Source organism: Salvelinus fontinalis, chromosome 5 (assembly GCF_029448725.1).
Source record: "Salvelinus fontinalis isolate EN_2023a chromosome 5, ASM2944872v1, whole genome shotgun sequence".
NCBI classification, from domain to species: Eukaryota; Metazoa; Chordata; class Actinopteri; order Salmoniformes; family Salmonidae; genus Salvelinus; species Salvelinus fontinalis.
In genome coordinates this window covers 16,875,407-17,019,585 of record NC_074669.1, presented here as the reverse complement: position 1 = coordinate 17,019,585, position 144,179 = coordinate 16,875,407, and the positions used below count along the sequence as shown (strand labels likewise).

The 144,179-nt window shown below is 43.4% G+C and overlaps 3 protein-coding genes across 7 annotated transcripts in view; 2 read left to right on the top strand and 1 right to left on the bottom strand.

The window, feature by feature from the left end:
• LOC129855222 (sodium- and chloride-dependent GABA transporter 2-like) overlaps nt 1-12,835 on the bottom strand; it is a 49,092-nt gene extending 36,257 nt beyond the window's left edge. Inside the window, exons 1-6 of one of the 2 annotated variants that reach the window (XM_055922638.1) lie at nt 12,688-12,835; nt 3,990-4,190; nt 1,891-2,025; nt 1,029-1,169; nt 465-549; nt 21-153 (exon numbers count right to left, since the gene is read on the bottom strand). In XM_055922638.1, the coding sequence (XP_055778613.1) occupies nt 21-153; nt 465-549; nt 1,029-1,169; nt 1,891-2,025; nt 3,990-4,190; nt 12,688-12,694 (702 nt within the window). In that variant the 5' untranslated portion in view covers nt 12,695-12,835. Of the gene's footprint in view, nt 1-20; nt 154-464; nt 550-1,028; nt 1,170-1,890; nt 2,026-3,989; nt 4,191-12,261; nt 12,352-12,687 lie in introns of those variants that run through there. The other variant, XM_055922639.1, reaches the window with a different exon arrangement.
• Nucleotides 12,836-31,906: 19,071 nt separating this feature from the next.
• Nucleotides 31,907-91,082, top strand: LOC129855220 (fibulin-1-like). 4 transcript variants are annotated; one of them, XM_055922636.1, is made up of 27 exons: nt 33,115-36,187; nt 36,537-36,655; nt 37,108-37,255; nt 37,500-37,632; nt 37,829-37,945; nt 38,107-38,221; nt 38,633-38,779; nt 38,938-39,052; nt 39,364-39,764; nt 40,802-40,951; nt 41,441-41,540; nt 53,992-54,100; nt 56,539-56,671; nt 57,868-58,006; nt 58,346-58,411; nt 58,546-58,638; nt 58,798-58,935; nt 59,215-59,352; nt 61,119-61,262; nt 61,545-61,670; nt 61,910-62,035; nt 62,283-62,402; nt 62,538-62,669; nt 63,159-63,282; nt 67,621-67,766; nt 69,110-69,247; nt 90,001-91,082. In XM_055922636.1, the coding sequence occupies exons 1-27, from the start codon at nt 35,926-35,928 to the stop codon at nt 90,138-90,140; spliced, it is 3,819 nt and encodes a 1,272-aa protein (XP_055778611.1). In that variant the 5' UTR covers nt 33,115-35,925; the 3' UTR covers nt 90,141-91,082. The 4 variants fall into 4 exon arrangements, with proteins under 4 accessions (XP_055778610.1, XP_055778611.1, XP_055778609.1 ...); XM_055922635.1 differs by lacking the exons at nt 33,115-36,187; nt 53,992-54,100; nt 56,539-56,671; ... (12 more) ...; nt 69,110-69,247; nt 90,001-91,082 and adding exons at nt 31,907-32,715; nt 41,869-41,923; nt 42,035-42,170; ... (1 more) ...; nt 43,118-43,256; nt 43,416-44,737; XM_055922634.1 differs by lacking the exons at nt 53,992-54,100; nt 56,539-56,671; nt 57,868-58,006; ... (11 more) ...; nt 69,110-69,247; nt 90,001-91,082 and adding exons at nt 41,869-41,923; nt 42,035-42,170; nt 42,454-42,806; nt 43,118-43,256; nt 43,416-44,737 and having other exon boundaries at nt 33,364-36,187.
• On the top strand, nt 44,732-46,824 carry LOC129855221 (transcription intermediary factor 1-alpha-like). The gene is made up of 2 exons (XM_055922637.1): nt 44,732-45,438; nt 45,668-46,824. The coding sequence occupies exons 1-2, from the start codon at nt 45,286-45,288 to the stop codon at nt 45,938-45,940; spliced, it is 426 nt and encodes a 141-aa protein (XP_055778612.1). The 5' UTR covers nt 44,732-45,285; the 3' UTR covers nt 45,941-46,824.
• Nucleotides 91,083-144,179: the final 53,097 nt, after the last annotated feature.

The following is a 144,179-nucleotide window of genomic DNA, read 5'->3' as shown; positions in this document are numbered from 1 at the left end:
AGAGACAGAATGTAGAGTACCTTGCCGGTGGATTTGACTCCCTTCCAGATACAGAAGTAAACCAGTATCCAGGCTATGGCCAGACACAGCACCAGGTCCCAGTTGAGAGATCCTATATTGTCTATGCCAGAGGAGATACGCAGAACCCTCCGCCTACAAAATCCCAAACACACAAGGGAACAGATAACGTGAGATAATTATAAGTGGATACACATGTGATTGCTATTTACAGATAACCAAACATGATTAGTAAGCTCTGAAATTACAGAGCAAACATGTACATTATGGAGGTATCTGTAAGGACACCACAGCTCTTAAAATCACCCATAAAGAAGACTATCGTGTTTTTGTATTCAGCAGTGCAACACCAGTTGGCAAGACAACGGCCAGTTGGCTGAGGAATAAACAGTAGGCCACCCAGGCTCCTTAAGGAGATGGAGAAACAATAGACTCTTAGTACTTACTCCCAGAACTCAATGACAGGAGACGTGGCGTTTAGACGTGGCTGATTGAAAGAGTCATTCCTCCTCTGGAACTCCATGCAAGAATCTTGAGAACAGAAATGCACAACAAGTTCGCACAAGTTCAGTGAGGACACCAGCTATATGGTATATGGTTTCTCTAGGGAACCCAACCCTATTCTAATGTTAGGTAAGACTACATGGGACACCACCAACGGCTGATGTAAAAAGGTCTTTATAAATACATTTGATGACTAATTGAGTGTAGTCCTGGATGTTTCTGCTCAACCTCTCTCTGTATATGGTGGCATGCTGGACTTTTCCTCATTCCATCGTGTTTTGTGGGCAGCTCTGTCTCCAGGGCAGAAACAATGTGAATATTTAGGCAATAAATACGATAGGTTCAGTTGAAGTAATCTCAATTGGTTAGGGGTTGGGTAACATTCGAACCAGCAACCTTGCCATTGAGCTTTCCTCCAACCAATCATATTCCTTCTGCCCTTGAGGAAGAGCTTTGACAAGATTGAATAAGGAAAACGTCCACTAAGCCTATGGTGGATCTCTGACCTGTGTTCCATGTGTTGTTGCAGGAGGCCCAGGGCAGGTCCCAGGTGAAGGAGTAGGACAGGTAGAAGATGGCCCAGGCCAGGACGATGATGTAATAGAAGTTCAACAGAGCCACGATGACTTGTGTGGCGTAGCCCACTCCTGCAGCGGGGACCAAGGACAAGTGGAGCATTGTGGTTAGCTATGACAATGCCTTTCAATGTTGAATACAACAACACGCATGAAAACCATGTCTTCATTCACATTGCCGACTCCACCATTTCCCATCCGGTAGCCTCTCTGGCTCCTGTGTGAATGTCTACAGTTATATTGTCCTTATTAGGGGCCAATTGAATGATGAAAGCGTTGGATACTTGGAAGTGTGCCAGTGTCACTGGCATGCCAACCATTACATCAACCCCCTCCTACTACATACTGGCAGACAAGCATGCACAAACACACACATGCACTCACACACACGCACTAACGCAAAAAGTTCTCAAAATGTCTCTCTTATTCAATTCTGTTATGCAGACAAGTAGTAGACATGGCTGTAGATAGAGGTAAAATCCACAAAAAAACAATATTTTTGTATTTTTATAATTAGTCCACTGTTGATATAGTCCCAAAATGATTAGCCCTTTCAAGAAGCAACGTGATGATGCAAAATATCAAGAAGATCGTTTTTGAGTGGATTTTCCCTTTAATCCTGTCCTTGAAACACATTCATATGCAGTGCACATTAAACAAAATATAGTTCTGACAAAATGTTTTGTAACTGTACTATAACCGAAAAGCCAGGAGTTTCACAGGAACATCCAAATGAGCAAATCCGTGAAGAAAGGCGTTGCTTCATAGACAGTAGATATTAGTGGAGGATCACCTTCAAACAGTGGAGTGATCTTCCTCCAACAGGTGACACCTCCCTCGCTGGTGTACTGTCCTAGAGCTGTCTCCAGGAAGAATACTGGGATCCCACACGTGAAGAGGAAGATCAGGTAGGGGATGAAGAACGCACCTGTTGGGAGGAGAGTGGGAGAGGAGAGAACTAGAACTCCATTTTGATATGAGGTCAGATGACATATGCAATCAACAAGGATGATGCTTTTTGAGGCAGCATTTCAAGGTTGGACGTCCCAAAGGTACTCTAAAATCCTACCTTGATTTGTCCAATTTTAAAGTCAGCATCCCACGATTCATTTGCCGGGTAGGATATCCACAGATCTTGCGGCGCAACTTCCGTTACAACTAATGGTGAACGGAAGACCCCGATTTGGAGACCATTCTCCAGAAGAATGAGGTATTCTTTGTGAAATGTTAGTATTAAGTTTATTTATTTTCCAAATGATTTGAAAATGTTGATCAAATTACTGTCATTTGTATAATAATGTAAATCATTTGGACAATGGCGAGCTTTGTCACGTTCCTGACCTTATTTGCCTTTGTTTTACTTTGTTTAGTTGGTCAGGACGTGAGCTGGGTGGGAAGTCTATGTTATGTGTTACTATGTTGGGTTGAATGTGTTGCCTGATATGGTTCTCAATTAGAGGCAGGTTTGACGTTTCCTCTGATTGAGAACCATATTAAGGTAGGCTGTTCTCACTGTTTGTTTGTGGGTGATTGTTCCTGTGTCTGTGTTTGTTTGCACCACACGGGACTGTTTCGTTTGTTCTTTCGTTTGGGTAGCCTGTTCCTGTTTCATGCGTTCTTCGTGTTTATGTAAGTTCTTATGTTCAGGTCAGTCTACGTCGTTTGTTATTTTGTAATCAATTCAAGTGTTCTTCGTGTTTCGTCTTTATTTAAATAAATCAGTATGTCATCATACAACGCTGCGTTTTGGTCCGACCCTTACGCCTTCTCCTCATCCGAGGAGGAGGAATTAGACAGCCGTTACAAGCTTGCTGTTACAATGCTATTACAATGACATTTTACCAAGATATGAGAAATGGGGGCTAGACATAATACATAAATTATTGTTTTCTGATAAAATGATACATTATCTTCACCCTAAAGTTCTACAGATATAAAAACAATGAAGTTTAGGAAACCCAGAACTACCTTATGCACCCCGTCCGTCCGTCCGTTCGTCTACTCAACCTCTTTTAAAACGACCAATTTAAAAGACATCAACCCTGTCATTCTGAAAAACTCGTTTTAATTAGTACCTCCATAATATTGTGGGATATAATACATTCCAAACAGGAGTGTGTTGTTTGTTACTGTTGTACTGCATGATTTATTAATTTAATGTGTCTGGGCTTGGCAGGCGGCACAGAAGCATAAACATATATCAGTCAAAAATTCATTAGGTGGATTTATTGCTCAACAACAATTTTAAAGTTTTACACCACTGCTAATTCCAGATTCCATGCCCTTCATAACTGTTTCTAGCATTAAAACACAATGTACTCAAAGGCTCCAGTGCCATTTAAGTTCATAACAACAGGCTTTGGGTCAGTTAAAGGCAATATAGTAGGTAAACTTACATTTCTTTAATGATATGGATATGACATCAGTCACAGTTGTCCTGATCAATAGTACTGAAGGACGATTGTGAACCGATATGAACAAAATGATGTGACATGCTGTCATTGAGCACTGTGATGGTATCCCTTTCCTGCACTCAAATTACCTAGTGGCCTCATGGGTGGAATGATATTAATATTTTTCAGAATTACATTATTAAAAAATATATTTAAAAAAACGGCCAAAAATCTGGTCTTACTATGTGAAACGGTTTTGTTATATTTCAGTCTTCTGTGATGTATATAAAGTGTAATATTGGGATGCAAACTCAACATCGAATACATTTCAACTCTATGTCTGACTTGGTACAGGTGTCTTCTTTTCTTTTAGCCCATAACCATGTGTGTGAGGTATATACTTTTATACTATTGTTTCAAAATATATGTGTTTGAGACTATCTAGAAACACTCTGAGTGACCCAGATTTAGCCCACTGCAGTAAAAGGTTAACACCTACCTCCTCCGTTCTTGTAGCACAGGTAAGGGAAGCGCCATACATTTCCCAGTCCTATGATCTCCCCGGCGACAGACAGGACAAACTCCACCTTGTTGCCCCACTGACCCCTCTCCTTCATCTTCTCATCGCTCTGTGGCACAATGTCCAGGGGCCGACTGTGGTCGTTGGAGGGGTCCATCTTGGGCAGGCTCTCCATGTCGCCTGAAGAAGCAACACATTAGAGTGAGTGGAGGAGAGGTGAGACACTGGGAGGGAGAGTAACACTACCTTACATAATTATATAGGCTAACCCCACAGCCTAAAGCCTTGTATTTACTGTGTAGTGGTATTGAGCAGGGAAGGGGTTTCTCCTGTAGTATCTGTATACCTTTATCACACCACTCCCAGATCAACAGGCTCATCTTAAAGCAAACACAACTTTACAGTCCTTAAGTCTCCCTAGGGACTATGTCCTGGAAATTAACAATGGGAGGAGTACAAGCCTCAAGGACATGGGGGTTATAGAGGCCCTTCAGTTGTGCATACATCCCCTTTGAGTGTTTGGAACAAAGGTCAAGCAGCAAGAGGTGTGAGAGAAGGAAGAATTTCAAGACATTCTGTAGTTCTCACGCACAATTTACCACAAGCAAGAAAGAGTCAAACATTGACAAAACATTAATAACAGCTGCTCTTTCAATGACATAGACTGACCAGGTGAAAGCTATGATCCCTTATTGATGTCACTTGTTAAATCCACTTCAATCAGTGTAGATGAAGGGGAGGAGACAAGTTAAAGAAGGATTTTTAAGCCTTGAGACATAATATTGAGACATGGATTGTGTATGTGTGCCATTCAGAGGGTGAATGGGCAAGACAAAAGATTTAAGTGTCTTTGAACGGGGTATGATAGTAGGTGCCAGGTGCACTGGTTTGAGTGTGTCAAGAACGGCAACGCTGTGGGTTTTTCACACTCAACAGTTTCCTGTGTGTATCAAGAATGGTCCAACATCCAAAGAACATGCAGCCAACTTGACACAACTGTGGGAAACATTGGAGTCGACATGGGCCAGAATCCCTGTGCAACTCAATATTAGGAAGGTGTTCTTAATGTTTTGTACACTCTGTCCTTTCCTGTCTAGAAGGGGTCCAGTCACTGAAAATTGTGTCTTACGTGACAGCTTGTTTGAGCTTCACAACTCATGGCCGGACGGTGTTTAGGTCCAGTGATGCTGAAAGAGGAAACAGACAGCTCACTGACCATGCTCATTGCTGTCATATCTCATTAACAAGGCCTCTCATCACCCTCCCCTCCCTCTCCCTCTCTGTTTCTTTCTCTTTCACTCGCTCTCTCCCCTCTCTCTTCTTCCCTCTCACTCTCTCCCTCACTCTATCTCTCTCTGACCCCCCTGTCTCCCTCTCTCAACTTGGTTAGTCCAGTAGCCCCTCCCGTCACAGATCAAACAAAACAAATTAATGTTCGGCCTGCGGGAGAGGACTGTTCCAAGAATCGTCCCCCCTTAACCCAAAACACCAGGGCCACTCCGACCTGGCTCTCCTGGGTCTAATAAGACGGCTGTTTTCTCGGCAGAGAGAGTTGAATTTAGGTCTGCAACAATAGGAGAGATGGCAACCCCGCTGTGCCATAAGCTTTGGGAATGTGCTCTTAGCTCAGCCTATCACTGGCAGAGCAGGGCAAGGTGGATGGGATGGAGGGGAGAGAGGAGCCAACATCTTCTGAGCATGGGCCAAATTGTGGCCAGCGGTAAAAATAGAGCCCCTTGTTTTCAGAAGGTATTTGGTGGGAATGAAGGCTTGGCATCATAAAGGACTGGAGCCTCTTATTGGCAAGGGGCTTCTTTGTGCTGCTGGGACGGCATAGAGAGGAGATCTCCAGGCTGCCAGGGAGCCTGATCACACTTTACCTTGGTTTTTCACAGGCTCAGTGTGGGCCACGGGGGCAGCGTGACCCAGAAGCCAAATTCCTCCACACCGAGACCTCTCCAGACTCTAGTCCAGGGGCACAGGCCTCACTTTTTTTTCACTAGGTGAGAATAAATATTTGCCTCATTTTTAGTAACAGGACAGCTGCTTTGCAGATAGGTGTTGATACAGAAGCTAGGGGGCTGTCTGAAATGAAGGCCAAGACTGAGGAGAACTGAGCACGCCAAGCCTCAAGCCAAGCATTCACCTCTCTCATAAAGCCTCACGCAAAGCCACTGGGCCAGCATTCACCTCTCTCATTAAGTCTCAAGCCAAGTCACTGGGCCAGCATTCACCTCTCTCATAAAAGACTGCACTTCAACAGACTCACTGACTGACTACAGTGGGTAACCTACTGGATATCACTCTTTCTGTCAGCCTACTGGATATCAATCTCTGTCAGCTTATCGGATTACACTCTTTCTGTCAGCCTACTGGATATCACTCTTTCTGTCAGCCAACTTGATACCACTATTTCTGTCAGCCTACTGGATATTACTCTTTCTGTCAGCCTACTGGATATCACTCTTTCTGTCAGCCTACTGGATATCACTCTTTCTGTCAGCCTACTGGATATCAATCTCTGTCAGCCTATCGGATATCACTCTTTCTGTCAGCCTACTGGATATCACTCTTTCTGTCAGCCTACTGTATACCACTCTTTCTGTCAGCCTACTGGATATTACTCTTTCTGTCAGCCTACTGGATATTACTCTTTCTGTCAGCCTACTGGATATCACTCTTTTTGTCAGCCTACTGGATATCACTCTTTCTGTCAGCCTACTGGATATCACTCTTTCTGTCAGCCTACTGGATATTACTCTCTCTGTCAGCCTACTGGATATCACTCTTTCTGTCAGCCTACTGGATATTACTCTTTCTGTCAGCCTACTGGATATTACTCTCTCTGTCAGCCTACTGGATATCACTCTTTCTGTCAGCCTACTGGATATCACTCTTTCTGTCAGCCTACTGGATATTACTCTTTCTGTCAGCCTACTGGATATCACTCTTTCTGTCAGCCTACTGGATATCACTCTTTCTGTCAGCCTACTGGATATCACTCTTTCTGTCAGCCTACTGGATATCACTCTTTCTGTCAGCCTACTGGATATCACTCTTTCTGTCAGGTTACGGGACATCACTTTTTCTGTCGGCCTACTGGATATCACTCTTTCTGTCAGACTACTGGATATCACTCTTTCTGTCAGTCTACTGGATATCACTCTTTCTGTCAGTCTACTGGATATCACTCTTTCTGTCAGGCTACGGGATATCACTCTTTCTGTCGGCCTACTGGATATCACTCTTTCTGTCAGCCTACTGGATATCACTCTTTCTGTCAGCCTACTGGATATCACTCTTTCTGCCAGTCTACTGGATATCACTCTTTCTGTCAGCCTACTGGATATCACTCTTTCTACTCTTTCTGTCTTACTACTAGATATCACCCTTTCTGTCAGTCTACTGGATATCACTCTTTCTGTCAGCCTACTGGATATCACTCTTTCTGTCAGCCTACTGGATATCACTCTTTCTACTCTTTCTGTCTAACTACTAGATATCACCCTTTCTGTCAGCCTACTGGATATCACTCTTTCTGTCAGCCTACTGGATATCACTCTTTCTACTCTTTCTGTCTAACTACTAGATATCACCCTTTCTGTCAGCCTACTGGATATCACTCTTTCTGTCAGCCTATTGGATATCACTCTTTCTACTCTTTCTGTCTAACTACTAGATATCACCCTTTCTGTCAGCCTAATGGATTTCACTCTTTCTGTCTGAATACTGGATATCACTATTTCTGACTACCAGTGGTGGAAAAAGTACCCAGTTGTCATACTTGAGTAAAAGTAAAGATACCTTAATAGAAAATGACTCAAGTAAAAGTGAATGTCCCCCATTAAATACTATTTGAGCAAAAGTTTCAAAGTATTTGGTTTTAAACCTATTTAAGTGTCAAAAGTCAATTTAATTGATAAAGTATACTTAAGCATCAAAAGTAAAAGTATAAATACTTTCAAATTCCTTATATTAAGCAAACCAGGCGGCAGAATTTTCTTGTTTTAAAAATGTACGGATAGTCAGGGGATATCACTATTTCTACTCTTTTCCCAGAAAACCCAGGGGTTATTATTTGACTGTGCACGTATATGTTTGTGTTCATGTTGTGTTCCTATGTGTGAGAATATGTGTGTGGGTTTGAGTGTGTGTGTGTTCATGTCTGTTTAATCACGTGCTGTTACTACTGCAGGTGTAGATTGATGGTGGCCCTCAGATCTTTTTCACCTACGCTGCCATCTTGGAAAATGTTCTCCATAAGATTTGCTTCATGACATTGTGAAATAATAAATGGCTGTTGTGAATATAAGTGATTGTGATTCTTGGCATCATACAAAGATAGTCAGAGGATTTAGACTGCAAGTTCCAACCTGAATCACCATTATTTACAACAACCCTATTTTCCTCACAGTTTTTGCCTAGGGGGCATAGGTATGCCACAAAGCTCCGTACGATACGCTCCGTTGACACACAAAACAGAAAAGTATTTGAATTTTGGAACTAGATGTTCATAAACTTGTCTGAGGATGTTACAGCATGTCATCACACCCACCAGTGGTGAGATCCTGCTCTAGCTCTTATTAACATCATTTAACCCTTAATTGGTTTTAGGTGGTTTGAACCACCAACTGATAAACATTGAGTGTACAAAACATTAGGAACACCTTCCTAATATTGAGTTGCACCCTCTTTTGCCCTCAGAACAGCCTCAATTCATCGGGGCATGAATTCTACAAGGTGTCGAAAGCATTCCACAGGGATGCTGGCCCATGTCGACTCCAATGCTTCCCACAATTGTATCAAGTTAGTTGGATGTTCTTTGGGTGGTGGACCATTCTTGACACACATGGGAAACTGTCGAGCGTGAAAAACCCAACAGCTTTGCAGTTCTTGACACACTCAAACCTGTGCGCCTGGCACATACAATCATACCCCGTTCAAAGTCACTTAAATCTTTTGTCTTGCCCATTCACCCTCTGAATAGCACACACACAATCCATGCCTCAATATTCTCAAGGCTTAAAAATACTTCTTTAACCTGCCACGTCCCCTTCATCTACACTGGTTGTTCTTAATGTGTTGTACACACCGTGTTTTTAATGCAGTCATAGCATTGCCTCTGTGCTTCTTCATTAAGAGATGTCCTAACATAATAATACTCAGGCAATCAGTTCTAGACACGCTGACAGATGACAGACTGTAAGGTCTCCAAACATCAGGTTAATGCATACGTCAACTGTCAACATCAGTACAGTGGAAAATGCAAAGCATGATCACAGTTACCTGACATATTCCAACATTGGGTTGCATAATTAAAATCCAATACACTTACCTGGCAGGTGTATTGGATTTTAATTATGCAACCCATTACCAAACACTTTATGAAATTATAAAAATGTTAGATAAATTAACATCTCTGATCAAATTATTCAACACATCTGTCTGAAATTATGTTTACATTAAGACTGAGTGTGATACTGTACGTACATGTTTAAATTCTCCAATATCTGAGTCTCTTTGTTTGTCTGAGATAAGTCAAGTCAACACTTGGATGTGGGTGAAAACCCATCATACTGATTGTGGTCAGAATGTACAAGGCACAAAGTCCTGGATGACTTAAGGACACAAATGAGTGAAAACCCCAAGGGAAAATGTAAACAATGACATTGATTTCCACCACAGGATCAGATCTGCTGGGTTGCTACTGTAGGCACGTTTAACAAAACAAAAAAAGCTGAATGTTTTAAGAACCAGAAATGTACACTGCTCAAAAAAATAAAGGGAACACTTAAACAACACAATGTAACTCCAAGTCAATCACACTTCTGTGAAATCAAACTGTCCACTTAGGAAGCAACACTGATTGACAATAAATTTCACATGCTGTTGTGCAAATGGAATAGACAAAAGGTGGAAATTATAGGCAATTAGCAAGGCACCCCCAATAAAGGAGTGATTTTGCAGGTGGTGACCACAGACCACTTCTCAGTTCCTATGCTTCCTGGCTGATGTTTTGGTCACTTTTGAATGCTGGCGGTGCTCTTACTCTAGTGGTAGCATGAGACGGAGTCTACAACCCACACAAGTGGCTCAGGTAGTGCAGCTCATCCAGGATGGCACATCAATGCGAGCTGTGGCAAGAAGGTTTGCTGTGTCTGTCAGCGTAGTGTCCAGAGCATGGAGGCGCTACCAGGAGACAGGCCAGTACATAAGGAGACGTGGAGGAGGCCGTAGGAGGGCAACAACCCAGCAGCAGGACCGCTTCCTCCGCCTTTGAGCAGGAGGAGCACTGCCAGAGCCCTGCAAAATGACCTCCAGCAGGCCACAAATGTGCATGTGTCTGCTCAAACGGTCAGAAACAGACTCCATGAGGGTGGTATGAGGGCCCGACATCCACAGGTGGGGGTTGTGCTTACAGCCCAACACCGTGCAGGACGTTTGGCATTTGCCAGAGAACACCAAGATTGGCAAATTCGCCACTGGCGCCCTGTGCTCTTCACAGATGAAAGCAGGTTCACACGCACATGTGACAGACGTGACAGAGTCTGGCGATGCCGTGGAGAACGTTCTGCTGCCTGCAACATCCTCCAGCATGACCGGTTTGGCAGTGGGTAAGTCATGGTGTGGGGTGGCATTTCTTTGTGGGGCCGCACAGCCCTCCATGTGCTCGCCAGAGGTAGCCTGACTGCCATTAGGTACCGAGATGAGATCCTCAGAGCCCTTGTGAGACCATATGCTGACACATGCACATTTGTGTCCTGCTGGAGGTCATTTTGCAGGGCTCTGGCAGTGCTCCTCCTGCTCAAAGGCGGAGGTGGCGGTCCTGCTGCTGGGTTGTTGCCCTCCTACGGCCTCCTCCACGTCTCCTGATGTACTGGCCTGTCTCCTGGTAGCGCCTCCATGCTCTGGACACTACGCTGACAGACACAGCAAACCTTCTTTCTACAGCTCGCATTGATGTGCCATCCTGGACTAGCTGCACTACCTGAGCCACTTGTGTGGGTTGTAGACTCCGTCTCATGCTACCACTAGAGTGAGAGCACCGCCAGCATTCAAAAGTGACCAAAACATCAGCCAGGAAGCATAGGAACTGAGAAGTGGTCTGTGGTCACCACCTGCAGAATCACTCCTTTATTGGGGGTGTCTGGCTAATTGCCTATAATTTCCACCTTTAGTCTATTCCATTTGCACAACAGCATGTGAAATTTATTGTCAATCAGTGTTGCTTCCTAAGTGGACAGTTTGATTTCACAGAAGTGTGATTGACTTGGAGTTACATTGTGTTGTTTAAGTGTTCCCTTCATTTTTTTGAGCAGTGTATATTAAAAACTATTACTGTACTCAATCTATTTGTATGCCCCTCACTTTGCCCATCTGACAGAAAAAAACAATAATATTCTAGACCGGTCCCATTATCCAGACACCTGCATCAGCTAAGTATAGCCAACATAAAGTAGGAATGACTTCTCCTGTGGCTCTGGCTGCATCTATCATGGTACCACATTACATATGGATGATCTCACTGTATTCATGTTTAGAATTTATTCAGTAACTCTAGCAACAATATTGCATTAACATGGACTTACATACTACAGTAGTTTAGTAATTATTTTGTAATTGCGTAATGGAGTTGAGGGGATGGTCCCACTTCAAACTAACAATAAATGCTATATAAATATAAATGCTTTATATAGCACACAAGTCTTCACAAGCATGGCATGGATCCATAACAAATCATCTAAAAGCTGGTGTCATACTATATAAAGGGTGTATAAAGGGTAACATAACAGCTCCTTATGTAGGGTGCTATAGCAGCTCCTTATGTACAGTGACATAACAGCTCCTTATAGAGGCTATCATAACAGATCCTTATGTAGGGTGACATAACATCTCCTTATGTAGGGTGACATAACAGCTCCTTATGTAGGGTGACATAACAGCTCCTTATGTAGGGTGCATAAACAAATGGAACATAACCCAACCCACTATACTTTTAACTCTAAAGACAAAAGGGTCAGGCAAGGCAAGTCATGCATGATTCTTATGTTATTCATTAGCCAAGGTTAACCAGGGCAGCTGGTATTGTTTCTAATGATACAGTAACACATTGCATTTCAATTGGTTTAGATGTTTAAATGCATTTGTATCGATCCAACTGAATCTGCACACGTTTGTTAAGCAACCTGTCAACAGAGTGATTATGGACCTCATCACCAAAAGTTGTCAACAACAGACCTGTCAACCTTACCTTCTTAAAGTATATCCATGACTTGCATGTCATAAAGACTGGATAAGATCCATGGACATTAGCTCCTCTCAATAGATCAACATCTAGACTATTCCTAACCTCAGTGACAGTTTTCATTATTACACAATCAAAAAAGTGCCAAATAATGGTCCCCAAATGTCTCAATAAGGACGCATCATCAGACCAGATGGGATATCTTCATAAAGACAAACCAAGTATGGCGCAGAGCCAACATCTAGGATTCAACAATACTCACTGAATATTCATCAAACTTAACCATTCAACAAAAAGTTATTTTTAGAAGAGTGCAAACTCATGCCAACCTAAAATGAAGCAGGAAATATGCCACTGTAATTGTGTATGATGATTTCACCAGTACAGATGCATGGAAAAGTAAGCATATTTTTTCACCCAGTGCGTACTCACCTTTCATAGTGATGTAAAGACAGCCTTATGGTTTGAATGGTTAGCCAGATATTGGCCTGTTGGTGTCCAGGTTGCACTATATAACGTGCATGGAGGGGCGGGGATCTCTGTAACTCCAAACTTTAGTTCAGCCTTCAATGAGCTTCTCGTCAACTTTTCTCTGCACCCTCTTCTAGCCCCCCTTCCTCTAGTTCCATTCAGAAACCCCCACACACTCCTCCCCCTCCCCCTCCCCCCCACCCTCCACCCCACACACACACACACACACACTCAACGCAGCACACTAGAGGTCTGTGCCTTCTCTGTGTGGTGGGTCGATTGCATAACCTTGGAAACATACATTCTCCCAGGGTCTCTCTCTCGGTCTATAGTGAGAGGGGGAGGTGGGACTGGGTTCAATATTGTGTTTAGCCTTATAGATCTCCCTAAATACATTACAGACTGACACACACAGGCATGCATGCAGGCACACACACACACACCGTCGCACCCCAAAGAGCCCCATCCAACCCCATCATATATTCCTCCAGTCAAGTGAGATTTCTAAGCTGTCTGCACTGACTGATTGTAATTAAAACATCACTCCTGCTTAGTGAAGCCCCTGCTCCCAAACACATCCCCGATTCATCCCCCGGAAAATAGACCGGATCCCTTCCTCACAGGCCCAGCACCCCATTCACAACATTTTCCCACCGCATGGGGCTAGAGTGGCCCAGTTCAAGGCATTTGTTTGAAGGTTGTGGGTCTTAACAATCCAGAGGCCTTTTCTGGGGTTGACGTGTTCTGGCATTTTCTGCCTTGCAGGTTCTTTTGGGGTGAGGGCATTTTGTTTCTCCCTCCCTCCATTTTCTTTTTCAAACTGTATTAGTATTCTAGTCAAGGACAGAAGTTTGCTTTCCCTCAACCTGCAGTTGTTTGACTTAGTTGTACTTGTATTCAGGGTCTTGGAGCGACCGTAAATTAGAGATACAGCTTGGCTTTGCCAGATAACTATCTAGCTTTCCAGGAATTAACCCCATGTGAGATCAACAAATGATCTATCTCCATAATAGATTTGACTACATCTATAATCTACATATTTAATTATGCTAACGATTAGTCCCAGTGCTTTACATTGTATGGGGGGGGGGGGGGGGGGGGGGGGGTAGCTCAACCTTTCCACCACCAAACTGAAGCTAGTTCATACTGTAGGCATAGAGGCCCTGTGCATTGTAGATTATTTGCAACAGATCCTCAGTGGAGAGAATGACCAGTAGACAGCCCTATAGAGCTTTACAGAAGACAGCATTGACAGTAACTAACATAACCAATACTGTTCTCAATTAAATTGTGTTACCCAAACACCACATTTTTCTGCCAAACGGATGGGATGGCGTTTCATCAGTAATTGTAACCTTTGGCAGAGTTATCCTAAAGCATGTTCCTTGTAGTAGCTTGACATTGGATCGTTCCTCTTATCATTAAACTGTGTGCTGTGTCACCATGACTCCCTATACAAGGACCTAATAATCTGAACAGGATACATCTACAGGTACAATTGAGAGCATTGTTGATTGGAGATGGTGGTTTCATGTCCTACGCTTACCCGCCTTCAAACCATGGGTATGCCCAGATCTATCAAATATAGAATGACCATGACATTAATATACTCCATCCACTTCCTCAAGTGCACATGATCAGATAGTATAATATGTTTTGAAGGTCGACTTACACATGATAAAGGGAGTCAAGACAGTGTCAGGCCTAGATGTGCAAAATCAAAGCATTAACAACTGCTTCAGGTCATCATAGTTCAGTCGTTCAGTCCTGTTTACGAGGAAAGCTTTATTAATTGCCCACACATTCCATTCTTTAAAAAATGGCCCAAGACCTTGTCCAAAATAATTGTCACACTTGATGATTTCCACCGGTCTAAAATAACATAAAGAGTAAAAAACGGTCCAACAACAATGAATTGTATTTCCCTTCATCCTCCCCCATTTTAGTTAGTTTCCTGCTGTTCTTCACTGTACTGCCACAGGTCGCTGATCGGAGTCTCAAATTACACCGTATTCCCTATGTAGTGCACTACTTTTGACGAGGGCCCACAGGGCTCCGGTCAAAAGTAGTGCACTATATAGAGAATAGGGTGCTATTTGGCACTATATAGGGAATGGGGTGCTATTTGGGACTCACACTGTGTCTGTCCGCCAGGCTGAAGACGCTGCCCTGTCTTTCCTTGTTACAATCAGCCTGTCCTGTTCATAACAACCATGCTGTTCATTAGGAGGTTTAAGCATGCGGCTCCAGGTCTCCTGTCGTGAAGGAAGGCAGTTTGGGCCTGATCTGTAGTCTGACTGTAAGACACAGTTGGAAGGTTTGCTCATAAAGATTCCCATAACCCCTGCTTTATCTTAATTTAACTAGTTTGTTGCGCCAAGAGGTCATGATTATGCATATATACTGAATCTTTGATATTCTTTTCCCTCCAGTCTGATTTAGTGCCTGGTCTTGTCCAATAGGTTCCAACAGTTTGTTGGCATAGTAGAGGGAAATAGTACGTATACACGTGTTCCTGCGAGTCTTATCTTACAGTGATGGGGTCATAATATTTTTTCGCTTTAACCATTGAAAAAATAGAGCCACATTTGTAGGAAGAAAACAGAAACCGCGCTCTGTTTAAAACAACCATGTCTAGCGGCTACCGGAGGTTACTGACCTAACCCCAGTTCTATGAACCAAGCTCACATTTTCTCTCGCGACCCCATTTTCATACCAGGCGACCCCACATCTCTAGTTTGGGAAACCCTGCCCGACAAGGTCCGGAGCCTGCTGGTTCTCTGTTCTATGTGATCATTAATTGCACCCAGTCTAAATCAGTCCCTAATTAGAGGGGAACAATGAAAGAATGCTGAGGAACTGGCTTTGAGGTCAAGAGTTGAGTTTGAGGGATCTATAGCTTAGTCAGAGTGTCTGTTACACATTGATTGGTAACAGTTAAGCTAGTGGTTATGTAGCCTGCCCTGAGTGCCAGTATCTTTCTGCTTTCTTGCCAACTCCTTGTCACTCATTGTTACATGTTTAGCATGACAATTCCATAAGAAGTTGGCAAGACAGCAGAAACAGACCAGCACTCAGACTAGTGGTTAAACAGATATTTTTCTGTTGTGAAACCAAGTGGTTTTGGGTTGTATAAGCTCGGGAGATCAGGCGGCTTGCGAGGCTAGGAAGTAGTCCCCTCACAGGTGCTTCCAGTGTTTAGAATAAAGTGTGCGTGGTGTGGGTGGCAGCTGTTTTATACACAAAGACACTGCGTAAACATTGCTATGGTAGATTTGATTGAATCCGGCCCAAATCCCCTTTGACCAATCAAATTTGAGAAAGACCTGACATTCACCTCATCTCACCTACAACAGAAATCAGATTTAACAGACTAACATAACAATAGACATAACAGACTATCATAACAACAGACATGACAGACTATCAGAACAATAGACATAACAGACTATCATAACAACAGACATGACAGACTATCAGAACAACAAACATAACAGACTATCATAACAATAGACATAACAGACTATCATAACAATAAACATAACAGACTATCATAACAATAGACATAACAGACTATCAGAACAACAAACATAACAGACTATCATAACAATAGACATAACAGACTATCATAACAATAAACATAACAGACTATCATAACAACAGACATAACAGACTATCATAACAATAAACATAACAGACTATCATAACAATAGACATAACAGACTATCATAACAATAGACATAACAGACTATCATAACAATAGACATAACAGACTATCATAACAATAGACATAACAGACTATCATAACAATAGACATAACAGACTATCATAACAATAAACATAACAGAAGAACTATCAATACTAGACATACACAACTGTTCAAAAGTTTGGGGTCACTTAGAAATTGCCTTGTTTTTGAAAGAAAAGCACATTTTTTTGGCCATTAAAATAACATAAAAAAACAGGAGATTTTTAAAGGAATATGTGCGTACATAGGCGTACAGAGGCCCAGTATCAGCAACCATCACTCCTGTGTTCCAATGGCACGTTGTGTTAGCTAATCCAAGTTTATCATTTTAAAAGGCTAATTGATCATTAGAAGGCTCAAAATGGCCAGAAACGAAGACCTTTCTTCTGAAACTCGTCAGTCTATTCTTGTTCTGAGAAATGAAGGTTATTCCATGTGAGAAATTGCCAAGAAACTGAAGATCTCATACAACGCTGTGTACTACTCCTTTCACAGAACAGCGCAAACTGGCTCTAACCAAAATAGGAGTGGGAGGCCCCGGTGCACAACTGAGCAAGAGGACAAGTACATTAGAGTGTTCAGTTTGAGAAGCAGACGCCTCTCAAGTCCCCAACTGGCAGCTTCATAAAATAGTACCCGCAAAACACCAGTCTCAACATCAACAGTGAAGAGGCGACTCCGGGATGCAAGTCTTCTAGGCAGAGTTGCAAAGAAAAAGCCATATCTCAGAGTGGCCAATAAAAAGAAAAGATGAAGATGGGTAAAAGAACACAGACACTGGACAGAGGAACTCTGTGTTATAACTAAGAACAGTGTTATATCTAAGACTAGTGTTATACTAAGAATAGTGTTATAACTAAGACTAGTGTTATAACTAAGACTAGTGTTATACTAAGACTCGTGTTATAACTAAGACTAGTGTTATAACTAAGACTAGTGTTATAACTAAGACTAGTGTTATACTAAGAATAGTGTTATAACTAAGACTAGTGTTATAACTAAGACTAGTGTTATACTAAGACTAGTGTTATACTAAGAACAGTGTTATAACTAAGACTAGTGTTATAACTAAGACTCGTGTTATACTAAGACTAGTGTTATAACTAAGACTCGTGTTATACTAAGACTAGTGTTATAACGAAGACGCGTGTTATACTAAGAATAGTGTTATATTTAAGACTAGTGTTATAACTAAGACTAGTGTTATACTAAGACTAGTGTTATATTTAAGACTAGTGTTATAACTAAGACTCCTGTTATAACTAAGACTAGTGTTATAACTAAGACTAGTGTTATACTAAGAACAGTGTTATACTAAGAATAGTGTTATACTAAGACTCGTGTTATAACTAAGACTCGTGTTATACTAAGAATAGTGTTATACTAAGAATAGTGTTATACTAAGACTAGTGTTATAACTAAGACTCGTGTTATACTAAGAATAGTGTTATAACTAAGACTAGTGTTATAACTAAGAACAGTGTTATACTAAGAATAGTGTTATACTAAGACTAGTGTTATAACTAATAAGTGTTATAACTAAGACTAGTGTTATACTAAGACTCGTGTTATACTAAGAACAGTGTTATAACTAAGACTCGTGTTATAACTAAGACTCGTGTTATAACTAAGACGCGTGTTATACTAAGAATAGTGTTATATTTAAGACTAGTGTTATAACTAAGACTAGTGTTATAACTAAGAGTCGTGTTATACTAAGAACAGTGTTATATTTAAGACTAGTGTTATAACTAAGACTAGTGTTATAACTAAGACTAGTGTTATACTAAGACTAGTGTTATACTAAGACTAGTGTTATAACTAAGACTAGTGTTATACTAAGAACAGTGTTATACTAAGAATAGTGTTATACTAAGACTCGTGTTATACTAAGAACAGTGTTATAACTAAGACTCATGTTATAACTAAGACTAGTGTTATAAACTAAGACTCGTGTTATACTAAGACTAGTGTTATAACTAAGACTAGTGTTATAACTAAGACTAGTGTTATAACTAAGACTAGTGGTATAACTAAGACTAGTGTTATACTAAGACTAGTGTTATACTAAGACTAGTGTTATAACTAAGACTAGTGTTATAACTAAGAACAGTGTTATAACTAAGAACAGTGTTATACTAAGACTAGTGTTATACTAAGACTAGTGTTATAACTAAGACTAGTGTTATAACTAAGACTAGTGTTATACTAAGAACAGTGTTATACTAAGAATAGTGTTATAACTAAGACTAGTGTTATAACTAAGACTAGTGTTATAACTAAGACTAGTGTTATAACTAAGACTAGTGTTATAACTAAGACTAGTGTTATAACTAAGAATAGTGTTATAACTAAGACTAGTGTTATACTAAGACTAGTGTTATACTAAGACTAGTGTTATAACTAAGACTAGTGTTATAACTAAGAACAGTGTTATACTAAGAATAGTGTTATAACTAAGACTAGTGTTATAACTAAGAACAGTGTTATACTAAGACTAGTGTTATACTAAGACTAGTGTTATAACTAAGACTAGTGTTATACTAAGACTAGTGTTATACTAAGACTAGTGTTATAACTAAGACTAGTGTTATAACTAAGAACAGTGTTATACTAAGACTAGTGTTATACTAAGACTAGTGTTATAACTAAGACTCGTGTTATAACTAAGACTAGTGTTATACTAAGACTAGTGTTATAACTAAGAATAGTGTTTTAACTAAGAACAGTGTTATATTTAAGACTAGTGTTATAACTAAGACTAGTGTTATAACTAAGACTAGTGTTATACTAAGAACAGTGTTATACTAAGAATAGTGTTATAACTAAGAGTCGTGTTATAACTAAGACTAGTGTTATACTAAGACTAGTGTTATAACTAAGACTCCTGTTATAACTAAGACTAGTGTTATAACTAAGACTAGTGTTATAACTAAGACTCCTGTTATAACTAAGACTAGTGTTATAACTAAGACTAGTGTTATACTAAGAACAGTGTTATTTTTAAGACTAGTGTTATAGCTAAGACTAGTGTTATACTAAGACTCCTGTTATAACTAAGACTAGTGTTATAACTAAGACTAGTGTTATAACTAAGACTCCTGTTATAACTAAGACTCCTGTTATAACTAAGACTAGTGTTATAACTAAGACTAGTGTTATACTAAGAACAGTGTTATACTAAGAATAGTGTTATACTAAGACTAGTGTTATAACTAAGACTAGTGTTATACTAAGAACAGTGTTATACTAAGAATAGTGTTATAACTAAGACTCGTGTTATACTAAGAATAGTGTTATAACTAAGACTAGTGTTATAACTAAGAACAGTGTTATACTAAGAATAGTGTTATACTAAGACTAGTGTTATAACTAATAAGTGTTATAACTAAGACTAGTGTTATACTAAGACTCGTGTTATACTAAGAACAGTGTTATAACTAAGACTCGTGTTATAACTAAGACTCGTGTTATAACTAAGACTCGTGTTATACTAAGACGCGTGTTATACTAAGAACAGTGTTATATTTAAGACTAGTGTTATAACTAAGACTAGTGTTATAACTAAGACTAGTGTTATACTAAGACTAGTGTTATACTAAGACTAGTGTTATAACTAAGACTAGTGTTATACTAAGAACAGTGTTATACTAAGAATAGTGTTATACTAAGACTCGTGTTATACTAAGAACAGTGTTATAACTAAGACTCATGTTATAACTAAGACTAGTGTTATAAACTAAGACTCGTGTTATACTAAGACTAGTGTTATAACTAAGACTAGTGTTATAACTAAGACTAGTGTTATAACTAAGACTAGTGGTATAACTAAGACTAGTGTTATACTAAGACTAGTGTTATACTAAGACTAGTGTTATAACTAAGACTAGTGTTATAACTAAGAACAGTGTTATAACTAAGAACAGTGTTATACTAAGACTAGTGTTATACTAAGACTAGTGTTATAACTAAGACTAGTGTTATAACTAAGACTAGTGTTATACTAAGAACAGTGTTATACTAAGAATAGTGTTATAACTAAGACTAGTGTTATAACTAAGACTAGTGTTATAACTAAGACTAGTGTTATAACTAAGACTAGTGTTATAACTAAGACTAGTGTTATAACTAAGAATAGTGTTATAACTAAGACTAGTGTTATAACTAAGACTAGTGTTATACTAAGAACAGTGTTATACTAAGAATAGTGTTATACTAAGACTAGTGTTATAACTAAGACTAGTGTTATACTAAGACTCGTGTTATAACTAAGACTAGTGTTATAACTAAGACTAGTGTTATACTAAGAACAGTGTTATACTAAGAATAGTGTTATACTAAGAACAGTGTTATACTAAGACTAGTGTTATACTAAGACTAGTGTTATAACTAAGACTAGTGTTATAACTAAGAACAGTGTTATACTAAGAATAGTGTTATAACTAAGACTAGTGTTATAACTAAGAACAGTGTTATACTAAGACTAGTGTTATACTAAGACTAGTGTTATAACTAAGACTAGTGTTATACTAAGACTAGTGTTATACTAAGACTAGTGTTATAACTAAGACTAGTGTTATAACTAAGAACAGTGTTATACTAAGACTAGTGTTATACTAAGACTAGTGTTATAACTAAGACTAGTGTTATAACTAAGACTAGTGTTATACTAAGAACAGTGTTATACTAAGAATAGTGTTATAACTAAGACTCGTGTTATAACTAAGACTAGTGTTATAACTAAGACTAGTGTTATAACTAAGACTAGTGTTATACTAAGACTAGTGTTATAACTAAGAATAGTGTTTTAACTAAGAACAGTGTTATATTTAAGACTAGTGTTATAACTAAGACTAGTGTTATAACTAAGACTAGTGTTATACTAAGAACAGTGTTATACTAAGAACAGTGTTATACTAAGAACAGTGTTATAACTAAGACTCATGTTATAACTAAGACTAGTGTTATAACTAAGACTTGTGTTATAACTAAGACTAGTGTTATAACTAAGACTAGTGTTATAACTAAGACTAGTGTTATAACTAAGACTTGTGTTATAACTAAGACTAGTGTTATAACTAAGACTAGTGTTATAACTAAGACTAGTGTTATAACTAAGACTCATGTTATAACTAAGACTAGTGTTATAAACTAAGACTTGTGTTATAACTAAGACTTGTGTTATAACTAAGACTAGTGTTATAACTAAGACTAGTGTTATAACTAAGACTAGTGTTATAACTAAGACTCATGTTATAACTAAGACTAGTGTTCTAACTAAGACTCATGTTATAACTAAGACTAGTGTTATAACTAAGACTAGTGTTATACTAAGAACAGTGTTATTTTTAAGACTAGTGTTATAACTAAGACTAGTGTTATAACTAAGACTCGTGTTATACTAAGAACAGTGTTATACTAAGAATAGTGTTATACTAAGACTCGTGTTATAACTAAGACTAGTGTTATAACTAAGACTCGTGTAATACTAAGACTAGTGTTATAACTAAGACTAGTGTTATAACTAAGAACAGTGTTATATCTAAGACTAGTGTTATAACTAAGAATAGTGTTATAACTAAGACTCGTGTAATACTAAGACTAGTGTTATAACTAAGACTAGTGTTATAACTAAGAACAGTGTTATATCTAAGACTAGTGTTATATCTAAGAATAGTGTTATAACTAAGACTTGTGTTATACTAAGAATAGTGTTATAACTAAGACTCGTGTTATATCTAAGACTAGTGTTATATCTAAGAATAGTGTTATAACTAAGAGTCGTGTTATATCTAAGACTAGTGTTATATCTAAGAATAGTGTTATAACTAAGAGTCGTGTTATAACTAAGACTAGTGTTATATCTAAGACTAGTGTTATATCTAAGAATAGTGTTATATCTAAGAATAGTGTTATAACTAAGACTCGTGTTATAACTAAGACTAGTGTTATAACTAAGAATAGTGTTATATCTAAGAATAGTGTTATAACTAAGACTCGTGTTATAACTAAGACTAGTGTTATAACTAAGACTAGTGTTATAACTAAGAATAGTGTTATATCTAAGAATAGTGTTATAACTAAGACTTGTGTTATACTAAGAATAGTGTTATAACTAAGACTCGTGTTATAACTAAGAACAGTGTTATAACTAAGACTCGTGTTATAACTAAGAACAGTGTTATATCTAAGACTAGTGTTATACTAAGAACAGTGTTATAACTAAGAATAGTGTTATAACTAAGACTAGTGTTATAACTAAGACTATTCTTATAACTAAAACTTGGGATACTTCTGCAGTCTGATTATTGTAATTATTTGCTAAATGTGTTAAATACAACTTAGGCACAGTTTTTAGTGGCAAAGTACAGAGTGATGGGATAATCAGCATTTCTAGTCATAGGTTTTCATTCATTGTCAAGTAGAGCCCCCTGGTGGCCTTTTGTTACTGTTAAAATGACAGAATTAAAGCCCAAATACTCAGTTCAAACAATAACAAAGCAGACACCCCTCCACTGTTTTTGGTAAACAGCTGAGGGAAGGGGCCAGAGAAATATAACCCCTCTCAAATTCATATGCAGTGCTATGGATGCAAGAACTGACCATCCATGATGATGAAAAAATCGTACAAAATGTTAAACAACAAATTCTAAAATCAAGAAGAATAACAGAAGCATCACCACTTAATGCGCACAAAATAATATCTAGCACTAATGCAGAAGTAGCAATGCTTTTTGACAACATCATGAATTAATCAAAACAGGCCTTAGGCAAACGCCCATAGAAATAAGAATGAAGGCCTGAGGCAGTCTGAGGGCTGTCTGTCACTCACGTACCAGGCACGGAATAATGCGACAAGCAACAATAACCGCCTAAACAACTGGGACACCCTGTTTTCACGCCACTTCGATACACAGTGAATTTTGTAGCAGGTTAGGAGAGCATTGTGGTTAACCATAACCCTTTTCCTAACTGTCTCCTAACCTGCTACCTTAATTCCAATTGGAAATGCTTAATGGTTGTGTTTTTGTAATGATTGGTGCCAACTGGCTTATGAATGGGTTGCTTTTAACAATATGCCGATTACAGTCGCTGTCCTTTCAACTATTACTTCCAATTGCAAACATATTTTATCACGTTCAGCACACAAAGGAACTGGTGATCTAAAGTTTAAATGCAACAATGTTTCACACATATTTTCTTCAAAAAGACAGCAAGAGAGCTGCAAAAATATTCTAAAAACAGTCTCACCCATTACAAGTCAAAATGTGATTGGTTGATTTCCCTGTCACTCCAAAATTCTGCACTAATACAGTTGAATGTCAGATACATTTTTCCCCACAGAGACCACCATAGAAAAATCCTGATTGGATCTTTTTTTTCTCTTCAGAGTTAACCCATAGAAATAAGAATGAATAGAACGGGCTTGGAACCTCTAACCCTGGCAATTTGACTGGTAAACTCATGGGTACACTCGCAATGGCTTTCTAGTATTGTTATGCATAATTTCCATGGTAATGTAGAATGTTAATTCAAATGATGCCAACTGATATGGCTTACGCAATGGAATGTATTTTTTTGCAATGTCATTTGAGTTGTTTCAACAAATCACAGCACAGATTGATTGGTACACATCCTACTTTTACTTCCTGCTTTTACTTCCTACTTTTACTTCCTGCTTTTACTTCCTGCTTTGCTCCTATGGGTACACTCGCAATGGCCGCCAGTCCACCCGTTATGATAGCGTTCATTCTTATTTCTATGGTTAACTTTTCTCTTTCCAACACAAACTAAAGAGATGTAATCAGAATCTAATTTCAATTATAGAAAATATTAAATAGAAGTTTTAACAAAATAAAAATAAAAAATATATATTTTTGCACAGATTGTCCCTTTAACTCAAAGAAATATAGACTACTAAAGTATGGTTACACAAAAACAATGAAACATGTTCAGTGTTCAGGGACTGCAGATATATTCAAATGTCATCTAAATCTGGTGCAACGCATCACTTCTCATACTTCTCATACTGTTTTATTGTACATTGTCCCTGCCAAATAAATGTCATAAATACAAAATCGTATAAAAAAATATAACAGGGGTAAAGGAATACATGGAATTCTATTGGCAGGCTAAATATTAATTGTGAAATGGGTATTCAGGATGGTCACTCCACCTGTGGGGAAAAACAACAACAACACACCTACTGTCTTGGCTTAAGAGTTTTTTTCCCTCATCAATCTACACCCAATACCCCATAATGACAAAGCAAAAACAGGAGTTTAGAAATGTTAGCAAATGTATATATATATATTTTTTTTAAATGAAATATTACATTTGCATAGGTATTCAGCCTCGAGGTTTGGGTATGACACTACAAGCTTGGCACACCTGTATTTAGGGAGTTTCTCACATTCTTCTCTGCAGATCCTCTCAAGCACTGTCAGGTTGGATGGGGAGCGTCGCTGCACAGCTAATTTCAGGTCTCTCCAGAGATGTTAGAACAGGGTCAAGTACGGGCTTTGGCTGGGCCACTCAAGGACATTCAGAGACTTGTCCCGAAGTCACTCCTGGGTTGTCTTGGCTGTGTGCTTAGGATAGTGGTCCTGTTGGAAGGTGAACCTTCGCCCCAGTCAGAGGTCCTGAGCATTCTGGAGCAGGTTTTCATCAAGGATTTCACTTTATTTTGCTCCGTTCGTCTTTCCCTAGTTTCTGACTAGTCTTGCAGTTCCTGCCACTGAAAAATATCCCAACAGCATGACGCTGCCACCACCATTCTTCACCGTAGGGATGGTGCCAGGATTCCTCCAGACATGACACAGTTTGGCATGGCGGCCAGCTCTAATAAGAGTCTTGGTGGTTCCAAACTTCTTCCATTTAAGAAGGATGGCAGGCACTGTGTTCTTGGGGACCTTCAATGCTGCAAAAATCCCCAGATCTGTGCCTCGACACAATTCTGTCTCTGAGCTCTACGGACAATTCCTTCGACCTCAGCTTGGTTTTTGCTCTGACATGCACTGTCAACTGTGGGACCTTATATAGACAGGTGTGTGCCTTTCCAAATCATTTCAAATCAATTGAATGTAGTAGTTGTAGAAACATCTCAAGGATGATCAATGGAAACTCAATTTCGAGTCTCATAGCAAAGGGTCTGAATAGTTTTGTAAATAAGGTATTTAAGTTTTTCAAATTCTAAAAACCTGTTTTCACTTTGTTGTTATGGGGTAATGTGTGTAGATTGATGAGGATTTTTATTTATTAAATCTATTTTAGAATAGGGCTGTAACATAACAAAATGTGGAAAAAGGGAAGAGGTCTGAATACTTTCCGAATGCACTGTAGATAGTCGTTCAACATGACCAACCAGACCTAGGTTCAAATACTATTTTAAAATATTTCAAATACTTTAGCTGTGCTTGATTGAGCTTACCTGCTGCAATGGAACCAATAAAAAGGTCTCCAAAATACAAACAAATACAAAGGAATGGCATCTGATATATTTGAAATACATTTAGGACAAGTTTACCGGACAAAGATTACGCTTATTCCTGGACTAAAAAGGACTTAAATTGTGAATCGCCATTGAACATGCTTCTAGTTCTTAGTCAAGGACTAGGTATCTGTGCCAGGGAAACTGAGTCTGTCTGTCTGGACCAATGATGTATATAAACCCTGGATTGCTGATGCTATGTTTTGGCCAATGAAAGGCTTTGAAGCCACCGATCAGCCATATTGGCACACAGCAGACCTCCATAGGAATGAATGGAATTCTACAGTATTTCAATCAAATATTTCAAGGCTTAAATTAAAGTCGTGGACAAAAGTTTTGAGAATTACATAAATATCAATTTTCACAAAGTCTGCTGCCTCAGTTTGTATGATGGCAATTTGCATATACTCCAGAATGTTATGAAGAGTGATCAGATGAATTGCAATTAATTGCAAAGTCCCTCTTTGCCATGCAAATTAACTGAATTCCCCAAAAAACATTTCCACTGCATTTCAGCCCTGCCACAAAAGGACCAGCTGACATAATGTCAGTGATTCTCTCGTTAACACAGGTGTGAGTGTTGACGAGGACAAGGCTGGAGATCACTCTGTCATGCTGATTGAGTTTGAATAACAGACTGGAAGCTTCAAACGGAGGGTGGTGCTTGGAATCACTGTTCTTCCTTTGTCAAACGTGGTTACCTGCAAGGAAACACGTGCCGTCATTATTGCTTTGCACAAAAGGGCTTTACAGGCAAGGATATTGCTGCCAGTAAGATTGCACCTAAATCAACCATTTATCGGATCATCAAGAACTTCAAGGAGAGCGGTTCAATTGTTGTGAAGAAGGCTTCAGGGCGCCCAAGAAAGTTCAGCAAGCGCCAGTACCGTCTCCTAAAGTTGATTCAGCTGCGGGATCGGGGCACCACCAGGACAGAGCTTGCTCAGGAATGGCAGCAGGCAGGTGTGAGTGCATCTGCACGCACAGTGAGGTGAAGACTTTTGGAGGATGGCTTGGTGTCAAGAAAGGCAGCAAAGAAGCCACTTATCTCCAGGAAAAACATCAGGGACAGACTGATATTCTGCAAAAGGTACAGGGATTGGACTGCTGAGGACTGGGGTAAAGTCATTTTCTCTGATGAATCCCCTTTCCGATTGTTTGGGGTATCCGGAAAAAAGCTTGTCCGGAGAAGACAAGGTGAGCGCTGCCATCAGTCCTGTGTCATGCCAACAGTAAAGCATCCTGAGACCATTCATGTGTGGGGTTGCTTCTCAGCCAAGAGAGTGGGCTCACTCACAATTTTGCCTAAGAACACAGCCATGAATAAAGAATGGTACCAACATATCCTCCGAGAGCAACTTCTCCCAACCATCCAGGAACAGTTTGGTGACGAACAATGCCTTTTCCAGCATGATGGAGCACCTTGCCATGAGGCAAAATTGATAACTAAGTGGCTTGGGGAACAAAACATTGATATTTTGGGTCCATGGCCAGGAAACTCCCCAGACCTTAATCGCATTGAGAACTTGTGGTCAATCCTCAAGAGGCGGGTGGACAAACAAAAACCCACAAATTCTGACAAACTCCAAGCATTGATTATGCAAGAATGGGCTGCCATCAGTCAGGATGTGGCCCAGAAGTTAATTGACAGCATGCCAGGGCGGATTGCAGAGGTCTTGAAAAAGAAGGGTCAACACTGCAAAAATTGACTCTTTGCATCAACTTCATGTAATTGTCAATAAAAGCATTTGACACTTATGAAATGCTTGTAATTATACTTCAGTGTTCCATAGTAACATCTGACAAAAATATCTAAAGATACTGAAGCAGCAAACTTTGTGGAAATTAATATTTGCGTCATTCTCAAAACTTTTGGCCACGACTGTACATGCATTTCAGTATTTTTGTTGTTGTAGTGGGGACAGTAGCATTAGTAATAAAAAAAAAATATTTTATATATTTTTATGTTTAGCTCACATAATATAATTTAAAAGTATGCATTAAAGTGTCTGTAATAGAATAAATGTGTCACTCTCACTCAGATATTGTATTAAAAACTGCAAATATTTCCCTCCACCCTATGGCAAAATGTGTAGAATTGCAGGAAATTAACTCTAAAACTTAGGGGCTGCTAAAATGTGTGTGTGTGTGGGGTTGGTGCCCCACCAAAAAGCTAGGGCTGGCTCTGACTGCATGTGTAGGTATGGATGTGGGTACACAGACCTGCGAGCTACTGCGGTCACTCGTGATGAGTTGTATTTCTTGGGCGGGACTCTCAGTTCTCCTTTTATCTATAAAAGGGCACAGGAGCAAGCTGGTTTGCAACACATGATGATACTCCCAAGAACAGGAGATTATAATAGGACAGTTTCACAAGGTTAGTCACTTACTTACTCTATTATGTGGACACATACAATTAAAATGTCCCATTACACCCCCACTCCTATCAAAGTTGCCCATCCCTGGTCTCTGGACTATGTGTGAGGTGAGGCTGGGGCTTACCTATCTAGGAAACGTAAATGGCTGATGTATTATCTACTGAGTTACCATTAATCCAGAATGCAAAATGACCCGCCTAGTTCTCTGCTCTCTCTGTCACTCAGAGCAAAACGACCCGCCTAGTGCTCTGCTCTCTGTGTCACTCAGAGCAAAATCACCCGCCTAGTGCTATACTCTCTGTGTCACTCAGTGCAAAATGACCCACCTAGTTCTCTGCTCTCACTCAGTGCTCTGCTCTCTGTGTCACTCAGAGCAAAATGGACTAGAAAACCCACAAAGTAGGGTGAATGATGACATAGTACACTTTTGGTTATTCAACTAAAGGCCTGCACAGACTGTACGATTTTAGCCGTCTTATGCCACGATTTTGCAGTTTCAGGAAAAATGGCCACATTGTCGTAAACGATTGTCGGATGTCTTGGTTCGTTCAGTGTGACAGGATGTAGGTCTGACGGTTAACTACCACTACATGCGGTCGTAGGCTCTGACAAAGGCTCTGACAAAGTTCTGGTAGTGTCAGACATTTGGAGCCTTTATCGTGTAATGTGGCTGGTGTTATGAGCCGATCCCGTTGACTGACCAATTTGAGCAACATGATTATTGTGAATAGTCAGATTAATATAATAGTAGGCGTGTCAAACATATGGTCCAATCCGGCCTGCGGGTGGTTTGAGTAAAAAAAAAAAAATTGATGGTGAGGAAATATAACAAATTTTCAGCGCGGCCCTATGGACCTTGTTGAAGACCAAATGGACCCGCCGGGGCAAAATGACTTCAACACCCCATGCTCATGCTTTGCAAGAAGAACGATTTGCCTAATACTCTTGTCTACATGACACATCTGAAAAGAGGTTACCTGATGGGAATTTGATAAATGCACAAAATCGCCAATAAAAATAAACATTCCACCACAGCGATTATGTTATTTTTGGGAAGCCTATTTGATTCTAAATTCGGACATATAAAGATTGTACGTGAAAACTATTTCTAAGATGCATACTTTCAGCTTTTCCAAACTCACTTCATTCATACATAAGCATAGAAGGAGGCTTGTGCTGCTGGTGCTAGCACAGATCAAATACACATCTGCTCCTCTGCAGTTTGACTATGTTGGCTGATGTACGGTGCCTTCAGAAAGTATTCACACCCCTTTACTTTTTCCACATTTTGTTGTGTTACAGCCTGAATTTAAAATCGATTACATTTAGGTTTTGTGTCACTGATCAACACACAATACCCCACAATGTCATAGTGGAATTTTGTTTGTAAAAAAAAATATATATATATTCATAAAAAATGTCAAGCTGAAATGTCTTGAGTTGATAAGTATTCAACCCCTTTGTTATGTTATAAGTTCAAGAGTAAAGTGTGCTTGACAAATCGCATAATAAGTTGCATTTGTCACGCCCTGATCTGTTTCACCTGTCCTTGTGATTGTCTCCACCTCCTCCAGGTGTTGTTTATTTTCCCCAGTGTATTTATGCCTGTGTTTCCTGTCTCTCTGTGCCAATTTGTCTTATATGTTTCCATGTCAACCAGCAGTTTTCCCGTTCTCCTGCTTTTTGCATTCTCCTTTTCTAGTCCTCCTGGTTTGACCCTTTCCTGTTTCTGGACTTTGTACCTGCCTGCCTGACCATTCTGCCTGCCTTGACCACAAGCCTTTCTGCCACTCTGTACCTCCTGGACTCTGATCTGGTTTTGACCTTTTTGCCTGTCCACGACCATTCTCTTGTCTACCCCTTTAGATTAATAAACATTGTAAGACTCCAACCATCTGCCTCCCGTTTCTGCATTTGGGTCTTGCCTTGTGCCGTGATAGCATTGACTTATTCCGTATTCAATTATAGTGGTTAACATGATTTTTATTTATTTTATTTATGACTACCTCATCTGTTTTATCATGGTTTGAACTATGCTTAATTCCAGTCCGTATAATAAAATAGAGTAGAGTAATACAGTTCACATTCAAAAAGATTAGCCTACTGGAGCTAGTTTCATTTATTTACCCAAGAGAGCAAAGGCTATAGCTAGCTACATCTACGGGCTTTTCAATCCAGACACATTTATATGCTTTATAATGCGTTTGAATACTGGTTCACCCAGGAGAAAAGTGATTTATTCTTGGGATGAAACATTTGTAAAATCCCGGGAAAATACTAAACCCTAATACAGGCGTCATTCCTAAGTCAGTTGCTGGAGAGGAAGGAAACCACCATGAGGTGATTTCACCATGAGGCCAATGGTGATTTTAAAATAGTTACAGCGTAATGGTGGTGATATGAGAACTGAGGCTGGATCAACAACATTGTAGTTACTCCACAATACTAACCTAAATGACAGAGTGACAAGAAGGAAGCATGTACAGAATAAAAATATCCCAAAGCATGCATCCTGTTTGCAACAAGGCACTTAAGTAATACTGAAAAGAATTTGGCAAAGAAATGAGTAGCGAGATTTTTAGGATAAAAATAAATAGAATACAGCTATAAGCACAGGCAACAGACACTGGAAGACAAATTCATCTTTCAGCAGGACAATAACCTAAAACCCATGCTTACCAAGGTGACATTGAATGTTCCTAAGTGGCCTAGTTAAAGTTTTGACTTAAATCGGCTTGAAAGTCTATGGCAATACATGAAAATGGCTGTCTATCAATGATCAACAATCAACTTGACAGAGCTTGAAGAATTGTTTAAAGAATAATGGCCAAATATTGCAGGTGTGCAATCCAGGTGTGCAAAGCTTTTAGAGACTTACCCAAAAAGACTCACAGCTGTAATCGCCACCAAATGTGCTTCTACAAAGTATTGACTAAGGAGTGTGAATACTTATGCAAATTAGATATATTTTTTAAACATGTTCTCACTTTGTCATTATGGGGTATTGTTTGTAGATAGGTGAGACAAAAAAATACATTTTGAATTCAGGCTGTAACACAACAAAATGTGGAATAAGTCAAGGGGTATGAATACTTTCTGAAGACACTCTAGCTAACCTCACAAGCCAATTGCAGACTTCAATTACAAAACTGAAGCAAATCATACAATCTGGCCAGGTTGATATCAATATTTGAATTTGTTAACAGCGCACAGTGCGTCATGCAATAATTGTAAAAGATTGAATCAGATGTACAGTGTCGGAAGGCCTTAAAGCGTAGGCGGAAATCCCAGGGGGGACGGGGGACACACGACCCCCCCATCCTGGGGAAAATATGATTTGTCCCCCCAATATATCACTGTAAACATAACTATGTAATTTCAATAATATTAATAATACGCAATGAAAGCACTTGTACTGATTATAGACACTTAATAGCGCGTTTTTAAATTTCACAAGATTGCGACCCCCCCTCCCTTTGCCTCACAATGGTTTGATCCACTGCCAGTTCTTTAGCTGGCAAGGTAATAGAGGGCTCGTATCTACTGTCCGAAAGGCACTCAATGTACGTAACTGATGTGAGGTAATCCAGTCAATCGCGCCTTAGCAATGTATATATTTTTTTCATGTTGCAGGGTTCACACACTAGCTGAATTTGCAGAGCTAGCGCGCAAACTAAAGCAAACATTAACTATCAAGCTAGCTAGAACCTATTCCATTTATGTGGCGTCGTCAAAGATGGAATATTTGCTATCGTCAGTTTATTCCAAGATTAGCATGCAGCTGTAGTGCTTCTAAGTCCCTGTGATAAGGTTAGCGATAAACTGAAGTCCAAACTGAACAAAACTACACTCTCTTATACCATTGTCTTAAATATATTTAATGGTCTCGTTGCAAAAGCTAAATTGTCGCTAGTGAATTTTTTATTTTTTTCACCTTTAACCAGGTAGCAAAGATTATAGCAAACACCACAGAAACGGAATTGGTGCTTGCTAGCTTTGCAAATTCAGCTATTGTTGGAAGCCTGCCAATATGAAACAAACTATGTTAAAATTTCAAAACGTTGCAGCATGTGTTGTGTAAATGTGTGTGTGCAGCTAGACCGGTCAGCCAGCCAGCCAGGTAGAAAAATGTCAGGAAAAAGTAAAAAGACGGACATCAGAGTATTTTTCAGTACACCAAAACGCAAAGTAAGAACTCTAGTAGCCTAATATCTCAAAGACCAGTTGATAAAATGTTCATAAGAAAGAAGTGAAATGCTAATGAAAATGTTTCACAATGATGTCATTAGGCAGAGCAGGCAACAGATGGCACACAGACAGCAGAGCTGGGGACAGATATGCAGGGACAGACTGGCAGAGACAGGGAGTCTCAGGTAAGTTTGTTGAGTCTTTGTTTGGCAACATTATGAAAGGTTCTCAATTTTTTTGATTTGTAAAATAGGGACATAATTGGAAAATGCCATGAATACCCCCACTCTCAATTTAAACTGGTGACTGAACCAAGATTTGTTTAAGGCAATGGTATTGCTGTTGTGATTAATTGTGTAGTTTTGGGTACCGGTAGTTAGGAGTACAGCAAACACCTTATTTCTTTTCTAGGAGACAGACTGTGAGTCAGTGAGGGTGGTGAAAGGGAAAGAGCCAAGGAGAGAGACTTGAGGACAGTGTCACAGCCACGGCAGGACCAGGTGTCACCCTTGTTGCCAGCAGCACCAGTACAGGGGACAGTGGCACAGCATTGTCCAGTTACCACAGTGATGGCACAAAACCATATCAGCCACACCCACAATTTATAGAACCGCAAACTCTTGCCAACAGAGTGTTGACGTTTCAAGAGAGATGGTTTCGCGATTTCCCCTGGCTACATTATAATCCATCAATAAAAGGAGTGTTGTGTTTTCACTGTAGCCAAGGGTTTTCAAGCCAGCCATCTTTTGGCCAAAGAGCTGATGCTGCCTTCATTAGTGCAGGATTTAGGAACTGGAGAAAAGGCATTGAAAAATTCACAGCACATCAAAATTGCCAAACCCACCGCCACTTTGTAATTGTAACAGCACACCAGCTAAATCCAATCAGTGTCCAGTTATGTCCAGCGCGTGGGGTAAACAGCAGGATGACGCAAGGCATTGCTTGATGAAAATTGTTAGTTCGGTGTGGCATGTAGTAAGACAGGGACAAGCCTTTAGAGGCCACACGGATGAAAGTGGGAATTTATACCAGATTTTGAAACTTAGGGCAGAAGAGGATGATCCCATTTTACTGAAGTGGTTAACAGAGCGTACCACAATGTACACAGGCCCAAAAGCACAGAATGAAATTCTGAACATCATGGCCAATAGTCATTCGAGGCATTGCAGCTGAGATTAGGTCTCTTCCGATTGTACAATTTTCATTAATTGTTGATGGTACTCAAGATGTCTCTGGTGCTGAACAGGAGAATGTCTGTCTGCATTATGTTGACCATGACCTTGTCCCTCACAAGGAGTTTATTGGGCTATACAGGGTGTCGGAGACAACAGGCGAGGGCATTGCGAAAGTGCCAACTGATGTGTTGTTGAGGAAACCCGCAAACATATGCTCGGTTCTTTTGTTCAGTAGTGTGTATAGCAGTGGTTCTCAACCTTTTTGGGGTACTGGAACCCCTGCATATTTTGAGGCAAGGCAGGCAAGGTTTTGAGTGGTCCTCAGGGACCTCCACCCCCTCTATATTATATGTAAACTTACTGGAAACCTTGTGGTACTGACTACATTCATTACACTTTTTTATTTCACGGACCCCTTGCAATTAGTCCATGGACCCCTGTTTGAGAACCCATGGTGTAATTGATAGTTGTTCTTTTGTTTAGTAGTTTTCAGTACACTTACAAATGATTTATTTCATGTTATTTTATTTAAAATGGCATACTTTGTGCGACATACTTGTCCATAGCTGCTGTTTGAAGAGTTGAGACACTGAAGGATATTTTGTTTGATTTATTTGGGTTTTTCATTGAAGTAGTTATTTTGCTTTTAGAACTGTACTTATTTTAAGCTTTTTGTTCTTGCAAAGATATTGTAGACTCAGGCCAGGTGCACATATTTAATGACTATATAAATGTATCAGAAAAAGTCAAATTAAAAGGTCAATTCAATACGGAGACCAACTTTGTGATGGTTCTCAATGGAGATTCTTTTAGATGTGATCACACCATGTTCATTGTATTTATGAAAACTACACCCATACAGTGTACAGTACCATTGTCACCTACTGACCTTTCTTGATATTGCTGTTTGTAAGTTCAAATACCTGCATACATACTGGACTGGTAAGGAGCACTGCTATAACTATTATTAGTAGTAGAATTATAATGATTTAAAAATTTGAACAAGTTGGGAAAACCCTTTAGTTAACTACTGTACCTATCAATTATCCAGTTGTAGGAATTGTGGTTCCTCAATATACATTTAACAACGTATGCTATGTGTTACAGCACTACTTTTGGTGTCCCCCTCAGGAATTGCTCTTGAGAAAATTTAATGTAATTGTCCCCTCCAAGGTTGATCTCAGATTTTCGCCCCTGCCTTAAAGGTAGACTCAGCTAAATGACGGTGCTGCCACAAGCAGAAACGCGGATATTGAGTTGAGCGAGATCCAAGACTTAGCTCTCACACAGTATCTGCGCATGTGCACAGGTTCCCTTCACGCACCAAAACAGCGGAGAAGTTGAGCCTCACTCTCTTAGTTATTGCGGAAATTGACCCACTATGCTGTTTACTTTCTGCATCTATGTCTTATTGCTGAATCTACCTTTAAAATAAAATTACAGTATGGAATAAACTTTTGCAGTTGAGGGTGATTCGCTCAATATTATTATATTTTCATTTAGTGTGCAATGTCCCAGAGACATCATACATGTACATAGCCTTCTCCTATGACCAATATAAAAACAAAAGACCCTCCCACATATGAACGGTCTCCATTGTCTTCCCTCAGATGGCGTCATTCTAACGCGACACGTCATCAGTGCAGACGGCCGTTGCGCTATCAGACGGGAGACAATGGTTTAGAAATTCTGTGATGGAGCTGTCCCTAAATTTAATTCAATTTATTGGAACAAGCGCGCGCTTGAAAGGAGCACACATTTCCCTCCTATCACAGTGCTTTACTGCACCTGACCCCACCCATCTCATATACCGCAGCTTGCGCGCCGAGGAGCAGTCTGGGAGAAATATACAAGCAGCATCTGGATTTGATTTAATTCATACGCGCTGTTGTGCAGTACTGTAGCCTGCAAACATTCATAGAAATTGCTTATATATTTGTTGTGTGTTTGCAAACGAGGGATTTAATTCAGTTATAGTGCTGCTGATGCTGAATATCTGAAAGCATTTGACAAAAACGATCTCATCTGCACGCGGATGTTGACCAAAGAGTGTTCCGGAGGCAACACAACACCGACGAGAACGAAGGATGTCTAGACTAGTTTAATTCTTTTGAATGGACAATTTTGGGAATACCTGCATGTTTGGATAGCTCGCTGTCAGGTGACATAGATAGACAGGGGTTCTTCTTTATTAGTTGTTTTAATAAAAGTGAAGCAGCGATGGATGAAGGTGCAGAGTCCGATGATGCTGTCATTATTGTGGAGAACGAAGCAGAGAGCATGCCAGTTCAGGAGAACACGAACGCCTGCAACGAGCGGACAGGCACCTTGAATTTTCTGGACACTTGTCCCGTGTGTCATTTAAACTTTCACAGTCGAGAACCAAAACTTCTGCCATGTCTCCACTCTTTTTGTAAGAAGTGTTTGCCGCCAGCTTCCAGGAATTTGGCCATGCCAGACACCAACAGCTCGACGAAACCACGTGAGCTGCTCATGTTTACAAACTATAGATACGCGAGACAGTGATTCCCAATGACTGTATAAGGGGAGGTGCATCCGGGTGTGTAAAATTGCAGTCTGTGCAAGATAGGACGCTATTGTGGGATTTGCACTTATCTGTGATGTATTATAAACAATTTATAAACAAAAAATCATTGCATCTACCAAGAGGAATTTAATGCACAGATTACAATTTCAGACATGTGATGAGTGGGGTTTGAGGGAGGGAGTGAGTCTTATCTCATGTTCTTGTGCATTATTTTTAGATATTTAACCATTTCAGTTGTGTGTGCAACTTCATTCAATATGTCTGCCCATCTTCACATTTACAGTGAATGTGATTCGCTGTCCGGTGTGCAGACAGGAGTGTATGGAGGTGGACGTGATGGAGAACTTCTTTGTGAGGGACTCAGTGGAGGCTTCCAGCAGCACCGTGGAGAGGACTGTCCAGGTGGGTGGAAATACTGGTCAATGTAGGTTACTGCTGGATTGTACATTCCATTTAGTATTATAGGACATAGTCTTGCTTGCCTGACTCATGGCTGCCCTGTAAGAAGAGACTATGGATATCCCAAGCTAACCTTGTTCAGCAGCCTGGATCTCTGTTATTTACCAAGCCATTTCACCAAGATGCCGGGTGTTTCTCAGCTTAGTAGCCCATGAGCATTATACAGATGTAGAGCTGAAGCTTGGCATTATCTCCAACGTTTACTTTCTAACCGATATTCTCTCTCCTGAGGCATAATAAGTTCAAGTTCACATTCAACTTAACTTTCGTGGAAAGTAATACGACTGACTGGTCCCTCTACCTGTCTGTCAGTAGCTATGTATGTGTCTGACTGGTCTGTATACCTGTCTCTCTGTTGATGTTTTGTCTGACTGGACTCTCTTCCCTGTCCGTAGCTGTGTATGAGTTGTGAGGACAACACAGAGACTACAGGTTTCTGTGTGGACTGTGTGGAGTTCATGTGTGCCACCTGCGTGGAGGCCCACCAGAGGGTCAAGTTCACCAAAGACCACACCATCAGACAGAAGGGGGATGTATCTCAAGGTGCAGTACAGCTTCCAGTCTGACTGAGGCAGCCATGATTGTCAAGGAAAAACTTACAGTACAACAAGCAGAAGCTCTATTTACATTATATTCTTGTTGATTCAGTGAAAATAATGTTCACATCCTCCTACACAGTGCAGAAAGCCTGAGAGAAAATGCATACCTGTACTGTAGCTGACAGATTGGAATTGGTTACAGTAAGATTAACTTCTGGCTTTTAAATGCTTTCCTATTGGTTTTACAGAGTCTGTGGGTGTTTCCACTCATAGGCCAGTGTTCTGTGAAGTCCACAAGCAGGAGCCCCTGAAGCTGTTCTGTGAAACCTGTGATCTACCAACCTGTCGAGACTGTCAGCTACTCAAGCACAAGGACCACAAGTACTGAATACTAATGTGCCACTACTATTTCAAAAATATATATCTAAAAGCACATTTTATTTGAGTGAAATCTGCTATTTAAATACATTTATATATTAAATAATTAATTGACGATAGTGACTAAAGCTGTACTATATTTGAGTGGATTTTAATTATATTGTAAAAATTAAATAACTAACTATGATATGTTACTTAGTTACCAGTTTCTGGAGGATGCCTATAAGAATCACAAACATTACATGGAGGATATGAATCGTCAACTGCAGGAAAAAAAGAAGATAATTGAAGATGTGTCAAACTCCATAAACAATGGGTAAACAATGCATCTTCTTTAGCACCTGAGAATCTCTATGCTTGCTGTATATATACACAATGTATAATGAAATGTGAACACTGTCCTTCCATCGTGCATCCAAATACATTTTCTGTAGTAAGATGAATTTGTTCATGTCTATTGTCTTTCATGTTTCTCAGACTCCTTCAAGTTGATGAGAACCGCATATCAGTTCACAATGAAATCAAGAAGTCGATCTGTAGTCTGATACTAGAGATCAACAGAAAGGGAAAGATTCTTGTCAATCAGCTTGAGGTACAGTATGATCACAATCACATCTCTAACATTAGGATGATTCTGTATATTCTCACGTTTCCATAGCTATTCCGACTAGTATTTGTCAGGTTTCTTTGTATTCATTATGAGTGCAGAGAGCAGGAGGAAATGGCAAGGCCTACAAATGTTTTGATTGTCATGTGCCCTAAAGTCATGACAGGAGCTTACCCTGAAGGCAGTGTTAAAATGCCACAGATTCTGGGAAAAGGCTATATGGATACTCCTGACCTGCAAAACAATATTTAATTCCAGAATTGGTTCAAATTAGGTTAGGGTTTGGTTAAAGTAGGGGCCAGTTTTAGATTTTGGTTAGTCGTTTTAGAGGTCAGGAGTGTCCTTATAGCCTCTCTCCAGATTCTGACTTCTCCATCTATTTCCTATCCCCTGAAGGGCCTGACAAAGGATCATGAGAGCGGTCTGAAGAAGCAGAAGGAGGATATTGGCTATCTGTCCAGACACCTGGATCACGTGATCAACTTCACAAAATGGGCGACAGCTAGGAACGGCGGCACAGCTCTCCTGTACTGCAAACGTTTGGTAAGACCTCCCTCAGCCTCAGTCCATTGACTCCCAGGCATCCCCTATCCCTAAAGCCATACAGGAGCCCATGGTGTAAAGCATAGATGAAATGCAGAACATATGCCTTGTGTTTTCCCAGTTTCTCCAAATTATTAATAACATCCCTTCTGCTGTAGATTCTGTTTCAGATCGGAAACCTCCTGCGGGCTAAATGCAATACCTCGTTTGTACCGCAGAGCACTGTGCGTTTCCAGTGTCGGTCAGGCTTCTGGGCTTCAAATGTCGATCTGGGTAAGAGAGAAAGCACAATGAGAGTGGCTACACTGAAATCTTACAATTCTATTTAATTTAAACATTTAAATGGTAGTGTTTTATGTTGGGGGAGAAAATGATCTGTTGGACAAGGAGTAGTAGTAGTTATTCTTGTAGGGGTTTTAAATTAGCAGTTGCAGTGTGTAATAATTGAGGTAGTAGTATTGTAATAATCTTAGTTATACTGGATGTGTTTGGTATGGTGCAGTTTGTTCTTGAAATAAGATATGTACCAGGTCAGTGTATTACCTCTTCCGTTATGCTGAAGCCGTCTCTTCCTGTTCCCTCAGGCTCATTAGTGGTGGAGAATGTCCCAGGCCCCCAGCTGGGCGGCTTCCAGGGCATCCCTCATCAACTCCACCATCCTGGGCAGGGCCCCTCAGGCTCCCCCAACAGCCTGCCCCCAGGCCTCTCACAGCCCCGCCTGGCCCCCCACAACCACAACACCCTGGCTCAGCTCCAGATGCAGGTGGAGAAACTAGCCCAACAGCCTCACTGGCAGCCCCAGACCCCACCCTGGGCCTGGTACCAGAGCATGCGGCTCCAGAGACCCCCTCCAGGGCCCCTCCAGGGTGGCTCTCCCTCCCAGAGTCACCCCCCCATGCCACAGCAGGGCCGGAGGTTCATTGCCCCCCCTGCAATCCATCTCAGTCCCACCAGCACCCTGCCAAGTCCTGGATATCCTCCCCAGGTGGGAAAGAGTGTGCACGCTCGTGCGTGCGGGTGTGTGTGTGTCAGTTTGATTGACAGGGATTCTTAACAGGCGCAGACAGTGGATGACGTCTTCCCAAATGGAGCAGACAGCCTTCACATCCTGGGCAATTTATGTCTTGACTTGTCAAGATCAGTTTGAGTCATAAGGTACCATATAAATAAAAAACATGTATATAAAAAAAAATGGCTAAATCTCAGTGCAGCTGCTCACGTGTGACACAGAACAGGCCCAAAGCCTCCAGAGATGATGATAGATATGTCTGGTCTACAGTGTTTAGTCTGAGGTTGAGGCTGTTTTATATGAGCTCTAAAATACAGGCAGATCAAGAGGACAATCTACTGGCCTGTAGATTTCAGACCAGAGTTGCGTCATGGCTGATGTGAACAAGCTGTTGAGGTGGAGCCTGGAAGCACTGTTCTTTTTAACAGCCACGTTATAGATCATTAATACGCTAGGCCTTGTGTTTAGTTTGACTTTATAATGTGTCATCGCTGTTTTCAATTATAGACAGTGTCAGGAGGGAATGGTTGGTCAGGGCAATGTCTAGTTTCATTATTTCATGAGTACATTTCTGACAAAACAGTGTATAACATCTTTAGTTATATAACCCCTTATCATATTGTCTGTAGAACTCAAAATTCCAGTTTCTAGGGATTTTTCCCCCAAAGTAAAAACTGTTCACCATTGACTGTTGCACCTGCATGCTTGGATCTAGACCAAACAAAGAAGGCTGTTTCAAAACAAAGTGCTTAAGTAAAGCATTCTGGAACATTTACAAGTGGCTTGTTTGTGTTCTGTCTTCTGTTTTGCTCTGTGTTGTGAAAGCCAGGGGCTTCTATCCTAGACATAACCAATCACAGGCTACCTTCCCAGACATAACCAATTACAGACTGAAGATACACCATTTAATCTGTCTGTCACCACCATTGACTCATAAGAATAGATATGACATTGATTGTTGATGGCATAGCTCTGTCTGACTCTGTCTCCAACTGTCTGTCTCTCACTCACAGGCTGTCCAATCACTGAGAGGCCTGGTGAGCAGCCCCAGCAGCTATGCACTCAAACACATGGACGTATTCAACCCAATGCCTCACTTCTCCCACAATGCACCACTGCCTAGCAACGGCAGCCTCAGTTCTCCTCACTTGCGACAGCACCAGGTACATACAGCTGCGCTCAAATATACTGGCACCCGGGCACTTCACAATGGAGTGTAATGGAGCAGAATGTTCTGTTTTCTCTATTCAAAACGGAGTTGAATGGCTGTTTTTACCCTGTAGGCACCTGCCACTTACCACAGGTGATATACATTCCACAGTAAATGTATACCAACCTATTCATTTGAATTCTGAATAATTTAGTCCAGGCAATTTAAAAAAAACTTTGAATTGAAAAATCTAAATGTCAGTTTAGATACTTTTTGGGGGGGGGGACCTGTGCAGGGGAAAATCAAAAATATGCATGTGAAGAACACTAAACATTTTCTACATTTCAACTTATTTGAGAAGAAATAGTGAATCGTGCAAGGACCCTTTTGGCCAACTTTATCACACCTGTAGCTCTATTTCACATCCACATATCACTCTGTAGCATTATGTTGTTAAGAATCAGATTGTTAGCAGCTTAATTGATGTTGTGAAACCTTTTAGATGGAGTCTGCATATCACAACAAGCACCCTGGAGGCCCTGTCCAGATAATAAGACCCAACTTCCCTCAGACCCTACCAGCTTCCCTCCCATACAGAACTGGTATGTATTGGTGTTGTGTACTACCCTACTAATACTACACAACAAAATATAAGAACAAATACAATGCTTCTTGGAAATATGACCAGGGATGGAACTTCAGGATTTTGGACACTGTCCAGCCAGGCTAGTAGACGTCAATGTTTACTAGCCCGGGTTCAAAATCTGTTCTATGGCATATTTGAAAATACAAAACTTTCACTAGTCAGCAGGCTAGTTTGGCACATTTTCTACTAGCCCGGTCTGAAAAGTACTAGCCACGGTCAAGCAGGCTAGATTAATTTCCATCCCCGTATAATATGTATAAGGAATAAAATGTATCTTCCTTTAGCACAAGGACACCATCATGCAGGACTAACTGCTATATCCTGTGAAGAGAAACCAGGGTAAGATAATGATTTCACATTCTTCGTGAATTCTATACAGGCATGATGCTTTGATAGAGCAATATAACGTTTTGTTTTTTTCTCACCTTCCTTCTGATTGGCTGATTGAAGGACTGTTTCTTGGAAACCTCTGGAGACGCAGCAGAAGGCGTATGGAGCTGGGGGATCAGCTGCCAAGAGGAGACGAAGGTCATCGCCTGGACCCATCATCATCATCAAAGACGAGCCAGAGGACGACATCAGCTGTGTAAGAGGACGGATAGACTGGAAATAGAAAAATGTTAATAACTGATCATTACAATGTTATGATAATGATTACATGTACATCGTATTGCATGTCACTTGAAATGGTATGGGTGATTTATTTGTCTTTGAGCCACAGTATTTATAGATGGTAACAGCACAGAAATGATATACTGTGATGTCGTAATAGTGTTCAATACCAGGACTGCTGTTGGGTGGTCCCTGAGAGGTCACTGTTCTGTTTTTGAGTGTTCTGTTAAGTGTGTTTGTGTGTGTTTAAGGTACAGGGTAACCTGAGGGCCAACCTCCCAGACAGTAGCACGGGGGTCCAGGCCCAAACCTGTCGGCAAGATGGAGGGGAACAACAAGCCCAGATTTCTCGTCAGAGCACAGAGGAAAAGGCCCAGACCCCACCACAGCCTCCAGGGCCTTCAGGGGACCTGAGTCAAGCCCCACAGCAGAGCCACTCTCTGGGGGCAGAGCAGCAGCTAGGCAGTCAGGGCCCAGCTCCAGAAGAGGATCCTAATGAGGATTGGTGTGCTGTGTGTCAGAATGGAGGAGAGCTGCTGCTGTGTTGTGACAAGTGTCCCAAAGTCTTCCACCTCTCCTGCCACATCCCCACCCTCTTCAGATTACCCAGGTACTATAGGCCCTAGGAGAGAGGTGGACAGTCTTACCCTTGGTGGGCCTGAGTGGGTGCAGGCTTTTCCTCCATCCATGCAGTAACACACATGATTGTAAATACTATGATATTTAGAATCAGGTGTGTTTCTGCTTGGTTGGAGCAAAAGCCTGCACTCACATCAGCCCTCACTGGGTGATATTGCCTACTGTATCTAATGCACTGCCCTAAAATGGGATTCAATTAAATGGATCGGTTATTTGAAATTGGTGCTATAATGTTGTTATTAAACTAAAGTTTCTATTGGCCCGCTGTTGTTTTTCTTTCAGTGGGGAGTGGTTCTGCTCATTCTGCCGTGACCTGTCAGTGCCTGAGGTGGTGTATGACTGTGACATCAGCAGATTAGAGCCCAGAACAGTGAAGGAGGAACCAGACTCTGAGGGAGGATTCTGCCCTGTGGACAAACGGGTCAGTATTGTACTGTACTGTACTTGAAAGAGACAATAATTTCTCAGGCCTACCTGTGGTGTTTATTTCTGTAGAAGGTGTTACTTTTATCTTATTGAAATACATCAGCTCTGGGGTTGATATAATGTAAAGGTGTCTTGTATTTCTCTCTCTCTGCAGAAATGTGAGAGACTGTTGCTGAAGATGTACTGCAGTGAGCTCAGTGCTGACTTCCAGGAGGCTAGATCCCCCTTGGTGAGTGGAGAGACGAATGCCCAATCCCAGGCTAGATCCTCCTTGGTGAGTGGAGAGACGAATGCCAAATCCCAGGCTAGATCCTCCTTGGTGAGTGGAGAGACGAATGCCCAATTCCAGGCTAGATCCTCCTTGGTGAGTGGAGAGACGAATGCCCAATCCCAGGCTAGATCCTCCTTGGTGAGTGGAGAGACGAATGCCCAATCCCAGGCTAGGTCCTCCTTGGTGAGTGGAGAGACGAATGCCCAATCCCAGGCTAGATCCTCCTTGGTGAGTGGAGAGACAAATGCCCAATCCCAGGCTAGATCCTCCTTGGTGAGTGGAGAGACGAATGCCCAATCCCAGGCTAGATCCTCCTTGGTGAGTGGAGAGACGAATGCCCAATCCCAGGCTAGATCCTCCTTGGTGAGTGGAGAGACAAATGCCCAATCCCAGGCTCGATCCTACTTGGTGAGTGGAGAGACAAATGCCCAATCCCAGGCTCGATCCTCCTTGGTGAGTGGAGAGACAAATGCCCAATCCCAGGCTAGATCCTCCTTGGTGAGTAGAGAGACAAATGCCCAATCCCAGGCTGGATCCTCCTTGGTGAGTGAAGAGATTAATGCTCAATCGCAAAAATTAACTCCTTACCTTTACGTCCATGTGGTGATAAAAATAATTTAATAGGTACAGGTGAGAATCTTAATTTGATCACACTTTTGTTGCTAATAATTTCCCTGCACCGCATGAAATGCAGATGAGCTTTGATTTACATAAATTCACTGAAATCCCACACTTACATATGGTTATATTTACAGTATTGCACTTTTCATGTACTCTACTTTTGGCCAGCTAATTACTTAACCACCGATCAAGCAACATTATGGACTAAACTTTTTAAATCGTGTTGCTGCAGGATTATTTTGCTGCGACAATATAGGTCAAATTAAGATCCAACATAAAAACAATATGGTATTGGTATTGTAATATCTCCACCTTGCTCTTTGGCCGCTTATACCGATAAAAGTCTCTCAGTGCATAGGCCAGGAGGTAGGTCCTCGGGTTGATTTGTGATTGGACAAGAGGGACAGCCACAGCAGCACACTGACAACACAGGCTTTGGCCCCACCTTGACTAATCACACACAGGGAATCACACAAAAAACATCCTAGTTTTAAGTCACATACTGAACAGTGTTTCACCTAGGATTTTTTTCAGCAGCCGTGGCAAAGGTAGCTGGGTGGGACATGCCCCCCCCCCCCCCCCCCCCCCCCCCCGGGAATGTTTGTACGAAAACTGTGAGAAGCTCGTTTCTGGTGACTTTTTAAAAAGGCATTCTACACCAAAATGATTCATGTTGACACCATCTGAAATAGAATTTCCCCTTTTTGAAAGCATTATAACCTGTAGCCCAACTAATGCAGCATAGTGGCTTTAAGTAAATCGGCTGAGTCACAGTGTTTCCCATCTGCATTTACCTCATTGAAAACCCCAAAGACATTGAATGCCTCAAATGCTACAAATATATGTTGTCACTGTGATCTTAAAAGCGTATCTGGGTAGAAATATAACATTTTTTTGTAATCATATTTTTGTCGAGCTGCTAAATTAATATAGGAGAAACTTGACATAGGCTTACCGTTACTGTACCAAATGATGTCTATGGATCAATATAGAGAGGTTATGAGGGGTCTGTTTTTGGGTTGAAATGTCTCCTTGGTTTATCATCCACTGGATAGCCATGATGAGGGACATTGAGAGAAACACTTTTTGTTGTTTTGTATATTGTGATAGCCTCTGTCTTTTGCTGTAGATAATGCCAGAGAACCAGGAGACCCCAAAGACGCCGATGGTTCTGTCCATTGTGAAGAGAAAGCTGGAATCCAGGCAGAGCCCCTGCTACCAGACACCTTCTGAGGTTGTATCAGACATCCGACTCATCTTCAGGAACTGTGCAGCATTCAATGAGGTAGACTAGACAGCGCTAACGTTTTCCAGAAGAGTCCTTTTATTTTAGTTTACACAGATGTGTTAATTAAGCTCTTAATGTGTGTGGATGTACTGTTTTTACAATGTTTCTGTCATTTATATGTTACTTTTAGTGGATGCTCTTATGCAGAATTAGTTACAGTCAGTGCATTCAACTAAGGTAGGTAAAACAGCCATATACATCTGTTGTCTCTTTCCTCCCATGCCAGGCTGACACTGAGGTTGCCACTGCAGGCAGAAACCTGGAGAGGTTCTTTGAGGAGCAGCTGAAGTTCCTCTACCCTGAACGGATTTTTCCAAAGGTCAAGTCTGAGGTCATCAGTTCTGTGACCCCTCCCGTCTCTCCTCCCCCTCCCACAACGCCTGATGAGGAGAGCTCCCAGCATGCAAAGCATCAGCGCAGGTGCTCTGAGACCCAGGAGTTGTGTACTCCTACTCCTGCTCAGCTAAGCTCACCAAAGGGAGAGGAAGAGGCCGTATAAGCGTGCACATCGTCATCTCATCAACTTTTATCAGTCAATAACACTGCCAGTACTAGCCTATACTAGTAATTAATCTTATTCTCTGAGAAAGTCTGACTTTCTTAATGTGCCAAAATACTCCATGTTCTGTGATCGAATCATTTTGCACAAAAGAACAGTGAAGCAGGGTACAAAAACCCTTTCCTCCTCCTACTATACCTGCTTAAGACTGGTTAAGACTTAAGACCCTGAGTATCAAAATATGAAAACAGAAGGTGTTTGATTATCCAGCAGCCTGTGTGGATACGGTTCTTGTAAAAGGGTTTGGGATCCTTCTGGGGAATACGAACTGTTAAAAGGTTAATCCAGGTTAGTAAAGTGAAAACACGTCAAACGTATCAAATCAGCCTGATAAAACAAGATTATTTCAGTTGTTATTGCAAGACTGTATGAAGTGTAGGTTTCATTAACATGTCAGCTGTGCGAGGTCTAGTTGCTCAGGCCTACGGTAGCCTTGACTCTAGTTTACAGTGTGATGGCTGGTAGCATGACACGAGGCCTACTTTATTAATCGCAACAGTAGAACTTCATCTTTGTTCCCTCATTGTTTTGTCATTGAGCCATTCAATGTGTCATGTATTTATATTTTACATTGTTGTAGTGATTTTTATGCAGTGTATGTAAATATTTACGATGATCATTAACTTAAACCAGGCAAGTAAATATTCAACAAAATGTGTGTTGTTTCTCATGCAGTCCCAAATAACCTGTCGTATGCCATGTTTTCTCATGACTTCATACCATCGCTACTTATGAAAACCAAAATATTTTATTCATAAAAAAATACTTCTTGCATGCAAGTTTACTTGCAGCTGTTTACAGGGTAAAATAAACAATGTCCAATATCTTGCTTTATGATTGTTATTGCTGTTTGGGGTCTGTGTGGTATTCATTCAGCATTTACAGTAAGACATGTTTTATGGGGTGAGGAAATGTAATCTATTGGTGATATGTCTATCACAGTCGGAATAGTTTAATAATGGCATAATAGCTAATCCTCTTTAAGTTTACTGTAGTAATTAATCATGAGATGGGGCCCCAAAAGGCAGGTCCAGATGACCTACAGTACATGTTAGTGGCCTGACGCTGGGTGACATGGAGAGTGTAAGATAAGTCTGGTTGTGGTTCAAAAGGACTTCAGTGCCCTCTAGAAGATTAGCACCATTTAAAAGTGACCTCGGCCACTCTAATTTCCTCTACCTAAGAGAGTTTGTCCTGAGCTGCTGTTTCTCATTAAAGGGTGAAAAGGAGAGGGGAGGGGAAAGTGGTGTGTGTGTGTGTGTGACCTCTGGTCCCTTGGCCCTCCCACCCCTACCGGAGGGCAGCTCCCGCTCAGCCCAGTCAAAGCTCCCAATGGTGGAACAAGCTTCCCCATAATGTCAGGACAGCGGAGTCCCTGCTCATCTTATGAAAACGTATGAAACCCTACCTGTTTGAATAGTATCTCAAATAAATCCCACTGATCTGGGTTTGAGTCTGGTCCTCATCACAAGGCATCCTCTTGGGCCTTTCATGGCCATATCTTTCCAGTGGTCCTGTGATCCTACCCCCACCACCCCACACATATTAACCCAGAAAGGAGATATACCAGCAGTATAAGTGTTACCTTCTGGTTGATATCTAAAGAGGAATTGAGTTTGTGCTCTACTTTCCTGAGTGATGTGAATGCAGTCTGCGGAAACGTGATACTCTTATTGTGTAAGAGTGCATCATAAACTTGCCTCTATATTTTGCCACTGCTGTCTAAGATACTTGTTTAGAACTAATTGTTTTACAAGATGACAGTACTGGTGTACCCCCCCCCCCCCCCCCCCCGCCCCCCAGAAAAGTTACCAGGATGCACTTAGTTGACACATCCAACTCTCCTCATTTCAGCAAGGGTACAGAGCATTTCGATAGTAACTAGCCTTAGCAGCACAGGGAGGCACATCCAGTAGAGTGCTAGTATTAGCCATGCATGGCCACTCTGAGATGTTCCTAGAGGGGCTGTGTGGTGTGGTGTGATGTGTGTGAGGGGGAGGGACACACACATGGCTCTGATTAGATGATTGTTTACTCTTGGCTCTCTCACCATGCATACCCAACGCCAGATGACTGATTGAATTTGCAGAAAGACTTAGTTTGGTATAAAAGGTTTATAATGCCATCTATCAATTATTTACCTCCTTGCAAATTTTGGCACATGGCAGAGGGTGTGTGTGTGTGTATGTTCGCGCGCACGCACGCGCGTGTGAGTAGCTTTCAAAGTGATTGTGCCCTCTAACAGTTTGAAAAACCTAATGAGTGGTTAATGAAGTGCCCATGGGCATGATGTGGAAAATGAAATAATTAGTCATTCAGAAAATGTGTGAACACACTTCTAAAAAGCCTCTGCCGCAATTACATGTTATGATTTTTAGCATGTAAACTAATCAACTAATCATTTAACGCATTTTCCCCCTTATAAGCTAATTGTCAATCCATGCATTGAGGTAACCACTTTTACGCAACACCTGGCTGTTATAGAACAGTAGGCTAACACTGGCAGTTCAGATCGAGAGCAAATGGTCCATATACGGTATCTCTTCCACTTGGTGAAAAAGAAACCCCACGTCTGTGACAGTCTGAGAGGATGAAATAACATATGCTTCAATGAAATCAATCATTTTCCTGAGGAGCAATTTTGTCAACCTCTTGCAAAATATGGAATATGCATTAGATCAAAAAACATACAAAAAAATAAAACTACAAATTAAACTAAATATTTTATGTATTGCAGTCTAGAAATGGTCACAAGATATTTTTAGATAACCACAGAATCACTACGAAGTGGAGTCCAGGTCTTCTGAAGTAATCAGTATGATCATTCTGCCACAGACAGATGTCTGAATGAAAGTAAACGAGGTTGGAGGACAGTGTCAATCAATGTCGCCATTACGTGTCGTATTATTCAGTCAGAAGAAGAAAATTATATTTAGGGCTACTTTAAATCTGTCAGTAGGCCTAGCCAGTAGGAAGTCATTAAAACGACTTGAATTAAATGTAATTGTGTCATATAAGAACCTGGTAGTTAATAAGAGGAAGTGTAATAATGTAATGTCTAAATCAATACACTCAATTTAGGGTTTCTGAACTTCTGATATAAAAAAGTTTTACTCGTCACTTGCGATGGCCCCCGCCCGCCCCTCTGAGCGAGATAATTAGACGCTCGTTCCGAGACAGTCACGCTGCGATTCATTCAGCCACATCACCCACACGCATACTCCTGCCCAGCGTGAGCTCACAGTCTGTCTACCTTTCGCTTGAAAATCTGCGTGTCCATGAGAAACTGTGCTGTTGTTTCACACCTAAGGCAGAATATTACAGATCTGACTGTTGTACACTTTCTTTAGTTTACCAAGAATCTCTCCTCCTTTCAATGGGTCCCGGTATAGTTATACTTTTCTCTCTGTTCGGAGTTCTCAACGGACAAGGTAAGTTACCTTTCTGCTTCAGGATAGTAGCCTACTGTGTCAAGATGTAATTCTAACCATGAGAATCAATCCATGCCCATGCGTGATGTACCGCATACTGTATAAACTCAAAGGAGGCTGATGAGGGGAAAACGGCTCATAATAATGGCTGGAATGGAGTATATTGGATGGAATGGAATGTTTTTGATACCATTCCATCCACTCCATTCCAGCCATTATTATAAACTGTCCTCCCCTCAGCAGCCTCCACTGGTATAGACATACAGTAGACAAAATACTCCTGTAAATACACATAGGCATGGTAGATATTTCAAGCTTACCACTTTACTGCAGTATCACTGTGTGGGCAGAGATGAGGTCGGGTACCACTAGAGATAACCAACGGTTCCATTAAGTTTTACATGTCATTTTATGAACACTTTGTCAGTTATATTACAGTACAAAAATGTAGCCTACTGTGTCACATGCTGTCCGGTGTGTGTCATTTGATTTTGATTTGATTTGTGAGTGTGTGTGCCATGTGTGTTTGTGTGTATCTTGCCAGTAAAACATCTGCCCATGATTACTAGCTTAAAGGATGGTTTCAACATTCTCAACTGTCCTAAGGTGATTTGGCAGTGATGAAATGCATTGTGAGTAGTTTTTAATATGGACTAATTACGTTGGTAGAGATTGGTCAGACTACTGCCAGGACTGATATTTGTAACCAGTGAGCGGTCATTATGCTATTTACATTTTACATCCCTCTTATCCAGAGGGACTTAGAGGAGCAATTAGGGTTAAGTGCCTTGCTCAAGGGCACATTGACCGATTTTGCTGGCTCAGGGACTCAAACCAGCAACTTTCCGGTTACTGGCACAACGCTCTTAACCGCTAGACTACCTGCCAATTACAATATTACAGAAGGAAATTATTGCCCAAGATCTAACAGTAACAAGGCTTTAAAGTCTAGAATACGCAGTACAGAGATGTGCTCAAGAGGATTGATGCTCAGCCAGCCAGACGCAGGCCAGGTTTCTCCTTACACTATGACGGTGTGTCAAATGAGTCTGGAGGCACTTAAGCAGTACCCCAGTGAGCATTTGCTGGTCTGGGGGGAGGAGCTCTGATTTAGACCTTTAAGGGCCCCTACATGGGTCACAGAAGCTTGGGACAACCCATATACCCTAGATTAGGGTCCACTGGACACACATGGGGCCAATTCCACTCATGGGGCCACTTTCACAGCCTGCCGGGCTCCTGACAGTGGTGTGCCTGGGAAAGAAGTTGACATCACCCCATCTCCATTGAATCCAATGTCATTGGGCATGTTGTACAGGGGGTATACCCTCCCCCAACACCTATCAGCACCCCTAGCTCCTCTTCTCAGCTTCCATGCTCCACGGGAGAGAGTCATGGTATGGGGTCAGAGTGGACTGACTGAAGATCTGAAGATGGCCCCATACGACCAGGTTATGGAACATCCATGTACATGAATCACTCATTCAGACATGTTTGTATCAGCTCAACCATCATAGACTCAACCATCAGCCAAATACATATTAGGTTGAGTGAAATGTGTGTGACAGGTTCTCAGCACTTATAAGGTCATTTGTGTAACTACGATGCCATTAGGTAAACTGACTAAAGTGTGTTAGTTAAAGGATGTGGCCCATGGAAGTGGACTGTTCTGCTGCAATGTCTGGCTCTGTCTGATGGGCCATTGTTGTGGGCTGAGGGACTGGGGCTCCACTGAGCTCATTAAGCAGCATTTACATGAGGAGTCTAGACGTGCGCTCTCTCTCTCTGCCCAGACCCAGACAGGAGGCATGACAGCCCTCACCACCAGCACCACATTCCAAGATGGAAATCAGCCTTTTATGCAGACAGACAATGCATCATACGAACAGGCAAGCGGGTAGACTGCTAGATCTCCTCTGCAACCGCTGGGTTTACCTCGTTTCATACAATAATAGAGGGTAGATTTAAGACGCTCTGCTCATTCAATTAGTTGGGAAAGGGGGCAGGCTGCGGACTGTGGTGGCTATGGAATGGTCCTGTCATGCACTGTGGGTTAGGATTAGTTATCAGTATAGAGTGGAGGGAGAATACACCAGAACTGCAGGACGCGAGAGTCATGTGACAATCAGATGAAACTGAGATTCTATGACATTCTCATGCTATGCCTCTTCTGAGCTGGGAAGGAAACCTCATGGAGCTTTGTGTGAGCTGGTGAGATGCATTATGGGGGTTTGTCTGCTCTTTCTAAAGACATAGTGAGGGTTCCAGCTTCCAGGGTATTTTGGCAAGGAGACGTCAGTTAATGCCAGTGGTAATGGTCAAGAAAAAGAAAAAAGGCCAGACAGGCCAAAACTGGCCTGTGGGGCAGCCGAGCAGGGAGAATTGTTCACCACAGGAGGTTTTGACCATTCCTACTATTCCCCGCTCTTCCAGCTAATGTATTTTCTTCACTTTTATATGCGTAACTAAGTTCTCTCTCCATGCAACACTTTTGTCACTCTCCAAGAGCATCCTGGTGTTGGTTTCAGCCCTCAGATGAAAGCTGAGATCGACTTTATCACTGTTGAAAAGAGTGGCACTCCTCTAGTCAGAGGCCCATGTGAAGTATTTTACTAAAAGCTTTCCTACCGGACAAGAACTGTTTGAATCAACGTTGATTTCACGAAATTTCAACCCCAAAATTCTGTGATGACATTGAATCAACGTGGGAAAACTGATTCGATTTGAAAAAAGTCATCAACATAAGGGAATTTTGACTTTTTTTCACCCAACTTTGAACCTAAATCCAATGACATGGTGACATTTTGATTTGATTTCATGTTGAATTCACCGTAGTGAATGTAAATCAAAACGTTGGACTGACGTCTGTGACCAGTGGGTTATGGCTCAGTTAGGACATGGTGGGACGAGGAGCTCGACTGCTGCAGTTGTTAGTCTAGCTGGTCACAACAGGCTCGTTCAATGAGTCATCAAAATTGTGTTTGTTGGCATGGTAATCCATCTTGACTACCTAGTCTGTATTTGTTTGATGACACACTTTACTCTTGATTTTCAGCATAAGTTATCTGCATGGTTGCTACATAATTTAACTACTTTTTATGAATCTGCCCAAATTAACTTTCGTATCTGTATCTCTCAAGGTCACTGTTGACAGTTATGTGATTTCCTTTGCATAAATGACCATATTCTTTTTACATTAAGTTAATTTATTCACACCTTTGGCCCCTATCTGTACTTCCAATATTCAAAGATATAAAACAAGTTCCCTAGCTCCTCTGGCAGAAATAATTGGAACTCTAATTTGTTATTTTATTACTTTTTTATGGATCTATAAATTAAAGGTGACACATCCTCCCTTAGTTGAAACTTCTGATCCTATTTTGTTGACTCGTCTGCCAAGATAGAATTTGAAGTTAGACATGCCTATGATCCTCTACGATGTCTGTTATTATTTTCAGTTGTTGTATTCACTATTATTCCTCTAGTCTCTGACTAGGCCACGAATCAACAGCAGGTTTATTGGATGAACTAAGATGACTTTACTTTGAGTGTTCTTCTGGAGGATTTATATCGATAGTACCAATTTGGCAGGCAGAGCTTTGTTTATGCCTGAGGCAAGAAAGGACCAGCCAACCTGCCAGAGTTCTTTCACGTTTGGCAAATCACAGTAACCACAAGGAAATGAATGTATTTGATCTGATTGCGATGGCTGAATTGTTTACAGAGTTGAGGCATTCCGAGCTCTTTAATCCACATGAAAAAATCAGACGGAGCACCACAGAGTTGGTGCAGCTCCAGTCGTAAAGCCTCTCTTATTTCTACACAACATATCCATCATTCAGTATCGCTGGCAAAATGCTTATGGGCATTTAAAAACATTCCTATAACAGCTCTGAATTTCATTTTCAATCACTTGGAAGACACATTGTTAATAGTTGGAGTGTGAGTGGCATTGGGTAAAACAATATATTTTTGTTTGGCTAAGAGTTTTGCACATTTGGTAAACATGCTTTGCATAATCATTCTAAATAATGTTGTATTGTTCATGCAAGAGAATAGACTCCATTGTATGCTAAACAGGACTTGAAACCTCCATGTATTCTGCTCTATCAGTGTAGTTCTAAGTAATGTTAGAGAGTTTCTTATCCCTTAGATTGACTGTTACCTTATGTAACATGGAAGGTGGTTCTGTGCGTTATGAGTTACCTTGCCTGGGCCCTGAAGTCTAACGTTAGCTCTCAGCAGGCTAAAAGCCTATAAATAGAACAGCTACAGTCACACCCCATTTGGGGTCTCTAGATTTCCCACAATCTGTTACATTACATTTTAACAGACACTCTTGTCCAGAAGAACTTACATGAGCAATTAGGGTTAAGTGCCTTGCTCAAGAGCACATTGACAGATTTTTCACCAAGTCTGCTCGGGGATTCAAACCAGCAACCTTTCAGTTACTGGCCCAATGCTCGGCTACCTGCCTACTTCACTCTTCACTAGGGCCAGTCACAGCATACAACATAAGCCTATAACCCACTGTTTGTTTGTGGTTTTGTCCAACCACAGGTGGAAAACAGATGTCAATAGAGGAGTGCTGTAAGGATGGTCGGGACCGGGGCGTTGATAACCAGGACTGCACAGCCCTCCCTCTCATCTCCGAGTCCACCACATGCAGGTGATTGGGGCCCCACTACTGTACCTTCTGGGCTCTCTTATCCATAGAAATGTAATGATTACAATAGATAGAACATGGATTGTATTTCTATGGTCTTACCTCTGTGCCCATAGTGGGAAGTGCTTACCTCAGTATTAGTCCCATGGGTTAATTTAATGCTGTAAAGATAGACTATAGGGCAATATGTATTGTGGTAGGCCATAATGTGAGATGACTTTACCTTACCCCCGGTCATAAATCCCCAGCCACATTATTGACTTGATGTGAGATCAGGGTACATTACACTAGTAATAATGACAGTAATAACAGCTCTGGTAGTAATATTAGAAGGTGTGTTGCCACAGGTTCAAGGCCAATAAGGAGGAGATCTGTTGCTCAATCTGCTCTCTGGTGGCACATGTATTTACATTGGCTACCCAAGTGATAGAGAATTTGTTCAAATTATTGAGTGAGGGGGGAAGGGTGAGGGTTTTTGGTTGAGTGGGGGGTTGGGTTTAGGGTTTAGAGAGAGGGGTATTGCCAAATCCAGGAAATACCACTGAGGTGAAACTATACTCAAAGAGAGGACTGGAGAGGGGGAAGAACAGGAAATCAGAGGGATTATTTCAGACACTGAAAAAAGAGAAGAAGAGAAAAGAAAAACAGGAGCCCGGTTGTGCCCTTAAAAGGTCCTGTGGAGGCGGCGTGAGTGTGGTTGTAGTTTATAAGGAAAAAGAGATCATTTCTGGTAAGAGGGTTGATAAAGACAGAGGCTTTTTGGAGCCAGTTACAGGAGTGGAGTGGAGAGGGGATCTAAGTGCTGTACAGTACTGTATATACACTCAAACTCGTAAAACAGACAATGGATTTAACTCCCTCCTTAACAGAAAGACAGACCAGACAGATAAGACAGACAGACAGACAGACAGACAGACAGACAGACAGACCAAAGACAAACAGAAAGACAGACAGACCAGAGACAGACAGACAGACAGACAGACAGACAGACGGATCAGACAGACAGACAGACAGACAGACAGACAGACCAGACCAGACCAGACCAGACCAGACCAGACCAGACCGACAGACCAGACCAGACAGACCAGACAGACAAACAGAAAGACAGACAGACCAGAGACAGACAGACAGACAGACAGACAGACAGACAGACAGACAGACCAGAGACCAGACAGACAGACAGACAGACAGACCAGACCAGACAGACCAGACAGACCAGACAGACAGACAGACAGACAGACAGACCAGAGACAGACAGACAGACAGACAGACCAGAGACCAGACAGAAAGACAGACAGACAGACCAGAGACAGACCAGACAGACAGACCAGACAGATAGACCAGAGAAACCAGACAGAACAGAGACAGACTGGATAAACAGACAGACGGATCAGACAGACAGAAAGACAGACCAGAGACAGACCAGACAGACCAGAGACAACCAGACAGAAAGACAGACAGACAGAACAGACAGAGAGAGAGATCAGAGTCAGACCAGACAGAGAGACAGACCAGACAGACCAGAGACAGACCAGACAGACCATAAACAGACCAGACAGAGAGACAGACAAACACAAACAGCCCTTAACTTATTAAAGTACCTCAGAGGAGCAGACCATTGGAGGCAAAGCACAGCAACCCCAGACTGTTGATGGTCTGATAAAGCTTGTCTACAGTAAAGAGGTGTGCTGCCTGCACTCAATCTCATTTCAGATCTGATTATTTACAGCAGCTTTTTGTCTACAGTACGACAACCATTTCTGGTTTTACTGTAAAACGGCTAATCAAGCCTCTCCAACTGGACAGACTGGTCAGAGAGGTGGATATCACTGGTCCTCCAACTGTCTGGAAGTGCTCAGGCATCCTAGATAGGCTGGTTCCACTCCAGACTCAGCCTGGCCTTCCCCCAGAGGAATGTAATTCCAGTAATGTTGTCCAGCAAATAGGGATTCAAAATCCAACCAGGATTTCTGGAAAACCTGGGAATTTTGGGAAAGTAAAAATGTTCAAACCTTATCCAGGAAGTGTGCAGCTCTGCACCCCTCTGCGTCAATCAGGGGAGGAACATCCAATGGGGAGGTGGGTGGGTTAAAATAGTCAAGGTAAATAATCGATTCTTAAGTTGGCTTCACTGTACCCATAACAGTGGGTGTGTGGTAAGCCAAATGAAGGCAGTGGTGCATTTACCCAACTGTTAAATTGAAGATTTTATACATAGACAACTTTTTATCCACCTTGAGCTCACACAGGGTCTTCCTTTATCACTCAACCACGTACAGCAGCTGCAGCAGGCAGGACTATGAATAGATCCCTATTAGGCATGCCCAGGGCTCTTCTTAACAGGAAGCACTTTGAGACAGCGCTCCATTCCACTAAGGAGCCCAGTGATGGAGTTAAGAATAAACTGTGTTCCCTGTTTCTTTCCTGTTCTTGTCTGACAGGATAGTACAGGAGCAGTGCTGCGCGACGGTACTGGAGGACACCATCTGCACCAACGGCATCAACATGGCCAAAGACCAGGGGGGCTGTGACACTCAGTTTCCTGGAAGCACCTGCGAGACCAAGACCGCAAAGGTGTGTGTGTCTGTGAGAGAGTATGTGTGAGAGAGAGTGTGTGTGTGTGTATAAAATGTGTATATGTCAGAGAAGAATTCATTGTCTGCTTCAAAAACCTTATGTTGAGCACCAACGTCCAATTTCTGCAGGAGTGAATGTGATTGTGTGTGTGTGTGTGTGTGTGTGTGTGTGTGTGTGTGTGTGTGTGTGTGTGTGTGTGTGTGTGTGTGTGTGTGTGTGTGTGTGTGTGTGTGTGTGTGTGTGTGTGTGTGTGTGTGTGTGTGTGTGTGTGTGTGTGTGTGTGTGTGTGCGATCCTGTTGAGCAGGATGAAACATGTCACTCTGGGGAGAAATGAGGAATGGAGCTTGTTGCTGTCAGGTAGATTATACATTCACATAAGATACTGCCTACTACAGGCTCTCTGCCAAGATAGGCGCTCTACACCCGGCTGTCTTCTTCCTCAGGATCCTACACCACCATATCACTACAACATACTACAGCACATCAAGGCGTCAGTCAAGACCCTTGCAGAGCTTTGCCAAGGGATCCACAGTACATTTGCCCAGAAGAATGAGATGGTTGTTAGTGCAGCCAGCAACATGTCTTAACTTGAACCTCCACCTCCCTGAAATGCAGGTGTTGGCTGATTGCATTAAGGTGTGCTGCATTTTATGAATGGGAGAAAAGAGGTACAGGATGAGTTTAGAATGGGGGATAAACCATAGCAGGCTCATTTTCTAGCTCTATCTAAAATCTCTCAGTACACTACCAGACTACAACCCCACCACCCAAATACCCACATTATGACATCCTCAAGACATGCACACACAGAAGATACAGACACACTCAGACTAGACTCCTCGGTCGTCACTAGTTACCACAGCCACAAAGTCATAAACCCTGCCTATTTGTGATTTTAAACCTAACCCTAACCACAACCACACTGCTAACCTTATGCCTAACCTAAACTTAAATTAAGACCAAAAAGCTATGTTTTGACTTCATGAATTTTTACGATATAGCCAATTTTGACTTTGTGGCTGTGGTAACTGGTGGAAACCCTCCCCCGAGTCAAGCCCAGACAGTTCCCTTTCAGACGATGGTGATTGGTGAAGTTGTGAAGTGGTGGTGTAATTTCCCTCTGTATGTCCGTCTGGCCAAATGATGCATATTAACACATTGAGTAATCATGTCTATGGTCTGACCCCTCCAGATGTGCTGTGACTGTTGTCTGCTGGGCCGGGCTGCTCAGGAGAAGGGTCTGCCCTGTGACCACAGCCTGTCTCTGGGCTACCAGTGTGGCCTGGTGTCCCGGGCCTGCTGTGATGACGGTGTGAAGACCAACACTCTGGGTAAGAGAGGAGGGTAGAAGGAGAGGAGGGTGGAGGGAGAGGAAAGGGTGGAGAGAGGGGAGAGGGTGGAGGTAGAGGAGAGGGTGGAGAGAGGGAGGAATGGGAGGTGTTGTAATAGAGAGGGCAGGGAGGAGGGAGGAGGGGAAAGATGGAGTAGAGAGGATATATGAACTATTTTTCATCTAGTGCTACCCTGCCCTCTGGTGGCCATTAGGAGCCTTGGCTCTTACTGTAGTTTTAGTAAAGACCTCATTGTCATGATGAATAGTTTCAACACTCTTTGTTTGCAAACAGTTTTTTGCCTGTACTGGTCAATATTTTATTTCTTATCCCCCACAGTTCCTGACAAAGACAACGAGGCCCTCACTGGCAAGGATAATCCCTTACTGAATGAGTGCAGCAATGGTACTAGCTTCCCCTCCACACATTACTGTGACATGTTATTAGCCGACTGTCCTCACAGAGAAAGTCAGAAACATAGGTACTCTAACAGAAATCATTTTTTTTACTTTAATGTGCACATTTTCTGTTCTCAACAGGATTAGCGAAGTGTGCACAGGAATGTGTGGGCAACGGCACCTGTACCTGCTTCAAAGGCTACAAACTCAAACCAGATGGGAAGAACTGTGAAGGTGAGTGGACAGGAGGCAGCAGCCATATCTTGTTGAATAGTAAATGAGGTGGAATAAATCCCTATCCATCTAGTATCTCCACAAGACTTGGATATCTTACTTCTTAGATACGCCTTCCATATTATCCTCTTCCTCTTCCTCTCTGCCTCTCTCTCTCAGATATAAACGAGTGCCTGCTGGGTGCCAGTAACTGCCGAGGAGGCGAGCGCTGCATCAACACGCTGGGGTCATTTCGTTGCCAAAGAGAGGTCAGCTGTGGTACCGGTTACGAGCTTACCGACAGCAACAACTGCAAAGGTCAGAGGTCGCAACACAACGCCTCCTACAGGGGAGAGGGAATATGTAAAGATCAATATGTATGATTCATACATCCATGATAAACTGTATACAGAATTTATCTATCTGTCGTCCATCCGTCCATTAATCATCTACTTATCTATCTATCGGATTGACAGTACGTCTGACTTTGACAATGAAGCTATTGTTGAGTATTTATAAGAATACATTTGAATCACATACATTTTAATATCATGTAAGTCTGCTGATGCTTTCGTACAACATGTCTTCTTCCCCCAGACATTGACGAGTGTGAGTCGGGCACCCACAACTGCGCCCCAGACTTTATGTGTCAGAACACTCAGGGGTCATTCCGCTGTCGGCCCAAGAACCAGTGTGGCGATGGATACATCCAGGATGCCCTGGGCAGCTGCATCGGTGAGCATCAGAACCCGGTTACCATGGCAACACATCGCCAGGACAGCACATCACCCCATCCATCCCACATATACCCCCAAACACAGTAACTTCAAAGTACAGTCCACATGGCCCTCCGACATACATACATACAGTTGAAGTCGGAAGTTTACATACACTTAGGTTGGGGTCATTAAAACTCGTTTTCAACCACTCCACAAATTTCTTGTTAACAAACTATAGTTTTGGCAAGTCGATTAGGAAATCTACTTTGTGCATGACACAAGTAATTTTTCAACAATTGTTTACAGACAGATTATTTCACTTATAATTCACTGAATCACAATTCCAGTGAGTCAGAAGTTTACATACACTAATTTGACTGTGCCTTTGAACAGCTTGGAAAATTCCAGAAAATGATGTCATGGCTTTAGAAGCTTCTGATAGGCTAATTGACATAATTTCAGTCAATTGGAGGTGTACCTGTGGATGTATTTCAAGGCCTACCTTCAAACTCAGTGCCTCTTTGCTTGAGATCATGGGAAAATATAAAGATATCAGCCTCAGAAAAAATTGTAGACCACCACAAGTCTGGTTCGTCCTTGGGAGCAATTTCCAAACGCGTGAAGGTACCACGTTCATCTGTACAAACAATAGTATGCAAGTATAAACACCATGGGACCACGCAGCCGTCATACCGCTCAGGAGGGAGACGTGTTGTGCCTCCTAGAGATGAACGTACTTTGGTGCGAAAAGTGCAACTCAATCCCAGAACAACAGCAAAGGACCTTGTAAAGATACTGGAGGAAACAGGTAGAAAAGTATCTATATCAACAGTAAAACGAGTCCTATATCGACATAACCTGAGAGGACGCTCAGCAAGGAAGAAGCCACTGTTCCAAAACAGCCATAAAAAGCCAGACTACGGTTTGCAACTGCACATTGGGACAAAGATCGTACTTTTTGGAGAAATGTCCTCCGGTCTGATGAAACAAAAATAGAACTGTTTGGCCATAATGACCATCGTTATGTTTGGAGGAAAAAGGGGGAGACTTGCAAGCCAAAGAACACCATCCCACCCGTGAAGCACGGGGGTGGCAGCATCATGTTGTGGAGGTGCTTTGCTGCAAGAGGGACTGGTGCACTTCACAAAATAGTTGGCATCATGAGGATGGAAAATTATGTGGATATATTGAAGCAACATCTCAAGACATCAGTCAGGAAGTTAAAGCTTGGTCGCAATTGGGTCTTCCAAATGGACAATGACCCCATTCATACTTCCAAAGTTGTGGCAAAATGGCTTAAGGACAACAAAGTCAAGGTATTGGAGTGGCCATCACAAAGCCCTGATCTCAATCCTATAGAAAATTTGTGGGCAGAACTGAAAAAGCGTGTGTGAGCAAGGAGGCCTATAAACCTGACTCAGTTACACCAGCTCTGTCAGGAGGAAGCTTGTGGAAGGCTATCCAATACGTTTGACCCAAGTTAATCAATTTAAAGGCAATGCTACCAAATACTAATTGAGTGTATGTAAACTTGTGAGTGTATGTAAAATGTGATGAAATAAATAAAAGCTGAAATCAATCAATTCTCTCTACTATTATTCTGACATTTCACATTCTTAAAGTAAAGTGGTGATCCTAACTGACCTAAGACAGGGATTTTTTACTAGGATTAAATGTCAGGAATTGTGAAAAACTGAGTTTAAAGGTATTTGGCTAAGGTGTATGTAAACTTCCGACTTCAACTGTACATGACATATGTATAACCTCTGACCTCTACCCCAGACATCAATGAGTGTCTGGCCCAGACTGGGCCTTGCCACCCTGGTCAGTCGTGTATGAACACGGTGGGCTCCTTCACCTGCCAGAGGAACTCTGTCAACTGTGGCCGGGGATACCACCTAAACGACAACGGCAACCGCTGCGTGGGTACGTACGGCTGCTTCACTTACGTACTGAGGCCTCATCGCGCCAGTCTTTGGCATAAGGCCCCCACAAGGTCACTGTCCTGGGCTTTAGTAGACAGCCTCAACATCCCCTGGAACCACCGCAGCACAGATAGACGTGCTTCTCTACCACATTCACCTCCTTTGATTAGCATTAGGAACCTGACACTGTAGCCTACATTTCCATGTATTTCTCGTGGCCTCGCTATCCCTCTGCACACCGATCCTGTAATATCTTGTGATCTCTCTCTCTGCCCTGGTGTAGATATTGATGAGTGTAAAGGTCCTGATGGAGCGTGTGCAGGCCACGGCTGTATCAACCTGGTAGGATCGTTCCGTTGTGAGTGTAAGGTTGGCTTCATCTTCAACAGCATCAGCCGCGTCTGCGAAGGTACACACTGACTTCCTACTCCTTGTAGTTACCTTGTAGTTACAGGACAGTGTCGTGTTAGTTGACATAAGCAGGACACCAACAGTCGTGACTGTTTATGACATCTGGTATGTCATCGTAATCACAGCGTTATGTAGGTCTTATGACAAAGGGTTAAAAAAATATTTAAAAAATTAACTGCCAGTTGGGGAACCCTACTGTAGATATTCAACTTAGTGTCATTTTCTTCTGTGTCTTAGATATCAATGAGTGCAGGCACTACCCTGGGCGCCTCTGTGCCCACAAGTGTGAGAATGCCGTAGGGTCCTATAAGTGCAGCTGCACCCAAGGCTTCAAGCTGGCCAGCGACGGCAGGAACTGTGATGGTAAGGCAGCCTTCCAATGTTAAGAGTTGTTTAAATCTGAGCTTCTCTCATTGGCCATCTCTTGTTTTGCCTTACTGAAGTTTGTGGTCATGTGTTTTATAGATGTATTCTATCTCTCTCTCTCTGTCTCTCTCTCTTTGTCTCTCTCTCTCACTCTCTCTCTCTCGCTCTCTCTCTCTCTTTCTCTGTCTCTCTCCTGTCTATAGATGACTAGTTTTATCTAACTGAGTTACATTGTTGTGTGTAGATCTAAACGAATGTGAGAGCAGCCCTTGCAGTCAAGAGTGTGCCAACGTGTACGGCTCCTACCAGTGCTACTGTCGCCGTGGCTACCAGCTCAGTGACAGGGATGGCATCAACTGTGAAGGTAGGAGAGGCTAAAACACATCTAATGAGCCATAGCCTAATCAGGAACCCCATTACACAGGTATTATTTGATTCGACTTCCTGTACCCTTTACATCCTCTATTGTTTGACCTCTGATCTTTGACCTTGTCTCCAGACATTGATGAGTGTGCCTTGCCCACCGGGGGTCACATCTGCTCCTACCGCTGCCACAACACCCCCGGGAGCTTCCACTGCAACTGCCCCGCCACCGGCTATACTCTGGCCCCCAATGGACGCAGCTGCCAGGGTAAGTCCTCGCTCCTTATGGGGATGTAGGGGTCCTCAGCATGGGGGTTATGATCATTCTTCAGATCAGAAGACAAATACCAGTAAAGATGGCAGGTAGATTAGCGGTTAAGAGCATTGGGACAGTAACTGAAAGGTTGCTGGTTTGAATCCCTGAGGTGAAAAATATGTCGATGTACCCTATGTACCCTTGAGCAAGCAACATAACCCTAATTGCTCCTGTAAGTTGCTCTGGATAAGAGCGTCTGCGGGAGTGAATAAAATGTAACAGTGATGATTCTGTGAACCAAACTTCCGTAATGAGTAACCTTGCCTGATACCTGAAGACTTGCATTATCTCCCCGAGCTAATGCCTATAGACTTTAGCTCAGCGGTCTCGTGACACACTGTGGACCGAGGTTTGAACCTAGGTTTCATGTTTAATATATAGGATTAAATATATATTACAATGTTTGTGGTTCTGAATTGATTCATTTCTCTTCTTGTCCAGATGTTGATGAGTGTGTGACAGGGACACACACCTGCTCTGAGACAGAGAGCTGCTTCAATGTACAGGGTGGATTCAGATGCTTGTCCTTTGAGTGTCCGCCAAACTATCGCAGAGCAGGAGAGAAGTGAGTACCTACCTACCTACCTACCTACCTACCTACCTACCTACCTACCTACCTACCTACCTGAGGACTCTCTCTCAAGTACTGAGGCTATACAGTATACCTGTTTTTAGTTCACAGTATCCCAAGGTCACCAGGTATGGAGTTCTCAGGTAAGTTGTCATTGACCAAGGCGGATGACTTTATGTAACTCCTTGTTAATCAGGAGAACAACTCTTTTCACACTACTGAGCCAAACAGAGTGCAGTCAAGCCGAGCATTACTGGGCTGGCCTGGCTCCGCAATGTGAAAGGAAAAATATCCCAGCCAGCACAGTATGGTCAGGTCGGTCTTAAAGTGTGGATCAGGCACAAATTATTTTATGGCCCCTGCTCTACAGTGTATACACAACCCCAACTCCAACCCCTACCTCTCTATTGAAGCTGTGCATGTCCAATGTTGACTCTTAATGACTTCAGTTTTAGGGTTCAGTCAAAGCATGTTCTGTGAAGGCAGTCGATTGACGAAATGTAATCCTTTCCTTGAGATGTTCTTGCATGACCCTACACATGCTGGTCCAAAGAAACACATGAGGCTGACTTTGTCCCTACCCACCTAGCCCCACCCAGCTAGCAGCATGCCATGCACGGCAAATCAAACTTATACCTCTCTTTTGTTCTCTGTTTGTTCTATCTGTCCGTCTTTGTCTTGTCCTGTCCTGTCTCTGGCCCCTGTCTCTCCTTACAGTCGTTGTGAACGCTTGCTTTGCAATCAGACTAGCGAGTGCCTGGCCTCGCCTCTGAGAATAACCTACTACCACCTCACCTTCCCCACCAACATCCCCGTGCCCACCAACGTCTTCCGCATGGGCCCGTCCAACACCGTGCCCGGAGACCATGTCCAGATTGCCATCGTCGGCGGCAACAAGGGCGACTTCTTCAGCATGCAGAGAGTGCCCTCTGGTGGCGAGATGGCTGTGACGCGGCCCATCACGGAGCCGCAGGACTTTGAGCTATCTCTGGAGATGAGACTGCTGCGTTACGGCACCACCAGCACCTACCTAGCCAAAGTCCTGGTGTTTGTTGTCCAGGAGCAGCCCATCCTACCATATAACGCTATCCCTGAGTAGAGGGTAGTAGCATATAGCAACAAGAATACGGCAACAACAATAACAGCCAAAAAAGAGCAAACACTGCCATGATAAGCAACCACAAACACTGTTGACATAGACCAGAAGCAGCATTTTCTGTCATTTGTCTCCTTGTTTTTGGTCTTATTGTAGTTTTTGTGATTACTGTAGCTAAGTATAGCCCCACAAAATAGGCCAAATGTAATGTACTCACTTGGAGGTACGGCGTTTGAATAGCAGCTAGGTGGCACTCTAGGGCAGGGTATTGAGGTAGTGGCCTGGGGATGTGATGGTGTAGTCTGGAGTCCTACAGTATCTTATGGTTGATTTGTTTAATGAAACGTTTTCTATTAAAATTGGAATAGACACAATAGACGTTCAATCCGGATATCATTTTTTAACATATGTTTTGTGGACAGCACCAGAGAGCTCATTTTTTATTTGAATATTACATAGCTGGGGGAACTATGACCTGTAAAGCATGTATGCACTTCATGTGTGGGGTAAGTTTATGTGGTTTGTGAAAACATATTTTCAGTGGCATAGGTACATCTCTTGAATAGAACTATGATATTCCAGTAGGTGAGTATCAGTGTTTTAAATAGCATATTAAATAGCATTTTAAACAGCATATTAGCACTGTCAAGTCATAGTTGATTTGGTGGAAGCAGTTAATTGGTGGATCCACATCCTTCTAATGTGGTCTCACATCCTGACCTAGCCTACTTGATATTTTAGGAGTAATGTGAAATGCACATATTCCACTGCATACTGCGGGTGTAAAATCAAGCAGACAGTGACTCAAAGGCAAGCCAGAGTAAGTGACAGGCAGTATAGTATGCAGTTGTGGAAGAGTAGGAAATATGCAAGGCACAGAGATAGAGTATAAATAGCGGAAACCTGATGTTAGGCCACCAGTCAGAGCCTGCCTGGGCTGCGGCTTACAATAACTGTAAATTCAACCATGGGTCCCAGGTTCCTCCCGACCTGTCAGGGCAGTAAGGATGCACCTGTCTAGTCGGGACATCCATAAAATAAAACATGGTGGTCTGTGCACAGCTACAGATATAGTATCTTCATTTGATCACCCTGTTGCAGGAGAATTTTTCTCGTAACTCAGGAAATGTTAAACCTGTAGTGTATTTTAGGTTTAAAAAGGCTTCTGAGGTTTGTAATTTCCACTTTGAGATTTCAGACTTTATTTTTCCTTGTGAAAAATGTATTAACCCCTTCAAAAATGACCATTAATTATTATCCACAAAATAATTCACATTTCCTGTTGCTGCAAGATTAGTTTCCTTTTGTAGCAAACTGGCTCAAATGAAGATCATACATCTGTAAAGCACAATTCGGTTTTTTCTCTACTCTGACAGTGAGTTATGGGGATCTGGGTTCTGGCCGGTGGTCTGAACAATTTGTGGCGGAGCAACATCACCGCTCGGAGAATGAATGATGCCCTGCAGTGTTTGTGTTGGGGCGTTATCAATCTACTGACTATAAATAATAATTACCCCAAAAATAAAAGGACTTTGCAGCGCTTGACCAGAGGACTTCCATTCCATCCAACAGTCTGTTTTTCTTTCTGGTCTTGAAGTATTGTTTTTTTCTGTAGGGCTGGGTCTCTCTGGGCCACGTGAGGTGAAGAGAGAGATGAGAGGACAGGGGAATTGGGCCACCTGTCCCCCCCCCCCCCCCCCCCCCCACACACACACAAAGGGCATAATTAGCCCTTCTCTCTACTTGCTGTCTAGTCTTTGATGTACCCTGCTCTGTGTGAGGACCAGTTCACCCTGGGTCTTTATAATCTTGTAAATTCACTTTGTGGCCTAGCGGAGCAGAGCGTTCACCCCATCCTCCAGGGCCTGCTCTCTCCTCTTGCTGCTGCTGCTGCAGGCTGAGGTATTATAAACTAGAAGAACATTTGCGGCTTTGGCCTGAACCAAAGCAAAACTTGTACCCTGGCGTTAATTGCTAATTACAAGCCCCTGACTTTTTGTCAGGGGCTTTTCCCCTCTCTCCATGAAAGGAGCTGTGCAACCCGAGCCGGGTTCTGGCCTGGGGTTCTGGCCTGGGGTTGAGCTGCAGCCTATAGGCCCCACGAGGAGAGACAGAGAGGCATGATGTAGCTATATTATACATTACACTGGAGCAGTGGTGGACGTTCACTGGACCCTATACATGGTACTCTTGGGAACCAGAGCCAAATCATGTATGCACTGGCCAGCTACTTGTCTGTTGGCATTACCTTGTATAACCTTCCATTTGAAGCCCATCCACACCAGACATTATCAACTGTATAAGCTGCAGGTATGGTATCTTGTCTGTTTAGAATAGGCTCATGAAGAAGCAGAGGAGATTATAGCTGACGTTGAGTTGTAGAATTTGTCTTGATATGTTTCGTAACCAGGACCTCCGCAGGGCATTGATGATTTAAATAGAGGTCTCTGTCCCTGGGGCTTGTGGGTGAAAGCTTGCTGAGAAGCAGTTCCTCTCAGATTCCAGGACAGGTTCCTGGCAGCGTAGCAGCCCTGTTGCTGTAGGCATGTGGGTGGGTGGCATTTGTTTCAGCGAGGTCTCCCCTCACCCTAAGCTGCCACTGATTAGATTGTGAAATAAACAGAGTCTTAAATAATGGGATGAGAGCAGCTCGGAGCGCTTGGGGAGTTGTCTAGTCATGTTCTTCACAATTTAGGAGAATTCTAGAACCCCCCTCGTCCCATAAATTCTCCTCAAGAGATTATCTGATATGAAGCCGGGGACACGCTCAACAAATCCAAACATTTTGCTGCGAGCAACTCATGCATCATTCTCCCATCTCCTCATAGTATTTCATATTTCACTTCTCTTCTCCCCACACAACACAACCAGTGCATCAGAAACCAAACCATCAATGGCTACCAGAGCCTCCACTAGCCAGCTACGCTCTGGCTACTGTGTGATCTTTGGCTGTCGTTGTTTTATCATTCTTGCTAGCCACATACAGTACCGATGTTTTTGATGTAGAATACTTCTTCCAGCATCCCCGCTGTAGTTGGACAGATCGTGTTTGTGTAGCGGTTGTTTCACAGGGTCTGCTGAGTTCTTGATTGTGCAGTGCACTTCTCCCTTGGAATAGGATGCCCTGTCATTTGAGCTTCAGGGGAGGAACTGAAGGCGGTTTGTGCCTTAGGCTTTTTATAATCTCTCCCTAAAGGTCAGAGGTTGTGTGTGTGTGTGTGTGCGTCCTCTCTCAGCAGGGCGAGGGTCGAGCGCTCAGACACTGTCCGCTGTGTGAAGTCGTGCCAGCCCAATGACATCAGCTGTGTCCTGGACCCTGTACACTCCGTCTCCCACACTGTCATCTCCATGCCTACCTTCAGGGAGTTCACCAGGCCTGAAGGTAGGGGGTGATCTCTCATGCACTTATTTAGATTACAGCACACTTTTTTTCACATCCAATGTTTTTTTTCACCGACAGCATGTTATGTGAAAACATACTTGTAAGTATATTCCTTTTTATATTACCTTGTTGTCCAAAACCTCTTGACCAAAAAAGCCTGTGATAGACTAGCCTCCTGTCCAGGGGGTGTGCTTATACATCAAGCTGCCTCGCGCTACATAATGAGGAGATAGGCTCCTGCTCCTATGAGCCCAAATCCAAGGCTCTTGCAAGGCTACTTACTTACTTGCCCAAAATCAGCTAATGCTTAAAGAGCAACTGCCTTTAAAAATCACCTGATTCCTTTGAAAACAACCTATGTGGCATCATTAAGAGTCAGTTATTGTACCAAATACCTTAGTTAGATGTAAAATTGAGAAATACTGCACCAAACACCTTAGTTAGATGTAAAATTGAGAAATACTGCACCATACACCTTAGTTAGATGTAAAATGGATAAATACTGCACCAAACACCTTAGTTAGATGTAAAATGGAGAAATACTACACCAAACACCTTAGTTAGATGTAAAATTGCACAACTAGAACATCCTCAGCAAAACCGTAAACATTTATTACAGATTTCTTAACATTTCTTAGATTAATTCTGGGGATTTTGAGAAAGTGAAATGGGCTTCCTCGTCTACAGGGTCTCATGGGGGACAAACATCATTAACCAAATGCGGAATCGGTCAGAAAATACACCTCCAAGACTGAAATCTCGTTTCTCTAATGGGCAACATTAGTGGCTCTTTAAGAGTGTTGTTGACAGTGTAGTGGTAATCCGTGCATCAGACACTTCCTCCTTAACTTTCCATATATATATGAGCTGTGTGCATTCAAACCCTGGGGGACAAGGTTGGTGTACTGGTAACACCGTTAAGTATTGCCTAGCCGCTAGCCCAAAACCAATGTCTAAGTGTCACTTAGGATGGATCTGACTGACTGACCACTGTAATCACACCCATACAAACCGAGACAAACTTAGTCCTACATGTGATGCATGTTTCAGACACACTCATCCTCAACATGATGGGAAGTTAAGTCCTAGTTGTTTGTCATAAGCTCCTCGTCGGGGTGTTTAGGACTTGCAGGCCTCCAACTGAACAACAGCACAGAACACCCATCATCCCTGTCAAGACCCTCTCTGCACACAATAAACCCAGAGCTTAGCTGCCTCCCATTTTATTGTCTTCCTCCGAGGAGAAATTGGCACGAGCCTGGCCGTTTCAATCCCAGCCTGATTATAAGTGTTTAAAGCCCTGTAAAGCTCTTTTGTCTCTAATTGTTATCTTCTTCCAACAGAGATAGTTTTCCTGAGAACCATGTCGCTGGCGCACTCCTCCCCCCACATCAGCTCCGACATCGTGTTCGACATCCTGGAGGGCAATGTCCAGAATTCCTTCGACATCGTCAAACGCCAGGAGCACGGCATAATCGTGGGTGAGTGGAAAGAAAGAAGGAGCGAAGGGATGCAGCTAGCTAAGCCATACGTCATTTGACTTGAGTTGCGGTCTGAGTAACTCAAGTCACAAGGGCCAAATAACAATAGCAGGCAATCACTAGTCCCAAGGCCTCCCTGGATAGATGTTCAAACAAGCGTTTTTCTGACCTAATTTTGCATTGCGTTTTTTATATATACAAACCAAACGCACGTGTGTGTCTCCATGTGAGAGCTGAGTGGGGAGAAGAAGAAGAAGAAGAAAGAGAATCTTTGGTTTGAGAAGCATGAAATTCTCCATCATAAGGATGCTCCCGTGACACAAGTACATCTGACAAACACTTCCAATGCCATTTGCACCCTGGTGGCAGCTGTGGCCCTTCATGTCTCCGTCCTCTAGGGAGCTGTCCTTTGGGTTGTCCTCGGAGACCAATGAAGGACGACTTTCTCTTCTTTCTCCACCAAATATTTGGCATCAGTTTGTCCCACTTTTCTGCACCATTTCATTCACTTACTGACCGCCATGTTATTTCCATTCCTTAAGCAACAAAGCCCTTCTTCTCCTCAACAGATTATTGTGGCTACGATGTACAGAGATGGCTTATATTTTTGCATATGAAGCAGTCTGGATGGGCATAATATATTTTCATGTGCGTATGTAAATTTATATGACAAATATCAGTCCTTTTTAGGGTTCCAAAAGGAGGATTTATTACTGGTGTCTGTATTAATCTCTGGCACTCTGTGTTGCCTTATCACCTGCAAAATATATGAATGTCAGAGTCTAAGTGATGTGACCGCCGAAGTTGGGGCCTCTCATTCGGGCGGCGTTCGGCGGTCACATCACTTAGACTCTGACATTCATATATTTTGCAGGTGATAAGGCAACACAGAGTGCCAGAGATTATTACAGACACCAGTAATAAATCCTCCTTTTGGAACCCTAAAAAAAAAAAAATCGTGACACTGAAATTATTAAATAATATTATTTTAAAATAAAAATATATATAATGACAGAGCTGTAAAACGTTATCCTACATTTACAAACCATCAATTTATTGTAAACCATTGACGTTTGAGGGTTTCAGCATGAAATATCCTTTTTACACACTTATTTATTTCACCATGTCAATATGTATTTGTTGTCAATGTTTTGCCGTCAAACTGGTGGCAGTTGTGAACACAGTCAATAGTTGGAAGAGTTGCAGAGTTAATTGAAAATAATGCCATTATTGATTAGATGCTTTTTTCATTAATTAGGCTATTTATTCTTGAACCATATGGTCTATATATTAGAAACTCATGGACAATATGGACACAGATAGAGCAAATGAATACTATATATGAATAACTTTTTTAAAAGTTATTCAAGTATAAATGACCAAAGTTATGATAGATTGACATAGATTTTCTGTTAATGACCAAAATTCCTGAATATTCCAGAAACGTTGGTAAATTACCGGTAGCTGTGCAACGCTAGTCCTTATACAGACTTTGAGATAGTAATGATACCCCACTTAACCCGGCAATCAAGGATCAGATCCAAGTCTGTTGCTGTAGAACAGAGAAGAGAGGAGCCTTGGTGGGTGTGACTGCATGTGGAGCCTCTGTAGTGTAGGAGCACATCCCTTTAGCCTCCACTGGTCTGGTGAGGATCCAGCGCTGCTCACTGTGTCTGGGGGAGATGAACCGAAGCTTGGCTCCAGGAGGATGGGGGTGTACTCGGCCCGGGGATGACGCATAGTTGGGCCTGCCTGGATGTTATTGTTTTGGCTCTGCAATGGGAGGATGGAGGGATGCGGGCAGTGGAAAGAGAGAGTGAGAGATACACACTGTGCTGATGGATGAAAGGATGGCCTGTCACTACGTACCACACAAGGCTGCTGAGGGGAGGACGGCTCATGATAATGGCAGGAATGGAGTCAATGGAATGGCATCCAAACACATGGAAACCATGTTTTTTATGTACTTGATACCATTTCACTAATTGGCGTACAAGCCATTACCGCAAACCGGTCCTCCCCAATTAAGGTGCCACCAACCTCTTGTGCTACGTACATCTGTCTCTTCCCTGAATGGAGAGGGAGAAAGAGAGAGTTAACAAAGTGGTGAGTGTACACAAAGATTATTAGTCTAATAACCATACAATACCCACCGGGCACAGATGTCAATTCTCAATGTCTATTACACGTTGGTTCAATGTAATTACATTGAAATGACGTGGAAACAACGTTGATTCAACCTGTGTGTGCCCACTGGGTAGATTACAGATACCATCTTTTGAGTTTTGTGGTTATCATTTTGTTACTGGGGTAACGGGGAAGGGAGAAGGGGGAAGGGGTATATTTGGGGTGGGGGGTGGAGGGAGTATAATTGAGCTATCCTTTGGTACTTTGGTACTTGGGACTTACGTCACCCATCCTCAGAAGTTTAACGTGTGTGCATGTTTGTGAGAGAATGTGTGTTACCAATGCTTGTGTATATGTGTCTCTCTCTCTCGCTCTCTCTCTCTCTGTTTGTGTGTGTGTATGTGTGTGTGTGTGTGCGTGTGTTTGTGCATGTGCAAGAGAGTGTGTGTACGAATATGTGCAGAAGTAATCCTGGGCCCTAGTGATTCATGTGGTTAAATGTATTGTTCCATTTCCCCACACCAGCCCTCATTGTCTCGTCGAGCATTAGAACGCTTTAAATGGCTACCACATGAAAGGCTTCGCTGCCTTGTTTGTCAGGAGGCTCTTCTCTCCCAAACCCTTGGGGTGCTTATTGGATGCAGCTCTTGCATGTTAGCCATAGTCGTCCATGTTGAGTGGCTCTGCTGACGAGGCTTTGGTCAGTGACTGTCTGCTGTGAAGTCTGGTGTCCATGTCGTGATCAGCTATAGGGTTTGGTTTCTTCAACTCAGTGGTGGTGCTCCGCGCTGGTTCCTTTGGCTGGTGGCTGTGGCTTAGCTCTGTAGCTAGCTGACGTGTGAACTATCTGTAAGAGTTGCATATGAATCTACTTTATGAACAAGAGGAAAATCCTCCTTTGTATTCACCAATAGCTCTTTTAATAGACTGACCGCTTTGACCAGGGTAAGCCGTTTAAGTTTGGTACACTGCTACTTTGGGAGAATGATTGAGTTTGTTCTCTGTTTCACACGCTGACGCACAGTCTCACCACTGACGCACAGTCTCACCCATACACACACACACACTGATGCACAGTCTCACCCATACACACACACACACTGATGCACAGTCTCACCCATACACACACACACACACACACACACACACTGACGCACAGTCTCACCCATACACACACACACACTGATGCACAGTCTCACCCATACACACACACACACACACACTGACGCACAGTCTCACCCATACACACACACACACACACTGACGCACAGTCTCACCCATACACACACACACACTGATGCACAGTCTCACCCATACACACACACACACACACACACACACACACACACACACACACACACACACACACACACACACACACACACACACACACACACACACACACACACACACACACACACACACACACACACACACTGACGCACAGTCTCACCCATACACACACACACACTGATGCACAGTCTCACCCATACACACACACACACACACACACACACACACACACACACACACACACACACACACACACACACACACACACACACACACACACACACACACACACACACACACACACACACACACTGATGCACAGTCTCACCCATACACACACACACACACACACACACACACACTGACGCACAGTCTCACCCATACACACACACACACACTGACGCACAGTCTCACCCATACACACACACACACACTGACGCACAGTCTCACCCATACACACACACACACACACACTGACGCACAGTCTCACCCATACACACACACACACACACACACACACACACACACACACACACACACACACACACACACACACACACACTGACGCACAGTCTCACCCATACACACACACACACACTGATGCACAGTCTCACCCACACACACACACACACACACACACACACACACACACACACACACACACACACACACACACACACACACACACACACACACACACACACACACACACACACACACACACACACACACTGATGCACAGTCTCACCCATACACACACACACACACACACACACACACACACACTGACGCACAGTCTCACCCATACACACACACACACACTGACGCACAGTCTCACCCATACACACACACACACACTGACGCACAGTCTCACCCATACACACACATACACACACACTGACGCACAGTCTCACCCATACACACACACACACACACACACACACACACACACACACACACACACACACACACACTGACGCACAGTCTCACCCATACACACACACACACACACACACACACACACACACACACACACACACACTGATGCACAGTCTCACCCATACACACACACACACACTGATGCACAGTCTCATCCATACACACACACACACTGGCTATACAACGAGCCACACACTGCGAGAGAGCCGCACCACTCTTCCCTAGTCATCTATCAGTGTCACGCGAGAGGTTTTCCCAGCTCTGTCACGTCTGGGTGACAGCCTTGACAGCCAGCCGCATCTGTGCAAACACAACAGCCCCTCAACGCTTGGGGAAAACATGATCACAACCAATCATACACTCACAGAATCCAATGTCCTGGAGCCCAGTGACTAGCCTAGCACCACGTACAGCCAGGACCACACAGCAGATGTCTTACAGCCCTCCAGGTAGAGCTGAAGTAGATCCAGCTTGGTGGTATGTCATCACTAAGACAACATCTCTGGCACATCAGATGATGCATATTCGGAAAGACAAACAGTGAGGGAAAAGGTATGCATTACTCAGACTCTCTTGCACTGTCATCCATGCACTTCTGATTAGGGCAGACTGTTTGATGATGACGTCTGTTTGAAGGGCATGATGATAATAGGATGATTAATTCTGGCAGCCAGACAGAACTGCAGAGCTACTCCCTTTAAAAACAACAGTTCTGTGGTCTACGAGGAGCAGGTGGTCCGGAATCAGGGGCTTTCCTGTGATGCAGCATGCGGTGGTGGTGGTGATGGTGTGTGTGTGTGTGGCGTGCTACAGATTGGTGGTGGTCTCTCCATTTGTCTTCCATGGTGTTGGTGGTTCCCCCTGTTTGACTTCGTCTGCCCAGCCACGCTTTCACAGTGGGATTAATATTGTCTTAACAACACTCCCAGTGAACGCATGGTGAGGATGGACTGAGCTCACGTCATGCTCCTGTTAGCAGGCAGAGGTAGCTATGGTTTGAATGGGGCTGTGGGTGGGACTTGGGCTGAGGCTGTGACTGTGGGTGGGAATGGGGCTGAGGCTAATGTAGCATCGTGCGAAATATGTGGGAGAAGAATAAGGATAAGGATGGATGCTAGAAGAAGTAGCATCTTCTTCACAGAAGGGCAACACTTTTTCCTCTGGCCACCGTGAGAGTGGGGAAGTGAGCAAACCATCACAGGCAAGTTCCTAAACCTCATCCTTTGGTGAATCTGGTATGTTCCGTTAGTAAATCAAACCTTCCGTCAATGGGCCACTTACTGGACTGAAGACTGAGACGCCACAGCAAGATTCCAACCATTCTAGAATGCAGGTAGAAATATGCCTCTGCGGTTTTGAGTTATACACAGACAATATGAAAGGCCTATTTACGATGTCATTGGCACAGAGGTGACAGGCTCACTGTGTCCGTTAGTTCCATGAATGAAGGAGTGAGCTCACTGTCTGTGTCTGGTCAGGTACTTTATGTGCTGGTGGCGGTCAATGGAGCCGTTCACAGCAGCTGGTGGAATTTGGGCCTGGTGTGTCAGAGCAGGTGTTAAGGACACAGTGGGGCTTGAGGCTCTAGTCTAGGTGTGCTTCCTAAATGGCACCCTATTAGTTACCTGGTCGAAAGACAAGTAATGCTTTATATAGGGAATAGGGTGACATTTCAGACGAACTCTAGCTTGTGTTTGAGTGTATTAGAATGAAGGGAGCTAAGGACAGAAATCTGCAGGTTATATAGTGTGATAAGCAGAGAAAGCCTCCTCGTGGCAGAGAGAGAGAGAGAGGGAGACAGAGAGAGAGAGAAAGAGAGAGTAAGAGAGGTTGTTTGTCTGTCAGGGGATGATCATGAATTATGACATGGAATCAGCAGGCCCACCAGAGCGGGCCAAGCCCATGAGGAATCCCTGCCTGCCTGTCAGTGAGGGGATTAGTACAGCTAATCAAAACAGTGTCTTCTCCACCCGACAACGCCACAGCATAGCAAAACACACAAGGCCTTCTCTTCCCGGGGTGGTCTACACTGATGTTTGATAGTGTTACACATCACATGCACACACAGAATGTACAGTGCATTCGGAAAGTATTCAGACCCCTTGACTTTTTCCACATTATGTTACGTTACAGCCTTATTCTAAAATGGATTAAATTGTTTTTTCCCCCTCACTAATCTAACTACAATACCCCATAACGTATTTTTAGACATTTTTGCACATTTATAAAAAATATCACATTTACATAAGTATTCAGACCCTTTACTCAGTACTTTGTTGAAGCACCTTTGGCAGCGATTACAGCCTCGAGTCTTCTTGGGTATGATGCTGCAAGCTTAGCTCACCTGTATTTGGGGAGTTCCTCCCATTCTTCTCTGCAGATCCTCTCAAGCTCTGTCAGATTGGATGGGGAGCATGGGTGCACAGCTATTTTCAAGTCTCTCCAGAGATCGGGCTCAAGTCTGGGCTCTGTCTGGGCCACTCAAGGACATTCAGAGACTTGTCCCGAAGCCACTGAAATACATCCCCACAGCATGATGCTGCCACCACCATGCTTCACCATAGTGATGATGCCAGGTTTCCTCCAGATGTGATGCTTGGCATTCAGGCCAAAGAGTTCAATCTTGGTTTCATCAGACCAGAGAATCTTCTTTCTCAAGGTCTGAGAGTCCTTTAGGTGACTTGTGGCAAACTCCAAGTGGGCTGTCATGTGCCTTTTACTGAGGAGAGGCTTCCGTCTGGCCACAACCATAAAGGCCTGATTGGTGGAGTGCTGCAGAGATGATTGTCCTTCTGGAAGGTTCTCCCATCTTTACAGAGGAACTCTGGAGCTCTGTCAGAGTGACCATCAAGTTCTTGGTCAACTCCCTGAGCAAGGTCCTTCTCCCCTGATTGCTCAGGTTTGGCCGGGCGGCCAGCTCTAGGACGAGTCTTGGTGGTTCCAAACTTCTTCCATTTAAGAATGATGGAGGCCACTGTGTTCTTGGGGACCTTCAATGCTGCAGACATTTTTTGGTACCCTTCCCCAGATCTGTGCCTCGACACAATCCTGTCTCGGAGCTCTACGGACAATTCGTTCGACCTCATAGCTTGGTTTTTGCTCTGACATGCACTGTCAACTGTGGGACCTTATATAGATAGGTGTGTGCCTTTACAAATCATGTCCAATCAATTGAATTTACCACAGGTGGACTTCAATCAAGTTGTAGAAACATCTCAAGGATGATCAATGCAAACAGGATGTTTCATAGAAAAGGGTCTGAATACTTATGTAAATAAGGTATTTCTGTTTTTTATTTTTAATAAGTTTGTAAACATTTCTAAAAACTTGTTTTCGTGTGTAGATTGATGAGGAAGAAAACATATTTAATACATTTTAGAATAAGGCTGTAACGTAACAAAATGTGGCAAAATGTGGATTTTTTTTTTACTGCATGTATATCTGCACTCCTCTGAAAACACCTGCACATGCACTGTGTGCCTACCCCCCCCCCCCCCCCCCCCACACACACATACTGTACACACACATTGACACACCATGGATTCTTGCTGTAAGTGCATTCAAATAATTTGCCAGACATAGCTAGCTATGTACTTTTCTTCCTCCCCTTTACTTTCCACTTGATTTGTATTGACTTGTTCATCATCCCTCCATAGTATCTCCACAGCCACGCTGCTACATATTTCAGTTTTATTTTGAATATTTATATTTGACTAATTTATTATCACTTTATCTACACTGTACGTCTTTCTGACCAATACAGATAAAAGGTATCAGGAGATACTGGCATAACTTATCTGTTTATCAAAAATGGATCCAAAAAACGGTGGTTAGGTTACTGTACGATGTGAAGGTCACGATGAAGATAATGCTACATGGGCAATTTGTCACGCCCTGGCCTTAGTTATCTTTGTTTTCTTTATTATTTTGGTTAGGTCAGGGTGTGACATGGGGGATTTATGTGTTTGTCTTGTCTAGGGGTTTTGTATGTTTATGGGGTGTTTTCTAGTCTAGGTGTTTGTATGTCTATGCTTGCCTAGATTGGTTCTCAATTAGAGGCAGCTGTTTATCATTGTCTCTGATTGGGAACCATATTTAGGCAGCCATATTCTTTAGGGATTTTGTGGGTTATTGTCTATGTGTAAGTTGCCTGTGTCTGCACTTATTGATTATATAGCGTTACGTTCGTTTGTTATTTTGATAGTGTGTTTAGTGTTCTTCGTTAAGGTAAATAAATAAGAAGAATGTATTTATATCACGCTGCGCCTTGGTCCTTCTCTCTTCCACATTACGACGAACGTGACACAATTCCACGGAAACGGAGTGAATAATAATAACAATAATAATGTACAAAAACACATTTACTTGAAGAACAGTGCAGATTGGTTTGGTAAAGTTTGGTAACAGAATGACAGTTTGTGCGGTTTGTTCTGTCATTCTGTTACTGAACTTTGCATCTGTCTCAGCATCATTCTGTTACCTTGAAATTTTCCCATATGCTACTATATCATCAATGTTACTCATTCATCAAACAACCACTGAAAATAGAAAGTCCAAGAAATTTTCCTTCCAGCTAGCAACTTTTTCAATGATGTCACAACAGTGGAGAAGGACTACATGTGTCCAGCACGGTCCCACGGTTCATTTGGGAGAGATCTGTAACTATGACTCAGTCATCGCTAATTGACCTTGAAATACCAAACCACACAAGCTGGCTTTTCAGACCGGGGGTGTGCAGCGCTCACGTCCCCTTTGGAGTGGTCAAGGGACTGTTTAGACAGCCTGGCTGGACTGCCCAACCATCGGCCAGTTGTTTGTGATCAGGAGCTATACCAAACACACAAGAAAGGCCAGTCAGGCCCGTGCCCTATGGTCCGGTCCCCAAGGAGCCTGTATGCTAATCCTAGGCTTCCCTCAGAGCGGACTGGGCCTGGCCCTGGGAAAAGCCGTGCTCTGCCTGGCCCATTTCCAATGGTTTTACAGCACTGATCATGCATCGCACCACAGCCAGCGTGTCATTATACAATACTGTGGTGAGGTCGACGCATACTTTTCACTTGTTTTCTGGTGTTAAACCCGTTCATTTAGGATTTTGTCATACACTTCCTCGCCGAGTTGTAGAAACCAGAAAACCCCGAAATTGTACTGTTTACATGTAACCCTTCAATATTGTAGCTCTCATAGGCATAGTGGATGACAAATGCCTCCTGGCATTTGCTTCACTTTGTTTTGTGGCAGTGTCGTCTCGCGCTTCTACCATGCATTTAAGGTTATTTTCTAATCACGGGCTATTTTATGGTGTGGTGGAATGTTCTGGGGAACAGGGGGTTTGTGCGGCTGTGTGTTTGATGGAGGTTGGAACATGGTGGGGTCACCTCTGCACCCTGCGGCAGATACACTACCTGAGCAACGGAACGCCGCGATCCCGACTCCCAGGGATAGCGGAGCAGAGTGCTTTCAGACGTACTGTAAGCCTACCATCAGATCCTGGAATGAACTACGTACACAAAGTAGAGGAGAGATGATATCAGTGAGCGATCTGGTTTTTTTTCATATTTATTTTTACTTGTACAGGCTTGCACCTCAAGTAATGACGAAATGATTGCATCAAAGTGAAACCTGTTAGCTTTGTGGTCAGGCTTTCACCTCACCACAGCTTGTGACTGAGTGAAATGTTTGCAATGATTATGTGGCTGTGGTGGTTTGGTTTCACATCAGGTTCATAGCTAGTATGTTGAGCTCCAGTTGTCACTATAGATGCCTTGCCTTCATGGAGGATACATTACTCTGTGTGCTGTGGTTGTGAAACATGCTGACGGACAGAGCCCTTATGAGGCTCCTCTTCAGGTGTCATCTGAACTCCTCTGATTGCGCAATTAAAACATGGGATGATTGAGAGGAACAACGAAAATCATCAGCTCAGAGAGCTGCTGCACCTCACTGATCAATGACTACAAGTAAGCTGCTGACAGTAGAACTGAGCACAGTACCTGAGAAAGGACTGAGCAGCTCAGCATCAGCTTCGAAACACCATCTTGTCACGTTTTTGCAAAAATAAAAAAATCACAATATACAGTATGATGTTTTTGTCAATATATTGCATTCAATGGGAAGAGATGAGTCCCACATGGTTGATGTTTTTGTCAATGCATTGCAATCAATGGGAAAAGACGAGACAGGCAGGCAGGTAAACAGTTTCATCAAGTCAATCTAAAATATTGTGAACGATATCCTCTTTATAAGGCTCTTAGTTTCTACATTTTCAAGATCATTGTGTCCAATGGAGGTCAAAAATGCTTTTGGGCCAATTGAATTCACATTTCATATGTCGGGTCATGACCATCCTCTAGTAACAAATATGTAATACTTAGCAATATGCAACCTTTTTAACCCTTCAGAAATGCCCCTTTCACCTCCATTTAAGTCCCTTCCTTTATTCATAGGAAGCGGAAATACAATGCAAGGCCCACAATGTACATTCTTTAACAATGCCCTGAATTTACTGTTCCACAGAGGGTTGAATCAAGTGTTTTTGTGTAACTGCAGGGAGAAAATGAAGGACCATGTTGAGAATGAATTAAGCTACTTCCCCTAGCCACAGGAAGCTGAACCTAAACAGAGGGCATCCCTATAAGGTCACAATGGGTTGTTCGGAAGGACAGTTGGCTAGCACAATCACAGTCTTTGGAGGGTTCATGGTTATGTAAGGGTTGTAGGTAAAACTTTCTATGGAAGAAGGCCTTGTTCTCTGTGAAGTTTTCACTGTGAAGGGTTAATTTCACATGGTCACGTGTAGGCTTGCGTTCATCGTGTGCGTCTGCTGAACGATCCCATACATGAGTTGTGTTTCTAGCCTCAACTGTTCTTCCGATGTCATATGATGGCGCCGACGGGGAGGGCTGCCGTCTTATCCGCTCTTAACCAAACATGCTATTTTGTCTGTTTTTTCGTGTTGTTCGTAACTTGATTTGTACATAATGTTGCTGCTACCGTCTCTTATGACCGAAAAGAGCTTCTGGACATCAGAACTGCGATGAGTCGGGTTGGATGGATATAATACAGACACCCGACCAGGCCCAGATCCCAGTGATTCGCTGGAAAAGGTTTAGTGGAAAGAGATCAGGATGTCTTGTGAGGATCAGGCAACGAGAAGCTAATCTGCCCTTGCCTTCCGTCCTGCTAGCTAATATTCAATCGCTGGAAAAATAAATGGGAGGAACTGAAAGCACGTATATCCTACCAACGGGACATCAACAACTGTAATATGTTTTACAGAGTCGTGGATGAACGACGACATTAAGAACATACAGCTCGTGGGTTATACACTCTATCAGCAGGACAGAACAGCAGCCTCTGGTAAGACACGGGGCGGGGGCCTGTGCATATTTGTAAACAATAGGTGGTGCACGATATCTAAGGAAGCCTCAAGGTTTTGCTGCCTGAAGTAGAGTATCTCATGATAAGCTGTAGACCACACTATCTACCTAGAGAGTTTTCATCTGTATTTTTTGTAGCTGTCTACATACCACCACAGACTGAGGCTGGCACTACAACTGTACCCAATGAGCCACTAGAGGTGGCGCTCCTAGTGGTCGGGGACTTTAAAGCAGGGAAACTTAAATCAGTTTTATCTCATTTCTATCAGCACGTTAAATGTGCAACCAGAGGGACGCGTACAAAGCTCTCCCTTGCCCTCCATTTGATTCCTGCTTACAAGCAAAAATTTAAGCAGGAAGCACCAGTGACTCGGTCTGTAAAAAAGTGGTCAGATGAAGCAGATGCTAAACTACATGACTGTTTTGCTAGCACAGACTGGAATATGTTCCGGGATTCTTCCGATGGCATTGAGGAGTACACCAGTCACTGACTTTATGAAAAAGTGCATCGAGGACGTCGTCCCCACAGTGACTGTACGTACATACCCGAACCAGAAGCCATGGATTACAGGCCACATTCCCACTGAGGTACGGGTTAATCTTACGCTTTCAAGGAGCTGGACTCTAACCCGGAAGCTTATAAGCAATCCCCCTATGCCCTCCGACAAACCATCAAACAGGCAAAGCGTCATTACCGGACTAATATCGAATTGTACTACACTGGCTCCGATGCTCGTCGGATGTGGCAGGGCTTGCAAACTATTACAGACTACAAAGGGAAGCACAGCCACGAGCTGCCCAGTGACACGAGCTTGCCAGACAAGCTAAATAACTGCTATGCTCGCTTCGAGGCAAGTAACACTGAAACATGCATGAGAGCATCAGCTGTTCCAGACGTCTGTGTGATCACGCTCTCCGCAGCCGATGTGAGTAAGCCCTTTAAACAGGTCAACATTCACAAGGCCGCTGGACCAGACGGATTACCAGGACGTGTGCTCCGAGCATGCGCTGACCAACTGGCAAGCGTCTTCACTGACATTTTCAATCTCTCCCTGTCTGAGTCTGCAATACCAACATGTTTCAAGCAGACCACCATAGTCCCTGTGCCCAAGAACACTAAGGTAACCTGCCTAAATGTCTACCGACCCATAGCACTCACGTCTGTAGCCATGAAATGCTTTGAAAGGCTGGTCATGGCTCACAACACCATTATCCCAGAAACCCTAGACTCATTCCAATTTGCATACCACACCAACAGATCCACAGATGATACAATCTCTATTGCACTCCACACTGCCTTTCCCACCTGGACAAAAGGAACGCTTATATTGGAATGCTATTCATTGACTACAGCTCAGCGTTCAACACCATAGTGCCCTCAAAGCTCATCACTAAGCTAAGAACCCTGGGACTAAACACCTCCCTCTGCAACTGGATCCTGGACTTCCTGACGGGCCGCCCCCAGGTGGTAAGGGTAGGTAACACCCCATCTGCCACGCTGATCCTCAACACGGAGACCCCTCAGGGAAGCGTGCTAAGTCCCCTCCTGTACTCCCTGTTCACTCATGACTGCATAGCCGGGGACGACTCCAACACCATCATTAAGTTTGCCGATGACACAACAGTGGTAGGCCTGATCACCGACAACGATGAGGGATGAGGTCAGAGACCTGACTGTGTGGTGCAAGGACAACAACCTCTCCCTCAACGTGATCAAGACAAAGGGGATGATTGTAGACTACAGGAAATGAAGGACCGAGCACACACCCATTCTCATCGATTGGGCTGTAGTGGAACAGGTTGAGAGCTTCAAGTTCCTTGGCGTCCACATCACCAACAAACTAACATGGTCCAAGCACACCAAGACAGTCGTGAAGAGGGCACGACAAAACCTATTCCCACGAAGGAGACTGAAAAGATTTGGCATGGGTCCTGAAATCCTCAAAAGGTTTTAAAGCTGCACCATCGAGAGCATCCTGACGGGTTGCATCACTGCCTGGTATGGCAACTGCTCGGCCTCTGACCGCAAGGCACTACAGAGGGTAATGCGTACTGCCTAGTACATCACCGGGGCCAAGCTTCCTGCCATTCAGAACCTCTATACCAGGCAGTGTCAGAGGAAGGCCCTAGAAATGGTCAAAGACTCCAGCCACCCTAATCATAGACTGTTCTCCTTGCTTCCGCAGGGAAAGCGGTACCCGAGCGTCAAGTCTAGGTCCAAGAAGTTTCTAAACAGCTTCTACCTCCAAGCCATAAGACTACTTAACAGCTACTCAAATGGCTACCGAGACTATTTGCATTAACAGTACCCCCGTGACAGTACCTCCACGACGCGCTGCACAAGCAACCAAACGGCACCGGCCTTGAGGACGATCACAGGAACGCAGTGCGGGTCGATCAGGACCCGATGCAGCTGCCGAAGTTGCGTCGTCATTGGACGGGCTATTTGCTGCTGCCAAAGTTGTGGCGGCATCGTACAGACCAGTAGCAGTTGCGTCGGACGGCACAGTTGTGGCATCGTGCAATATATATTTTGGCCACTAGATGGCAGCAGCGTTTGTGCAGAATTTTAGACTGATCCAATTGCATTTCTGTTCAAAATTTTGTATCAAGACTGCCCAAATATGCCTAATGTGTTTATTAATAACCTTTTATGTTACAAATTGTGCACTCTCCTCAAAAAATAGCATGGTATTGTTTCACTGTAATAGCTACTGTAAATTGGACAGTGTAGTTAGATTAACAAGAATTTAAGCTTTCTGCCAATATCAGATATGTCCTGGGAAATGTTCTTGTTAATTATAACCTCATGCTAATCACATTAGCCTACATTAGCTCAACCGTCCCGTGGAAGGGACACCGATCCCGAATAAGTTTTTAAGAACAAATTCTTATTTACAATGACGGCCTAGGAACAGTGGGCTAACTGCCTTGTTCAGGGTAAGAACCTGCCGATTTTTACCTTGTCAGCTCGGGGATTCGATCTAGCAACCTTTCGGTTACTGGCCCAATGCTCTAACCACTAGTCTACCTGCCACCCCGATGAAGAAAATATCAAATTTGATGACCATTTTATGCAGAAATCCAGGTAATTCCAAAGGGTTCACATTATTTTTCTTGCCACTGTACAGTTGAAGTCGGAGGTTTACATACACTTAGGTTGGTGTCATTAAAACTAGTTTTTCAATCACTCCACAAATTTCTTGTTAAAAAACTATAGTTTTGGCAAGTCGATTAGGACATCTACTTTGTGCATGACAAGTCATTTTTACAACAATTGTTTACAGACAGATTATTTCACTTTCATCATTCACTGTATCACAATTCCAGTGGGTCAGAAGTTTACAAAGGCTAAGTTGATTGTGCCTTTAAACAGCTTGGAAAATTCCAGAAAATTATGTCATGGCTTTACAAGCTTCTGTTAGGCTAATTGACATAATTTGAGTCAATTGAAGGTGTACCTGTGGATGTATTTCAAGGCCTACCTTCAAACTCTTTGCTTGACATCATGCCTCTTTCCTTGACATCATGGGAAAATCAAAAGAAATCAGCCAAAATCTCAGAAAAAAATGGTAGACCTCCACAAGTCTGGTTCATCCTTGGGAGCAATTTCCAAATGCCTGAAGGTACCACATTCATCTGTACAAACAATAGTACGCAAGTATATACACCATGGGACCACGCAGCCGTCATACCGCTCAGGAAGGAGACACGTTCTGTCTCCTAGAGATTAATGTACTTTGGTGCGAAAAGTGCAAATGAATCCCAGAACAACAGCAAAGGACCTTGTGAAGATGCTGGAGGAAACAGGTACAAAAGTATCTATATCCACAGTTAATCGAGTCCTACATCGACATAACCTGAAAGGCCGCTCAGCAAGGAAGAAGCCACTGCTCCAAAACAGCCATAAAAAGCCAGACTACGGTTTGCAACTGCAAATTGGGACAAAGATCGTACTTTTTGGAGAAATGTCCTCTGGTCTGATGAAACAAAAATAGAACTGTTTGGCCATAATGACCATCGTTATGTTTGAAGGAAAAAGTGGGAGGCTTGCAGGCCGAAGAACACCATCCCGACCGTGAAGCACGGGGGTGGCAGCATCATGTTGTCGGGGTGCTTTGCTGCAAGAGGGACTGCTGCTCTTCACAAAATAGATGGTATCATGAGGACGGAAAATTATGTGGATATATTGAAGCAACATCTCAAGACATCAGTCAGGAAATTAAAGCTTGGTCGCAAATGGGTTTTCCAAATGGACAATGACCCCAAGCATATTTCCAAAGTTGTGGCAAAATGGCTTAAGGACAACAAAGTCAAGGTATTGGAGTGGCCATCACAAAGCCCTGACCTCAATCCTATAGAAAATTTGTGGGCAGAACTGAAAAAGCGTGTGCGAGCAAGGAGACCTACAAACCTGACTCAGTTACACCAGCTCTTTCAGGAGGAATGGGCCAAAATTCACCCAACTTATTGTGGGAAGCTTGTGGGAAGCTTGTGCAGGGCTACGTTTGACCCAAGTTAAAGAATTTAAAGGCAATGCTACCAAATAGTAATTCAGTGTATGTAAACTTCTGACCCTCTGGGAATGTGATGAAGGAAACAAAAGCTGAAATAGATCATTCTCTCTGCTATTATTCTGACATTTCACTTTCTTGAAATAAAGTAGTAATCCTAACTGACCTAAAACAGCGATTTTAACGAGGATTAAATGTCAGGAATTGTGGAAAACTGAGTTTAAATGTATTTGGCTAAGGTGTATGTAAACTTCCGACTTCAACTGTATATCTTTATATAATGGGAATTAAAAAACGATGTAACATTTTTGCTTGTTTGTCCCTCTGATTTGAATTGAAACGTTGTCCTCGTGAGACTTTGTTTGCGGCAGTGGCGAACTTGGCCCCAGCTGACCCCTGTAATGGAAAACATCTAGAGCCTCGATTGGATTCGGGTCACATTTATGATCTGAAACCATCGCTCCATTCCCAATAAAACAGGGCTATTGGGAAATCCAGGCCGTATTGTGGTGCTCCATACTGTATTTCTAATGATATGTTTCATTTTGTTCGCCTCGCTCATCTTCATTGGGTCTTCTGTGAACTGATTGACTTCGAAGTTACATGAACGAATTTGAACTTTATGAACTCTGTTCCTTCACAGGCATCTCACGCAGTGCATGTATTGCATTGGTAGTATATCTTGTATGTCAACTACTCACATGCAGTGGACCACAACTCCCAAACTCAGTCAACTTTATGTCTGAATGATCTCTCTGTATTGAGTGAATATATGGCGCCATATTACCGATCAGCATGGCACCTTCATTCGCTAGTGATGATAATATTATTTTCATACGCAAAGCCCCAATCTGTTTTTCCATGTCCTTTATTTTTCTGAACATTACTGTCATTGAGTTCATGTAGAGGTTTCTCCTCTCTGATGGTGCTGACGGTTAGGAAACAATAAAAACCTCGTCCCCCTTCCCTCAGCCCCTCAGCCCTGTGTCACTATGCAACAGAGTCCCAAAACACCAAAACAAGGGGGCAACCCTCGTAAAAAGGGTCCTATTCCACACTCTTCAGGCGTTTATCTCTTGGAATCTTCTGGAATCTTCTGTGTGGCCGCAGGGATCCAGACTGACTGGGAGACGGGTGAGGGAAGAAGGGATGAGAGGGGAGGCTCAGTGAGACTGACTCTGGTTGAGCTCCTCTAACTGAATCCTAAAGATGGATCCCTGAAAGAATGCCTGCCTGCCTCCATGGCTGTATTGCGTGACTGAGACTGCTCCGCTCCCCATCATCCAACACATGGGACTAATTTACCCTCGCGGGCCACAAAGATGGTGCCACAAACATCAGGCAGGCCCCCTCAAGAAGAGAAGGGAAGAGGAGACAGGGAGAAGGGAAGAGAGGAGAAGAAAAAGAATGGGAGAGAGGATCTTGACTCTAGCATCACACCATGTCAGTGTCCATCCCAGAGGACATTTTGCAGAAACCAGCTCACACTTGATCATCATAGTTTTCCCTGTGGTGAACATGACAAAATGTCTCTCACTGGTTTATGACAACTGTGGTACAAAGGTATTCCATGGATCACATTGAATGATGCCGTGACATCTTGTTGATTTAATTTAAGATGATTCATTGTGCTGTAGTTTGGATGGACTTTATAGCATTCAATATATTTGAGTACTTTGAGACCAATACCTACTTAATTTAATAGCTGTCTCCCTGTGTGTGAGAAACAGAAAAAAGAGAACAGGAGAGAGAAAGACAACAGTGAAAACAGTGAAAGGACAGTGTAGTGATTGTGCTGCCTGGCTGCACGCTGGACGATGGCTGTTCAAACAAGACTGAGCTGAAATGTCACCAGCCCTCCACAGAGAAAGGGCCCGCTGACAGCCTGGATAAACAGTGGCCTTCTTTCACCCTGTAATCGCATGTTCACTTAAAAAGAGCCTCCAACAAATTCCATGTGCATTCGGTCATTCTTGGGTCTCAGTCAGCAGCGGTCGTGGTGTTTTCCCCACGTTGTTACAGTGACAGGAGAGTCTCTCGCTCTCTCTCTTGTCCTCCAGGGAAGGGTGGAAGGAGGAAGGTGGGGACGGGTGGATGGATGGAGGGAGAGACGGATGAAGGAGAGAATTAAAAGCCAGATTCACATGAAGAGGTTTGACATTCCTCTCATCATATGAGGTTTATTGGTTTATTTGGATCCCGATTAGCTTTTGCAGAAGAAGCAGCTATTCTTTCTTGAGTCCACAATAAACACATGTCAAGTAACAAAAAACACTGATATACAAACAACATAACAAATAATGTGTGTGTTAGTGTCTCTGTGCATCCCCTCACAGTCCTTGCCAGTCCATGAAATGTTGTTAGTTCTTTTTTTAAAGGTAATTTTGCTGTTTTACTTGAGTAATTAGAGATGTAAGGGAGTTCCATGCCATCATGACTCTGTATAATAGTGTGCTTTGCCATGAATTCGTTTTGGACTTGAGGACTGTCTTGTGGGGTATGGATGGGTGACTGAGCTGAATGTTATTTAATTATGCAGACAATCTGGAATTCTCATCACAGTAATATTTCTCATAAAAACTAGAAGAGAGGTAGTTCATCTCTCTTCAACACTAAACCAGGGAAGACTGGCATGCATGTTGTTGATGTTGTTCTGTATGTGCAGTTAAGGGCAAGGCCTGCTGCTCTGTGTTGAGCCAGCTGCAGATTTGCTAGGTCTTTCTTTGCTGCACTTGACCATATTACCGGACAATAATCAAGATGGAAGACCAGAGCCTGAACAACTAGTACAGTTAATTTTGTGTCAAAAACACAGAGCATATTTTTATAACAGACATACCTCTCCCCATCTTCACAACAACTTTGTCAATATGATTTGACCATGATAATTGACCATGCAATGTTATGCCTAGGAGTATAGCTTCCTCAAGTTGCTCAATGGTCACACCCTTTATGTACAACTCCAGTTGAGGTGTAGGTCTTAGAGAATGTTTTGAACCAAATACAATGCTTTTAGTTTTAGATGTATTTATGACCAGTTTATTTTTAATCTCCCATTCTGATACTGACTGTAACTCCTTATTTCACTGAGCTCACTGGCTTTGGGTGTTGAAATGTAAAGTGTGGAATCATCCTCATACATAGTCATTCTAGCTTTTATGTTAGACCAGTGGCAAATCATGTGTGAAAACAGAGAAGAGTAATGGCCTAAGGCACCTGCCCTGAAGGACACCGCACTGTACATATCTGATGTTAGTGAAGCTTCCATTGAAGAACGTTTTCTGGGTTCTATTGGAAAAATAACTCTCCAACCATGTGATGGCAGGTGATGTAAAGCAATAGCAAGTGAGTTTCTTCAGTAACAATTTATGATTAATAACATCAAAGGCTGCACATGAAGGGATGGAAATCAAACAAAATATTTGTCAAACTACCCCAACAGATTTTTTCAAACATCCCATGTAACAGATGTTGGACCTGAATGTCACCTGTGCTTGTAGAAATCATGGTATAGGAGAAATGTTTCCTACCCCCTGTAAAAGGTTTCGTACTCCATGTAAAAGGTTTCCTACCCCCTTGTAAAAGGTTTCCTACCCCCTGTAAAAGGTTTCCTACCCCCTGTAAAAGGTTTCCTACCCCTGTAAAAGGTTTCCTACCCCCTGTAAAAGGTTTCCTACCCCTGTAAAAGGTTTCGTACTCCATGTAAAAGGTTTCCTACCCCCTTGTAAAAGGTTTCCTACCCCCTGTAAAATGTTTCCTACCCCCTGTAAAAGGTTTCCTACCCCCTTGTAAAAGGTTTCCTACCCCTGTAAAAGGTTTCCTACCCCCTGTAAAATGTTTCCTACCCCCTTGTAAAAGGTTTCCTACCCCCTGTAAAATGTTTCCTACCCCCTGTAAAAGGTTTCCTACCACCTTGTAAAAGGTTTCCTACCCCCTTGTAAAAGGTTTCCTACTCCATGTAAAAGGTTTCCTACCCCCTGTAAAATGTTTCCTACCCCCTGTAAAAGGTTTCCTACTCCATGTAAAATGTTTCCTACCCCCTGTAAAATGTTTCCTACCCCCTGTAAAAGGTTTCCTACCCCTTGTAAAAGGTTTCCTACTCCATGTAAAATGTTTTCTACCCCCTGTAAAAGGTTTCCTACCCCCTGTAAAAGGTTTCCTACCCCCTGTAAAAGGTTTCCTACTCCATGTAAAAGGTTTCCTACCCCCTTGTAAAAGGTTTCCTACCCCCTTGTAAAATGTTTCCTACCCCCTTGTAAAAGGTTTCCTACCCCCTGTAAAAGGTTTCCTTCCCCCCGTAAAATGTTTCCTACTCCCTGTAAAATGTTTCCTACCCCTGTAAAAGGTTTCCTACCCCCTTGTAAAAGGTTTCCTACCCCCTGTAAAGACGACTGCTAGCTAAATAAAATAGTTTGATTATTCTAATTTGATGGTGAGCCATTTATATCCTCCTTCAATACCTTTGGTACCCTTCTCTCTCTGACTATCCCTCTGTCTCCCTTAGGTGTGGTCCGACAAGTGAAGCCTCTGATTGGCCCGCTGAACATGGTATTGAAGCTGGCTATGAACTACGTCACCTCTGGGGTGGTGTCTCATCGGAACATCGTCAGCTTCCACATCTTCGTCTCCGAGTTCTGGTTCTGAGTACAGGACACACACCAACACCACCTCACATAGCCATACTGTTCTACCACAGTACTACCAACACCACCACACATAGCCATACAGTTCTACTACAGTACTACCAACACCACCACACATAGCCACACAGTTCTACCACAGTATTACCAACACCACCACACATAGCCATACAGTTCTACTACAGTACTACCAACACCACCACACATAGCCACCCGGTTCTACCACAGTATTACCAACACCACCACACATAGCCATACAGTTCTACTACAGTACTACCAACACCACCACACATAGCCACCCGGTTCTACCACAGTACTACCACCACCACACATAGCCATAAAGTATTACCACTTACACACTACTACCACACAGTACTACCACAGTCCTCTAAATTTACCCTCCTAGCATGAAGAGAAAGGAGATTGCGGAGTGCATGGAGGAGAAAAGGAAGATTATTTAGGTGTATAACTAAAAGGATATGAATACAATTGGAGGGTCCAATAAAGGGATATCCTGATACAACCAACACACATTTTAATAACTTTAGTTAACTTTCGTTCCTTTTCGATGAAGATAAACAGACCACTAGCTGCTTAGTTGCTTTTGTTATTGTATGAAACTAAAGCACTTCCCAGTAAGTTTACCTGTAATATAAGTTGATGTAACAAGCCAAGCCATGAGTGGATGCATGCATCTGGCCTACGGAACTTGACATGAAGACTCATAAACTGTATCATATAATGTAAGCATGTTGTCATGCCCAAGACTATAGAATGTGATTATGAATTGAAAGTGCATGCGTAGACATGGAGATGTGAAACACCATTGGAGCATTCAACAGTTGAATGTAACACTAACATGAGTAATGATGTCTATTACATTTCATTTTCTTACTGTATACATCGCGAAAGGTGTTTCGGTACTAAATAAATCATCTTGTTTTTATTTGTGAAGCATTTTATTTGTGTGTTGGTAAGTGAAAGCTTCAGATTGGTTAATGAATTTAACTTGTGTACGTTTGGAGGGAAAGTGGGACAGAATTCATTATGGGTACATTGGTTGAGAGTGTTGAAAAGGGGGAGTCGGTGGAGAGAGGAGGGGTACATAGGAACCAGGGACCACATCCCCAATTACGTTTGTCACTGAACCAGAAGGGGTCTCTACTCTATTCCCTCTAAGTCAGGCTAATGGACATGAGACAGAGCAGCGGAACAGAGCAGATGTCAGTAATTGTCTAACAATGAGGCTGTAATCATCAGTGTGGCTGAGGCCCAGGCAGAGCCTCCAAATGCTTCAAAGACAATGGAGGAAGATGGGACATCCATCAGGATCCCAGCCCGTCTACATGATCCCAGCCCGTCTACAGGATCCCAGCCTGTCTACATGATCCCAGCCCATCTACAGGATCCCAGGTCATCTACAGGATCCCAGCCCGTCTACAGGATCCCAGCCCGTCTACAGGATCCCAGTCTACAGGATCTCAGTCCGTCTACAGGATCCCAGCCCGTCTACAGGATCTCAGTCCGTCTACAGGATCCCAGCCTGTTTACATGATCTCAGCCTGTCTTCAGGATCCCAGCCCGTCTACTGGATCCCAGCCCGTCTACTGGATCCCAGCACATCTACAGGATAAAAGCCTGTCTACAGGATCACAACCCATCTATAGGATAAAAGCCTGTCTACAGGATCACAGCCCATCTACAGGATAAAAGCCTGTCTACCGGATCAGAGCCCATCTACAGGATAAAAGCCTGTCTACACTGACAGCTCTAAAGGTACTGTGGAGGAGGGGGAGATACAGTATATATACAAAAATATGTGGGCACAACTTCAAGTTAGTGGACTTAACTATTTCAGCCAAACCCGTTGCTGACAGGTGTATAAAATCGAGCACACAGCCATGCAATCTACAAGGACAAACACTGGCAGTAGAATGGCCTTACTGAAGTGCTCAGTGACTTTCAATGTGGCACCGTCATAGGATGCCACCTTTCCAACAAGTCAGTTAGAGCTGCCCCGGTCAACTGGAAGTGCTGTTATTGTGGGAACGTGGGAACTGTTTCACCATGACAATGCCAACGTGCACAAACCAAGGTCCATACAGAAAGGTATGAACCATGTAGCACTACATGACCAAAGTATGTGGACACCTGCTACATTTCATTACAAAATCATGGGCATTAATATGGAGTTGGTCCCCCTTTGCTGCTATAACAGCCTCCACTCTTCTGGGAAGGCTTTCCACTAGATGTTGGAATATTGCTGTAGGGACTTGTTTCCACTCAGCACAAGAGGGTTAGTGAGGTCCGGCACTGATGAGTTCTGGCTCGCAGTCGGCGTTCCAATTCATCCCAAAGGTGTTCAATTGGGTTGAGGTCAGGGCTCTGTGCAAGCCAGTCAAGTTCTTCCACACCGATCTCAACAAAGCATTTCTGTATGGACCTCCCTTTGTGCACAGGGGCATTGTCATGCTGAAACAGGAAAGGTCTTTCCCTAAACTGTTTGGGCACTTACAGTATGCAAAACGTGATTTACAGAAAATATAAGGAAACTTTCCTAGTTGTTTAAACACGTTAAAGAAATGTACACGCAGACTTCCTATTAAACACTTTAACGTGTTATTAACAATTATATATAAAAAGTAATTGTGTGTGTGTGTGTTTTGCAGGACAGTAAACAGAAAATAATGAACAGAACAGCCCTGCGTCACTGGACGTGCTACCTTGTCCCGGACCTGCTGTTTTCGACTCTCTCTCTACCGCACCAGCTGTTTCGACCTCTGAATGCTCGGTTATGAAAAGCCAACTGACATTGACTCCTAAGATACTGACCTGTTGCACCCTCTACAAGCACTGTGATTATTATTTGACCCTACTGGTCATCTATGAACGTTTGAACATCTTGAAGAACAATCTGGCCTTGATGGCCATGTACTCGTATAATCTCCACCCGGCACAGACAGAAGAGGACTGACCACCCCTCAGAGCCTGGTTCCTCTCTAGGTTTCTTCCTGGGTTCCTCCCTTTCTAGGGAATTTTTCCTAGCCACTGTGCTTTACATCTGCATTGCTTGCTGTTTGGAGTTTTAGGCTGGATTTCTGTACAGCACTTTGTGATATGTGATTTGATTGATTGATTGATACTTGCATTAATCACACTGAACAAAAATATAAATGCAACATTAAACATTTTAAAAGATTTGACTGAGTTACAGTTCATATACAGAAATCAGTCAATGTAAATAAATCTATGGATTTCACAAGACTAGGAATACAGATGATGGATCAGAAAACCAGTTAGTGTCTGGTGTGAACATCATTTGCCTCATGCAGCGCGACACATCTCCTTCACATAGAGTTGATCAAGCTATTGATTGCCATGGAAGAACTGTGACATTTTCAGCTTCCAGAAATTGTGTACAGATCCTTGCAACACGGGGCCGTGCATTACCATGCCGTAACATGTGGTGATGGTGGAGGATGAAAAGCATGACAATGGGTGTCACGATCGTGAGGCGGATTGACGGACCAAAATGCAGCAGTTGGAAAATAAGCCATCTTCTTTTATTTTAAAAGATGACAAACAATAAACACGAAACACTTTAACAAAATAACAAAACGACCGTGAAGCTACAAACGTTGTGCACATACATACAGGCTACAAACGTTCTACATAGACAATTACCCACCACCAATGAGAGCCTATGGCTACCCTAAATAAGGCTCCCAATCAGAGACAACCGAAATCAGCTGTCTCTAATTGGGAACTCATTCAGGTAACCATAGACTCTCCTAGACAACTAAACATACATAGACAACGCTAGACATCTACACTCAACACAAACCCATATACTACACCCATAACCCCTTTACCACATAAACACCCAAAACTAACAAAACATAAACATTCCCCATGTCACACCCTGACCTAACTAAAATAATCAAGAAAACAAAGAATACTAAGGCCAGGGCATGACAATGGGCCTCAGGATCTCGTCAAGATATCTCTGTGCATTCAAATTGCCATTGATAAAATGCAATTGTGTTCGTTGCTTATGCCTGCCCATACCATAACCCCACTGCCACCATGGGACACTCTGTTTGCAACGTTGACGTCAGCAATCCGCTCGCCCACACAACGCCATCCACGCTGTCTGCCATCTGCCAGGTACAGTTGAAACAAGGCTTCATCTGTGAAGAGCACACTTCTCCAGCATGCCAGTGGCCATAGAAAGTGAGCATTTGCACACTGAAGTCAGTTGTGACGCTGAACTGCAGTCAGGTCAAGATTCTGGTGAGGACGACAAGCACACAGATGAGCTTCCCTGAAACTGTTTCTGACAGTTTGTGCAGAAATTCTTCGTTTGTGCAAAGTTTCATCAGCTGTCCGGGTGGCTGGTCTCAGATGATCCTGCAGGTGAAGAAGCGGGATGCGGAGGTCCTGGGCTGGGTGGTTACACGTGGTCTGCAGTTGTGAGGCTGGTTGGTACTGCCAAATTCTCTAAAACAACGTTGCACGCGGCTTATGGTAAAGAAATTAACATTACATTCTCTGGTAACAACTCCGGTGGACATTCCTGCAGTCAGCATAGCAGTTGTACGCTCCCTCAAAATTTGAGACATCTGTGGCATTGTGTTGTGTGACAAAACTGCACATTTTAGAGTGGCCTTATATTGTCCCCAGCACAAGTTGTTTAATCAGCTTCTTGATATGCCATACCTGTCAGGTGGATGGATTATCTTGGCAAAGGAAAAATGCTCATTAACAGGGATGTAACAGATTTGTGCACAAAATTTGAGAGAAATAAGCTTTTTATACGTACCTATGGAACATTTCTGGGATCTTTTATTTCAGCTCATGAAACATGGGACCAACACTTTACATTACATTTTGCATTACATTTTATATGCCATTTTGTCGAGGACACCTATGAGCCTCTCTGTTTGGGCTTCCTGGCATGTGAACCTGGCTTCATGCTTTTCACTCTCCCTAACCATAATGGTGTACATTATGTGGGCTCCGGTTGAGGTGCTGGGGCTGGCTGCATCATCTGATGCTTTGTCGTGCTGCACTGGGGTAGATGGGGAGGGTTTGCTGGGATCTCCCTGGGGCCTGGGGTGGAGGGCCAGGGGGGGCTGCTTTACCTCTGTTGCTGCTGAGGTGGAGGGACCTACAATGCACGGGGAAATCAGGACAGGTGGTGAAATTGAGGCCCTTGCTCCAATTGTCTCGTGCAGTAGTTTAAACCACCTCCAGTTCTCAGCAGTGGCCTCTCTTAAAATGTAACTTACAGTGAGAATCTTAGTTGGGTTCAATATTTTAAGAATTGAACCAATAATATTGGAGAACAAAAGCAATGAGTTTAGCAGATTATAAAACAACAATGACATTACAATTACACTAAGGTTTCCATGACCCATCCAATGTTTATTACCTTGAACTTATTCTTTCAATTCTCCCACTTCTTTGAGGCCTGCCCACCTGTGAGTTTTCCTTCCAGCACCATCCTCTGAACAATTGTCCTGTAAATAATGACAAAGCATTTGCACATATTAATTAATCATACATATTAACAAACAGAGAGCACAAATATTATATTTTAGGGAACTTAGAGACAGGGAAGCGAACCCAGGTCGATTGGCATAAAAGGCAAACACCCTACGCATCGCACCAATTGCTGAAAATTGTAACATGGTGTAACGTGCTTCCTCCTTCTCCTCATCCGAAGAGGAGTAGCAAGGATTTGACCAAAATGCAGCGGGTTGTGAATACATAATGAACTTTATTTAACAAGACGAAACTAAACACACGAAGAACACTTGAATAATTTTACAAAACAACAAAACGAACTAGACAGACCTAAACTATGAACTTACATGAAACGAGGAACACATAAACAGGAACGACCGAACGAACGAGACGAGACAGTGTGGTGCAACAAACACAGACACAGCGACAATCACCCACAAACAAACAGTGAGAACAACCTACCTTAATATGACTCTCAATTAGAGGAAAACACAAAACACCTGCCTCTAATTAAGAGCCATACCAGGCAACCCAAAACCAACATAGAAACAGAAAACATAGACTGCCCACCCAAAACTCACGCCCTGACCAACACACACATACAAAACAGAAAACAGGTCAGGAACGTGACAGAACCCCCCCCCCTCAAGGTGCGAACGCCGGGCGCACCAGCACAAAGTCCAGGGGAGGGTCTGGGTGGGCATCTGACCACGGTGGTGGCTCAGGCTCCGGACGCTGTCCCCACACCACCATAGTCACTCCCCGCTTCTGTATTCCCCTCCCAATGACCACCCTCCAACTAAAACCACCTAAATGAAGGGGCAGCACCGGGATAAGGGCCAGCACCGGGATAAGGGGCAGCACCGGGATAAGGGGCGGCAGGTCCTGGCTGAGGGACTCTGGCAGGTCCGGGCTGAGGGACTCTGGCAGGTCCGGACTGGGTGGCAGCTCCGGACTGAGTGGCAGCTCCGGACTGAGTGGCAGCTCCGGACTGAGTGGCAGCTCCGGACTGAAGGGCAGCTCCGGACTGAAGGGCAGCTCTTGACTGAAGGGCAGCTCTTGACTGAAGGGCAGCTCTTGACTGAAGGGCAGCTCATGACTGGAGGGTAGCTCATGACTGGAGGGCAGCTCATGACTGGAGGGCAGCTCATGACTGGAGGGCAGCTCATGACTGGAGGGCAGCTCATGACTGGAGGGCAGCTCACGACTGTAGGGCAGCTCATGACTGTAGGGCAGCTCATGACTGTAGGGCAGCTCATGACTGAAGGGCAGCTCATGACTGGAGGGCAGCTCATGACTGGAGGGGAGCTCATGACTGGAGGGCAGCTCATGACTGGAGGGTAGCTCATGACTGGAGGGCAGCTCATGACTGGAGGGCAGCTCATGACTGGAGGGCAGCTCATGACTGGAGGGCAGCTCATGACTGTCTGGCGGCTCTGGCAGCTCCTGACTGTCTGGCGGCTCTGGCAGCTCCTGACTGGCTGGCGGCTCTGGCAGCTCCTGACTGGCTGGCGGCTCTGGCAGCTCCTGACTGGCTGGCGGCTCTGGCAGCTCCTGACTGGCTGGCGGCTCTGGCAGCTCCTGACTGGCTGGCGGCTCTGGCAGCTCCTGACTGGCTGGCGGCTCTGGCAGCTCCTGACTGACGGACGGCTCTAGCAGCTCCTGACTGACGGACGGCTCTAATGGCTCCTGACAGACGGGCGGCTCTAATGGCTCGTGGCAGACGGATGGCTCAGAAGGCGCTGGGCAGACGGATGGCTCAGAAGGCGCTGGGCAGACGGATGGCTCAGAAGGCGCTGGGCAGACGGATAGCTCAGAAGGCGCTGGGCAGACGGATGGCTCAGAAGGCGCTGGGCAGACGGATGGCTCAGACGGCGCTGGGCAGACAGATGGCTCAGACGGCGCTGGGCAGACAGATGGCTCAGACGGCGCTGGGCAGACAGATGGCTCAGACGGCGCTGGGCAGACAGATGGCTCAGACGGCGCTGGGCAGACAGATGGCTCAGACGGCGCTGGGCAGACAGATGGCTCAGACGGCGCTGGGCAGACAGATGGCTCAGACGGCGCTCGGCAGACAGATGGCTCAGACGGCGCTGGGCAGACAGATGGCTCAGACGGAGCTGGGCAGACAGGCAGTGCAGAAGGCGTTGGGCAGACGGCCGACTCTGCCCTGCTGAGGCGCACAGCAGGCCTGGTGCGTGGTGCCGGAACTGGAGGTACCGGGATGACGGCACGCACTTCAGGGCGAGTGCGGGGAGAAGGAACAGTGCGTACAGGGCTCTGGAGACGCACAGATGGCTTAGTGCGTGGTGCCGGAACTGGAGGCACTGGGCTGGAGACACGCACCATAGGGAGAGTGCGTGGAGGAGGAACAGGGCTCTCAAAACGCACTGGAAGCCTGGTGCGTGGTGTAGGCACTGGTGGTACTGGGCTGGGGCGAGGAGGTAGCGCCGGAAATACCGGACCGTGTAGGCGTACTGGCTCCCTTGAGCACTGAGCCTGCCCAACCTTACCTGGTTGCATGCTCCCCGTAGCCCGTCCAGTGCGGGGAGGTGGAATAACCCGCACTGGGCTGTGTTGGCGAACCGGGGACACCATGCGTAAGGCTGGTGCCATGTAAGCCTCATGTGGGCCTCATGACATTTGGCTCAATGCCAAATCTAGCCCTACCAGTGCGGGGAGGTGGAATAACCCGCACTGGGCTATGCACCCGTACAGGCGACACCGTGCGCTCTACTGCGTAACATGGTGTCTGCCCGTACTCCCGCTCTCCACGGTTAGCCTGGGAAGTGGGCGCAGGTCTCCTACCTGCCCTCGGCCCACTACCTCTTAGCCCCCCCCCCCCCCCCCAATAAATTTTTGGGTAGTACTTGCGGGCTTCCAGCCTTGCTTCCGCGCTGCCTCCTCATAACGTCGCCTCTCTGCTTTCGCTGCCTCCAGCTCCGCTTTGGGGCGGCGACACTCCACTGGCTCTGCCCAGGGTCCTTTACCGTCCAGGATCTCTTCCCATGTCCAATCCTCCTTTTCCCACTGCTGCTGTCATTGCTGTCCGTTAACCCGCTGCTTGATCTGGGTTTGGTGGGTGATTCTGTAACGTGCTTCCTCCTTCTCCTCATCCGAAGAGGAGTAGCAAGGATTTGACCAAAATGCAGCGGGTTGTGAATACATAATGAACTTTATTTAACAAGACGAAACTAAACACACGAAGAACACTTGAATAATTTTACAAAACAACAAAACGAACTAGACAGACCTAAACTATGAACTTACATGAAACGAGGAACACATAAACAGGAACGACCGAACGAACGAGACGAGACAGTACCGTGTGGTGCAACAAACACAGACACAGCGACAATCACCCACAAACAAACAGTGAGAACAACCTACCTTAATATGACTCTCAATTAGAGGAAAACGCAAAACACCTGCCTCTAATTAAGAGCCATACCAGGCAACCCAAAACCAACATAGAAACAGAAAACATAGACTGCCCACCCAAAACTCACGCCCTGACCAACACACACATACAAAACAACAGAAAACAGGTCAGGAACGTGACGCATGGCTCACGGCTACCATCCCACTTCAGACACCAATGTAGCAAACGACAGGGCAGGGCAGGGAAGCGAAACCGGGCCGCCGGTGTGAAAGGCATACACCCTTTTCCTTACACGCCATATTGTTACCAATATAATACATTTACTATAACGGACTGCTAATCCATTACTTATTTGTTATTGTGTTAAAAGTTGAATTTGAAGTTATTAGTATTGACTCCCATCCCACTCTTCCACTAACTCCCAGCCCAGCTTTTCAGCATTCCTTTTCCCTGTGAACAACTCATCATTTGCTGCTCGAAGGATAATGCAGATTTTGGTCTCCTCTCCTGACCATGTTGTACACAGAGCACAATACAATTAACCTTGGGTGATAATTTGACAGTACCAATCTATCTAATTATAGTATGATTATATGTCTACTTAAATTAGCTATATAGTATTGATTCATATAGACATCTGCTCTACGATAGCTAGTAAATGAAATAGCTGGCTAGCTGACGTTAGCCTGCCTAGCTGGATCATCTGAAGGAAAATGTGTTATTTCTACATTTTCCAAAAGTTAACCAAACAACAACATCATATTACTTTTACGAGACGTGTTTGTGCACTCGTGCATTAGTACCACAATTTCCAACTTATTTACATTTGTTTTTACTCACACTTGTATGTTGATTTCTTGATGTTGGTATTAAGTTTTGGCTGACTTTTCTTAGCGGATGTACAATCATTGCAAATTGAATTACTGGGCGTTTCAGCCCCCGGAGTGAACAGAATAGTACACTCGCCCTCTCGATCAAAAACAAGGGCTGAGGGATTTACGTTGCCAATCTCCCTTGTTTGGTTAATGGTTTGGACAAGCAGCAAAGATGGCCACGGGGATTCCCCCAAGGGGATAAGGCAAGGGTAAGTGGAGGAGGGTGTGTCTTTTACATGTTTGGACCGCAGCCAAAGTGTGTGTGTGTAACTTTCCCTCTCTCCTGGACCATCGGGTTCACAGTGAAACAAAATGGTTGACACGAGAAGCTATAAAGACGTGCCCACAGAGGTAGAGGCATTTAGCCAATCTGGAAGAACATTACAAACCGTCTGACGTGGGGACTATTTGAAGGACTATGCATAGGACAGACACATTGTGTAGATGGACTGCGAGAGAGTATATCCGAACATGTACATTATGATAGGCTGTACAGCGTCTACTGGACAGAGTATAACGTGGAGGAGGAGAACAGGATAGATTCCAACAAGCTGAATAGTCTGGACAGTAAGAAAGGCTGGTGCAGCAGTCCCTACTCCCTGTACTGCTGCACTACAAAACCACATACATGTGTGGGGACAAATGAGCAAACATCTCTTGCCAGATTCCCTCTGCGAAGCCAAGACGAAGCTCCTATGACTAACCAGCTAGCATGGGCCGTGGGCCTGATGAGTTGACATAATGGCAGGGGAGCAGAGCAGCAGGGAAGACCTGTGTGGACTGGACTGGTTTGGCCTGTTTGTTTGTGTACTCTGCTGTGGCACTGTGGTGGTCAGGGCTTTCTGTGTGTGGTCATGGTGGTGTCTGGCTCATAGAGGAGAGAGGAAGAGGTGCGGGGGCTGAGGTGACCTGATGCCCGGTCTGGAGGGCTCAGTGGAGGAAGAAAGGCGGAGGCAGGAGCCAGGACAGACACAAGGGCCCAGGGAGACACGTGCTGGGGCTGACTCCTGCACTCGCCTGATCCCGCTTTTTCCTGGCAACCGACCCTGGCCACCACAGCAACACATGTTATAGGATATAAGTGAGTTCTTTTAATAAATGTTGGGGTATTTCTTTATTTTTTCTCAAGATTGCAAACCACTGTTTCTCATTACAGAAAACACAAAAATGTTGCTGTTAGATGGATACTACCAGAATGTCCTGCCCTCATCTATATTTCAGTTACTAGACCTTACAGTAGTTTTTCATCCATTCTGAAGATGACAGGTTCATTGTTATGATTTAAAAAAGAAGACATTTGGTTGACAGCTCATTCAGATATATTCCTCGCAACTTTGGACACTTTTGCGTAGTGACTGACACCCAGTGATATGATGCCCTAATTCCCTGTGGTTGTATCTACTACGAAATGTAGCTTTGTAAACCTGGATTAACCTGGATTAAGTATAACACCTGAGTTGACCGATTGGAGTAAAAATCCCCCAACAGATCAATTTCAATCTAACTAAACAGAACAGCACATACAATTCACCCATCTTCTCATGGGTTTTCTACAGTTGTCCAATAGATGGCAGACATATACAACACAACACACTGTCTACATTTAAGTCCTTTAGCAGACACTCTTATCCAGAGCAACTTACAGCAGTGAGTGTATACGTTTGTCATACTTGTCAATCAAACCCACTACCCTGGCGTTGCAAGCGCCATGCTCTACCAACTGAGCCACACTGGACCCCAGTCTTCTGCTTTCACCAGGAATGAACTGTTTTACCATGGTGGTAAACCAAATCAATACAAATTGAGCTAATTCCTTTCTTTAGGCCTCTATGGAGCCCGGCCGTGGCACTCCCAATATCGCTTCTCATATGATCAATGAAATGCTTTGTGGTTTTGAATTATAGACAGTTGATCAATTAGCCACTGGGATCCACCTTGACCCCAAAGAACAACATAACATACCCGAGTTGTGACCCTCCATACCTTACTGCTCCTGACTTAACCATCCTACAACCAGCCTTGAACTCACCCTGATGCCAGAGTACACGCTGGATCAATCACAGCGGGGAGTGGGGAGTTGTGCCGGACTCATGAAAATTCAGAGCACAGTCTCTCTGTTGTTGTAGCTCCTGAAAAGAACAGAATATCGCTGCTCCTTATTTTGTGAGGAGAGACGCACAGTGACGTTTGCGGGGCTCAACTAGACGCACATCATATGGAGGGAGGGATGGATGGGAGATGGCCTGTGTGGTTCATAGTGTTGTGAGCAACCCTAACATAGATAGTGACATCAGGTTGTAAAGTGGCTCTTTTCATATGGGATGATGGAGTGAAAGGATAGATGGCTTTAGCATGACTTTATTTATTACGGATGCATATTTATTCTGCTTTTATTGCTCGCGGTGACATTTAAAACAAATGTGTTCTTCATAAGAATAAAAGCACATTGTTTATTGAAGAAAATAACCATGTGCCAAATGACATACTGGCTGCGAGGTTTGTAAATAGCCAATAATGGGAAATGCCACTTCAAAAGGGCTGTCTGTTGAAAATTATAAAAATTCCTCCAAAGCCTTTTTTTTCTCTGTAGCCTGGGTTCTTAAAATGTGAAAGGCCTATTCGTATGTGTGTGTGTGCGTGTGTGTGTGCGTGTGTGTGTGTGTGTGTGGGGGGGGGGGGGTGGGGGGGTTGTATCAACAGCATTCAGGAAAGGAGCATAGAGGCCCATTCCAAGGTTGACAGTCAAATAAAGGTCACATCGTAAACTTTTAAAATTATGAATTTAAATGAAATCCACTATACATTATGAAAAAATTCATCTTTGGTTCAATTGATCTGTGATATAGAAAACATTTACAGTTTCACAACTGCAGAGTTATCGCCAAGGATACTGTGAGTTGCTGGATAACAAGGCGTCACCTTACAAGACTGCTGAGTCAAAGGTCAAGGTTCAATATATTGAATAGGTTTTGATCAACTGTAATCTTTGGACAGGAAAATAAAGCATTAGCCCCACTACAGCAGAGAGTAATGTAAGTATTTGCACTTTGTCCATTGAGGAATCCTATGAGAATAGTGCTTGTAAACCCTGACGCTATGGCGACACCCTGCCATGCCTCTACTAAGACTCCCCTGACATCACTGACCTCTTGATCCTAAAAGTTTAAGTTTTCCGTGTAGTGAAAACAACTGGAGAGTTTGCTATGTCTGTCAGTGTGTTGTTTTGTCTGAGGCTGCATACACACACCCTACTGTCCTCCCACTGCGGACCCACTGTGCTCTCTCACATGTCCTCATGCTTCAGAGGGTCCGCCACGCAGGGATAGGGCTGGCGTCGTCAACCTTTGACCCTGGAACACTTGGGTTGTGTCTGAAATGATACCCTATCCCGTATACTGTATAGTTCACTAATTCTGGTCAGGACCTGTGGGGCTCGGATAAAAAAATGGTGCCATTTCCATCACACTCTGGGAGTCACTATGCAGGTCCTATTTTGGCATCGGGTTACAAGGAAACCATTACACACTGTATGTTTTGATAACTGGTCTCAGGCGTGTCATTGTCTTGAACTACAATTTACAGCACCTGCCCACAGCGCCTGACACTGGCAATCAGCACTTTATACTGACGGACTGGAATCACACCCAGTAATTCTTTACCGAATCACTCACCAGACCTATGACTGCGGTAATAATAACCTGCACTTGAACTGACGAGGTAGTATGATAAGAGGGAAGACTTAATTTCAGCCACGCTTCAGACGTATCCACACACACTCTGTGTATACCCATGGAAGTTAACAGGGGTGTCATTTCAGCTAAAGCTAGGGGATGGCAGAATGAATTACCTGTTTTGTATACAGAGAGAGGACGATGACGGGTGATGGTCGCCGGTGGACACACTACTTCACACCAAGGGACTGGTTGTCAGAAAAGACAGTGTCATGATTTGATGATTTTTATTACATATACATTTCTCACGTCTATCAAGATTTTGTAATGTTGTGATTTACTGTTGTGAGTTCTCTCTAATAGAGGGGTTACAAAAAGTAAGGTTATCTTTATTATTGTCAATATAGGCCTAATGATGCAGGATCCCACTGCATAGGAGAGGCAATCTATCCACGTAGGGCTGTTACACACACACATCATAAGCAGCAATGTCTAACAATCTAATATCTTATATCCAGCAAAGTAATATGAACAAATCCATTGTATCTACTCTCTTAGAAAATCTAGAACATAAAAGGGTTCTTCTGTTGTCCCCATAGTAGAACCCTTTGAAGAACCATTTTTGGTTCCAGATAGAACCCTTTTGGGTTCAACGTAGAACCCTTTCCGCAGAAGGTTCTACCTGGATCCAAAAAAGGGTTAACCTATGGGGACAGCTGAAGAACCCTTTTGGAACACTTTTTTTCTAAGAGTGTAAGGATGTATCCTAAGGCGAAGTTTCTGATCATAACAACACATCTGTATGCTATTGTTCCAAACCACTGTCTCAGTATACACCCTAATAGACCCTCATTTTCTGAATCAAGACTCAAAGGGTTACTCAATAGTTCACAGGCATCAACAGTAATATCCCTAGGGGACGGGTTTTAGGGCGTTGGAAACAAAATATTTAGCATTAATGACAGTCAGAGTTCCCATCGCTCCATCTTTTCTTTTGCAATTGTTAGATCTTTGACTGCTTAACATTTAGTTTCACTCCGTGCATCAGAATGTCTTTATTAAGCTCTCCGGCAACCACACAGAGACAGGGGATGAGGTCGTCTCTGATATTAATGAATGCAGGGCCTTTGAAGTTGGCAAATAGGCATGAGGAATTTCTGCACAAAAGCTGAAAACAAAAACATGGCCCACTATTGCTGCATAATTATTAATGCGCCACATTTGCTTTTGAAAAGCATGCCTGTCTGTTCTTTGTTCATAATGGGAGCAAGGGAAATCCATCAATATGTTTTTGTTTTGGTATCAGTTTGCACAAAGTGAGCGTGGTTAATGGTTAACCTTTACAGTCAAAAGGTGGCCGCCGGCCAGCGAACGGTGCAGTCCATGCCACTCCATCACCCAAACGTTGGCTGCCATCCGTCGGTCCATCTGGGGATTCTAACCCCCCTGTTGATTCAGGGACTCTAAGAGCTCAGCCTCACCCCGATCCCCCTACACACCACCTTTCAACAAAGGAACAAAGTTTCCTACCTCAAGTGTGCAGTGGCCTCCATTGCTGGTTCATGATGAAATATATGTCACAGTGTTCTGAGCTGAGCTGTTTGTTCGTTGTGAGAACAAAGGGAAGGAAATGGCTCTTATAATCTTTAGTAGCATTGAAGTGGGGAGCATGAATGCTGCTGCCAGTGTGATTGAATGTACTGATCCTTTTTTGCTCTATCCTTTTCAGGCCACATAAACAAAACACTTTATCTCTTTCAACAATGTGAGAGTATGTTTTAGAGAGACCACAATGAATTGTGTGGAATACCTGTCGACGTCAATCTGACCATCAAAATAGCTAACATTATGGCCTAAGCTTGTAAACTTGGTGAAACCTGGGAAGTCCTCAGACATTATAACCACCAGACTACTAGTATGTCAGAGCACTACCCAGAAGCCAGGGCTTGGTTTGTAGCGGGCCGAGGGATGTCTAGTCTAAACTAGGATAGTTGATAGGGGTGAAGGGTTGTGGGTAGCAAGGGTTTATTGGACTCTATGGGACCCAATGAACCATCATCTCCTGAGATCCCCATCCATACTGGGTGAACTCTGGGCCCAGATCCACAGTCACACTGGGGGAACTCTGGGCCCAGATCCACAGTCACACTGGGGGAACTCTGGGCCCAGATCCACAGTCACACTGGGGGAAACTCTGGGCCCCATCCACAGTTACACTGGGGGAAACTCTGGGCCCCCATCCACAGTCACACTGGGGGAAACTCTGGGCCCCAATCCACAGTCACACTGGAGGAACTCTGGGCCCCATCCACAGTCACACTGGGGGAAACTCTGGGCCCCCATCCACAGTCAAACTAGGGGGAACTCTGGGCCCCTATCCACAGTCAAACTAGGGGGAACTCTGGGCCCCTATCCACAGTCACACTGGGGGGAACCCTGAGCCCCTATCCACAGTCACACTGGGGGCAACGCTGGGCCGTGCCCCCCACCCAACTTGTCTTTCCTTTGTTGTGGTCACTGGGACAAACGTTTACCAGCAGTGCTGGAGAATGGAAACCGCTCGCTCAGTTCCCCCGCTGCAGTAAACGATTAAACAGGAGATCCTATTACCACGACGTTACCACGGCGAGCCCGGAACTTCAAGGCAGACTTGGATCCTTTCTTGCACCCCTCTGGCTGAATTAAGCACAACAGTCCGAAACCAACTGACTTTATTTTCTTACTTATAGCCTATATCCATTACGCCCAGGAAAATTCCTCAAGCCACTGTGGTTCTTTAAGCTACTAGGCCTAGATCACAATGAAGTTACTTCCTGAAGTTGTTTTCCTTGTTTATTCCTTTTCATAATGAATGCACTTTCCCATCTACTCCTGGTTCATTTGAAGACATTTGGGATTACAGGTTGGGTTCTACAGGGGCCTTACTTTCAAAGTCACCAGAAACCACTCCTTGGGTGTCTACAACTCAGACAGCGGCAGACAAACACAACAACCATGATGAACTGGGTAAACAACATCCCCCCCAAAACCCAAGTGATTTCTGTTTGAGTCTCGTGGGTTCCAACCCCAGACCCAGTCTGTGAGACGCAGCGACAGAGATGAATGGTCGTGGTCGCTCCAGACACAGATTTGTTTTCCACAGCAGACCCACTCCCTGGCCTCCTGGCTGAGCCTGGCTGGGATGCCCCACCTAACGACCCACCGGGGACATTTGCCATCTCAATTTAAAAGGCATGTTTGTGCTCCACATTTGTTTGTGCTCACAGATGTTTGTTTTTTTATAAAACTCAGACTTTTTGGTATTTCTCAAATGCCTGTGTGATGACATTGTGCATAACTTTTTTCATCTCGTGTCTGGTTTCTCGTGGAAAATGCAGTCTGCACAAAATACTGTACCCGTTTTGTGTCTGTCTGTGGGGACAAAATGAAGAATAGAATGAGTCTCATTGATGTTTTCTACACCACAATTAAGAGCAGACTCGCTGTGCGTGGCAGGGTTGGAGAACGCACAAGATGAAAGAACCCGTACCTTGCCCTCTCCTCCTCTCCTCTGAGACAATGACTAGAGGCAGATCCCCTGCCAAACTCTCCTGGGTTTCAGACTAGAAAACAGCAAAACCATCCATAACATTGAGTGCTTTATTATTTCACATTTTTCATTGTAGCAATACAGTAATAAAAGTTTATAAGACATATTTAACATCGGTGAAAGACCGTAATTGAGTATCTATTTAAGTGTTATCTAACAAACTTGTCATATCCTAGCAATTGGTATGTCGTAAATAATGTGCATTGGTGTTGTTACATACGACTGCACTGTAGAGCACAGCAACATTACTGTTCTAACAAGGACATGGAAACAGGTACAAACTTGAAATTAAAGTGTTAATGTATTGTGTCTATATATTCCTCAAAATATGATTTCTGAACTTGAGAAGGTGTTATTACATATCTGTGTACGTTGTGTATTTGGCCACTGGTTTCCATTGGACAACTGCACTGTCCTGGGAGCACCAAAGGACCACACACAGCACCAGGCACGTTCTGACCAGTGCACCAAGTGTGGGAAGACACTGGTCAAATGACCATTGGTTTGCTCATACAGCTTTATATAGCCACTGGTTTGGTTATACAGCTTTATATGGCCACTGGTTTGGTTACACAGCTTTATATAGCAACTGGTTTGGTTATACAGCTTTATTTACATTTTTCTATTTAACCGTTATTTAACTAGGCCAGTCAGTTATGAACAAATTCTTATTTTACAATGACAGCCTAGGAACAGTTAACTAACGGCAGATTTTTACCTTGTCAGCTCGGGGATTCGATCTAGCAACCTTTCGGTTACAGACCCAAGGCTCTAACCACTAGGCTACCTGCTGCCCATATGTAGTCTGGTTATACAGTTTTATATAGCCAGTGGTCTGGTTATACAGTTTTATATAGCCAGTGGTCTGGTTATACAGTTTTATATAGCCAGTGGTCTGGTTATACCGTTTTATATAGCCAGTGGTCTGGTTATACCGTTTTATATAGCCAGTGGCCTGGTTATACAGTTTTATATAGCCAGTGGTCTGGTTATACAGTTTTATATAGCCAGTGGTCTGGTTATACAGCTTTATATAGCCAGTGGTCTGGTTATACAGCTTTATATAGCCAGTGGCCTGGTTATACAGCTTTATATAGCCAGTGGCCTGGTTATACAGCTTTATATAGCCAGTGGTCTGGTTATACAGTTTTATATAGCCAGTGGTCTGGTTATACAGCTTTATATAGCCAGTGGTCTGGTTATACAGCTTTATATAGCCAGTGGTCTGGTTATACAGTTTTATATAGCCAGTGGTCTGGTTATACAGCTTTATATAGCCAGTGGTCTGGTTACACAGTTTTATATAGCCAGTGGTCTGGTTATACAGCTTTATATAGCCAGTGGTCTGGTTATACAGTTTTATATAGCCAGTGGCCTGGATATACAGTTTTATATACCCAGTGGTCTGGTTATACAGTTTTATATAGCCAGTGGTCTGGTTATACAGTTTTATATAGCCAGTGGTCTGGTTATACAGCTTTATATAGCCAGTGGTCTGGTTTTACAGTTTTATATAGCCAGTGGTCTGGTTATACAGCTTTATATAGCCAGTGGTCTGGTTATACAGCTTTATATACCCAGTGGTCTGGTTATACAGTTTTATATAGCCAGTGGTCTGGTTATACAGTTTTATATAGCCAGTGGTCTGGTTATACAGCTTTATATAGCCAGTGGTCTGGTTATACAGCTTTATATAGCCAGTGGTCTGGTTACACAGCTTTATATAGCCAGTGGTCACTCTGGTTGTGTCTTCCTGACAATACAGACAGTTCAGCCAGCGGCACCGTGGCTACATGTTCCAGATCCTGTAGCTCATAATAACCTATGGAGGTCTTCCAGTAAGGTGCTCTTACAGCCATGTTTACAAAGACAGAAATCACAGCATCTGCAACCTTTCCACTGGTCAACCATAGATCTCAGCTTGGGGAACATTGGTAATTTTATAGCAGAAGTAGGTAGTAGATTTAACCAAACCCATCATTTGAAAAAGTGCATATTGGCAATCATGACTGGTTTACCAATAGATCTACTAGTGGATGATTTCAGCACTCTATGGATGTATGTCAATTTAACTGTGTGTTGTACTAGTAATTGCAGGAGAGGGAGAGGAGAACTGGTCTAAGACACCTTGTGGATTTTGAGAAAGCAATGCTTTGGTTGGCCAGCTTTTAAGTGGCCATTGCGGTTTCTACAGCTTAGTCTCAAGGATGTGCCATTCTTCTGGAGGCCGGCAGATGAGGCAATAGCAGCACAACACTAAGGGCTATGTCACCCAGCCTTCACCCAGCCTTCACCCAGCCTTCACCCAGCCCACCCACCATCAGCACTCACTCAGAACTACAATGCTAGATTTCTCCTACAAGACCAGCTAGGAGCAGTGAGGGGTCTTCATTGTGTAATTGTAATGGCTTAAACATGATTCCAGCAACGTTGTGGCTTTACGCTGGTTCCCCTCAACCCAGACGTGGATGTAAGATGTAAGAACTCTCGTCTTGCCCTTTGATAATTAGCTGTCTACTTTCCCGGATTTTGAATGAGTTGTGGCACCATGATGCTCGGGGGACAAGTACCATGACATTTTGTGGAATTTACTGAGCAATTCCCGCCCCTATGACGACAGAAAGAGGTTTAAGTGTATTGTCTTTGAGACATTTTAAGTCGGAGCCTCACTCAACGTTATGTGTCAATGAAATGCAGTTATCTTACATTGTCGTCAGAAGTACCAGACTGTGGTTCTTCTGTGGTGCTTACAATTGTGACCAAAACAAGACAATCTCGACAATGGATACATACATACAATCCACATACAGTAAGCACATCTCATAATCACATACTGCACAACTACAGGGCCTGATACTGTACTGGAGGCTAACCGTCGTTTGAGAAGTTAATGGCCAAACTGTTACAGTACAGCCTCAAGTTCTCACTGGATCAAACAAGCCTTAACCAGAAGGCATGCACCACTGGTGAGGTCTGTCCTCTGAAAACGGTCTGATCTGGGCATCGGCTTTCAATTTAGCATGCTGTAAGTTTTTCCTTTAGAGGATTTAAACTTCCAACATTTGTCTATAAACATGATTGTCTTATATGGGGTTATAATTGTGTTTTTTCATACTGGATCATACAATCACCATATGCCGGGGCCGGGTGCTGTGCCTGCCACAACTGGTGAGGAGACTCTGTGAGAGGTTAACATGCAGAGGGCTGCTGCTCTGGCAGGAATTTCACTCTCTGCGTCCCAAAACGTTAGACCAGTGACCAAAGGGCTCTGATCAAAAGGAGCACACTATGTAAGGAATAGGGTGCCATTTGGAACGTAGACACTCTGCTTCAGCAATGATACATGGTGTACTTGTACGGTGGTCACCCACCAGGTCTAAATAGAGTAGGACAGCAACGCGTCAGGAGGAAATGCTCAGAGACAAAGGAAGAGACTACTGAGCCTTCATCACTGATTGTTTTACTTTGGAGTCGTCCATATTTTTTTGTCCCATCCATGTCTTCTCCTTTTATTTCTCTAGGTGACTCTGCTTCCCTTTCTCTCTGTGTCTCTATGTATTTAGTCAAATAAAAGGGACGTCATCTCATGCACATTGAAGCACACAGTATGTACCCTTGTGGTGGCAGTGTTGACACGTAACAGTTCCCTGACTGTTGTCAAGCAAAGTAGCAAGTTTGTCAGTATGCCATTGACATTTATAACAACCTGAATATTAGCAGATGATCTGCATTCTACTTTTTCATGAAGACGTGACTTGTGGTTTGATTGACTTGTTGTCTTGTGTGCCTCAGACAAAATACATTTACCCATCAGTGCACAGGCCTTCAAGCCAGAAGTGACAAAGGTAGTGTGAGCTCCAACCTAGTGGGTTAGAACACAATAGCTTTATGCCTTGAAGAAGGCATGTTATTGATGAGGTGACAAGTACAGTGCTTACCCCTGAGGCCGTCGGACCTATGCTGGTCCCCCTAAAATCTCTCAACAACCCAGGGAAAACAAGTGGTGTCTTCAAGAATATGTGGCTTTCGCTCCGTCGTCCGCCAGCCCAAGTTTAGATCTCCCCCTCCTGCTAATGACACATTCAAATTAGCTGCGGTCAGGATTTCTTCAAATACACAGTTAGATTCATGCAAATTCTTCTCCCCACCTCACCTCTCTCTGGTCTGGCCTGAGGAAACCACACGCCGGGGTCATTGCGCTCTCCAAGAGCCAAGCCATACCCATAATTTAGCTTTTGTTTCAGATGTAGCCTCAATGCCTTAAATATAAAGACACAGCTAGGCCGGCCTGGGAAGGTCAGAGAAGAGCGAGAAAGGGAGAAAGAGAGAGAGGGAGAGAAAGAGACAGAGAGGGAGAGAGAGAAACCTCACATAGCAGTGAGGTGAATGGTGAGCTCCTTTCAGCACAGTAAGGAAGCCTTCACTATACAGAGTGTGTGTGGACAGGAAGAGCTGGGTAACGACGAGTAGACTCAGCCAAACCACCAGCTATTACTGACCATTACAGCCAATGTCCAGTCAGTATTCTGGACCAGGCCTCTGTCCTATTAGCTCACAACCAGCACATTTAGGGAATTCTGTTAATGGAGACGACCAAGTCAAAGCATTTTCTGACAGTTTCTGAATTATGTTCTACTGTCATTGCATTTTATGTTGCTTTTATGAGCTCTCTGTTGCAAGCAACTGACTTAGAAAAACAAACCAGAATTTTCTCCTTTTATAGCCTCATGAATTGAGTCTTCTCTCTAACAATCCCTGCTTGTAACTAAAGGGTTCATCCGACTTACTTTCCATGATATCGTTTATGAAGGATGAAAATTGTTATTTTTATTATTTTTCAGTGGTTGACGATTACTGCACTGCGTTTGCTTGCCATAACTTGTTAAGAGAAGAACACTGACCCTTTTCTCAGAATCATAGTGTTCAATTTACACGGTAAATGCTCTATTTCATTCATGAACGGTATGTCCTAGAGGAAAACATTTAAAACAGTGACTTAAAGTCAGACTCAAACACTATTTTACCATACTGTAACGATGTGAGCTGAGAGTCGGGAAGCACGTTCAGGGAGTGAGTGTTTTAATAAATAAACGCAACATAAAACAAAACAAGAAACAATAACAATGCACAGACTTAACACTGGAACAGAAACAACACCTGGGGAAGGAACCAAAGGGAGGGATATATATAGGGAAGGTAATCAGGGAAGTGATGGAGTCCAGGTGAGTCTGATGATGCGCAGGTGCGCGTAACGATGGTGACAGCTGTGCGCCATAACAAACAGACTTGGGGACCTAAATGTCAGGGAGAGAGAGCACACGTGACAGTACCCCCTCCACGACGCGCGGCTCTAGCTGCAGGATGCCGACCAAAATGACGATCACGGGGATCAGGAGTGGACCGGTCACCTCTGCTGAGGTGCAGAAACCTGACGAACCGGCTGAGGCGTGAGAGGCAGATGAGCCGGCTGAGACCTCCCCGGTTGCCTTGGTCGAGGCACGGGAACCTGTTCACCAGCTGAGGCATGGGAGCCTATCGAGCCAGCTGAGGCATGGCAGCCTGTCGAGCCAGCTGAGGTATGGAAACCAGCAGAGCCAGCTGAGGCAGGGGAACCCAACAAACCGGCTGAGGCCTCCCAGGTAGCTCCGGTTCGGACACCCGGACCCGAGATCACCTCCAACACAAATAAACTAAAATAACCCCCCCGATGCTTCCCTTTGGTGAGGCGGTATTCTGTAACGATGTGCACTGAGAGTCAGGAAGCAAGTTCAGGGAGTGAGTGTTTTAATAAATAAACGCAACATAAAATAAAACAAAACAAGAAACACAAACAATGCACAGACATAACAGAGGCCGGAGAGGGAGCACATGTGACACATACGTTGGTCTCCCAAGTGGCACAGCGGACTAAGGAACTGCATCTCAGTGCTAGAGGTGTCACTACAGACCCTGTTTCGATTCCAGGCTGTATCTCAACTGGCCGTGATTGGGAGTCCCATAGGGTGGCGCACAACTGGCCCAGCGTCGTCCAGGTTTGGCTGGGATAGACCGTCATTGTAAATAAGAATTTGTTCTTAGCTGACTTGCCTAGTGAAATAAAGGATAAATAAATACAAATAAGTTTGTCTAGATACTGTCAATGGGGAGATTCGCCCCCTAGTTCCATTATTTGGTCTAAAACATTGACCCTCTTTGGCAATGACACCACGTCTTAGAACACTAAAGCCATTTATGTGAGTCAGAAGAACTTCCATCCAACGGCTATACTTTTAATTTTGTTTTTTATTTAACCTTTATTTAACTAGGCTAGCTACCCAGCTGACATCTGCGTGGGCCAAATCTAATATCCAGCTCAGGGTGAAACAGGGTTTTCTGCTGTTCACCACGTGTTGTTGAATGCAAAATGACATCAAGCACTGCGTACACACACCACAGCCGGACTTCCATTGTAATAAAAATGAGAGGAGTGGGTGGTGGGTTAGTGAGCTAAACAGAACCCAAAGCCACAGTTTCCTCAGGGAAAACAAACGTAGATCCTTCTTTCTGGAGGACAAGGCCAGTCAGTGGGTCATAGTGCCTGACCCCAGGACGTTTCCCTTATCAGCCCCTAGGAGGCCAGGTTCTGGACACACTGTTCCTCCTCTACCTGGGACCCAGCTGGAGAGATGTGTGACATGTCCATGGGCCAGACTGACTGCAGAGTGTCTCCAGTCACAGGGCCTGACTGCAGTTTATCCACAGCCACCATCCACAGCCCAGAAACCACTGGCTCCTGCAGTGTCATTCGACTCATTCCACTGTGAGCAAACAATCTAATCAATGGTTTCCTATAACATGATGACTGCTTATTGGCACGCTTTGGTCTTTTGTGTGTCTCACATGCATGGGCTTGGTTTAGCTGTTGATGACTACGATACAGGTCTAGCATAGGCTGCGTTTACACAGGTAGCCCAATTCTGATCTTTTTTCACTAATTGGACCAATCAGATCAGCTCTGAAAAAGATCTGATGTGATTAGTCAGAATACAAATTAGTGGAAAAAAGATCAGAATTGGGCTGCCTGTGTAAACGTAGCCATAGTTACGTTTTGTACAATAGGCGGATGTTTTGGTTGTTGTTGTTATAACTGAAGTACTGAAAGGGTGACTCAATAAGTCACCCATCCCCCATTATGTTTTTTTTGTTTTCGATGCTTCTTCCAACCCTGCACTGTGGGATCCTATTCGCTGGAAACCTTGCTGTTGGAAACTTTCTTCGCTACAGATGACACCTGGAATCCTAGTTTCCACATCTCCCTGTTGTAAGTGTTTATGTTTAAGACCCCTTTCAAGTCTATTCTTGTCATGTTTTATTAAAACCTTTACTGAAGTATTCACTGAGAGGAGTCCAGCTGCACAGGACTACACTAGGAGGTTCTTCAACAGAGGTCTCCTATGAGAAGGAGACAGAAATACACCCCATACTTCTTAATGGACATACTTATTTTTATTGCATATTTATTTACTATTTAGGTTTTTCCCATGTCTTATACACACTGTGCTCCAGTTGTGTGGGTTTTCGTTAGTTATGTACCAGTTGGTTGAAGAGAGATGTAAGCATGGGTGTGCTGTCTCTCCTATAGAGCGATAGGAGATTCTATATGATACTTCAAGGTCTTCCAAGGTCTTAAATCCTCAGAATCTATAGGAAATATTATTGTAACCTACACATACCAAATTCAGCATATCTCAGATAGAAATATTCAAAGTTATCCGAAGGGCACCAATTTGACACTAAGTGCACTGTTACCAGTATTGTATTGTGCTTATTTCAAAGAATAAGGTTTACTGTACATAACTGCATCTGAAAGAATGTGGCAAGAAACCACACCGTATGTGTGACTCACCACCTGGATTCAGTCTTACGAAGCAAAATTTGAAATGGTGTTTTTTACATTGGATAAAAGTAGAGACTAAGAGCTACAAAATGGTATATCATACAGTGCATTTGAGGAACAATGGGACAGTAATTATTTTTTGAAAGTTGATCAACTTGTTAACTCACTTTTGAGAAAATGGCCTTTGAATGTTTTGGTATCTAGTGAAGAGCTCTTCTTTGTCTACAGCCATTCAGTATCGTTCACACCCTCTTACGCTTTAGCCCCAACCATCTCGTTTCGCTCTCGCAGCGCACACTTGACGCTCTGGCCGATGATTTGTTTACCTTTGGATAACATGAAAACAGCCTAACCAGCTCCGCTGGCAACAATTTCATTACGCTTTTTTGCAGACGTTTACTGACACCGGCCATATTCAACGGGTGTTGTACACACAAATAATAACATCAGCCAGGGAGCTAACAGTACACTTTAGCTTAAACCTCTATGGACCCCCCATCCCGGATTCGGGATCCTCCTCATCAAAAAAGCTGACTAGCATAGCCTAGCCTAGCGCCACAGGGATATCATATAATATAATTTCATGAAATCACAAGTCCAATACAGCAACTGAAAGATAAACATCTTGTGAATCCAGCCATCATTTCCGATTTTTTAAATGTTTTACAGCGAAAACACAATATATATTTATATTATCTCACCACAATAGCCAAACACACAACGCCATTTTTTTCATCGCTAACATAGCTTTCACAAAACCCACAAATAGAGATAAAATTAATCACTAACCTTTGAACAACTTCATCAGATGACAGTCTTATAACATCTTGTTATACAATACATTTATGTTTTGTTCGAAAATGTGCATATTTATAGGTATAAATCGTAGTTTTACATTGCAGCCACCGTCACAAATAGCACCAAAACAGCCAGAATAATTACAGAGAGCAACGTGAAATACATAAATACTCATCATAAAACATTTATGAAAAATACATGTTGTACAGCAAATGAAAGATAAACATCTTGTGAATCCAGCCAATATTTCCGATATTTTAAGTGTTTTACAGCGAAAACACAATATATATTTATATTAGCTCACCACAATAGCCAAACACACAACGCCATTTTTTCACAGCTAACATAGCTTTCACAAAACCCACAAATAGAGATAAAATGAATCACTAACCTTTGAAGAACTTCATCAGATGACAGTCTTATAACATCATGTTATACAATACATTTATGTTTTGTTCGAAAATGTGCATATTTATAGCTACAAATCCTGGTTTTACATTGTGAATACGTCGCCATAATGCACCAAATTGTTCTGAGAAATTTTGGACAGTCACGTAATCTAACCAAAAAACTCGTCATAAACTTTACTAAAAAATACATGTTGTACAGCAAATGAAAGATAGACTGGTTCTTAATGCAACCGCTGTGTTAGATTTAAAAAAATAACTTTAGTACAAAGTACAGCATGCAATATTGTGAGACAGCGCCCACCAATTCTCTGCCTTGTTGGAGCCAACATATACCACAAAAATACGAAAAAACATCATAAATATTCTCTTACCTTTGATGATCTTCCATCAGAATGTAGTGCAAGGAGTCCTAGTTCCACAATAAATCGTTGTTTTGTTTTAGAATGTCCATTTCTTCTATCGAATTAGCAACTTTGGCTAGCATTGTGGAGTGCACATGTCCAAGAACTCTTGGCGCATGGAACGAAAAATTCCAAAATTCACAATAAACGTCAAATAAACTGGTCAAACTCAGTTGAAAATCCATCTTTATGATGTTTTTCTCATATGTATCCAATAAAGTCCGAGCCGGAGCATTTCGTCGTGTATACCTAACGCATTTCAGAAGACAATGTTGGGTTCCCTGGTGCGCAGTTGAATACTGCCAATAGGGCGGACCTGTCACTCCAAAAACTCTCATTCGGTCTCACATCAAGCTAGACACCCCATTCAACATTCTACTGCCTGTTGACATCTAGTGGAAGGCGTATAAAGTGCATACAGATCCATAAATATAAGGCAATTGAATAGGCAGGCCCTGACACAGAGCCCCATTTTCAGAATTTTCACTTCCTCTTTGGAAGTTTGCTGCCAAATGAGTTCTGTTTTACTCACAGATATAATTCAAACACTTTTAGAAACTTCAGAGCTTTTTCTATCCAATGGTAATAATAATATGCATATTGTATGATCTAGAACAGAGTACGAGGCCGTTTAATTTGGGCACGATTGTTTCCCAAAGTGAAAACAGCGCCCCCTATTTCCTTAATACATGTAGCTAGCTAGCTAGGTAAACAATCAACCTAACTAGGTAAACAAAGTGTAAGATCACAAATGTCACGTAACGTTAGCTAACAAGACAGCCAGCTAATATTAGCTAGCTAGCTAACAGTACACGTTAGCATGAAATTAAACCACTTTCTGTCAAAATTAGAAACGTGTAATATCTGAAAATGTAGCTAGCTAACGCTAGACTATCTTACCTTTATACATCATCATGCATGATGGCCGCGTCTTCCTGTCAGGAATGCCATACCACCATTTCCCTTAGTTTGAAGATTTAATCCAGAGAACTCACAACTTGATCCTCCAGAAAGTAGAGAGCAACACTTACGCAGCTCCACTACACAATACATAAAAAAGCCACGTTGACAGGATTACCAACACAGACTGACAAGCTCAAATAGACCGAAACCTTCTATATGGCAGACCAATCCGAACTCATCTCTCAGCTTGTCCAGCCCACTCATTATCTCAGCCAATCATGGCTAGTGGGAAGGTTGCTGACTTTTTTCACTTTTCTGTGGCTTAACCAACAAGGCTCATAATTTAACAGTTTTATTCGTATTTACAGATGGCATGCACGTTTGTTATTAAGGCACATGAAAGTTTACATGTTCGAGAAGGCATTTCTGCCCAAAAACACATTTTGATTAAAAAATAATTTTGTTCAAATGGCTCCCCTGTGAAGTCATGACTTGCAACATACGCCTAGTTTCCTGAATCGGGTCACATATGGCAAGAAACCACACCGGGTCATTATATGGCAAGAAACCACACCGGGTCATTATATGGCAAGAAACCACACCGGGTCATTATATGGCAAGAAACCATACCGGGTCATTATATGTCAAGAAGCCACACCAGGTCATTATGTGGCAAGAAACCACACCGGGTCATTATATGCCCATAGATTGGAGGAAAAATTTACATTTGTCCGATTTAGGATTTTCTTTGTATGCCTATGGTAAACAAAGCAAGACAGCCGATTCCTTCCTCTATGAAACCAAGCATATCAGAGTGGATTCCGTACCTCTCATATTTCGTTTCATATTTCATACGGGCCATTGTAACAATTGTGTTATTATGGCAGTGTAAACAGACCTTTGCACTGGGCAGGGCTTCAGGAATGCATGCGGAAGATGTGCAAGCTGATTCAGTGCTGGCTGCATGCAAGGAGCTAGATCAGGGGCATTCTTACCCTACGAGGTCCGGAGCCTGCCGGTTCTCTCTTCTACTTGATCATTTACTGCACCCACCTGGTGTCGCAGGTCTAAATCAGTCCCTGATTAGAGGGGAACAATGAAAAAACGAGTTGTAAAACGCTTCGAGGTCCAGAGTTAAGTTTGAGGGTTTTAGTAGTTATTACAGTACAGTTTGGTAGCTATTGGGCCCTCCAATCATATTGAAAGGGAAATAGTCAAATGTTTCAACGCAGTATTTCACAACTTGCATTTCAGGCCTCTTTGCACGTCTTTATTTTTAGTTTATAGCAATTTCAATTTTAATCGCAATAGCAATCCCCCCCCCCCCACAGAGGCCTCCTGTAACTGGATGCACAGTGTATCTCTAAACCGTTTAAGTGACCACTTACCATCCATTAATACAGATGGATTTTCTTTGCTTTGAAAATGAATCAAAGACATGGAGAGGTCCAGTGCGCCATTCTAACTTCAGAGATGACTCTCTTGCTATACACTCCCTTAGTTTACAACAGCACGTTTCTGCTGGCTCAACTGATTTCATTCATAATGACGAAGAGGGAGAGTATAATTTACCTGGATCCCATGCCAGCTCTGGGGTTACCTTGGCCTTGGGCTGGCCTTGTGAAGCACCCCTCCTGACCCTAACCTCCACCCTCCACTTCAGCCCCCATGGACCCCGGCCAAGAAAATGTGCAGAAATGGACCTTGTGCTAATCTACGTTCCTTCTCCGTTGCGGTTGTTAGCCTATGTCTCTCTGTGCCTCTGTGAAGGGAATGGAGATGCTCTCCTAACCTCCGGGTAAGGCAGACTCAGACATTCCTTAGGCCATACCACAGTGAACTGTATATTTGTGCAGTATGATATTATATGATGTGAAAAAAAATATTTTCATCAAACAACTTGCCTTGAAATCAGTAATATTTGACTAAGGTAAGGATGGTGGAGAGTGGTGAGGAGAGCACAATGCAATGGGGAGACGGGGGTAAATACAGTACATCACAAGTGCCCTCATGTTTCACCTACCAGGACCACAGAGAGATTAAACCTACACTCCTAAGGTAGGAGATTCAGAATGTGGCTATGAAGGTCAATCTGAAGTGTGTGTGTGTGTGTGTGTGTGTGTGTGTGTGTGTGTGTGTGTGTGTGTGTGTGTGTGTGTGTGTGTGTGTGTGTGTGTGTGTGTGTGTGTGTGTGTGTGTGTGTGCGTGTGTGTGTGTGTGTGTGTGTGTTTGTGCATTCATGGGTGTGTGAGAGACAGAGTGAGAGAAAGTGTGAGTGTGTGGTCCTGTTAGTAGAGTGGAAAATGATTTATATTTTAGGGTTTTAGTTCAATATTTGCTTTTCCTTTGGGTTGCCAATGACATTTTTAGTAAGAAAGGTTTAAACCTGTCATGACACTGGTGGGAATTGTGTGAAATTAAAACCAAAAGTGGATGAACATGTGTAATATTATGCCACGAGACAAACCTATCCCACTTCAGGACCAGGTGAGGGAGTAGAGTTCCAGCATTAGCATTATACAACTGGTTGTTTGGATTCTGGATGCTGATTGGATGAGCAGCGTCCCAAGCCATGCTGTATTGGCCATCACAGACATACCTACTGTATGCCTGCAAACAGTTCCATCTGAAAATGAGCACTGCATCTCCATAAGAATATCATGTTCTGTTGCTGTCCCACTCATCTCTTTTATTTATCTCAACTCGCACATTATTTCTCCTTGCTTCCAGCCTAGCATTTAGTTTGTTACAGCAGGGGTTAATATATGCCTAGCATTTAGTTTGTTACAGCAGGGGTTAATATAAGCCTAGCATTTAGCTTGTTACAGCAGGGGTTAATATAAGCCTAGCATTTAGTTTGTTACAGCAGGGGTTGATATAATCCTAGCATTTAGTTTGTTACAGCAGGGGTTAATATAATCCTAGCATTTAGTTTGTTACAGCAGGGGTTAATATAATCCTAGCATTTAGTTTGTTACAGCAGGGGTTAATATAATCCTAGCATTTAGTTTGTTACAGCAGGGGTTAATATAATCCTAGCATTTAGTTTGTTACAGCAGGGGTTAATATAATCCTAGCATTTAGTTTGTTACAGCAGGGGTTAATATAATCCTAGCATTTAGTTTGTTACAGCAGGGGTTAATATAATCCTAGCATTTAGTTTGTTACAGCAGGGGTTAATATAATCCTAGCATTTAGTTTGTTACAGCAGGGGTTAATATAATCCTAGCATTTAGTTTGTTACAGCAGGGGTTAATATAATCCTAGCATTTAGTTTGTTACAGCAGGGGTTAATATAATCCTAGCATTTAGTTTGTTACAGCAGGGGTTAATATAATCCTAGCATTTAGTTTGTTACAGCAGGGGTTAATATAATCCTAGCATTTAGTTTGTTACAGCAGGGGTTAATATAATCCTAGCATTTAGTTTGTTACAGCAGGGGTTAATATAATCCTAGCATTTAGTTTGTTACAGCAGGGGTTAATATAAACCTAGCATTTAGCTTGTTACAGCAGGGGTTAATATAAGCCTAGCATTTAGTTTGTTACAGCAGGGGTTAATATAAGCCTAGCATTTAGCTTGTTACAGCAGGGGTTAATATAAGCCTAGCATTTAGTTTGTTACAGCAGGGGTTAATATAATCCTAGCATTTAGTTTGTTACAGCAGGGGTTAATATAAGCCTAGCATTTAGTTTGTTACAGCAGGGGTTAATATAAGCCTAGCATTTAGTTTGTTACAGCAGGGGTTAATATAAGCCTAGCATTTAGTTTGTTACAGCAGGGGTTAATATAAGCCTAGCATTTAGTTTGTTACAGCAGGGGTTAATATAGCTGTCTGCCTGTCTGACCTCGGAAACAATGTTTCACTTTTGAATTTCGATCTCTGCAGTACCACACATAGAGTGAATGGTGCCCAGAAAATACGAGACCACTTTTTCTAAGTCAGTTGAAGTCACGCATCAATGGCATTATCATGGACATATCCAAGCAAATGGCAATAGAAAAACGGTTATATTGGTCTGCTAAAACAGAACAAGTAAAGGCCAAGTGCACCCTCAGCACCCCTACTTCCTGCGGCTATGCAGTCACAGGTAAATGGGTTGACTGGCCATCCACTATCACGTCGGGCCGAACAACGCCATTTACCTGTGACTATATTCATGAAATAGCACTGCCTCTTGTGCCTTATTGCTTAAGTAAGAGTAGTCATTACATAATCTTATTTTAAAGAATTTGAATTTTAAAAATCAAATATTTTTTTCACAAACAATACACAATCTCGCTATGGCATAGCGGGAGCCTAAAACATTTGATTTCATTGTATTGTTTGTTTTATATTGGACCTGTTAGTTTTCTTGCAGAAGCACTTAATTGAGCTCAAAACCTAAAAGTCTATTTTTGGTAAATAAGAATTTAAATCCCCCCTCTCCAGAACTAAGTGAAATCACCCCTGACAAACACACAGACATACAAAAAAAAATGAATCACAGGGTGTCAGAGCCAAACCCAAACAAATCTCAGATGCATTTAATAAACCTGCATGCCAATTAATTGTTTGCTGCTATTTGTTCTGTGTTCTGTGTTGCTGGGTTTCATACTCACACAAGGTTCTGCTGTATCTGGTCTTCCACACTCATTAAGGAAGTGATGCACCACACAGCATTCAGGGTTGACCAATCAACAGAGGTCAATCCCACAATGATATATGCTTTTTTTCTGCTTCCCTGTTGTCCTGACATGAAGCTTCCTGCCTCGTTTACATACAGGAGGAAACTAAACAAATTGTGGTTTCTCCATGTGGCAACAGAAGTTCAAATGTATGCTTCCCTGACTGTAATGGCTTGAGACTAGTTGGTAAACAGAACACAGCGAGTTGCCCGCAACCAAGAGTTATTTCTGTTAGAGGTTGCAGAACCGGGCTTGGCGCCGTCACATGGTTAGGAATTTCTTCGGCACATAGCATGGCGGGAAGACAATGGCACATTAAGGCCCAATGGTGGCCAATTCATAATTGATGGTTTAAGTTAATTTATGAAATGGATAGTGTCATGGGAGAAAGAGGTGTGTATGGGAACGTTCATACACCGTATTGTAGGCTACACAACTGAGTAGAGAGGCCCACATTTACGAGCAGACCAGTGAAGGTGTCTCTATGGTGAAAGAAGCAGGGATGCTGAATGCAGGAATGTTAATCAGTAAATGAAGGAAATTATTATTGTTCTCACTCCATTGTCTAAGTGAGTGCCCATTCCGATCGTCTGCCTGAACAAACTACCGTGCAGAATTCATCTTTGGCTTTGTGTACATTTTGTCAGACAATGTGACCACAATTATTTCACTGCCTAACATGAAAACAATATTTATTTCCATGTTTTTCACCTCTGATTCTGAGAAGTTGAAGGCTCCATGCTTAGGTTAAGATAGACATCAGGAAGAACAGACAGGGGCAAGACCCACCAGCATGTGAGGTGAGCTGTAAATGTGAGATGTTTATGAAAACAAGAGAGAGAGACATGTCATCCTCCTTCCAGCAGCTCTCGCTCTCTCTACTTCTCCATCTCTTCTCTCTCTCTCTCTCTCTCTCCCTCTCTCTCTCTCTCTCTCTCTCTCTCTCTCTCTCTCTCTCTCTCTCTCTCTCTCTCTCTCTCACTCTCTCTCTCTCTCTCCCCCCTTCTCTCCTTCCTCCTCTCTCGCTCCCATCCCCCTCCTACCTCCCCACCTGTGCATGCACTACTGCCACGGGCACCCAGCCACGCTCTTCTAAAACAACAGCAGGCTGAGTCGTCTCATACCACCATGTCTCTCAGCACCAACATTCTCATCCTACTTCTCCTCAGACGGAGAAACACCTGAAGACAGGTATTTCTGCTGAAAGCTATAATAAATCATTGGGCTTTTGTGTCCCTGTTGCTAATGTGTTGTCTCTCCTCCGAGCTCGTTCTGGAGTTGACAGAAGTCTACTTTTAGAGGAGAAGGAGTGGACCGGGCCAGTTTCAGCACTGCTTAGTAATTCTCACACCCTGTCATCGCCCCAATGCCCCATTTCCCTCATCTGAATGGAAAGCAGAGTACTGGCGACACAGGGAGCAGGTACAGCCAGCTAACAGGGTTCTGCCCAGGGCTAAACAGAGGCTTTATGGATCCTTGGCTTTTCTCCTAGGAGGCAAGCAGTGTTTAGGTTGCTACAGCATGCTGTAGAACAAATTGAGAAGCAAATGTTGATTTTAAGTTAATGTCCACAACTTCTTTTGGCCATTGCATGTAAATCATACACCAAAGATGATGACTTTGTTTGTGTTACATTCTGGGAAGAATAGTGTGATGTTTACGTAAGGGGGAATTTCATATTTTTACCAAAATTGGCAGGGCATATAAATATCAAAAAAGTATTAATGAAACCATGAGGGATGACAGTGTCCAAGATCCATATTATCCATGGAGGGGTCGCAGTGGGAAGCTGGCCCTCCATCTGTCCACGCTGAGCCTGGTGGCCAGGAAGTCAGAAGTGACCATTGGAATGTTCTGGTTGGAGCTCTGTGTATGAGCGTGAACCTTCTTCCTCAGCGTGTCATCCCCCCTGAAACACACACACACACACACACACACACACACACACACACACACACACACACACACACACACACACACACACACACACACACACACACACACACACACACACACACACACACACACACACACACACACACACACACACACACAGCCCTCCAACTCAGTCTCGCTCCAGCCCAGTGGCTTGGATCCCTCACTCTGTTCCTAAATCCATCCCCTGCCTTTTCGGCCGATGGGAGCGGACTTCCTGAAAACAATGGAATGGACTAATCTGCCAATTTACCACTGGATTTGATAAAGGCCGGTGTTCCTGGACAAAGTTTTTCTGACCTCTTGTTATAAAACTTTGCATCTCTCCCTGACACCCCTCCCCCCTGTTCTCTTTATGGATGGGCAGAGAGTGGCTTACCGGTGGTGCCTGTGTCTCTAATTAAACCCTTCTCTCTCTTCTTTATCTTTCTCATCCCCTATCCCTCCATCATGCCCCCAAAGGTGTGAACACACACACACACACACACACACACACACACACACACACACACACACACACACACACACACACACACACACACACACACACACACACACACACACACACACACACACACACACACACACACACACACACACACACACACACACACACAGAAAGAGAGGCATCCCGGTCAGACCATTAGTAGCCTAGTCCTGAAAAGACTCATCACAGTGTCCCACAAAGGGGGTAAAGCCCAACGGTGTCAGGCTAAAGGTCAAAGGCCAATCCCCAAAGGTCATGGAGAGGCTAATAAGGTATTGTGACAGTAAAAATGTGTAATCTCCCTGAGACTCGAAAGGATCCATCTCTCCCTTTGTTCACATCACAAGGTTCCCTCCTCCTCAAGGAGTAGGCTTATGTATCTTGGTTCTTTCCTCTCCTCCTACATTTGTCAAAAAGGCTCAATTTTTCAAAGCTTTAGTTTGGAGAGGATTCATTTATAACAAACCTTCCTGAATCCCCTCACTCCTCTATTCTTGCCTCATCTTTCATTGGAAAACTGTCTTTAGCCAGCCTATTTGAATGGCTAACTAGTTGATTCCCAAATAACAATTACAATTCTGCTCGTTGGCGAGCAGCCCGCAGGCTGTCTTGATGCAAAAAACTTGGCCTGGCACATAGAGTGCTGTGTGGGCATGAGCCCTCTTGATGAGGGTATTATTTTAACGGAAAATAGTTGCCTATTGAAGACTTGCAAAAGCCATCACTAAGACACAAAGCACGGATAATAAAGGGGACAAAAGCTGGCAGTCGGACCACTTTTGCAAGCTGCGAAAGCCTCACAACCCATAGAAATAGAATGAATAGAACGTTCTGGTTGAGACTTTCTATTCATTATATTTCTCTGTCCCTAACATTAGGCTACCTCCTTCCAACAGACTAGGCAGCACATGACAATGAAGTGTGAAACTGTCCTGTACAGGCTGTGTGCTTACCTTATCCTTTATCATCCTATTTACCAAATTTTATGGAGTGTTTTTATTCTTCAAATCTTACACTTGCTGCTGCGATAGAGTTCTGGCTTGCTTCTCATTCTTTCCCAGAAATAGATGCCATTGCACAGAGGACAATTCCCCCAGACATACGCCAGACTAGAGCTGAAATGGCAGAATGTATTTGGAGTTCTTACGCCCATGTTTCCTGTTTACTGTATCATTTTCTCATTTGCTGTATATTGCTATCCTCGTGGATACAGGAAATCCCCAAAAGTCTTCACGAGGATAGTAAAACAAGGACAATTCTCCCTCGTGGGGACATTTCCCAGGTCCCCATGAGGACAAAGGCTATTTTAGGCTATGTGGTTAGGTTTAGGGTTAGGGTTACAATTAGGGTTAGAATTAGGGTTAGGTTAAGGGTGTGTGTGTGTGTGTGTGTGTGTGTGTGTGTGTGTGTGTGTGTGTGTGTGTGTGTGTGTGTGTGTGTGTGTGTGTGTGTGTGTGTGTGTGTGTGTGTGTGTGTGTGTGTGTGTGTGTGTGTGTGTCACTGTAGCATGCTCCCAATGGTTGATGGTATAGGAAGTAATACTGATACACAATGGATTATTCGTTTTTATAGGAAATTATGAGCTGAGACTTAGATACAGTAGTTTCTCCATGTAAAGTATGCATAGACATTCCTACTGGCAACACCAGAGCAGCAGGTCAAGGACATGTGGTGTGTAGTGCCGCTGATGGTAAAGATGTGACATATTGAGATTGTGGGAAAAAAATGGCTTTTCCACAAACAAACACATTCGTGATTTCCACTTGTTTGTGACGCAACCACACTGTTATTGTTTCCCTGTCAGTATGAATGACGGTAGTGTGAGAGAAAGCTTTTTGACTTCTCTATAATTGCCCATCTTTTTATTCTGAAAATGAATCCTTGGACATCCATTGAGAGTTTGTGTATGCGTGTTGAGGACAGACCTGGGTTCATATAGTATTTGAAATCTGGTTTGAATTTGGTTTAAATTTGGTTTGGTTCAGCCTGTCTGGTGCCATGTGGATAGTGCTTTTCACTGTTGGCACTTTTGCATTAGTTCCACTGCTAGAAACAAGCTCAATTCAGAATGGCTATAGAATATGCAGGAATATAAATACTTTTTGAACCCATGTTTGGGTGATGGGGCAGCTTACCGAGTGACTTATAATGTCCACAATCACCTTGTTTGGAAATGGTCATTGAGCTTTTATTTCAATTTTGTATAATACAGCGTTATGTAATGTAGCTTCATGAGGACCGTTTCAGAGCTCTGGTTCTAAATGAACAGATGTGGGCAGTACCACTAGTTGAGGACCAATGGGTGATATGTCTTAATGATTCATCTTATCTTCTACATTTGCACACACTGTACATAGATTTGTCTATTGTGTTATTGACTGTACGTTTGTTTATGTGTAACTCTGTGTTGTTGTCTTTGTCGCACTGCTTTGCTTTATCTTGGCCAGGTTGCAGTTGTAAATGAGAATTTGTTCTCAACTTGCCTACCTGGTTAAATAAAGGTGAAGTTAAAAAAAATTCAAACATGTGATATCAGCAGGACATTCATTTCACTAACCACAGTACTGCATAACGTTACAATTATTCATTTCTACTCTCCGCATCAAAACAAGAAGCATACTTTGGGGGGGGGGAAGGATATTCTCAGTTGGCAGACTTTGTCACTTAATGGGCATTTTGAATTGTCTCTGAGTCTTGTTCAGCTTGGAAAAAGGCTGAATATTTGGACCAGAAGGACAAAGAGAGAAACAAGTGACAATTCCAAGAGACCAGAGACCCATGTTAAATGTTAAACCTTATTTAAATAGATGGAGACTCAGGCAGCTAAATTTTGTTTCCGATGGTTTTGGGCTCAATACTGATTTGAACTTGGAGAGGTTGGAGCCTAAAATAGATCCCCGATATGAGTCCTCAGGCTTTTCGCTTATCCCATCAAGTCTTCTATTACCTGCTACACATGGCATTTGTATATTGAGAATATAGTCCTACTTTTAAAAAAGATATATTTGATGGAACGGATTCATACGTGTTTTATAGGTTAAAGAAATATTGTTGGTGGTATGGTTTTGATGATGAAATACTGTAAGTAAAAAAGCTCATATTTATTGGAATAACATTGCAAAACGCTGTAAAATCGGGCTTAAAGTGAGAGCCTATAATTATTAACCGATCGCAAGTGGCAGTTTCTTCATATAGTTCAGTTGAGTTATTTCCAAGAGAATGGCGTGGCAAACTGACGTTAAAAGAAATCTTTACACAATACTATGTGGGTTCCATTTCTTTTGAACACCCCATCTTATTTGGCAGAGTAACCATTAATAACGTCTGTTTTCCCCTCTCCCTGTGCGGGAATATGGGTATTTTAATGCCAGTTAAGACCCTGTTGATATTGAAATATGGTCTGGATGGGGATCCATTGTGAAACTCTCAGCAGCTATGGAGCTCTGAGACTCTTTTATGTCTTGTATTTAAAGTGTGATGTATAGTCGTGCAGAGCTAAGTGCCTCGGCCTGCGTCCCAAATGGCACTGTATTCCCTACATAGTGCACTGCTTTTGACCAGAGCATTATGGGTAAATAGGGTATACAGGACCTTCAGAAAGTATTCATACCCCTTCATACCCCTTGATATTTTTTTTTGTTTTATTCAATATTCAAAATATATTTTTTTCTCACCCATCTACTATTACAAGCATACCCATAACATGATGCAGCCACCATAATGCTTGAAAATATAGAGAGTGGTACTCAGTATTTGATTTGCCACAAACATAACACTTTGTATTTAGGACAAAAAGTTAATTGCTTTGCCACATTGCTTTGCCACAACAAGATGCATTGTTTTGGAATATTTGTATTCTGTACAGGCTTCCTTCTTTTCACTCTGTCAGTTAGGTTAGTATTATGGAGTAACTATAACATTGTTGATCCATCCACAGCAATTGAACTCAGTAACTGTTTTAAAGTCACCATTTGCCTCATGATGAAATACCTGAGCGGTTTCTTTCCTTTCTGGCAACTGGGTTAGGAGCGACGCCTGTGTCTTTGTAGTGACTGGGTTTAATGATACACCATCTAATGTGTAATGAATAACTTCACCATGTTCAAAGGGATATTCAATGTCTGCATTTAAAAAACAATTATCCATCTACCAATAGGTGCACTTCTTTGCAAGGCGTTGGAATAGCTCCCTTGTCTTTGTTGTTGAATCTGTGGTTGAAATTCACTGCTCGACCGAGGGACCTTACATTTAATTGTACGTGTTGGGTACAGAGATGAGGTAGTCAGTAAAACACTGTTGAACAGTATTATTGCACACAGAGTCCATGCATCTTATTATGTGACTTGTTAAGCACATTTTTACTTCTGGTCTGATTTAGGTTCGCCATAACATAGGTGCTGAATACTTATTATCTCAAAACATTTCAGTTTTTCATTTTTTTATTAATTTGTAAAAATAATTCCTCTTTGACATCATAAGGAATTGTGTGTAGGCCAGTGACAATTTTTTTAAATGTAATCAATTTTACATTCAGGCTGTAACACATCAAAATGTTGTAAAAGTCAAGAGTTGTGAATACTTTCTGAAGGCACTGTAGGGTGCCATTTGGGACGCAAGCCTGTCCCTCAGTGTGGCCAGGGTTATTTCAAGCCTGTGCCTCAGTGTGGCCCGGGTTATTTCAAGCCTGTCCCTCAGTGTGGCCCGGGTTATTTCAAGCCTGTCCCTCAGTGTGGTCAAGGTTATTTCAAGACTGTCCCTCAGTGTGGCCAGGGTTATTTCAAGCCTGTCCCTCAGTGTGGCCAGGGTTATTTCAAGCCTGTCCCTCAGTGTGGCCCTGGTTATTTCAAGCCTGTCCCTCAGTGTGGTCAAGGTTATTTCAAGCCTGTCCCTCAGTGTGGCCCGGGTTATTTCAAGCCTGTCCCTCAGTGTGGTCAAGGTTATTTCAAGCCTGTCCCTCAGTGTGGCCCGGGTTATTTCAAGCCTGTCCCTCAGTGTGGTCAAGGTTATTTGACGCCTGTCCCTCAGTGTGGCCAGGGTTATTTGAATCCTGTCCCTCAGTGTGGCCCGGGTTATTTCAAGCCTGTCCCTCAGTGTGGTCAAGGTTATTTGAAGCCTGTTCCTCAGTATGGCCCGGGTTATTTCAAGCCTGTCCCTCAGTGTGGTCAAGGTTATTTGAAGCCTGTCCCTCAGTGTGGTGAGGGTTATTTGAAGATTGTCCCTCAGTGTGGTCAGGGTTATTTGAAGCCTGTCCCTCAGTGTGGTGAGGGTTATTTGAAGCCTGTCCCTCAGTGTGGCCCGGGTTATTTGAAGCCTGTCCCTCAGTGTGGTGAGGGTTATTTGAAGCCTGTCCCTCAGTGTGGTCAGGGTTATGTGAAGCCTGTCCCTCAGTGTGGTGAGGGTTATTTGAATCCTGTCCCTCAGTGTGGTGAGGGTTATTTGAAGCCTGTCCCTTAGTGTGGTCAAGGTTATTTGAAGCCTGTCCCTCAGTGTTGTGAGGGTTATTTGAAGCCTGTCCCTCAGTGTGGTCAGGGTTATTTGAAGCCTGTCCCTCAGTGTGGTCAGGGTTATGTGAAGCCTGTCCCTCAGTGTGGTCAGGATTATGTGAAGCCTGTCCCTCAGTGTGGCCCGGGTTATTTCAAGCCTGTCCCTCAGTGTGGTCAAGGTTATTTGATGCCTGTCCCTCAGTGTGGCCAGGGTTATTTCAAGCCTGTCCCTCAGTGTGGCCCGGGTTATTTCAAGCCTGTCCCTCAGTGTGGTCAAGGTTATTTCAAGCCTGTCCCTCAGTGTGGTCAAGGTTATTTGAAGCCTGTCCCTCAGTGTGGTGAGGGTTATTTGAAGATTGTCCCTCAGTGTGGTCAGGGTTATTTGAAGCCTGTCCCTCAGTGTGGTGAGGGTTATTTGAAGCCTGTCCCTCAGTGTGGCCCGGGTTATTTGAAGCCTGTCCCTCAGTGTGGTGAGGGTTATTTGAAGCCTGTCCCTCAGTGTGGTCAGGGTTATGTGAAGCCTGTCCCTCAGTGTGGTGAGGGTTATTTGAATCCTGTCCCTCAGTGTGGTGAGGGTTATTTGAAGCCTGTCCCTTAGTGTGGTCAAGGTTATTTGAAGCCTGTCCCTCAGTGTTGTGAGGGTTATTTGAAGCCTGTCCCTCAGTGTGGTCAGGGTTATTTGAAGCCTGTCCCTCAGTGTGGTCAGGGTTATGTGAAGCCTGTCCCTCAGTGTGGTCAGGATTATGTGAAGCCTGTCCCTCAGTGTGGCCCGGGTTATTTCAAGCCTGTCCCTCAGTGTGGTCAAGGTTATTTGATGCCTGTCCCTCAGTGTGGCCAGGGTTATTTCAAGCCTGTCCCTCAGTGTGGCCCGGGTTATTTCAAGCCTGTCCCTCAGTGTGGTCAAGGTTATTTCAAGCCTGTCCCTCAGTGTGGTCAAGGTTATTTGAAGCCTGTCCCTCAGTGTGGTGAGGGTTATTTGAAGATTGTCCCTCAGTGTGGTCAGGGTTATTTGAAGCCTGTCCCTCAGTGTGGTGAGGGTTATTTGAAGCCTGTCCCTCAGTGTGGCCCGGGTTATTTGAAGCCTGTCCCTCAGTGTGGTGAGGGTTATTTGAAGCCTGTCCCTCAGTGTGGTCAGGGTTATGTGAAGCCTGTCCCTCAGTGTGGTGAGGGTTATTTGAATCCTGTCCCTCAGTGTGGTGAGGGTTATTTGAAGCCTGTCCCTTAGTGTGGTCAAGGTTATTTGAAGCCTGTCCCTCAGTGTTGTGAGGGTTATTTGAAGCCTGTCCCTCAGTGTGGTCAGGGTTATTTGAAGCCTGTCCCTCAGTGTGGTCAGGGTTATGTGAAGCCTGTCCCTCAGTGTGGTCAGGATTATGTGAAGCCTGTCCCTCAGTGTGGCCCGGGTTATTTCAAGCCTGTCCCTCAGTGTGGTCAAGGTTATTTGATGCCTGTCCCTCAGTGTGGCCAGGGTTATTTCAAGCCTGTCCCTCAGTGTGGCCCGGGTAATTTCAAGCCTGTCCCTCAGTGTGGTCAAGGTTATTTCAAGCCTGTCCCTCAGTGTGGCCCGGGTTATTTCAAGCCTGTCCCTCAGTGTGGTCAAGGTTATTTGAAGCCTGTCCCTCAGTGTGGTGAGGGTTATTTGAAGATTGTCCCTCAGTGTGGTCAGGGTTATTTGAAGCCTGCCCCTCAGTGTGGTGAGGGTTATTTGAAGCCTGTCCCTCAGTGTGGCCCGGGTTATTTGAAGCCTGTCCCTCAGTGTGGTCAGGGTTATGTGAAGCCTGTCCCTCAGTGTGGTCAGGGTTATTTGAAGCCTGTCCCTCAGTGTTTTTTATTTTTTATTTTTTTTATTTCACCTTTATTTAACCAGGTAGGCTAGTTGAGAACAAGTTCTCATTTGCAACTGCGACCTGGCCAAGATAAAGCATAGCAGTGTGAACAGACAACAACACAGAGTTACACATGGAGTAAACAATAAACAAGTCAATAACATGGTAGAAAAAAGAGAATCTATATACAATGTGTGCAAAAGGCATGAGGTAGGCAATAAATCGAGTAATTACAATTTAGCAGATTAACACTGGAGTGATAAATCATCAGATGATCATGTGCAAGAAGAGATACTGGTGTGCAAAAGAGCAGAAAAGTAAATAAATAAAAGCAGTATGGGGGGTGAGGTAGGTAAATTGGGTGGGTAGTTTACAGATGGACTATGTACAGCTGCAGCGATCGGTTAGCTGCTCGGATAGCAGATTTTTAAAGTTGTTGAGGGAGATAAAAGTCTCCAACTTCAGAGATTTTTGCAATTCGTTCCAGTCGCAGGCAGCAGAGAACTGGAAGGAAAGGCGTCCAAATGAGGTTTTGGCTTTAGGGATGATCAGTGAGATACACCTGCTGGAGCGCGTGTGGGTGTAGCCATCGTGACCAGTGAACTGAGATAAGGCGGCACTTTACCTAGCATAGCCTTGTAGATGACCTGGAGCCAGTGGGTCTGACGACGAACATGTAGCGAGGGCCAGCCGACTAGGGCATACAGGTCGCAGTGGTGGGTCGTATAAGGTGCTTTAGTAACAAAACGGATGGCACTGTGATAGACTGCATCCAGTTTGCTGAGTAGAGTATTGGAAGCTATTTTGTAGATGACATCGCCGAAGTCGAGGATCGGTAGGATAGTCAGTTTTACTAGGGTAAGTTTGGCGGCGTGAGTGAAGGAGGCTTTATTGCGGAATAGAAAGCCGACTCTAGATTTGATTTTGGATTGGAGATGTTTGATATGAGTCTGGAAGGAGAGTTTGCAGTCTAGCCAGACACCTAGGTACTTATAGATGTCCACATATTCTAGGTCGGAACCGTCCAGGGTGGTGATGCTAGTCGGGCGTGCGGGTGCAGGCAGCGAACGGTTGAAAAGCATGCATTTGGTTTTACTAGCGTTTAAGAGCAGTTGGAGGCCACGGAAGGAGTGTTGTATGGCATTGAAGCTCGTTTGGAGGTTAGATAGCACAGTGTCCAAGGAAGGGCCGGAAGTGTACAGAATGGTGTCGTCTGCATAGAGGTGGATCAGGGAATCGCCCGCAGCAAGAGCAACATCATTGATGTATACAGAGAAAAGAGTCGGCCCGAGAATTGAAACCTGTGGTACCCCCATAGAGACTGCCAGAGGACCGGACAACATGCCCTCCGATTTGACACACTGAACTCTGTCTGCAAAGTAGTTGGTGAACCAGGCAAGGCAGTCATTAGAAAAACCAAGGCTACTGAGTCTGCCGATAAGAATAGTGTGGTCAGGGTTATGTGAAGCCTGTCCCTCAGTGTGGTCAGGGTTATGTGAAGCCTGTCCCTCAGTGTGGTCAGGGTTATTTGAAGCATGTCCCTCAGTGTGGTCAGGGTTATTTGAAGCCTGTCCCTCAGTGTGGTCAGGGTTATTTCAACGGCGGGTTACTGCTGCAACCTTCGTTGCGCCCTCCGTGGATCGCAGGTTCCTTTAACTCCTGTGGTTTGGTGTCACCCAAAGGTGTCTGATGCGTTTGGCCATCACGCCCGGGTGGCCTGCCCTGCCTGCGGTCCTCCACTGTTTGGGTTTCTGCTCTACGCTCAGATTAGCAGCTATCTCCACTGGGCTCTGTTCGCTGAGGCTTTTCCTGGAAGCTGGCCTCACATTCATTGAGTATTTACTTATGTTACAGTGTAAACTGGCGCTCTGCAGCTATTTCCAGATAGCCTTCAGAGGGGTTGGGTTAAATGCGGAAGACACATTTCAGTTGTACAACTGACTAGGTATCCCCCTTTCCTTTCCTTTCCTTGTCTCCACTCCGTCCTCAGTGAATGGCTCTGAGCTCTGGCCTGTCTCAGTGTGTTGAGAATACTTCAATGATATCTCTACCTACTGATTAGTTGTTATTTTATCAAGATTTTAATCAACTCAACTGTGTCCAAATTAGGCCTTTAGCTACCAATCTGATTACTGTAACCAGGAAGTAAAAAACATAAAAAATTATTTCGATTCTACCACATTCCACCACACTGTCTTCATTTCCTCTTATAAAAACAACATGATTTTCCATGCATTTTATGTTGTGTAAAATGTAAAAAAAATATATATTCCACACTTTTAAAACGTTCTTGGAGCTTATCAATCAGGGCACTATAATCTAATGGATTTTGACATTTTGTTTTGTCTGCGTGCCCCTTGTTGTGTCCACAACTCTCTCAATATGTCTGTGGATCTTGCGTTGTGTCTGTGTGCATCTCATTGTGTCTGTGGAACTCTCAATGTACCTCAGTTAACTTTCAATGAACTCTCAATGTATTTGTGTTGTGTCTGTGTGACTCTAATTGTGTCTGTGGAACTCTCAATGTATTTGTGTTGTGTCTGTGTGACTCTTGTATGTCTGCTGTTGTGCCTACAGTATGTCACTTCTCACTATGTCTGTGATAGATGTGATACTGTACTCTGATGACAATGAGGCGAGCCCAGCTCGGAGTTCAAGTTGACATGAAGCAATCTGTGTTTCACTGCCATACTGCAGTCAGTGATACCCTTCTGGATGTTTCACCACACAACTCAAACATAATACATCCCAATAAACCTGTCACATGTAGGGTGCGTTAAACTGGTGTTCTGACTCTCTGTCACTAAGATCCCATGGCACCAATCTGATCTTCATCCTCATCCCCCCTCCCCTGCAACTAGTCGTTGCTGTAAACGAGAATGTGTTCTCATTCAATCTACCTGGGGTGTATTAATTTTGTGGATTCCGTTACAAAACGTTTAGACTGTTGCAAAACGTTTTGCAAAGGAACTGATCCAAACAGAGGAAATCAGAGGGGGACTAGTTAGCTAGTCCCTCTGGCAGATGAAGATGAAGGTGAGGGTCTAACTAACACAGCGGCAGTGGTCGGGGCAAGCGCTCCGAGCACTCCCATTCTCACGAGAGACAAAGAGATCGCTAATTGTTGGTTTAGATTACGGATCACAGCAGGGGCATGGTGCCATACTGTCTTTTCACTGGGATGAGACACTAATATGACTTTATGTCCCTCTAATGGGGCTTCCTGACCAGTTGAGGATGTTCTCATCATTGATTCATGTTGAACTTGCCTCATGGGGGTCACATGAGCATTTTGTCAAGCTGCCTCTGCAGGGTTGGGGGTGTGGAGTGTAGTGGGAGGGTGGGGGGTTCGAGGGGGTGGCAGTGATGAGGGTGGGGGGAAACCAAGATTGCTTTCAGTCTCAGTCCATTCTCCTAAAGTCTCTGTTTCAAAACATATTTTGAAAAAAGTTGCTGGAAAGGTTATCTTAAGTTATTTGATGCCTACATTATACTCTAACATCTACGCTACCACTAAAGGTTGTGACTTTGCAAACGCTTGTATGTAGTTTGAGTGTTGCAGGGCGCAGCTAGTCTCCTCCACTCCCCTAACAGATTTTGGGCCACCCACACCATTTGGGTAAACCTCGTCTCTAGTGAGTGTGTACTGTAGGATGGGTATATTTACTCTTAGGGGATCCAGCCTGCATGGCAGCCCGTTGTGAGAGGATCCAGCCCCATACCACAGGAAAGGTGTCACGCGTCATTGAGGTGCGGGCACAGCACATTCCTGGCACAGCACATTGGTGTGCCAACCCCAACCCAGCCATGGGGAGGGAAGGGAAGAGGTGGGAAGCCACCCCACTCCCAGCCCGAATCAACTCATCCCCAGCCACCCCGCTCCCTGCCCCAGCCTACTCCCACCCTGCTCTCAACCACCCCGCTCTCAGACCTCGTCCAACCATCCAGCTCCCAGCCCCTGGATGTGAAGCTGCCAGAGTGGAGGGAGGAGCCTCCAACCTCCAGCCTCAGGGAAGGGGCTGTGTCAGGGTAAACAGAAAGTGTGACTCATGGCTGTGGGTCCAGACTAATGCCACTCCAGACCACAGACAGATAAGTCTGGTGGTGCAGCCAGACAGTCAGTGTCTGTTGGTGTGGGCCACAGACAGGCAGGCAGTCAGGATAGTATGATGTAACAGGAATCAGATCCTCTCCCCTGCTACCCAGTTACTCCAATCTGCTCTGTTGCGCACAGCAGTTTATTGAGTCCACCAGATCAGAGGCAGTAGGGATGACCAGGGAAGTTCTCTTGATAAGTGTGTGAATTTGACTGCTAAGCATTCAAAATGTAACAAGTACTATTGGGTGTCGTGGAAAATGTATGGAGTAAAAAGTACATTATTTTCTTTAGGAATGTAGTGAAGTAAAAGTAAAAGTTGTCAAAAATAGGAAAAGGGATGTACAGATACCGCCCCCCCCCCCCCCCCCCCCCCCCAAAAAAAAAACACTTAAGAAGTGCTTTAAAGTATTTTTTACTTAATTACTTTAAACCACTGGAAAAAAGCTTGCTCCACAGTTGTGCTATTCCATGCCTATGGGTCCATCAGGAGTCAACATAACCTACATGGGTTGCATTAATCATTAGGGTGACAAAGGAATGTGGCCACCGTACATGCCAGTCTTGACTCATTACTCTCCAGATCTCACACCACCATAGGTACCAGACAAAACACCATATTCACAGGTACCAGACAAAACACCATATTCACAGGTACCAGACAAAACACCATATTCACAGGTACGAGACAAAACACCATATTCACAGGTACCAGACCAAACACCAGAGTTATAGGTACCAGACCAAATACCACAGCTATAACTATGGTGTTCGGTCTGTTATCTATAACTAATGTGTTTGGTCTGTTATTATAACTACGGTGTTTGGTCTGGTTCTTGCAACTATGGTCTGTTGTCTAGTACCTATATCTACGGTGTTTGGTTAAGTTCCTACAACTGTGGTGTTTGGTCTGTTATCTATAACTATGGTGTTTGGTCTGGTCTGGTACTGTGCCTATAACTATAGTGTTTTTTTTCTTCCTATATCTGTGGTGTTTGGTCTGTTATCTATAACTGTGGTGTTTGGTCTGGTACCTATAACTGTGGTGTTTGGTCTTGTATCTATAACTGCAGTGTTTGGTCTTTTATCTACAACTATGGTGTTTGGTCTGGTCTGGTACTGTGCCTATAACTATAATGTTTTTTTTCTTCCTATATCTGTGGTGTTTGGTCTGTTATCTATAACTGTGGTGTTTGGTCTGGTACCTATAACTATGGTGTGCAGTTATAATACCAGACCAAACACCATAGTTGTAGGTACCAGAAGAAACACCATAGTTATTGGTACCAGAACAAACACCATAGTTACACATAAAGACAAAACACCATAGTTATTGGTACCAGAACAAACACCATAGTTACACATAAAGACCAAACACCACAATTATAGGCACCAGACCACACACCACAGTTATAGATAACAAAAACAACAGTTATAGGTACAGGACCTAACACCATAGTTATAGGTACCAGACCAAACACCATAGTTATAGGTACCAGAACAAACTCCATAGTTATAGGTACCAGAACAAACACCATTGTTAAAGGTACTAGACCAAACACTATAGTTATAGTTACCAGAACAAACTCCATAGTTATAGGTACCAGAACAAACACCATTGTTAAAGGTACTAGACCAAACACTATAGTTATAGTTACCAGAACAAACTCCATAGTTATAGGTACCAGAACAAACACCATTGTTAAAGGTACTAGACCAAACACTATAGTTATAGGTACCAAAACAAACTCCATAGTTATAGGTACCAGAACAAACACCATTGTTAAAGGTACTAGACCAAACACTATAGTTATAGGTACCAGAACAAACACCATTGTTAAAGGTACTAGACCAAACACATGCACAGACAGGAAGGCAGGCAGTACAACAGGCAGGCAGCACAAGACACAGGCAGAACCACGCCTCCCAGTAAAGCAGGTGAAGTGAATTCCCAGTGGAGAGTGCGACTAGAGCCAAGATTCAATCAAAGACTTGATGTCGACAAGCGCATTGCACTTGACTTTTAACTGTAATTTATGCTTGAGCCAACGTCAGCAACATTTACCATGACTTGATTGAATGCTGGTGTAGGCCTACTTATGTGGTAGCGCTGCGATGGACCCTTTGACTCTGTGGGCTTAATCATCTTCTATGCAATCAGATTTTTCTGTTATTTTTTTAAATATGAGTTTAGCTGCATACCTTTGATATGCCCAGGCATGATGGAGCATGGCGTGCCAGAGGTGAAGAGACAGTTTTAGGGGAGGGTGGGGGTGGGGGGGTTATTGAGGATGTCTCAAAATCTCACCCTGTTCCCCCTCCCTCCCTCAGGCAATGCAGTTAAAGAGTAATCACTCTCTCTCTCTTGTGAGCTCACTCTGTCTCTCTCTCTCTTTCTCCCTCTCTTTTTTCTTTACCAGTCTCCCCCACTCTCCCACTCTCCCAACCTCTCTCCTCTTCTCTCCCTCGGTCTCTCCCCCACACCCCCTCTCTCTCTCTTTGTCTCACCCCCTTCACTCCCTCTGTTTCTCCCACTTCTCTCTCTCTATCTCCCTCTCTCTCTCTCTCTCTCTCTCTCTCTCTCGCTCTCTCTCGTGCTCTCATACATCTCAACACCAGCCTGTTGAGCTGCTGAGCAGATTGCTGGAATTTACACGCATAATTATCACTGTGTTTTTTTCTGCCCTAAAGAGGCTCTGAGATGAGAGCCTGAGTGCTGTGTGTGGTTTGGGGAGCGGTGGCAGCTCACATGACTTTAACACAGTCTCTCTCACCTCCACACCACCTGAATATGATGTTTGGGCATCTGCTCTGTTTGCTTTGATTATTCTAGTGGTGGAATTATTGTCAGTGACAGAAGATCCAATGACTGGTACTGATACAGCAGCCTAATTACTGATCCTTCATAGATCTTCCTTTTTGTTGACAAAGGTTGCTATTGTAAATCTGGGCATTTTATCTTGGCTTTCTTCACCCCCTTCAGTTCCTAATGATAAGACTTGATAAGCTGATTTTGAAGTTGCGCAATGAAACACTAGATGTCAGTGTCGTGTCTGGCTCATATGTGGCCACAGCCAGCCAACCCATCTTCATCGTATTACAAACTTTACACTGGATGGCATCTTACAAATGTCATTCTATTTCCATATGCATGTTCGGCAGTCCTATACAAAGTACTATAGCTTGTGTTAACATATAGCTTAGTCTAAGTATCTCGTGAAATCCAAGAACACGCAATAAAATTAACATGGTCCTAGATACTTTTGAAGTTTCGTGTTACCATGTTAATTGACCAATTAAGCCTTTCGGCACCCTTTCTGGCTTTGATTTTATAGAACACCCAATAAAAGAGATTAAACGCCATCTTACTATTACATCTAATGTATAGATTGATATAAACAGTGGACCCACATCTTCCCTCTAAGAGTCCATAGCATAGCAATACCATTTGGTATTGTGCTGTACACTTTGGACAACAGATTAGATTTGTACTTCCTGTCTTAACACATCACCTACTAAAAATAAGAAATGGTCCACTACCGGTACTATCCAGGGATACTTCCTAATGAAGGCTCCTAGTGGTCCTCTGTAGCTTAGTGGGTAGAGCACGGCCAGGGTTGTGGGTTAGATTCCCAGGGCCACCCAATATGTAAAATGTATGCACGAATGACTGTCAGTCGTTATGGATAAAAGCGTCTGCTAAATGGCATATATTATTGTTATCATTATATTATGTGCTGTCATACATTACATAGACCTGATACACAAGCTGCTAAACTGAGACTGCTCTTCTCTGTATCACGGAGGCGCTCCGCACTGCTAAAGCTAACTCTCTCTCCTCTGCTCTCATCCTTCTAGACCTATCGGCTGCCTTCGATACTGTGAACCATCAGATCCTCCTCTCCACCCTCTCCGAGTTGGGCATCTCCGGCACGGCCCACGCTTGGATTGCGTCCTACCTGACAGGTCGCTCCTACCAGGTGGCGTGGCGAGAATCTGTCTCCTCACCACGCGCTCTCACCACTGGTGTCCCCCAGGGCTCTGTTCTAGGCCCTCTCCTATTCTCGCTATACACCAAGTCACTTGGCTCTGTCATAACCTCACATGGTCTCTCCTATCATTGCTATGCAGACGACACACAATTAATCTTCTCCTTTCCCCCTTCTGATGACCAGGTGGCGAATCGCATCTCTGCATGTCTGGCAGACATATCAGTGTGGATGACGGATCACCACCTCAAGCTGAACCTCGGCAAGACGGAGCTGCTCTTCCTCCCGGGGAAGGACTGTCCGTTCCATGATCTCGCCATCACGGTTGACAACTCCATTGTGTCCTCCTCCCAGAGCGCTAAGAACCTTGGCGTGATCCTGGACAACACCCTGTCGTTCTCCACCAACATCAAGGCGGTGGCCCGTTCCTGTAGGTTCATGCTCTACAACATCCGCAGAGTACGACCCTGCCTCACACAGGAAGCGGCGCAGGTCCTAATCCAGGCACTTGTCATCTCCCGTCTGGATTACTGCAACTCGCTGCTGGCTGGGCTCCCTGCCTGTGCCATTAAACCCCTACAACTCATCCAGAACGCCGCAGCCCGTCTGGTGTTCAACCTTCCCAAGTTCTCTCACGTCACCCCGCTCCTCCGCTCTCTCCACTGGCTTCCAGTTGAAGCTCGCATCCGCTACAAGACCATGGTGCTTGCCTACGGAGCTGTGAGGGGAACGGCACCTCAGTACCTTCAGGCTCTGATCAGGCCCTACACCCAAACAAGGGCACTGCGTTCATCCACCTCTGGCCTGCTCGCCTCCCTACCACTGAGGAAGTACAGTTCCCGCTCAGCCCAGTCAAAACTGTTCGCTGCTCTGGCCCCCCAATGGTGGAACAAACTCCCTCACGACGCCAGGACAGCGGAGTCAATCACCACCTTCCGGAGACACCTGAAACCCCACCTCTTCAAGGAATACCTAGGATAAAGCAATCCTTCTGCCCCCCCCCCCCCCCCCCTCCCTTAAAAGATCTGATGCACTATTGTAAAGTGGCTGTTCCACTGGATGTCATAAGGTGAATGCACCAATTTGTAAGTCGCTCTGGATAAGAGCGTCTGCTAAATGACTTAAATGTAAATGTAATGTAAAGGTCAGAAATGTTAACACGCTGCTATTTCCTCAGTAGGCTCTGGGCTGGACCTCTTAGCTGGACCCTGTTATAGTGATAGGGGCAGATGATGATGATTGCAGAGTGTGAGGAACACTCTGTCATGTCTTCATCACAGGGAGGAGAGTTCTGCAGAACGTGGCATGCAGAAATACCGGAATCTAATCTCTAACACAACGTTTTTCTTACATTTGTATTCCTTCTTTCTTCCTCTTCACCCAGACTGGGAGGGGAGAATATACACTACACGACCAAAAGTACGTGGACACCTGCACTTAGAACATCTCATTCCAAAATCATGGGCATTAATTTGGAGTTTGTCCCCCCTTTGCTGCTATAACAGCCTCCACTTCTGGGAAGGCTTTCACTAGATGTTGGAGCATTGCACCATGGACTTGCTTCCATTCAGCCACAAGAGCATTAATGAGGTCGGGCACTGATGTTCGGAGATTAGGCATGGCTCGCAGTCGGCGTTCCCATTTATCCCAAAGGTGTTCGATGGGGTTGAGGTCAGGGCTCTGTGCAAGCCAGTCAAGTTCTTCTTCACCGATCTTGACAAACCATTTCTGTATGGATCTCGCTTTGTGCACTGGGGCATTGTCATGCTGAAACAGGAAAGTGCCTTCCCCAAACTGTTGCCACAAAGTTGGAAGCACAGAATTGTCTAGAATGTCATTGTATGCTGTAGCATTAAGATTTCCCTTCACTTGATCTAAGGGGCCTAGCCCGAACCATGAACAACAGCCCCAAACCATTATTCCTCCTCCACCAAACTTTACAGTTGGCACTATGCATTGGGGTAGGTAGCGTTCTCCTGGCATCCACCAAACATAGATTAGAAAGTTGCACTGCCAGATGGTGAAGCGTAATTCATCACTCCAGAGAACGCGTTTCCACTGCTCCAGAGTCCAAATGCTGCGAGCTTTAAACTAATCCATTTTACGCTTGGCATTGCGCATGGTGATCTTAGGCTTGTGTGCGGCTGCTCGGCCATGGAAACCCCTTTCATCTAGCTCCCAACGAACAGTTCTTGTGCTGACGTTGCTTCCAGAGGCAGTTTGGAACTCGGTAGTGAGTGTTGCAACCAAGGACAGACCATTTTTTACACGCTATGCGCTTCAGCACTCAGCAGTCCCGTTCTGTGAGCTTGTGTGGCCTACTGCTTCACGGCTGAGCCATTGTTGCTCCTAGACCTTTCCACTTCACAATAACAGCACTTACAGTTGACTGGGGCAGCTCTAGCAGGGCAGACATTTGACAAACTGACTTGTTGGAAAGGTGGCATCCTATGACGGTGCCATGTTAAAAGTCACTGAGATCTTCAGTAAGACCATGGTATTGCCAATGTTTGTCTATGCAGATTAGATTGCTGTGTGCTCGATTTTATATACCTGTCAGCCACAGTGTGACTGAAATATCCGAATCCACTAATTTGAAGGACTGTTCACATACTTTTGTATATATAGTGTACGTCTGACCTCCAACGTCTGTCCAGAGTGGCCCACTCTCCATCCTTTATCTCGTCCTCCCCTCTGCCTGCCTTTCTGGCTGAAACTGATACTGAGAGGTTGAGACTGGGAAGTGGAACCTGCTTCGCTCACTCACTCAAACAGACCTGGCTGGCTAGTTCATTCTGGCCATGGCCAGATTGTGTGTTTTGGAAGGTATTTTTTCTGTTGGAGGAGGAAAGGGGTTTATTTGTGAGTTTTCTTGACACAACATCCCTCTGGGCATCCCGGCTACCGTTATCTCGCTTCAATAATGTGCTGCATATCATTTGCATATGTAAAGCAGCAATCAGGAATTTAAATAATGACAAAGCGTCCTCCCCATCCATGTTCCTGTAAAAAAGATGGGGCTGGAGAAATGTAGCCACTCTCAAATTCATAGACAGAGCTACGGGTACAAAGAATGTCCATCCATGATATCAAAATTCTATTATTAAATTAAATTATGTTATGTTTTTAGGCTATATAGTGTTTGTTTAAATTTACTTTGTTTACAAACATTCAGTGGCGATTTTAGCATGTACACTACCAGTCAAAAGTTTGGACACACCTACCCATTCAAGGGTTTTTCTTAATTTTTACTAATTTCTACATTGTAGAATAATAGTGAATACATCAAAACTATGAAATAACACGTATGGAATCATGTAGTAACCAAAAAAGTGTTAAACAAATCAAAAGTAGCCACCCTTTGCCTTGATGACAGCTTTGCACACTCTTGGCGTTCGCTCAACCTTCTTCATGAGGTAGTCACCTGGAATATATTTCAATTAACAGGTGTGCTTTGTTAAAAGGTCATTTGTGGAATTTCTTTCCTTCTTAATGCATTTGAGCCAATCAGTTGTGTTGTTACAAGGTAGGGGTGGTATACAGAAGATAGCCCTATTTGGAAAAATAAAAGTCCATATTATGGCAATTACAGCTCAAATAATCAAAAAGAAACGACAGTCCATCATTACTTTAAGACATGAAGGTCAGTCAATGTGGAAAATTTCTATAACTTTGAAAGTGTCTTCAAGTGCAGTCGCAAAAGCCATCAAGCGCTATGATGAAACTGTCTCTCATGAGGACCACCACAGGAAAGGAAGCTCCAGAGTTACCTCTGCTGCAGAGTATAAATTCATTAGAGTTACCAGAATCAGAAATCTGCAATTAACTGCACTTCAGATTGCAGCCCAAATAAATGCTTCTCAGAGTTCAAGTAACAAACACATCTCAACATTAACTGTTCAGAGGAGCATGCGTGAATCAGGCCTTTATGGTAAAATTACTGCAACAAAACCACTACTAAAGGACACCAACAATAAGAAGAGACTTGCTTGGGCCAAGAAACACAAGCAATGGACATTAGACAGGTGGAAATCAGTTTTTGGGGATGCTTTGCTCGTGACACTGTCTGTGATTTATTTAGAATTGAAGGCATGGCTACCACAGCATTCGGCAGCAATATGCCATCCC

What these genes read in the sequence shown, in the direction of transcription:
- LOC129855220 (XM_055922636.1), top strand. Translation starts at nt 35,926, where the DNA reads ATGGATGAAGGTGCAGAGTCCGATGATGCTGTCATTATTGTGGAGAAC. An exon ending in GCGAGACCAAGACCGCAAAG is followed by an intron (nt 56,672 to 57,867) that starts GTGTGTGTGTCT and finishes TGACCCCTCCAG; the next exon opens with ATGTGCTGTGACTGTTGTCT. An exon ending in GGAGCACGGCATAATCGTGG is followed by an intron (nt 69,248 to 90,000) that starts GTGAGTGGAAAG and finishes TGTCTCCCTTAG; the next exon opens with GTGTGGTCCGACAAGTGAAG.
- LOC129855221 (XM_055922637.1), top strand. Translation starts at nt 45,286, where the DNA reads ATGCCAGAGAACCAGGAGACCCCAAAGACGCCGATGGTTCTGTCCATT. An exon ending in ACTGTGCAGCATTCAATGAG is followed by an intron (nt 45,439 to 45,667) that starts GTAGACTAGACA and finishes CTCCCATGCCAG; the next exon opens with GCTGACACTGAGGTTGCCAC.